Source organism: Eretmochelys imbricata, chromosome 19 (assembly GCF_965152235.1).
Source record: "Eretmochelys imbricata isolate rEreImb1 chromosome 19, rEreImb1.hap1, whole genome shotgun sequence".
Taxonomy (NCBI): Eukaryota; Metazoa; Chordata; order Testudines; family Cheloniidae; genus Eretmochelys; species Eretmochelys imbricata.
Window position 1 is genome coordinate 915,220 of NC_135590.1, and position 140,713 is coordinate 1,055,932.

The 140,713-nt window shown below is 47.8% G+C and overlaps 4 protein-coding genes, 1 long non-coding RNA gene and 1 pseudogene across 11 annotated transcripts; 3 read left to right on the forward strand and 3 right to left on the reverse strand.

Annotated features, from left to right (window-relative positions):
* The first annotated feature begins 16,750 nt into the window (after positions 1-16,750).
* On the forward strand, positions 16,751-61,199 carry INPP5B (inositol polyphosphate-5-phosphatase B). Of its 4 annotated transcripts, XM_077837808.1 has the most exons (19): positions 16,751-16,780; positions 17,566-17,676; positions 42,911-43,004; positions 45,073-45,243; positions 46,006-46,107; positions 46,513-46,627; positions 47,373-47,489; positions 48,345-48,532; positions 49,938-50,049; positions 51,112-51,221; positions 53,446-53,581; positions 54,284-54,394; positions 55,344-55,506; positions 55,699-55,934; positions 57,140-57,253; positions 57,751-57,835; positions 59,268-59,395; positions 59,648-59,759; positions 60,151-61,199. In XM_077837808.1, the coding sequence occupies exons 4-19, from the start codon at positions 45,089-45,091 to the stop codon at positions 60,273-60,275; spliced, it is 2,109 nt and encodes a 702-aa protein (XP_077693934.1). In that variant the 5' UTR covers positions 16,751-16,780; positions 17,566-17,676; positions 42,911-43,004; positions 45,073-45,088; the 3' UTR covers positions 60,276-61,199. The 4 variants fall into 4 exon arrangements, with proteins under 4 accessions (XP_077693934.1, XP_077693931.1, XP_077693932.1 ...); XM_077837805.1 differs by lacking the exons at positions 16,751-16,780; positions 17,566-17,676 and adding an exon at positions 24,867-24,921; XM_077837806.1 differs by lacking the exons at positions 16,751-16,780; positions 17,566-17,676 and adding an exon at positions 30,879-30,899.
* On the reverse strand, positions 32,380-32,473 carry LOC144277425 (U6 spliceosomal RNA; annotated as a pseudogene).
* Positions 61,200-65,443: 4,244 nt separating the features above from the next.
* On the forward strand, positions 65,444-96,256 carry MTF1 (metal regulatory transcription factor 1). 2 transcript variants are annotated; one of them, XM_077837718.1, is made up of 12 exons: positions 65,444-65,544; positions 66,220-66,681; positions 78,904-79,142; positions 79,613-79,744; positions 80,326-80,399; positions 82,747-82,880; positions 84,324-84,401; positions 86,242-86,344; positions 87,046-87,590; positions 88,671-88,734; positions 90,094-90,481; positions 90,584-96,256. In XM_077837718.1, the coding sequence occupies exons 2-12, from the start codon at positions 66,271-66,273 to the stop codon at positions 90,702-90,704; spliced, it is 2,289 nt and encodes a 762-aa protein (XP_077693844.1). In that variant the 5' UTR covers positions 65,444-65,544; positions 66,220-66,270; the 3' UTR covers positions 90,705-96,256. The 2 variants fall into 2 exon arrangements, with proteins under 2 accessions (XP_077693844.1, XP_077693845.1); XM_077837719.1 differs by having other exon boundaries at positions 90,094-96,256.
* Positions 96,257-99,258: 3,002 nt separating this feature from the next.
* On the reverse strand, positions 99,259-107,026 carry LOC144277136 (uncharacterized). Of its 2 annotated transcripts, none has more exons than XR_013348400.1 (4): positions 106,941-107,026; positions 100,554-100,719; positions 99,858-99,977; positions 99,259-99,508 (listed from the first exon to the last, which is right to left on the reverse strand). It is a non-coding gene; the product is annotated as an uncharacterized LOC144277136 (long non-coding RNA). The 2 variants fall into 2 exon arrangements; XR_013348399.1 differs by lacking the exon at positions 106,941-107,026 and adding an exon at positions 101,735-102,696.
* YRDC (yrdC N6-threonylcarbamoyltransferase domain containing) lies at positions 102,973-109,137 on the forward strand. Its single transcript, XM_077837727.1, has 6 exons — positions 102,973-103,135; positions 104,252-104,447; positions 105,198-105,312; positions 106,748-106,867; positions 107,345-107,487; positions 107,855-109,137. The coding sequence occupies exons 1-6, from the start codon at positions 102,973-102,975 to the stop codon at positions 107,922-107,924; spliced, it is 807 nt and encodes a 268-aa protein (XP_077693853.1). The 3' UTR covers positions 107,925-109,137.
* A 1,330-nt stretch (positions 109,138-110,467) lies between these two features.
* MANEAL (mannosidase endo-alpha like) lies at positions 110,468-116,569 on the reverse strand. 2 transcript variants are annotated; one of them, XM_077837726.1, is made up of 4 exons: positions 115,952-116,569; positions 113,478-113,587; positions 112,858-112,934; positions 110,468-112,050 (listed from the first exon to the last, which is right to left on the reverse strand). In XM_077837726.1, exons 1-4 carry the CDS (start codon positions 116,433-116,435, stop codon positions 111,414-111,416), a joined length of 1,308 nt encoding a protein of 435 aa, XP_077693852.1. In that variant the 5' UTR covers positions 116,436-116,569; the 3' UTR covers positions 110,468-111,413. The 2 variants fall into 2 exon arrangements, with proteins under 2 accessions (XP_077693852.1, XP_077693851.1); XM_077837725.1 differs by having other exon boundaries at positions 112,858-112,937.
* Positions 116,570-140,713: the final 24,144 nt, after the last annotated feature.

Consider the following 140,713-nt stretch of genomic DNA (forward strand, 5'->3'; position numbering starts at 1 on the left):
GAGTGGTGGGACAGCAGGTGCTGGACCCTGCTGGAGATAATGAGGCCCATGAGGAGAGCTGACCACAAGACAACTGAGAGGCCAGACCTGCGCTTCACTGGCCCAAATTCCTTCGTGTTCTAAACACACGACCTGGGGAATTTCCACGGGGGAAGGACCACTGCCAGTCTTGGAGAGTTTCTGAAATTTGACAAGGTTCTGAGATGCTCTGAATTGCCCTCTCAGGAAAGTATAAACGGGAATGCCGCTGGCCTTGGAGCCTTATGGCTCACAGGGAGCTGCAGCTGGGTCGGTCCGGAACAGTTTGTCTCGTGGGTGCAGTACGTTCACAGTTGGGTCCCACGGCAGTGAGCTGCAGCTCTTACTCTGTCTTCCCTTCCCTGCCCCCAGGGTTCTGTTGGTGTGAGCGCCTCCCTGGCTGAAGATGGCAAGTTGGGAATGCTGGGTTGCTCCAGGCCGAGGTAAGTGACTTCATTTCAGGAGCAAAGTGTCAGTGACGATCCCAGCCTGTTAAAAGCAAACCTGCTAAATGATAAAATATTCCTCCCCTGCCCCCTCAGACGTCTGCCTTCAGGCTGCTTTGGCCGCTCGGTAGCTGGTGCTGGAACTACTAACGAACCAAACCCAGTCTCACCACAGGTCATATGGCCCGCAGTGCAAATGGGAGGAATAAGGCAGCATGGAAGCCGAATTGCCTCCAAGGGGCGTTCTTGGGGGAGAGATGAAAGCACAGGGCGTACCTACTGCTGAGTTGGCACTAGTGTTGTCCCAGACCAGTGGCCTCCGCATGTGGTCAGCGGCCCAGGTACTGCGCAAAGCCTCTGGCCATGTGATTTAAGCTACAGTCTCAGCCTGCTGTTCCCGCACCCTGTGACAGCGGGTGCCCCACACGCAGTCGCCGTGTACACGCTCCCGTGTGACGATGTGGGCGTGCCGGGGTGAGCCCCACTGACGCACTGTGGCGCGAGCAGCTGTCAGTGGGGGTGTGACTGCCAGGGAGCTCGGCGACAGCAGGCAGCTCCCCGAGTGCTGTGGGAGAGGCTCTGCTACCAGAGCACCCTCGCATCACGGGACCAGGCAGCCCCGCCTCCTGCCCTGGTAACTCAGCAGTGCGACGAGGGGTCATCTGCTGTGCTGAAGATTTGTGATGCTCTGCCATGCTGGCACCTCTGCTCTCCAGGCTGTGCCCAGGCTGGTGAGAGCTGCTTCCTCTGGCCTCTCAAAGGGCCCACAAATAACATCCTCTCATGGCTCAGCTGGGCCCTTACAGTTCTAGACAATGGCTGTGTCGTGTGGCATGAGGAATGGCAGGGTATTCACTCCCCCTGCCTGCACAGTGCACTCCCCCTGGGAATCGATGCCCAGGGCTCAGGGCTGCATCCTGCTCAGTTACTAGAAGCAGACGCTGCTGCCTTGGTGACATTTCCTGTAAACGGTGCGATGCCTACAGCTCACCCCAGCAGTGAATACAGCCTTGCTGTTCTGTGTCTGTGACATGCTCCCGCTGCCCTCCACAGGGCATTTGTCTGGGACTGGGGCTATCCTGGAGGTGTCAGTCCTGGATTCAGGGAGCCCTTCACGCTGCCTTGACAAGTGATTAATTAGTCTTCTTATTGAGCAAAAATAGTGAATTGGGAAGAGAGCCGTCCAAGGACAGTCAGTTCTAAGGGGTTTGTGCAAGAGGAGGGAGTTTGGCTCTCCAGCTAAAGCTGCTGTCTCCAGGCCACGGTCAGGGTCCTGCAGCATTTCCTGCTCGCACCCCCTGTGCCTGCTGACTCCAAAGGGTGAGCCCCCCTCCCCCCATGCACAGGGCCCCATGCAAACTCCTCTGGGTAGGAGAGAGGTGCCTCCCAGACACCCCCTTCTGCCAGGACTTTTAAAGCCGGTGACTGAAAATGACTTGGCCTTGGAGCCCAAGTGTGAGAACACTGACACTTCCCTAGTGCAGCGTATTCTGCAGTAGAGTAACTCTGGCAGCAGGTGTTACAAGCTCAGCACTGTGCAATCTCCTCTCTCTGTTCCAGGCTTCCTCCTGCTCTGCATTTTGACTCTGCATCTTAGCTCTTGGAATCCTCTTGAATCAGCAGGTGAGGTGCAGACTGGCCAATGGGGAGAACTCTAGGTGCCTTTTGAGGAAACTGCTTTAGAGGTGGTTTTGTTTGGACGCTTGCCCCGCCCTGTCCGAGATGCGTATGGTGGGGGCAAAAGGGAAACCACACATAGGAAAAATCTCAGCGTTTCTGATTTGCGTGCCAAGCTCTTCTCTCCATGCAGCTGCTAGAGCTCCAGGAAACCCAGATTTAACCTGCCTCCCCAGCTACCAGCCTGTTCCCTTCTGATGCAGATCTAATTCTAGGAAAGACTTCTCCTTAGGCAAAGCGTCACTGGTGAGCAGGGTTATGGGGCCAGGCTCACCCCTTCAGTGGAGGTCCCAGCGGTGAGGGAGGAACTGTAAAATCAGCCGTGGGTTTATCGCTGATGCTAGTAGTCATGCAATGGAGTGTTGTCCACACGTCATCTCTGGCTCCCCAGACACTCACATTTAGAGTATTTCCCCTCTGGTACCTTCCATATCCCACACATGATTTCCCTGCCGATTTCTGTACAGCCCCTCAGGCAGCATGCTATGCAAGGGCAGGGCTGCAGCTTCTCTGGACACCTAGCTCTCAACTTGTTATGAGCACAAGATACGTTTCCCTCCTGATGACTTATCACTTGGAAACCTTCTACCTTCCAGAGACGAGCCCTCCTCCTGCCGTGTCTTTCTTCGATACCACCCCCTCTGTTCCAGAGACTTCCCCTATTTCCAGCACATGTATGGTCTCCAACTACTCTGCTAATGGGACAGAAGACACACCTGTAAGGAAACTGCCTTCGGTCAAATAGTGTCCAGGGTTTCTGCCAGGAGCCCAAAGGGGCGGGAGGGGTGTGAGTGGGGAGGCGAGAGAAGAGCAGAGTTCCTTTGCGGCTCTGCTGGGAGGGCAGGAGCTCCTGGGGGTGGCTGATAAGAAGCTATCCTAGCTGACAATTAAGGCTTCCCCCAAAGCTGGATTTCTTGGTGCTGCATGAGCCCACAGATTCCATCCTAGGGTAGCTGAGCAGACGCTCCCAGAGGCAGTGAGTGATCTGCAAGGCCAGAGCAAATGACAGCCAAGAGGAGCTCTGCTGGGTGCATTGCCAGCGTGGGGCTGCCATGGGCAGGTCTGTAGTGAGAGAGGTGCCCTCGGAGTGTGTGTGCTCTTCCCGCAGATCACCTGCCAGAGTTTTCAGTGCTCTGGAGAGAGATGCTACCAGGAGGAAGCTTATGCCAATGACACCGCGACCTGCCACAATGAGTCTCACTGTGAGGTAGGGGAGTTCTCCGGGTGGGCACTGTGCCAGTCACCTCTGCTGCTCCCTGCATGAGTGAGCTGCTCGCATTAACGCCCTGGGTGCAGCACTCCTAGACCCTGGGAGAGCATCCTGTCTGATGTCTCGGCTCTGCCTGCGGGAGGGGAGGGAGATCATAGAAGCTTCCCAAGCCCTGGGTTGCTGTGATGTGTTTTGGAGGCAGGGGAGGAGGATGCAATGTGAGTCACAATATTTCCCTTCCTCGCCAGCCTATTGCCTGGTAACCCCAGAGCTTATAAACCTGTGCCCAGCTCCTGTTCTTGTCCTTTTGCACAGTCTGTCACTTATTCCTGCTCTGACTGTTTTTTGTCACGCTCTCTCCTAACCCTGGTTTGTGGTTTGTCCATCCCCTCCCCACCCCCATCCTTTCCTCCTTAACTCCATCCTGTCTCCTATGTTCTTAAACCTGCCCTTTGCTTAGTGCTCGCAGGAGCAGCCTGGTGTCTCCCATGACCTGCTCCCTGGGATAGAACTAGCTGGCCTTAGAGCTTGCCAATTTTTCCTTGCTGTCAGCCATCTGTCAGCTGTATCGCGGTGTGTCCCCTTCTGGGGGTTCCCCCTGGCTCCAGCATGCCCAGAGCAATCCCTGGTGCAGTTTTTCAGGCTGTTCTCAGTGGCATGGGGGAGTGCAGAGATGAGCTCACCCCACACCATGAGCTCTGTGGCTCTGCCAGCCACCGCCCCCTAAACCAGTGCTGGGTGTGTGGGCCAAGTGTGGCTGACAGCATCTCGAGTACATGGCTCTGGCTCTTCCCTTGTCCCTGCAGCTCTATCGTCTCAACAGCACAAACTACACAGCCAAGTGCAGCAGCGAGTGTGGGAGCGGGAACGGCACCGAGATGTGTGTGACCAACGGCAGCGTGAGCATGAGCAAGTGCATCCTGGAGTGCTGCAACTCGTCCCAGTGCCTGCAACTCAATGCCACCACCTACGGTAACCCGCCTGCTGGGAACAGCCCGGCCCACTGGCCACCTGCACTGGGCTTCTCACTCTGAGCAAGAGACTTTGCTTCCCTGCAGCAAATAGAAGGGTTCATTCTATTGCACGTGGCCAGAGACTGACGTGTGTTGTCTCTCACGTAGGGCCCTACCTGCATTGTGGTTTTTGTTTCTCTAAGGCAGAAGGAGAAGGGCTGGAATGGTGGGGTGGGCCTGGGGCACCTGCCACCTGAGTGGAGGAGTGGGTTTATTTTGTACTCTCACCATCTTCCCCTGCCCTTTGGCTGATGCATGGCAGTGATCACAGCCCTCTGCTGGATTGTCAGACCTGCTCTCATGAAAGTCATAGGCTCTGTGCTGCTAACAACTAAGGGAGCTTCACCTTGAGTGCTGGGTTCTGTGCATGTGGTGCGGGATCAGAGTCTATCCCTGCGGGGGCTCTGAAGCCCGTAGGGGCCGTAGAGTAGCTGAAGTTCCTACGTGACAGCAGTCTCCATCCAACACATTTTTCTGGAGGCAAGCCACAACAGCAGAGGCATCTAGACCCTCCACTTCCAAAGAGAGCCATGGGTAGCAGGGATGGGTGCCTGTCCCTCCCATGCGTAGAACCCATCCAGGCCATAGAGTCTGGCTCAGGAGCTGGCTCTGGTGCTTGTGGGGGTTTGGACTCCCGACGGCTCTGGTTCGGCCAGAGGGATTCCGTAGGAAGGCCTCTTGCAGGATAACTAACTGAATTACGATCGCTCGCGAAGGCCAGGCACCGGATTCCTAGGAGCACTGTAGCTCTCTGATGGTGCTTTCTCTGGAAAAGCCATCCTGCAGGAAAGCCAGGAAGGCTGTAGGGTCTCGCAGCCCTGGTTGAGTGGGCAGAGCTGTCGTGGTGGCTCACCTGCATGCACTTGGGGTTTCTCTTACTGCTGCCTCCTCTAGCTGCATCACAGTCGCCCATTCGCCCCCTTGAGAGCCTCCCACGTATCCTGATTTCCCTCATTCCATCCCACAGGGGTAAACAAACTAGTTCTCTCTTCTTCCACTATTGGGATCGTGCAGCACTTCCTGCTTCTCCGTTCTTCTCAGGCCCGCAAGCTGGGTGAATTCCAGGTCTCCTTCCTGGGAGTGGCTCCGCTCTGCTGGGTCCTGGGGGGCACGCAGGCCCATAGCTGGACTTAGCCACCTGTTCAGATTCCCATTAGGAGTGTGATTGGCTCACTCAGCCACTCCCCAGACCACTCACTGCCATTGTGCCAAGGTGAAACTAGTAACCAAATGATCACTAACTAAACTGTGGAACTCGCTGTCAAAAGATGTCAGAGTCCAAAAATGTGACAAGACTTTTTCTCAAAGGATTAGACACTTCTCTGGATGATGAAAACATCCACAGTTCCATTAGCTGGGGCAAAAAATAGAAGGGCTTGGGGCAGGGAACAATCCTTACTGGAGGAAGAAATAACCTGCCTACAAGGGACATTTCACAGATGGCCATTGTGGGGCTTTCTTGAATTTGTCTCCAAGGTGCTGTCAGACCAGATACTGGGCTAGATAGACGCCTGGCCTGGCCTGGCAGTTCCTAGGCACCAAACACACCTGAGCTTTGGTAGGGAGAGCAGGGGTTGGGGAGAAGTAACAGATGTGGTTCACATTCTGGAATGAGGCTGCTGAATACCTGTCTCCTGTATTGAAGTGCACTAATGTAAATCCCCATGTTAAAATGACTCTAGCGGCTTCTACTGGGGCGTGTCAGTCTCTGGCCGTGTTCTGGATTCTAGACCTGGGTCCCAAGGCTACATGGATATGCAGAGTAGCAGGAGGGCATAGCTCTGTCTCACCAGTCTCCTTTCGTGTCTCTTTCAGGTGACTTGCCGCCCACCACCACTCCAGCTCCCACAACTACCACCATGAAGCCCCCTTCCAGGAATGTAAGTATTGCCTCCAGCATGATCAGACTGCAAAGCTGTGTAGGCATGCACCAGTGGGAATCCTACGCTGAGCAGCGTTGCTATGAACTGTTACACACACTCTCTCTCTCTCTCCTCCCCCGCCCCGCCCTCGAACTGCCATGCATTACCCCCATAACAGGACCCTTTCATCTCAGTCCTCTGATGCATGGAAGAGATTCCCAGATGATGGCTGGGAGTTTACTTATCTCCATGGAACCGTGCAGAGCCCCCTCCATGAGGGTGGAGGCAGAGGAGGGTTTGGCACTTGCCAGCTAGGGTGCAATTTTAGTGAAGTTTGGGTGTTGGGAGTTGATTTTTCTTTGATCTTTCTGTATTTGGAGTGTCAGTGAATGTTGTAAAATGTGGCTGCCAGCCCCTGAAAGGTGGTCTTGTTAATGAAGATTTGGGCTTGCTGGAACTGCCTGTACAGTGCCAGTCACTGCCCAACAGCCACCTGGCTCTTGGAGGGCAATCTGCTGATCCTGGGGTCCCTGGGACCACTTGCTTTCCCCCTGTGTGACTTTTAGCTCCTCACACAAGTGTCTCATAATGACCAGGCAAAAGGAAAGTGACTCAAATGTCAGACCTTGTTCTGGTAGCTCTGCTCTCTGGAGTGATGGGTGTTCACAGTGCTTTTCGTGGCTGTCTTGTAGGGGAAAGTGTGCACAACCTTCTCCTGTAAGGGAGCTGGATGCTTCAAAGGCCAGAAGTCTGTTGCTGAATGCATCGTTGGATACGACTTCTGTGAGGTACTGGACTTGTTTGGCAATTCTTTAACCACCCTGAGCTGTGCCTCTTAACTAGAGTTGTGAATGGAGCAGGACTGAAGGGCTCCAGGCCAGGTCTCCGCTCCGTCTGACATTGCTCCATCAGTGCTGCCGTTTCACAGCTGGTGCTGGGCTCTTGTCAGCACTTGCAGCATAGAGATGTTTGTGGATCTTGTGCCATCCTGACAGCTCTGGAGTCAGAGCAGCTAAAGCAGAGTCATCGACAGCAAACTTCCCTGGGACAAACACCTGGGGCAGGGAGTAGTTGAGTCTCTGTGGTTCTCTTTGTCCTTGACCTCTTGGAGATTCCAACAAGCATCTCAACTAGGGTAGTGATATGGGCACTGCAGCTTTTGTTAAAGCTGACTCTGTGCATCCTCTGCCTCTGAACCAGGAGGATGGGCCTGGGGGTTTGAGTTGGTCCCATTAACAAGAATGCAAGAACCCAGAGGGGTGCTAAAGCCCAAGACTGCTAATGTCTGTCTCCTTCCTGCAGATGAAGAAGACTGGCTCAAATTACGTGGCTGGATGTAGCAAAGTCTGCAAGACCGCCAGCCCAGTCTGTGCCAGAGGAGCAGCAGCCCTCTGTTACCAGGAATGCTGCCAAGCTACCCCTAAAACTAGCTGCCTGAAACTGGATGGCAACGTGCACTTCAATGGCGCTGGGCAGGTGGCTCTGGCCCCACTCCTGAAACTCCTGGCCTGTGGTGTGGGTCTTGTCATGCATTACAGTCTCTCCACTTTCCTTCAGGGTTAAGCAATGACCCTCTGAGCTCTGTAGGCTGACTAGGGAAGGATTCAGGGGCATACACTATATTGGCTAAAACTGGCACAAGATCTAGGGTTTCTGTACCTCTTAAATTCAGCTAAAGCTGGCTAGAAAATTCCATCTATTGAATCAGCATCACAGGAAGGGAGGTCGCTGGAAACCGCAGGCCTTCTCCTCTCTGTGCGGGCCTGGCTAGCCCCACGGAAGTTAGTGGCTAGCACCCATGGGTGTTTGTGAAATACAGACCCCAGTGAGTGCAGCTGACTGAACCAGTAGGATGTGTCTACGCTGCAGTAAAACACCACTGCTGGCCCCTGTCAGATGACTCCGGGACCTGGGAGGTGGGAGGGTCCTAGAGCCTGGGCTTCAGCCTAAGCCCAGTCTCTACACTGAATTTTACAGTCCCGCGAGCCTGAGTCAGCTGACACGGACCAGCCACAGGTGTCCTACTACAGTGTGACAGACCCTTAGTCTCTCCCATGTGGATTCTCCAATTTGATCCAGGGGAGGGTGGAAACTAGTGGCCATGGGGATGGATGTGGGGCTCCCGGACCTGGGGAGAGGGGAGGCATTGTGCCACATACTTCCTTCTAGCCACAGGAGTGATGTCAGCTGCTCGCTGGACTGACTCCTGGGTGCGCTGTCTGTGCAGAACGGATTAGGAGCTGGCTAGCTGCTGAGGGGCAGCCCACAGTGAACCCCCCTCCCTTCTGAGCACCAGCACCTCTTCCTGACTCTGGGGGTACAGAGGGCAAGCTCCAGCCACTAGGGGACTCTGTGAATTACTCTGCCACCGTTTACGCCTCTTGTTTGTATGTAAAGCAGCTGTCTGCGTAGCAGGGACGGTGTCTGAGTGAAATCATGGTCCTCTGCTGCACACACACCCCAGCCCTCCCCCATGGAAGGAAAACACTGTAATGGGAGTATCCGAGCAGGGAGAGCTTTCCATTAGGCTAAGGTGCCTCTGCTAACCAAGGGAACATGCTGCTAGAGGGGGCAAGGCAGGACTTGGGGCTGGTCTACACTGGGCGCTTACACTGGCATAGCTACGTCTCTCAGGGATGTGAAAAACACCTCTGGGAGACGTAGCTCTGCCGACTTAACCCCTGTGTAGAAAATGCTAGGTCGATGGAAGAGTCCTTCCCTCAACCATAACTGCTGTCTCTCGGGGAGGTGGAGAACCCCTCCCGTTGGCACAGCTAGTGTCTGCACTGAAGTGCTACAGTGGAGCTGCTGCAGTTCAAGTGTAGACACACCCTTGGGTTCCTAACCCAAGAGCTGCCCTGGCCAGTAAACCAACTGGCCTGAGCTGTTGGCTGAAATCATTGGCATCTTCCTAACGGCCAAGTTTGTAGAACCTCCTGTCTTAACATCTCCTGAGGCTAGGCCAGTCTCCCAGCATCCTGGTAAACGCTGCCCCACATCAGGGACTAATCAATGGCCCCGCTGACCCCTGAAGGTAGTTGTTCCCCAGTTCCCCTAGCTGTACGTATTCACCACCCTCCATAGGCCAGAGAGCACAAGTCTGACCTTAACTTGGTCTGAGGTGGCAGCCGCGCTGCTGACAGTCACTGGCCCAGCTGACTTGAATGTTGGCTGGTATTAGTGTATCTGATTCTTTGATTGATTGAAGTTAGCTCGTAGGAGTAGTTCTGAATAGCAATAGGTTGCTGTTTCCAAGTTCCATACACGACCTCTAAGCCTTATTTTAACTTCCACGGTTAGTTTCTTTTTGGAACCTTGTGTTTTTAATGAACCTTAAACCCCCATGATTGTGCCTCTCCCTGTGAAATCCAAAGGGGAACAGAGCAGACACACAGCCTGTGCATTAAGCAGGCTGCAAAGCTGCCCACTTCCCTGCCAAAAACCCGTAGGACTGTGTGACTTCAAACAAAGTGAAGCACCCTGGGGCTACGGCCGTGTGACTTTACTAGTCTGAGATTTTGGATTACCTGGAATGAATGACATCCTGCATGGGCGGTGCGGATAATAAGCTGGGGAATGCTGTGCCTCTCCAACATCCCCGCGTGGCCCTGCCCATGCTCTGCCCTGGGACCCCCTCCTGCTGCTAGTTGGCCCCAGCTCAGGCAGGCTGCTGCTCTTCTGGGAAGCCCACTGGGGCTAGGGCAGCTGGGACTTGGGGTGTCTGGGGCCACCCAGCTCCGGCAGCCTGGTGGGGGTGGCTCTGGGCTTCGGGGTGGGAAGGAGGGTGGGAGGAGCAGGTCCTCAGGCAGAAGGGGTGGGCCAGGTCAGGGGCTATCCTCCCCGAGCCTGTGGTTCACCCACTGCCCATGCATCTAGCTATAAGAATGATGGGGTGGAAGAAGCCTTTGAAAGGGCAGAAAATCCTGCCATAAATCCAGGCACAAGCAAAGTCCACCTGGGGTAGTGACCTGCTTGCAATGTAGCTTTTCTAAGCATTGACCTCAATAACTAGCTTATAACAACACTGATGATGGAATGTCTCCTACCTGGGTGGGCTGAATTAGGAACACCATATTTCTTCTCTAGAATCTTACCCAAGGAAACAGCGTTCCTCTAAAAGTGGCACATATGTCTTAGGAGCCTGTTTGCCAGTCCCGGAGTCTTTACTGTCTAAAGGGTGACTAATAAAAGTAGAACCAGGATCGTAAGGGACTGTTCATTCTAGCCATGTTTTTAATCCGGGATTAGTCTGTGTCTAAAAGAATCTGCTGCGACCAATTGTTGCACCAAATGTAGCTGATACTGATTAAGTGACTGAATTATGTTTGCTGGAAACCACAAGGCAGAGATTGCTGATAGCTGATGATAGATATGAGCTCTGTTGTGACTGTTGTACTCTGTCGTTCTATTTTCAGAATCTGTCCTTTGAAGAGGCGTTATAAATAAATATATTTATCAACCTCCGTGTTTAATTATTGGAGGCGATCTTCTGCCATGGCTGAAGCCTGTTTCAGGGCTTGTCGTGCTGGGGAGGTCAGGGAGACAGTGACTCAAGGCAGATGTGGAGTGGGGGAGGGTGGTTGGCAGGCCCTTGGGTGATGAATGTGGCTGAAACGACGTGTACAATAAACCCTTCATTGCTGTTGCAGCCTAAACTAGGAAGTGCCTGGCGACCTCCCTGTCGCTGGCATGGGGACTCGGTTATTATTTTCAGCCAAACTCCTTGAAGTCTTCAGTGTGCCCCTTCCTCTGTGCAGGACTCCTTGTTCCCATGACTGCCTTGCCTACTCTGTGCTGTGACTCCTGCAGCCTAGTCTACAGCCGACTCGTTCTGATGTGTTTACAGACCCCAAAGGTGGGGCTTTTATTTGTTACAGACCTCAAATGCTAGCTTATGACAAATCATAAGCAGGGCACTGCTTAGTGCTAGTGGAAAAATTCACACTGTGCTAACAACTGCCTTTGAGAGGAACAGATCCTGTCATCATTGTTAGGGTGTCAGAGTAACAGCCGTGTTAGTCTGTATTCGCAAAAAGAAAAGGAGGACTTGTGGCACCTTAGAGACTAACCAATTTATTTGAGCATAAGCTTTCGTGAGCTACAGCTCACTTCATCGGATGCAGACCTCAGCTGCTGGCAGGCCTTAATGCTCATGTTTATACTTGAGCTGGCGTAAATTACACACACAAACATCCCCTGCAGCATTTTACGGATACTTCTTATAGTTTGCAATCCCCAGGCTAAGCTTTCCTTGCAGTCTGCCTCCTCCCTTCCCACTGTTGTGAGCTTCTGCTCAGGAGCTAGCAGGAGCCTGGCTCTGGAGCAGCAGGTGTCCTTTTCTCCTACAGCCAGGAATGTTCCCGCTGTTGGGGCGTTACCTTAGAAGAGGGATATTTACTCCCTAATCGTTCCCAAAACCTGGAAGAGACGAAACGTGAAATGGCGCCACATTCTCAGGCTTCTAGAAAATAAAAAAACAGCTGCAGAATTTTAGGAATTCAGTGTCCCTCTAGGGCAGATGGAAAAAAACATCTACAGCAGCCTACTGGCAAAACAAGGTTTTTCCTAATATCCCTGACCCCTCTACTTCCACTCCACCCTGGGCCAGCTCAGCAGATGCTGCTGGGGTCCCAGCCATTCATTTATAACACTCTATACAATGCACCTAATTTCTTCAAATAAGAATTTCCCCCCCAATAACATTAAGCAAATGGAATATTTTGGCCAACCCCTTTCTACTCTTCCCCGCCCCGCCCGCCCGCCCAGAGGCTGTCTCACAGGCATAGCTAGTGTAACCGTTCTGGTTGCTCCAGCAGCAGCCCTCTTCTCTCCCATCTTAGCAGTGATTCCCCTTGGGTCAGATTCCTGTCCGTCAGACTGGGGATGGTCTCACATTTGTGTAATGCTCTAAGTCAGCAGCTTCACACATGCTGAATGTATAGAAACCACTGAAGAATTAACCCCCTCCGCACCATTTCACTCATGGTGGGAGCATGGGAGGGAGGGTGTAGCCCCAGCCGCATGAGAGAATGCTCAGAGCAAAGGCAGGTGTTTTGTTGCGTAACTGCTTGGCCACGAAAGGTGCAGCCGGAACTCGATTGTGACAATTGTTAATTGAAGCCACGCTCTCCTGTCTTTAGTATGCAGAGGGTTTGGTTTGGTTTCCTGGGCCTGGTCTATACTAGCAACTTATGTCAGTATCACTACATTGCTCAGGGGAAATCCACACCCCCAAGCAACGCCGTTATACCGACCTAACGCCCGGTGTAGACAGCGCTCTGTTGAGGGGAGGGTTTCTCCCATTGACACAGCTGTGGCCTCTTGGGGAGGTGGAGTTCCTGCACCCATGGGAGAAGCTCTCCTGCCCGCGTAGGTTGTGTCTTCACTGAAGTGCTACAGGGGTGCCGCTGCATTGGTTCAGCCGCTCTGCGGCAGGATTTGAAGGGTAGACAAGCCCTCGGTCTGGCACCTGCTCCCAGAGAGACTCCGCAATGATTGATTTGCATAATGAAGCAGATGCTCCACATTTTGCTCACACCAGCTGTGGCCCAAGAGGCTGCTGCATTTTAATCGGAAATGATTTGTTCTCAGGGAGGTGCGACAGAGGAGATGGTGTTCTGAATTTTGCCATGAAATGAATCTTTCCAAGGCTTCGCTAGTCCTGGAGTCTCCTTTACTCTGATTAAGATTTTTTTCAGAATGCTCTGTAGAAGTGAGATCTGCTTTAAGCAGGGATGTTGCTCCCTTTAGGTCTGATATTTCCAAGCATAGGCGCTCAGCACTTTCAGCAATTCCACAGGTTTCTTTGAGTCTCCGGTTTGGCACCCAAAATTACCAGTCAGTTTTGAAAATCTTCTCTAAACTCTCTAATCAAAGCAGGAAATAAAATATAAGAAAATACCTGGGGATTTGGAGGCTTGTTTATATTTTGTACCAGAAAGGGGAAAAAAAAAACATTTTGCGGGAAATTTGTTTGCTCTTTTTTAAAGGGGAAACTGTCAGGTAGTTTGAGCCCGACATTTGAGTTTTATTTTTTTAAAAAGCTTTTTGTGATGCTTGTTTATGTATTTGTCATAACGGCTCTTAGTCTTAACCCTTCCCCTGCATTGTCTGAAATCCAACCGCTGCCGCACTGGGCCAGGGCCTGAGCCACAAAGTGAAAGTGAGCGTCCTCTGGGTGTCCGAGCAGAAATGCAATCCCGGAGAAAAACCAATGGCTCCGAAGCGTTCTGATAACACTGGGAAGGACAAGGTATTTATTTATTCATATGTGACCTGTAAGATGACATAATACATTGCTTGTTATGTAATTAAAGGGTTAGATGTGGAGGGCTCAGTGCAGGGCGGGAGCAGGAGGCAGCAGGAATGCTGGGAGTTGAAGGAAGACTGCTGATGTCAAATGGCAGCCTACAGCCAGGTACCATACAGTGCCCTGAGGGCTGATCACCTGTCTGTGTGTGACAGGTGCCAGGGAGAGGTGAGGCTGGGAAAACATACGGCTTGGCTCTAAGTAATTAACAGAGAAAATAAGGAAATAGCTTGAGAAAAGCAAAGGGCACAGGCACCAGCTAACCTGGTGCAACAGAAACACTGGACACGGCACTTGCTCCAGGTGCCAGCAGGTGATGGGATAGTGTCCTTAGAGAAAGGCTATGAAATGAAAAACCTACTTGCCGTGATGTCCTGTTTGCTCCACTGAGGGGCCAACAGCAGTGAGAAAAACCTGCTTACGTGTCGAGAGAACTAGCCCCAAAAGGGAACAAAAATCCATCTGAAATTACTGCAGATTCTCCCCTGGGTCTGAGCATGGATCTGGCCAGTGTCTGGGAGATAGAACAAAGATGGGCCTGTTCTTTTGTGAGGTGAGGGTCTGCAGGGCTCACAGGAGCTGGATCGCTGCTTCCATTCAAATCCATAGACATGGCCCTGCCAGCTGCTCCTGCTTTAATGCCCAGATTCCTGATGTGGAGATCTGGGACACCGAGAAGGGGGAAGAGGCCAGAGCAGATGGAACAAGCCAGAGAGGAAGTGGGAAAGCAGCCAGGCTGCAGCGGGGTGGAGAGGAGGAAGTGGGGAGGAGGCCAGCACGAGAAGAGGGGGCTCCAGCTGCAGAGGGGGCCGGAGCTACAAGGAACCTGGCAGCAGACATGATTTCAGCGTTTTCGTGACACAGTTTCAGAAAGCGGGTCTGGCTGAAGCTACTTCAGGCGACTGCCGGAGCATCTGAGGTGGAGTGATCCTGTCTGCGTCTCCAATCTGAGCCCTTAGCGGGAAGGAGGCAGCAGGGGAAGGATCTGGTACAAATACAGCAGCTGGTACGTATCTGATTTACATTGCAAAGTCTGCTTTAAAGTCTGCAAAGTCATCGATTACTGGCCTGTGTTCAGTAAGCTGCCAGGTAGCGTGGCTTGGTCTGTAGTGCAGACAGGGCCTCTGTTTCCCTGCCACAGGCTGGGCTGAGTCACTCTGCCTGGGCTGATGCAACCCACAGCCATGGTCAGATCAGCGTGTCCCACTCGCTCACTGCATGGTCGAGTGCGGTAGGAGCTTCATTGCTTGGCACCACCTTGTGGCCTGGTTGTTGCAGAGTGGCATTAAATCGACTTGGCGAATTCACATATGTAATTCACTGACAGCAGCCCTTTGCGTTCCAGGCCTGGAGGATGGACGAATCAGTTGCTATTCAGGAGACCCTGGCGGATGGACAGACCTGCCTGATCATATCCTTTGCACCAAGCATTTCTTTGTAGATAAATGAACGTGGCTTGGAATTACCAGGGAAATCACACCCCTTTGTTCCCCGTTTCTGCTTCTCAGAGTTACTGAGCATCAATGGAGACAGGATCATTACTTGTAGGCCATCTGTTAATCCAAAACAACCTGTATGTCCCAGTCTTTTTCATGGCACACTGGCCTGGGTGCTGTGCTAATAATATTGGGCCAAATTCTATGGCCCCTAATTGAGCAAAAAACCCTTTCCCCGACACCTTCCATCCAAAACACCAGTCACGCTTTACAACTCCCTGCATGGCCGGGGCAGAGTGGAAGTGACCACTCCGCACACCACCGCAGGTGGAAGAGAGTCTTTCTTAAGAGGCGAGTGGCTGCACACAATGGCCCAGGACAGAGCGTGGTGGGAGAATCCAGGGTTGAGCTGAAATGGCAGGAGGAATTTTAAGGAGGCAGAACACCTGGCTCCTAACTGATTCTGGATGCGAATGGAGGCTCCAGACAGGAAACCCAGAGGCTGAGCAGCTGGTGGCTGCTGCAGTCGAAGACAGGTTGAGAGAGAGAGAGAGCTCAGCCTCCTGCCTTTCTGGCTGCCCTAGAGGAGTTGTGTCTCTGTTGGCCGTTCCTTGACCATGAGCTGCATGCGGTACAGGGTATCCTGGCTGGTGAGGAGAGTGTGGAGAGCCGGCTTCTGGGCCTTGTGCGGACCCATGGAGAGCATGCGTAGGTGCTTGAGACGATGTCTGATGGGCCACTCATATGGGGAAGGCAGGGCCCTCTGGCTGGCAGTCTCAGCAGGAAGCCCCAGAATTGAAGGGGCCATGGAGACTACATGAACTCCCCTCCCACCCCAAAGGTGCTCTCTCCATGTCGGGATTTGGCAAAGTAATGTGGGAAGGTCGTTTGCCCTGCCACTACCTGTTTTGTACCTGATCTGTATTTAATCAGAGGAGGCTAGACTCCAGGGCTGTTAGTCTGGTACTTTTCACCAGCAACTTGTATAAATTAATTTTTAAAAACCCCACCCTTACGGGGTGCGCTGGCAGGCATGGGACAGGGACAGGAGCTGCAGGGGCTGTGCTAGCAGGTGAGTGTGGTGCTGGGATAGGATGGTGTTGAACCATGCTTGCAAGGAGCTCAGTGCTGATGCTGGAATGGAGGTGGCATTACCCCCCCTGCTCTTTGCCTCCAGGCTCTTCCTGTACACTCATCGGCGAATGGCTATAACAGCTGAGGATGTCTGCTTGGAGAGAGTCGTGCCGATCACCGAAGGATTTGCAGCAGAAGAAGGTAGAGCTGCCCTCTGCATCCTTCACTCGCTTCCTGGAAGGAGGTTCTTGCTTCTGCTCCTCAGAGATCAGTCAGGTGCCATCTTTTCTTGGGGGCAGGTAAAGAGAGGATCTGTGTGTGGAACAGAATCTGAATTTTGCTGTGCTGCTGCCTGAAATTTGGAAACTGATCACCTTTTGCCTTGTTGTGCCGTAACTTTTAAACAGCTGAATCCAGTGTAATTAATTAACATTCTCAGGAAAACAGGCTGCATTGGACCCCATGGAACCCAAACTATCCTATGCACCCCCAGCTCTGGCAAGAGGAGACCTTAGAGTTACCAAATAATACTCATGGCCTCCTATCCTTTCTGACTTCTTCTGCCTCCCTTTCTGTCCCTTATCAGAGGGTGCTCAGGGTTGGTCTGCCTGAGCTATTTATGAAGTATTATCCCTGGATAGTAGCAGTGTGGCTCAGGCACCACTTGCCAGGTTTTCTAATGGAACTGCTTTTCTCTTTTGACAGTTACACCTGACAGTGACCTTCATATCATTGGTGAGTCTCTTCTGTTGCTATGATTCCCACGAGGTACAAGAAAGATTCCCATATACTGAGGTTACAAGCTCTGTATGAACCATTATTCCATGATTTTTGGTTTGTGGAGTTTGCTCAAGGTTGCTTATGGGATGTCAGGGGTTGAGCTGCTCCAAACTGGACACACTCTGTGCAATGATGGAGTCTTGTCTTGCTATTATTGGGTAGTTTATAAATCTGGACACTATTACTAGTTAACAAGTGTATTGCCAACCCCAGTTCAAACTATTGTTTGGCTAAATGATTCCGGATTGTTGCTAAACGATGAGTTCTAGTCGGTCTCCCTAGCTTTTACTGGAGTATCAGCTGGATACTATTATCATTTATTTAAATTGTGAAAGCCCCCAAAATGTGTTAACCGCTGTTCAAATGCAACTGTATTTCAGTGGCGTGGGTAGGGATTCCTTGTCTAATTTTTCTGTTTGTTTAAGTTTTATAAAATGTTTTGGGATCAGTTGGGCTGAAAGGGACTAGAGAAATAATAATGATGATTATTTACAAATCCTATTTAAAAATAAAACAAATTCATCCAAATACAGGAAACTGAAAGAGGTGATGAAGCTGATTTCTTTCCTCGCAGCTGGTGTGGTTTTCTACTGATTTGAGTACTGCGGATGTGGAAACATGTCCAGTGCTGGCATGGCTTTTGTGGGCCTGCAGCACCTAAAGTAGCGTTTAGAAACTGTAAGTGTCTTCTGCAAACTTAGCAGCATTAATTCCAACTCTCCTCTTCCCGTCATGTGTAGGTTCTGATGTGACTGTCCAGATAAGCTCGGAAGATGGTCAGCTGGTGGTGCAATTGCCTTTTGGGTCCCATACACGCACATTCCTACAGGAGATCAGCAAGTGCCGACCAGGTACAACCCTCTGTCATATAAGTATTGAAATTAATCCATAGGTTGGTACAGATGCTGCAGACGAAGGAGGAAGTCTAGGTCAGGATTTTGTCTTTGTATCATGTTTTCTCTCATCGTAGGAGGAATGTCAATTCCAGTATCCCTGTTGCTGCCACTTGTATTTACACAGCTAGCTTACAGGCCTCTGGATGTACTAAACTTCCAAATCCATCACTCTTGTCTGTCACTAGATGACTCAGCAGAGATGCTCTGAGCTTTGCCTCAGTAGCAAGTAGGAATAGTATTTATATTGTAGCCTCGCTTGGGCTCACCACTCATGGAGCAGGGAAGTAAAATGTAGCCTAGAATTGATCCTCAAGATGCTAAATCCAAAGCTATGACTTGTGCTAATGCTGTAAGAGATCACAGAGAACTGGTTCCAGGGAGGCAGCAACTGTTGGATACTCCTGTTCCCCACTCCGTCTTCCTCCCCTTAAAGACTAAGGCCTGGTCTACACTTAAAACTTAGGTCAACATAGCTACAGTTCTCAGGGATGTGAAAAATCCACAGCCATGAGTGCTCTAGCTACACCAACTTAACCCCCAGTGTAGATGCAGCTAAGTCACAGAACAATGCTTCTGTTGACCCTAGCTATTGTCACTCGGGGAGGAAGAGTTCCTACAGCAATGGCAAAACCCCTTTCATCATTGTAGCCTACGTCAATGCTAGAGGGTTATGCCGGCATAGCTATGGTGCCTTGCTATGCCACTATAGTCCCCATAGTAGTGATGTGACCTAAGCTGTATCGCAGCTGCCATCTTTCCATGTGGGATTCCCTCCTGTGATCAGCCATGCTGGGCAGAAGGATTGGTGGTTCAATTAGTTTTCAGTTCTGTCCTAGGGGAGTACTATTGTGCTGTTAAACAATGTCCATGTTTCACCCCTGAGGTGGCTACCGTTCAGTGATGGGTGCAGTGATCCCTGTGTATGGACTTTCTCTTGGCATAGGTTTAGGTTTATAGAGCACTTTGAGATCCTTTGACTTGAGATGAAAGACACTAGAGGCATGTAAGATGTTATTTATTTAAAATCACAATGTTAAAAATATTGGGTGGTGTTCCCTCCATCACTCCAGCCCAGGGAATGGCTGGGACTGTCGGTATGCCTACCTAGAGCCTCATCAGCTTCCTCTAGACCGACGGAGACTATGCCAGCATAGCTCAGCATCGTTGCTGTGCCAGCATAAGCCCATAGACTGTGTCTATGCTGACAGAAGGGTTTTTCAATGTTGGTGTAGGAATACCACTTCCCTGAGAAATGGTTGCTCGTTTGACAGAAGCATTCTGCTGTTGACCGAGCTGCGTCTATACTGTCAGTTAGGTTTCACATCCCTGACTGACGTAGCTATGTTGACCTAAAACTTAAGGGTAGACCAGGTGTTAGAGCCAGAAGAGCACTAGTCACAGGCTGGTCCAAGAATGCTTCTTGGGAAGGACTCTCTATGGCCTGTTGAATAACCTGAGTTCCTCTAAGACCTGATTTCTAACCAGGATGTTTCCATTTCAATTTGGGGAGAGGCTATTACTCAGTAAATTGATACATTTAAAAAATGAACGTGTCTCTGCACAAAGCCCTATCTCTGCAGAGCAAGCGGCCTGGCTGGCTCAGGAGGAGCCTGGTCATGCACGGGGCACCGTTTCTCACAACGACAGAACTACAAACTGCTCCCCACAGTGGAGCTCATCGCTTTGAACACAGGCTGTCTCTAGTCAGCTTGTTCACTTCATAAGAACATAAAAGCAGCCACACTGGGTCATACCAAAGGTCCATCTAGCCCAGTATCCTGTCTTCCAACAGTGGCCAATGCCAGGTGCCCCAGAGGGGAATGAACAGAGCAGGTAATTGTCAAGTGATCCATCCTTTGTCATCCACTCCCAGCTTCTGGCAAACAGGCGAGGGACACCATATTCTCCCAGCTTGGCTAATAGCCATTGGTGGACCTATCCTCCATGAACTTATCTAGTTCTTTTTTGAAGCCTGTTACAGTCTTGGCCTTCACAACATCTTCTTGCAAAGAGTTCCACAGACTGACTGTGCGTTGTGTGAAAAAATATTTCCTTTTGTTTGCTTTAAACCTGCTGCCTATTAATTTCATTTGGTGACCCCTAGTTCTTCTGTTATGAAAAGGAATAAATAACACTTCCTTATTTACCTTCTCCACACCAGTCATGATTTTATAGACCTCTATCAGATCCCCCCTTAGTCATCCCTTTTCTAAGCTGAAAAGTCCCAGTCTTATTAATCTCTCCTCATATGGAAGCCGTTCCATACCCCTAATAATTTTTGTTGCCCTTTTCTGAAACTTTTCCAATTCCAATATATCTTTTTTGAGATGGGGCGACCACATCTGTATACAATATTTAAGATGTGGGCGTACCATGGATTTATATAGAGGCAATATGATATTTTCTGTTTTATTATCTATCCCTTTCTTAATGATTCCCAACATTCTGTTCGTTTTTTGACTGTCGCTGCACATTGAGTGGATGTTTTCAGAGAACTATCCACAATGACTCCAAGATCTCTTTTTCGAGTGGTAACAGCTAATTTAGACCCCCTCATTTTGTATGTATAGTTGGGATTATGTTTTCCAATGTGCATTACTTTGCATTTATCAACACTGAATTTCATCTGCCATTTTGTTGCCCTGTCACACAGCTTTGTGAGATCCTTTTGTAGCTCTTCACAGTCTGCTTGGGACTTAACTATCTTGAGTAGTTTTGTAGCATCTGCAAATTTTGCCACCTCACTGTTTATCCCTTTTTCCAGATCGTTTATGAATATGTTGAATAGGACTGGTCCCAGTACAGACCCCTGGGGGACACAACTATTTACTTCTCTCCATTCTGAAAACAGACCATTTATTCCTACCCTTTGTTTCCTATCTTTTAACCACTTAACAATCCATGGGAGGACTTTCCCTTTTATCCCATCACAGCTTACTTTGCTAAAGAGCCTTTGGTGAGGGACCTTGTCAAAGGCTCTCTGAAAATCTAAGTACACTATATCCACTGGATCCCCCTTGTCCACATGCTTGTTGACCCCCTCAAAGAATTCTAGCAGATTAGTGAAGCATGATTTCCCATGTTGACTTTTCCCCAACAAATTATGTTCATCTATGTGTCTGAGAATTTTGTTCTTTACTATAGTGTCAATCAGTCTGCCAGGTACTAAAGTCCAGCTTACCAGCCTGTAACTGCGGGGATCACCTCTAGAACCCTTTTAAAAATTGATGTCACATTAGGTATCCTCCAGTCATTTGGTAGAGAATCTGATTTAAATGATAGGTTACAAACTACAGTTAGTAGCTCTGTAATTTCACATTTGAGTTCCTTCAGAACTCTTAGGTGAATACCATCTGGTCCTGATGACATATTACTGTTTAGTTTATCGGTTTGTTCCAAAGCCTTCTCTAATGACATCTCAATCTGGGACAGTTCCTCAGATTTGTCACCTAAAAAGAATGGCTCAGGTTTGGGAATCTCCCTCACATCCTCAGCCATAAAGACTGATGCAAAGAATTAATTTAGTTTCTACGTAATGGCCTGATCGTCCTTGAGTGCTCCTTTAGCATCTTGATCGTCCAGTGGACTCACTGCTTGTTTAGCAGGCTTTCTGCTTCTGATGTACTTAAAAAAAATTGCTATTACTTTTTGAGTCTTCGGCTAGCTGTTCTTCAAATTCTTTTGTGGCCTTCCTCATTATATTTTTACACTTCATTTGCCAGAGTTTATGCTCCTTTCTATTTTCCTCACTGGGATTTAATTTCCACTTTTTAAAGGATGCCTTTTTGTGTCTCACTGCTTTTTTTACTTTGTTGTTTAGCCACGGTGGCACTTTTTGGTTCTCTTACTATGTTTTTTTTAATTTGGGGGCCTCTATTTAAGTTGAGCCTCTATTATGGTGTTTTTAAAAAATTTCTGTACAGCTTGCAGGGATTTCATTTTTAGCACTGTACCTTTTAATTTCTATTTAACTAACTTCCTCATTTTTGTGTAGTTCCCCTTTCTGAAACTAAATGCTACAGTGTTGGGCCGCTGTGGTGTTTTCCCCGCCACAAGGATGTTAAATTTAATTATATTATGGTCACTATTACCAAGTGGTCCCCTTATATTCACCTCTTGGACCAGATCCTGTGCTCCACTTAGGACTAAATCAAGAATTGCCTCTACTCTTGTGGGTTTCAGGACTAGCTACTCCAAGAAGCAGTCATTTAAGGTGTCAAGAAACTTTATCTCTACATCCTGTCCTGAGGTGACATGTACCCAGTCAATATGGGGATAGTTGAAATCCCCCATTATTATTGAGGTTTTTATTTTAATAGCCTCTCTAATCTCTCTGAGCATTTCACAGTCACTATTACCATCCTGGTCAGATGGTCAGTAATATAGCCCTATTGCTATATTCTTATATTAGAGCATGGCATTACTATCCACAGAGATTCTGTGGTACCGTTTGGTTCATTTAAGATTTTTACTTCATTTGATTCTACGCTTTCTTTCACATATAATGCCACTCCCCCACCAGCATGACCTGTTCTGTCCTTGCAATATATTTTGTACCCTGGTATTACTGTGTCCCATTAATTATCCTCATTCCACCAAGTTTCTATGATACCTATTAAATCAGTATCCTCTAGAGGCACTCTAGTTCACGCATCTTATTATTTAAACTTCTAGCATTTGTATATAAGCACTTTAAAAACTTGTCACTTTTTAGCTGTCTGCCATTACATGATGTAATTGAATAGGAATCTTTTTCATTTGACTGTTTCTCAACAGATCCTACCCATAGTTTATCATCTTCCATCCTCTCCTTCTTACTAGGACATAGAGAATCTCCATTAATAGATCTTCCCCCTAAGGAATGTCACTGTCCGAACCATGTGCTCTTCTGCACCTGTCGGCTTTCCTCCAGCCCTTCGTTTAAAAACTGCTGTTTGGCCTTTTTAAGTGCCAATCTGGTTCCATTTTGGTTTAGTGGAGCCCATCCTTCCTGTATAGGCTCTCCCTTTCTCAAAACTTTCCCCAGTTTCTAATAAATCTAAACCCCTCCTCCCTACACCATCATCTCATCCACACATTGAAACCCTGTAGTTCTGCCTGTCTAACTGGCCCTGCGCTAGGAACTGGAAACATTTCATAAAATGGTACCATGGAGGTCCTGAACTTCAATTTCTTACCTAGCAGCCTAAATTTGGCCTCCAGGACCTCTCTCCTATCCTTTCCTATGTCATTGGTACCTACATATACCATGACCACTGGCTCCTCCCCAGCACTACACATAAGTCTATCTAGATGTCTCGAGAGATCCGCAACCTTTGCACCAGGCAGGCAAGTCACCATGTGGTTCTCCTGGTCATCGCAAATCCAGCTATGTTTCTAATGATTGAATCCCCCATAACTATTACCTGCCTCTTCCTAATAACTGGAGTTCCCTCCCCCAGAATAACTATCATTCTTCAATGGACAATAATTCTGTCTTGAGATGTAAAGAACAATGTAGCCATGCAGGGAATGTCAAAGGGAGCAGGAAAGGTAAAATGGCTTCTAGGGTTTAAATCATCGGATCCTGTGTATTGAGATCTGGTATAGCAGGGATATTAGGTTATGAAGGCTGGCATGACTGCTCAGGGTATAATTGGGTCCAAGGAGAGATTAATGGCATTTGGGGCGCAGACAGTGCTCGGTGTGCAAGGGATACTAGGGAAGCCAGGAGTACTAAGGGCTGATCCAATTTGCCATTGAGTTCAAGGGCAGTTGAATTGGACGCTAAGTGAGTTTCATGGTTATATAGTGCTAGTTAAGTGCAACCTGCATTGGATCCAGTTGTATGTTTGCTGTCACAGGTACAGCTGGAAGCTCTCAAATGAGCAGTTAATATCTGCCCCAAGTAAGAACCCTTTGGATATTTTTCTCAAGGTGGGAGTCTTTAGGCCTGCACATGGGTTTCAGGGGCAGCATATATTTAACGTGCAGGGCCAGTTCCTGGGAATCCTGCTGCCCTTCAATCATTTATAGAGCAGAGGCCCCTGAGGTCCCTGCAAGTCCCCGCTGCGGAGGGACGCTGCCTCCTTCAGAGACGCTGTTTGTTAGTGCCCCCTGCAGATGCTGCCTGTGGGCCCCAACGCCTCGGGGACCCTGGCTCAGCTTCCTCAGCAGAGACCCAGGTCACCAGGGCTGCTGTGGCGCACGGTGAAGTACAGAAAGTGGGGGCTCAGGCAGACAGCCCGGCGCGGGCGCCCGGGGGTGTGTTGGCGGCTGTGGATGGCGCGGGGAGCCGGGCGCGGGCGCTCTGAGGCGCGCCGGGGGGCGCAAGGGGGGGGGCCCGGCGCGGGCGCTCTGAGGCGCGCCGGGGGGCGTAGAGGGGGGGGCCCGGCGCGGGCGCTCTGAGGCGCGCCGGGGGGCGTAGAGGGGGGGGCCCGGCGCGGGCGCTCTGAGGCGCGCCGGGGGGCGTAGAGGGGGGGGGCCCGGCGCGGGCGCTCTGAGGCGCGCCGGGGGGCGTAGAGGGGGGGGCCCGGCGCGGGCGCTCTGAGGCGCGCCGGGGGGCGTAGAGGGGGGGCCCGGCGCGGGCGCTCTGAGGCGCGCCGGGGGGCGTAGAGGGGGGGGGGCCGGCGCGGGCGCTCTGAGGCGCGCCGGGGGGCGTAGAGGGGGGGGCCCGGCGCGGGCGCTCTGAGGCGCGCCGGGGGACGTAGGGGGGAGTCCGGCGCGGGAGCTCTGAGGCGCGCCGGGGGGCGGAAGGGGGGGTCGGCGCGGTCGCTCTGAGGCGCGCCGAGGGACGTAGGGGGGGCCCGGCGCGGGCGCTCTGAGGTTTCGCTCCGCAGCGTTCCACGGACACGTGGACATGTGGAGACCGGGACAGAGGCGAACAGAAGGGGATGGGAGCGGGACTGGTGTGAAGGGGAAATGGCGGGTTTTTGGAGGGCGGTGATTGGCAGAGACGGGCGGGGCTTGGTGATTGGAGGAGGCGGGGCTCGGAGGCGGGGCTTGGTGATTGGAGGGGCTGAGGCCCGGAGGAGGGGCTGGGGGGAGACCCGCCCGCGGTGGGCGGGGCCCGGAGGCGGAGCTTGGTGAGTGGAGGGGCGGGGCCCGGTGAGTGGAGGGGCGGGGCCCGGAGGCGGGGCTGGGGGCGGTCGGCCCGCCGTGGGCGGGGCCCGGAGGAGGCTGAGCTGAGGGCCATGGCCGCGGCCGGGTGGCTCCGCGGAGGTAGGGGCCGGGGTGGTTGGAGGCGCAGGGATCGTGCTGGGTGCGGGTGCCCCGGGGTCGCGGGGCCGGAGGCGGCCGGGCCGGGAGGCGGAGGGATGGTGAGGCGGATGAGGGAGGTGGGAGCCCGATGGGGGCGGGGTGCTGGGGGATGGGGCTGCCTGGTGTGGGGCGGTGCGGGGGGTTGGTCCCTGTCTCTTTGGCCCAGTCAGGCTGTGAACGCTGTGATCCCTTCCCCCCCACCCCCCCCAGGCCCCCTGGGGCTCCGTTCTGGTTCGCTGAATCCCCCTGCAGTTTCAGTGGGGTGCAGGATTCCTCTCCCCTTCTAATCTATATAAACAGCTGTCATGCCCTACCCCAGAGGCAGCTGCATCTGGGTCCTGCACGGAGGGGCAACTCCCTGGATAAACAGCAATTGTGGCTGCTGCTTAGTTCAGGGGAAGCATCCCTTTGCAACATCTGATGGGCCCACCCCAGAAATGGCTGCATCCCTGTGCTGGGTGAAGTAATCCCCGTCAGCGGTTTGGGGAGCAGGAAGGAAGGCGCTGTTTTGTGTCTTTATGATGTATTAATAAAAGTCCACTAGAGAATGCTCTGAGCATGAAGATGCACATGTGGTTCATGGATCATGGTAATAAGGCTAATGAAACAAATTCAAATTGAAACTTGTACAGGCACTAGGGTACAGCCAGTGTGTGTCTGAATAAATCTTATTAAAGAATCTGCTAATGAAGTGAATTACTACTTGAATATATATATGTATGTCACCATTCTAAAATTCAGACTATTGTAGTAGGTATAAGATATTAGAAACTGTGGTTCCCTCAGGGCTGCTGAGGTGATTGCACAACAATCTGATAGGCAAACAGCCGTATCTCTCACTGTTTGAAAAGAGATAAAAACCTCTGAAGTTGCAGTATGAGATCAGTGTAATACACTCACAACCCAAGATATCCATGCTCATCTTATAAGGTGCATGTCGTGCTCTCTTTGCATCCTTTCTGGATCACAGCCTATCCAGTGTGCATGTTGTTTTATTTCCCCTGGTGGTCAATGTGCTACCAGTCATAGAATCATAGAGTCATAGAATATCAGGGTTGGAAGGGACCTCAGGGGGTCATCTAGTCCAACCCCCTGCTCAAAGCAGGACCAATCCCCAATTAAATCATCCCAGCCAGGGCTTTGTCAAGCCTGACCTTAAAAACTTCTAAGGAAGGAGATTCTACCACCTCCCTAGGTAATGCATTCCAGTGTTTCACCACCCTCCTAGTGAAAAAGTTTTTCCTAATATCCAACCTAAACCTCCCCCACTGCAACTTGAGACCATTACTCCTTGTCCTGTCCTCTTCTACCACTGAGAATAGTCTAGAACCATCCTCTCTGGAACCACCTCTCAGGTAGTTGAAAGCAGCTATCAGATCCCCCCTCATTCTTCTCTTCTGCAGACTAAACAATCCCAGTTCCCTCATCCTCTCCTCATAAGTCATGTGTTCCAGTCTTCTAATAATTTTTGTTGCCCTTCGCTGGACTCTCTCCAATTTATCCACATCCTTCTTATAGTGTGGGGCCCAAAACTGGACACAGTACTCCAGATGAGGTCTCACCAATGTCGAATAGAGGGGGACGATCGCGTCCCTCGATCTGCTCGCTATGCCCCTACTTATACATCCCAAAATGCCATTGGCCTTCTTGGCAACAAGGGCACACTGCTGACTCATATCCAGCTTCTCATCCACTGTCACCCCAGGTCCTTTTCCGCAGAACTGCTGCCTAGCCATTCGGTCCCTAGTCTGTAGCGGTGCATTGGGTTCTTCCGTCCTAAGTGCAGGACCCTGCACTTATCCTTATTGAACCTCATCAGATTTCTTTTGACCCAATCCTCCAATTTGTCCAGGTCCCTCTGTATCCTATCCCTGCCCTCCAGCGTATCTACCACTCCTCCCAGTTTAGTATCATCCGCAAATTTGCTGAGAGTGCAATCCACACCATCCTCCAGATCATTTATGAAGATATTGAACAAAACCGGCCCCAGGACCGACCCCTGGGGCACTCCACTTGACACACTTGAAGAGTGACTGACATTAACTCTTCCTAGACCTGTGTACGGTTTCAGAAATTATTCTGAAGTTCAGAATGGGAAACCTTGGTTCAGCACAGACAGAAATGATAGGACTTCCTGTTATGTGTAGCGGAATGCCTTAGTTTGTCAGGTATGTGTACAGTACCTATCACTGCATTACCTAGGTCACAATGCCTAACCATGTGTCTAACACAAGTCTACCAAAGAGATGTTTCGTAGGGATTTTTTCATAGGAGACATGGGCCCTAATCATGTTACCTCTGTTAGTTATGTAGTGCTGTTGACTTCCTGTGTGTCAGTTTGAACACATCCCTGTATACACGATGCTGGAAGGTCCGCTCTTTGGACCTTGCATTTGAATTTGCATCAGGTTACAGATAAAATACATTTGATTTTCCTAAATCCTTGTAGATATTTATTTGCAACATAGAAGTACCATTGTCTGGCAAGTTTTCTGTTGTCTGTGGGTGCAGAGGCCAAGAAGAGTAACTGGCTCATATAGATCAGCACAGAAGTGCTTTTGCAAAATTAGTCGAGGAACCACATCCCACTTCTAGCTCAAGGCGTTGCTTAAATGAGCATGTAAAACCCTCAGAGTGCCTCCTTCAATTAGTATCAAACCTTGAAATGAAGCCTGTGACTTGCCAACCAGAGGCAGTTTCAACTCGATTAGCACAGTATTTCAGTGTACTTGGGATTTCTTTGTCACAAATATAGAATCTTAAAATAGTAGCATAGTCTGCCCCTGACAGAGCAGTAGATGGGAGTTACAGGCTCTGTGCAAACTGGTGGAGGCTAACTTATGAAAGTATCGCCACAGGGAATTAGACTTTTATAGTGCCCTGGTTATGCTGAGCTTATGGCTGGTATTGTGAAATACAACTGATTAAAACCTGTCCGTGTCAGTAAGTGTAAAGAAGGAGGGAACTGGATTTGTGCCAGCTTGCCCTTTGTATAAAGGGAGCCTGGATAGAGTGGGCTTTTAAAACAAACAAAAAAGTGACCAACACCACTGCCAGCTCATGCGGCTTTTTCCCTTGTGTTTTTCTGTTGCATCCTGATAGCAACACAAGACACCTTTGGAGATGCCTCTTGACAGAGACTGATGCCGGGCCTACGTTTGGAAGGCTTTGCCAATAGAATTGTATTGATATACTAGACCAGCAAAGTGCTTCTAGTGTGGACACAATGTATATTGGTAAAACTGCCTTTGCCAGTATAGCTCAGTTTTGCCGGTATAACTGCGTCTATACTAGGGACTTTTGTGACCAGCGTAGCTGTGCTGGCAAATCACATCTCATCATGCACCTGATGTAGCTACGCCAGCAAACGTTTATGGCATAGACCTGGCCCAAGAGGGGGTTGTTAGTTCTTGAAACTCTTTACCCTTCAGTACCTCTCCTTTGAGGTTATGGGTTTCTGTCTTCCCAAGAACGAGGAGTACTTGTGGCACCTTAGAGACTAACAAATTTATTTGAACATAAGCTTTCATGGACTAAAGCCCACCTCATCAGATGCATGCAATGGAAAATACAGTAGGAAGATATAGATATATCCATACAGAGAACATGAAAAAATGGGGGTTGCCATACCAACTCTAACGAGACTAATTGATTAAGGTGGGCTATTATCAGCAGGAGAAAAAAAACTTCTGTAAGTGATAATCAGGCTGGCCCATTTCAATGCGAGCAATGCCCCTCTGCCATGTACACTGGCCAAACCAGACAGTCTCTATGCAAAAGAATAAATGGACACAAATCAGACGTCAAGAATTATAACATTCAAAAACCAGTCGGAGAACACTTCAACCTCCCTGGACACTCAGTTACAGACCTAAAAGTTGCAATTATTCAACAAGAAAACTTCAAAAACAGATTCCCAATGAGAAACTGCAGAACTGGAATTAATTTGCAAACTGGACACCATTAAATTAGGCTTGAATAAAGAATGAGAGTGGATGAGTCATTACACAAACTAAAAACTATTTCCGCATGCTAATTTTCCCCCTACTGTTACTCACACCTTCTTGTCAGCTGTTTGAAATGGGCCATCCTGATTATCACTACAAAAGTTTTTTTTCTCCTGCTGATAATAGCCCACCTTAATTGATTAGTCTCGTTAGAGTTGATATGGCAACCCCCATTTTTTCATGTTCTCTGTGTGTGTGTATGTGTGTGTGTGTATATCTATATCTATATCTATATCTTCCTACTGTATTTTTCACTGCATGCATCTGATGAAGTGGGCTTTAGCCCACGAAAGCTTTTGCTCAAATAAATTTGTTAGTCTCTAAGGTGCCACAAGTACTCTTCCGTCTTTTTGCTGATACAGACTAACACGGCTACCACTCTGAAACCTCTCTTCCCAAGGACACCTGCTTGAGGTTATCCAGACCACAGAGACTGTTAACAGAACAAGATTTATTAAAAAGAGAGAAAATAGAATTAAAAGAAAAACTGTTTGCTTAACTCATTTAGATTGACACTTCTCATAAACTAAACTAAATACAAAAGAAAAGGAGGACTTGTGGCACCTTAGAGACTAACCAATTTATTTGAGCATAAGCTTTCATGAGCTACAGCTCACTTAAATTGGTTAGTCTCTAAGGTGCCACAAGTACTCCTTTTCTTTTTGCGAATACAGACTAACACAGCTGTTACTCTGTAAACTAAATACGGCTTTCTCAGCTGTTACAGAAGAAAAAGAAAAGCAAATAGCAATTCTCTCTGAATATGCTATGGTCCATTTATCAGCATTGCCCTATCCTGATACTGTCTCCCTTGCTGTGTCCTGGATTCTCTTTGCAAGTACTGTAACTTGGATCAGCTTGCATGTTCAGAGGTGCCTCTCTCATTTTTGTGTCAGAGGTGTTAGAGTCTATTAAGCCATTAGGGTGAGGTTTCCTTAACATTTACAAAAGAGTCTTTTATCAGAACTCCTGGCTGGGAAAGTGGTCAAATGACTATTATCTCCCAGAGAAACAAGGTGGGAGAGGTAATATCTTGTATTGGACCAACTTCTATTGGTGAAAAAAGAAAAGGAGTACTTGTGGCACCTTAGAGACTAACCAATTTATTTGAGCATAAGCTTTCGTGAGCTACAGCTCACTTCATCACTTTTATCATTTTCCTGCGTGAGTTCATTCGAGAGCATGGTGATTTGCTTCACCCACATAGTTGTTACTGGGGCACATCGTGGATGAGGTACACCACATGTTTTGATAGGCATGTGTAGGACCCATGGATCTTGAAAGGTGAGTTGGGGGGTGTTGCTCATTGGGTCTGTAGGTTTTGTATCTGTTGTTCTAGCAGAGTCCGGTGCCGCTTTGAGTTGGTGTGTGCTGATCTGTGGGGAGCTTGCTTCTAATGATGAGGTTGGGGAGTTTGAAGGTCAGAAGAGACGGTTCAGGAAAGATTTTTGCAGGATGGGGTCTCCACAGAAATGGGTTGCAGTTGTTTTATGATACCCCATATGGGTTCCAATGTGGAGTGGTAGGTGACAACTCGGAGTGTGTGGTTGGAGGGGGTTTTATTTCTATATTGAAGCAGTGCTGGAAATGGCCCACCTTGATTATCACTACAAAAGGTGTCACCCCCCTGCCCACCCCCCCGCTCTCCTGCTGGTATTAGCTCACCTTTTCTGATCATTCTTGTTACAGTCTGTATGGTAACACCCACTGTTTCATGTTCTCTGTGCATATAAAATCTCCCCACTATATTTTCCACTGTATGCATCCGATGAAGTGAGCTGTAGTTCATGAAAACTTATGCTCTAATAAATTTGTTAGTCTCTAAAGTGCCACAAGTACTCCTTTTTTTTTTTTTTTTTTTTTTTTTACGGATGCAGACTAACACGGTTGCTACTCTGAAACTTGGTGTGTTCGATTACTGGATCTGTGAAGGTAGGTGTGGTGATCCATGGGTTTCTTGTATATAGTGTGACGGGGCAAGGCCAGATGGCTACAGAAAAGTAGTGGGAGATAGATATGTTAGCTCCAGGCTAAACAAATCCCTGGTACCAGGATAAGTGAAATGGCAGCTGCTCCAGGTCAATTAAGACACCTGGGGCCAATTAAGAACTTTCCAGAAGGCAGGGAGAAGGCTAGGTTGATTGGGACACCTGAAGCCAATCAGGGGCTGGCTGAAATGAGTTAAAAGCCTCCCAGTCAGTCAGGTGGGTGTGCATGTCAGGAGCTGTGGGAGGAAGTTGCGCTGTTGGAGAGGCTGAGTAGTACACACCATATCAGGCACAAGGAAGGAGGCCCTGAGGTAAGGGTGAAGTGGGGCTTGAGGAAGTGAGGGCTGCTGTGGGGGAAGTAGCCCAGGGAATTGTACATGTCATGTTTCTAAAAGTTCAGCTACCATAGCTGATACTATTAGGGTCCCTGGGCTGGAGCCCGGAATAGAGGGTGGGCCCGGGCTCCCCCCCCACCTTTGCCCCCTGATTAATCACTAAGACTGGGAGACAACAGAGACTGTGCAAGGAAGGATAACTTCTTCTCACCTCCCTCGCTGGCTTATGATGAAAATGGCTCAGTAGACTGTGACCCTTGTCTCTAGAGAAAGAAGGGTTACGTGCAGGGTCACAGTGAGCCTCTGAGGCTAGCAAAATCCGCCAGGAAACGCAGGACCCACGGAGGCAAGGACAGAGCTTTGTCATAATAGTTGTCTGTAAGGTACCATTGTTTAAACTGATCATGGTGTCCAGGAAGTTGAGGTTAGAGTGGGAGTGTTCCAGAGAGTTTAAGGGACGGGTTTCTGAAGTTGTGGTGGAAATCTATGAGGAAGTTTGTCTTCTGTCCAGAGGATGAAAATATCATTGATGTATCTCAGGCATATCATTGGTTTTGTGGTGCATTTGTCCAGATTTGTCTCCTAGTTATCTCTGGGAGCACATTCCCCCACTCCACTCCCAACCTTTGTGTCTCCAGTGCTGGTATGTCAAAAGACCAAGTAATTTCCATTTCTTAGAGAAATCTGATAATCAGCTGGTGATCTGAACCATTATTCCTTTCTACAGAAGTAGCTCATGACCTCAGGCTGAATACACTATAGCCTGGTCTACGCATAGATTTTGTACTGGTCCAACTGATTAGGTTAGAGGGGGTGACTTTTTTTTTTTTTTTACTAAAATAATTATTTCACTACAACTTACTGTGGACAATTTTACCAGTATAAAGGTGTCTTATACCAGAATAGCTTATTCCCCTTCCTGTACAAGAATAAGAACATGAGAATGGCCATACTGGGTCAGACCAAAGGTCCATCCAGCCCAGTATTCTGTCTTCCGACAGTGGCCAATGCCAGGTGCCCCAGAGGGAATGAACAGAACACGTAATCATCAAGTGATCAATTCCCTGTCACTCATTCCCAGGTATACTGATATAACTGTTACATGAATTTGCGTGTCATCCTTGCGCAGGGGCCATGCTAATCTTCTCTGTATCATTCCAATTTTTCGGGCAGTTGTACTGCTTTAATTATACTGATAGACAAGGCCCTAGTCTCAGCCCATGCTGGACGCACATAAGTAGGATGTGACCCTTAAAAATTATTGTATTAAATTCTCTCACCGTAAAACATAAGTTATTGACACACCCTAGGTCCTCTGTCACATATATCTTCCTGTTTGGGCTTTATCTTATAAATATTGGAAATGGCAAGTCTGGTCTCATGAAGGACTTCTTGAAGGACTCAGCACCCTGAAAATCAGGCAACTTTAAATAGGGACATGACTGATGTGTCTTGGAGGAGAGTTGTGAAGATTAGTTAATGTTTGCTAAATGATTTGAAAAGGAAAAGCACCACTAGTACAAAATATTGTCTGGAATGTGTGAAGCCCATATGTGCCTGTGGATTTAACGTTGATGTTTCTGATAAGGGAGGTACTGGGAGATTAGTTCCCTGTGGTCAGTGTGAAGGTCTGTGTGTCTGTGGGGTGGAAGGCAAAGGCAAGAAGGGGAAAGATGAGAATGCTGCTCTCTGGGAACTCCAGATAGCTTGTAGGGAGATAGAAACCAGTGAATTTCTGCGGTTGCTGTGATTGTCCCTGAGCCATGTTGGAAAGCAGTCTTTCCCTCTGAAAATGGCTACTGGGGAGAGAAAATCAGCCTTTGTCATTTTTTAAAAATAATAACCAAAGAAAAGTTCTCCTCAAGTCTGATATGTCTGTCATTTGAAGGTGTCACAGGCAGGGGTAGTCCTCCTCCTTCTCCGTGTGCTGGCGGTCAGATAGGCCTGTGGCACTTCTAGGCTGTTTACTGTGCCCTTACATGGGTGGCCAGTGGCCACCAGGATTCTTGCAGCACTCTGTTTCTTCAGCCTGTTTCTCTTTACACTCCCAGGTGTCCCATTGCATTTCGTAGTGACTATCGAATGGCTGTGTTGGTGTTTAAAGCTTTCATCAATTGGAGGCTGTGGTTCTCTGTGACCTCAAGCTGCCAGCCATGCAGGTACGGGTTTAGGGGTATGCAATGACTACTAGAAAAGGTGTCAACCCCAAGGGACTTGACCCCATTATCTGCAGACCTGTTGGGACCTGGCATACTCTTCCTCATTTGGCCCAAGGACTGTATGCTGCTTCTCTCTGTGGTCAGCCTTAGAGCATCCAGTCTTCTGTGACCTTCCTGTTCTACAGGGGAGTTTTGAATCTGGACTGCAGTGTCATGTTGTCCAGAATGACCTAGAGATGAGCAGTTTGTATCTTGCTGTGACTGAAAAAGCCTCAGGGAAATTGGACCTGGTTGCACTTTCCATCCTGACTGCTGTAAGATTGTGGTGGTGGTGGGATGTCTCTAGCTGCTGGCAATCATGAGGCCTTATCACAGGATAATGTCAGTCTAGCAGATTCTTCAAGGGATCCTTCCCTCCAGATAATCTTGTGGGTGGTCTTTATCCCTGATTGCTCTTCCTGTTTTTAAATTCTTGGGAGGCACTTGGATATTATGGTGATGGGGTTACATAAGTACCTAGGTAGATGATTGGAAAGTCCCTATTTACCTGATCCAACTCCCATTGACTTCAATGGAAATTAGATCTGGCCCTGTTTGTGGCTTTCTGTCTTCAGAATGAACCATGCCTATGCTAGACCTGTGGGTCCCTGCCCAAGGTCACAGTGGCTGCTTTGACTTTTGATCAAGCATCTCAGAAGCCCCTCTCATGGCTGTATCTCACCATCTGAAGATGTGGCCATTGGCAAAGCCACATTGCATGTCAGGCTGGAAAGAGAAAGCAAGGGCTATTTGTACACAGAGCCCACACAAGACATAACTAGAGGTACAATGCTCAAAGTCAGAACTGCTAGCAAATTAAGCCATTTGCGCTCTGCAGAGCATGACATGGGCAGATTGGGGCTTCTCCTTTGCCAGCATAGACTCATGTATAAAATTGTGTTTTGAAAATAATCCCTTGAGTGTAACACAACAGGGAAATGTAATTAGACATGTATAGGTCTGGGTATAGTTTTGTTTTCAGTTGCCACTGGAAGTGGGCAGAGCATTCTCTGTGCTGTGATGGAAGGTGTGACTTCCTGTTGCTGCTTAGGTGGCATGTTACAAACAATGAATCCTCACAACCCTCAGTCCCCAAGATGGAGAAGCCCTGTACTAGTTTGTCCATTTGTAAAATGGAGATGTAGTGAGACAGGGAGAGACTCGGAGGCCAGAATTGGAACTTGGGCATTCACGGCTCCTACACCCATGCTCAGATCTGGGTACTTTTTTGACCAAATTCATGGATACTGAGATTCTTGGCTTCAGAATAACTCGCATTCCTCCTTCTTTTACCTTCTCCATTTTTCAGTTTTATATCCTCTTCTTTTTTTTGTTCCCTCGCTTACTGTAAAAATACTGTGAATTTATTTTAGCGTGTGCTTTATCACTGGTGGGAGGAACCTGGGGATACAGAGTAGAAGAGGATGGGGAAGGGAGATCTGGAATAGCCAATCAGAGATGGTGCCTGTAAAAGTCTGAAGTTTAAAACACTTTCACTTTAAGGCTTGACAGTGGAAAGATCTTGCATATATATTTGAGAGAAGCACCTTAGTGTTGAACAGTTCACAACCACAGCTGTTTTGCAAATACATTCTTGTGGTATCTCTGAAGCATAGCAACATAGTATCTCCATTTGTGTGAATTAAAGCCCCTCAGCGGATGCTGAATTCTCAGAGAGGGTGATTGGCCTTTGACAAAGTTGCTTTTTCAAGGCTTTCCTGTGCTGTTTTTGTCATCCAGATCTAACAATTGCTTTCATCCCCGACCCCCGATTGGCTAATGGCAGGGGCAGTGGAGAACATGAACATACAAGATGCGTATTGACTGTTTAGCTGGGCCAGGGCCTTATGTGCCCTCTGCCAGCCATGGTGCAGGAGGTGACATACAGTTAATTTATGCAGAAGGCGGTTTCTTCTCTCAGTTGGCAGGAAGGGGAGGCTGTGACTCCATCTGACTTGCATCTTAGAATTGTGCTTTGTTTGGATCAGGAGTACATACAGCCTCTGATGCAGGTACAGTCCAACTGGAACAGTTCAGCTGTTCATAGCTGCTGAGGGAGGATTTCTAAGGAGAATGCTGGTGTGCTTTATGCCACTTCATTTGCCAGCCTGGATGTGCTGCTCTAACTATGACTAACCTTGGATTTTTACTAAGCAAGGCTCACTTTTTATCCTTTGTCAGTTGGAGCTGGAGATTCCGTTTAGGTCCCCTTTGCTACACTGGTTTCAGAGTAGCAGCCGTGTTAGTCTGTATTCGCAAAAAGCAAAGGAGTACTTGTGGCACCGTAGCGACTAACCAATTTATTTAGGCATAAGCTTTCTTGAGCTACAGCTCACTTCATTCTCCTTTTCTTTTTGCTATACTGGGCCCTTTGTAATCAAAAGGGTGTGTTAGCTGAGGTCAGTATAATTGTTTGCAATTGATAAAGCTAATTTGATTTGATCTGCAGAGGTCCAAGCTTAGGATATCAAATAGATTGCTGTGGTCTGCCATGGGACAGTACTTTAAATATATCTTTACAACCTTTTAATAGGAAAGGCCTAATTAGCTGTTAAATCCATTTAGCTGCAAATCCTGTTTACAGTTTGGGCCATGCACACTCTTCTTGAACTGAGTTCACAAAGCATCTTTATTTTTGTGCCTGGTCTTATTTTAACAGTTAATTTTTTTCCTCAAGACTCTGTGTGTGTTCTAGCTCATCGTATCTTCAATTTCTTGCCCCATCTAGCTAGAACCATCCTTAGCTGGACTTAAAAAAATCTATCTGGCCAAACATATGGTGACGGGTTACCCCCGGGGTGCCATCTGTAACTGGGGTACCACTGAGCCTGACTGACTCGCCAGCCTGGGTTCCCTTTACACTGTACTACTGTGATCCCCTGCCAAGTCCACTCCCATCTGCACCTTCACCAGCACACATACAGGTAGGGGGACACCCAGCTGCAGAAACATACAGCTGTGATCAGCTCTGCATAGGAAGGCTTCATCTAAGGAACTGTCCAGTTACTCAAGTGTACATACCCCCTCTGGAGGGTAAACCCAAAATTATACCATCTTGCGCTGCACAGAGATCTGTACAGTGTAAGCTCATGAAATTCGCCCCCTCCGTCAATGTGGAGAGGAATATACATAGCTTTCTGCCTCCAGTTATAATTCCCACACACTGCTTTTAGACAAAACAAAAATAAGTTTATTAATTACAAAAGAGACATTTTAAGTGATTATAAGAGATAGCAAACAGATCAAAGCAGGTTACTTAGCAAATAAACAAAAACACAATCTAAACTTAATATACTAAAGAGATTGGATATGCATAGCAACTTCTCACCCTAAATGATGATTTAAGCCATTTACAGGGATTCTTAAGGGGCCAGCTGTCCTTGCTTGAAGCTTAAAAACCCCAGGTATTCCTTTCACAGGCTAGAAATCCCTCTAGCCTCGGTCCATCCTTTCTCCCCCAGTCCAGTCCTTGTTCCTTGGGTGTTTCCAAGAGTCTCTTTGGGTGGGGAGTCAGTGAAGAACCACAATGATGTCACTCCCCTGCCTTAGATAGCTTTTGCATATGGCGGGAACCCATTGTCTCCCAGCTTGGTTCCCACGCCTGGTCAGTGGAAGAACACTGGTATTCCAAGATGGAGTCCAGCACCAGGTGACTTGATCATATGTCCCTGTAGGGTCACAGCAGCCATGACTCAGAAGCTAATTGTAGCCTCCTCAGGAAGGCTCCCCGGTGGGAGATTAGCTTCTTCTAAGACCTAGTGTTCTCCCTAATGCATTCCCCAGGTGTAAAACACATTTGCAATAGATAAATAGACAATATTCCTAACTTCAGATACCAAAATGATACAAATAGGATAATCATATTCAGTAGATCATCATCTTTTCGATGCTATCTCACATGACCTGTCTTGCGTAAAATACATCACAGTTATGCCATACTTATATAATAATAACATCTCTATTAAGAATATCGGGTGTAGTGTCACACAAACTAAATTGATTTGATGAAAGGAAACAAAGTTCCCAAGGATAGAGGTTCTTTCTGCCTTTTGGTTACAGAAGTTACAGGTTGAAAGGTCCATTAAGTAGGTAATTTGGTTCATGCCCCTTTTCCAACAACTTGGGGCCAGTCCAAGGTTGTTCTCCTCTCTGACAAGGATGGACTTAGGATGGGAGGGAGAAGCAGCTTCTAAATTATATTTCTCATACTTTTTACCCCTGTATGGCGTTCTGTGCACACAGGTTGCTCACTCACTCAGGAGATCCTCATACGCTGATATCAGGAAAGATAATAATAATAATACAGGCTACCGTAAGTGACTTCCTTGACGTTTTCAACCTCTGCTACCATCTCCTGGCCCCTTATCCATTTCATATAGCAGCCCTGTAAGCAGCATTCACCATACACCTGTGAGTTCAGGCTGCTAGCTCTTTTGCCATTTGTGGCATTAATGCTGTTTCACCTTCTGGCAGGTGGGGTGGACTCTGTTTGGGCAACTCTGCAAGTTGTGTCTTTCCCAGCCTGAGGATGACAGTGACAGTTGGGTAGAGACGATTGCCCTCTAGGGATGTAAGCCCAGGCTGACTCTTGAGCCCCTCTTGGGATGGATTTCAGGGCCTAACCCAGAATACTTGCGGAGTCCCAGGCAACACCTGATTGCTTAATGACTACGCTAATGCTTGCAGAGAACGTTCGTAGCACTACCCCTGAGACGGTGCAGAGTTGCTGCAGGTTGGGACGGGATGTTTGGAAGCAGTGAATTAATTTTCATTAGTATTTCAACTTATTTCAAGATTGAAGTATATCTTGTTTGTTCAGTGTAATATGATGCTGCAGCCTCTAGATCTATCTCGCTCTGCTTTGGCTTTATAATGGTTAAAAAGCCTCCGGCAGGTTTGGCAGGCCCCAAAATTTGACTTGCCTTTTTTTGTTTCCTGTATATTCAGAACCCATGTGGAGAGAATAATCACACCTGCTTAATGAGGAGATCTGTGTGGCTCCTTAGCACATTAGATTTTGGGACCTTTTGGCTCCATCTACTTCCACCCCCGAGGCAAGTGCAGGATTGTTCCTGGGCTCCTTGCAGCAGATGCTCCAGTGTTTTCTGTCTAGTTTCAAATGTGATAGAATGCCTTGGGCAAGCTGCTAATTATCATTCTGGGTCTATACGTCGCAATAATTTCCTAATAAAATAGTTGCTATGCCAGTCCCCTTTGCCTGTCTGGTTTGGCATGTGGCCTAACAAGGAAGAATCCACTGGAGGTGGATAAAGGAAAACAGCCCCCTACTCCAAGCTGCTGTAGTGTGCAGCGGACTCCACTCCCTCAGAAGCCTTGGCGTTTGCACAGCTCTCTCTGTAAGTATAAAAGCACTCTTCAGAATGGGAGCTGATATCCAAGGAACTCAGCCTTGCTCAGCAGAACAGTGGTGCTGATATGGCTCCCATCTTCATGGGTCCCAACGTGGTTTTTGGCATTCCTGCCATAAGACTCTGGGTATGGTTGTGTTTAGAGAGATTTCAGAGTAACAGCCGTGTTAGTCTGTATTCGCAAAAAGAAAAGGAGTACTTGTGGCACCTTAGAGACTAACCAATTTTTTTTTAATTGCCTGTGACCTGTCCCTGACTTTTACAAAAAATGTCCATGACAAAATCGTAGCCTTGCTTATGCCACGTGTGTGTGTGGGGGTGTTTTTTTTACGCCAGTGGGAGAAGACTCTTCCATCGGCATAGAGCGTCTTCACCACGTGTGCCGCAGTGGCGCAGCCCTGTAAGTGTAAACGTGCCCTGCGGTTGGAGCTTCGTGGATGAACGCTTGTTGCTGAGACTCCATGGAAGCAGAAATTTCTGTTGCTGCAAAGCAGCATCAGTGATTTGCGTGTCGGAATTGGCTTGGGTCTGCTGTGTAAAAAGCGACTGTTTCTATATGACAGGTCTCCTGTCTTCTGGTGCTATTTTTAATTTCAATTCCAATTTCTTCTTAAACTTAAGGGAATTTCTACACAAGCACATTCAAATGCCTGCTCAGGAAACATGATCCGTGTACCAGCTGGGTGAACCCCCAGGGAAAGCTGGAATTGGTTACATCACATCTGGAGCCAGACACCTCCTTGTTAGTGCAGACATAGACAAGAAAGAAGCACTAGTATTTGTCCATCTCAATCCATTGCTGCTTCCAGGAGCAGTGACCCCAGTTCCAACCCTACTTTGGATTTGTGAGCTATAATGAGTTTTGATCCTCATGCTCTTAGAGTTGACCTCCAATAAATCCTCCTGTGAAGTTTTTATTCTCCTTCTATGGGCAGAAGGAAGTTTCCCAAGCTGAGGGAACAACTGTTTCTAGTCTGAATCTTCGGGTGAAGTATGTTAAAAATTCTGTATCTAGTTTCAACTGCTGGCCTAGAGAGAATTTGGTAGAAGTGATAAAATCTTCAGCTTTGCTGTCTCGTCATTGCAGTACAGAAGAGCTCAGCTCGGTGTTTCAGTAAACAGAACTGTTCTGTCCAGCTTCATTTGTTAGATTTGTAATCTCAGAAACAAACTCTCTTCATTATCTGTTAGTCTGTATTATTCATTATTATTATTATTATTCTTCATTATTCATTTATCTCTTCATTATCTGTAGGTTTGTGTACTAGGCGGAGTAAGCTCAGCTCGGTGTTTCAGTAAACAGAACTGTTCTGTCCAGCTTCATTTGTTAGATTTGTAATCTCAGAAACAAACTCTCTTCATTATCTGTAGGTTTGTGTACTAGGCGGAGTAAGCTGGAAACTGTTGTTTCATAGAATCATAGAAATGTCGGGCTGAAAGGGCCCTCAAGAGGTCATCTAGTCTAGCCTCCTGTAGGCAGGACCAAGTAAACCTAGACCATTCCTGAGAGGTGTTTGTCTAAACTGTTCTTAGAAACCTTAACCTCCCTTGAAATCCTATTCCAGTACTTAACTATCCTTTACAGTTAGAAAGTTTTTCCTGTAACTATCCTAAATCTCCCTTGCAGCATATTAAGCTGATTACTTCTTGTCCTACCTTCAGTAGACAGGGACAGTTGATCCCCATTCTCTTTATAACCCCATAACATATTTGAAGACTGTTAACAGGTCCTTCTTTAGTCTTCTTTACTAAAGACTAAACATGCCCAGTTTTTTAATCCATTCCTCAGAGGTCAGGTTTTTTAACCTTTTCTCATTTTCATAGCTCTTCTCCAGACTCTCTCCAGTTTGTCCACATCTATCATAAAGTGAACACAATTGAGGCCTCCAGCTGAGGCCTCATCAGTGCTGAGTAGAGCAGAACAATGACCTCCTGTGTTTTACAGATGACCACTCTTGTTAACACACCTCAGGATGATATTAAGTCTCTTTTTGTAACTGCCTAATACTGTTGGTTTATAATCAGTTTGTCATCCCCTGTAACCCCACAAATCCTTTTCAGCAATACTACTGCCTAACCCAGTTATTTCCCATTTTGTAGTTATGCATTTGATTTTTCCCACTGAAGTGTAGTATTTTGCACTTGTCTTTATTGAGTTTCATCTTGTTGATTTCAGACCAATTCTCCGATTTGTCAAGGTCATTTTGAATTCTAATAGTATCCTACAGAGAGCTTGCAACTGCTCCCAGCTAGGTGTTATCCACAATTTTTAAGGATACTTTCTCTTCTTTTTTTCCAAGTTATTAATAAAAATGTTGAATAGTATGGAACGCAGGGCAGACCCTTGGGGTACCCCACTAAAGTTCCCCCCAGTCTGACAATGAAACATTAATAACTACTCTTTGAGTATGGGTTTTCAACCCATTGTGCACCCACCTGGTAATAACTTCCCTAGTTTGCTTATGAGAATGTCATGTGGGCCTGTGTCAAAATATCAAGATATTTGTGTATCTGCAGTAAAAAAACAAACAGAAAAAAACTCAGCCCCACAATTAAATAGTTATTTTGACACCTGTAAGTATGGAACTTGGTCACTGGAGAGGAATGCAAAATGATCTATTGCAAAACAATGATTTGTTTAGTGTATGAGTTAAATTTGCACAGTGGCTGGTACTTTATTGAGAAGTGCACCTTGTATCAAGGCTGAGATCTGGCACTTATCATGTTGCTTATGCTGAAGTGGGGCTGGCTTTCCACCAAGGACTCTGCACTGAGCTGGATCAGGGTGGGGACAGACTGATGTGACTAGTGAGTTGCTCTTTGTTATGGATATTTCAGCAGACACATGGAAGCCCTGGAAGTGAGATGTGTGTTTCTCTTTCCTTTCTCTCTATTTCTTTCCTGGCTTTGGACTTGGCAAAGGCTCATTACGCATGTATGTTCTGAAGGAGGGATTGGGCAATGTTGGGAGTGCAGAGGCCTTATATTGGGACCTAGAGATAATGGGTAACCCTGTGACAGAGCAAGCTAGTGACGAGGCACTTGCTCAGGAGGAAACAAATTGGTACCAATGAGAGCAAAGGTGCATCAGTTATCAGCTCCTCAAGGTTCCTTTTCTGCACCATCTGATTGTTATAAACAGGCCAGTTGTGTGGCCTGATTGCCTTGTAGGAGTTTTAAACAAGGAGCTTGAGCAGTTTTTCTCTGTACTGCAGTGGTCCCCAAACTTTTTACCTCGTGTGACCCCCATCCCCACTGCCGAGCCGGGGCCGGGAGTGGGACTGCGGCTCTGGTAGGGGGGACATGGACAGGGGTAAGGGGGATGAGGCTGGGGTCACACCTAGGGGCAGGGCCGGGAGCTGAGCTGAGGCAAACAGCTGGGGCCCTGGGCACAGGGCCGGGAACTGGAGCCCGAGGCTTGGGGCCAGCAGCCCGGGCTGGGAGCGGAGCCCCAGGGCTGGCAGCCGAGGCCTCGGGTGTGGGGCCAGGAGCAGAGCTGGGTGGTGCTCCCTCCCTGTCTGCTGTGGGGGCTGGCCTGGGCCCCCGCTGTGCCCCCACCCCCGCATGTGCAATAGGAAAAGCAGTTTTTAGTACTCTGGGTAGGAGTCTCTTTTTTTTTTTTTAAATGTCACTGTTCTGAGTTTTTCAAGCAGATAAATGTTACTTTCCCCATTGGTTCCTTCCCAATTATTATAATACAAAATCCATATAGTAGTCTGTAACTCCCATCTGTATCAAATGGGTTTGGTTTTTTTACTGGTACAGTAATTTGTGTACATATTCTTAAAATCCTCGAACAAAATGTTCCTGTATTTTTTTTCTTTCTTTAGGAGCACTGAACTGTGCTTGTGGGATTATAGCCAGTATTTGGAAAGACCCTTTTAACCTTCTTATCCCATGAGGAATGCAACGCACTTAAAATAAGAGCCTGGTTTTTTTTCTGGGAAGATGGGAAAACACTTGGCATACATATTTTCCTTGTATTTATCTCAGCATGTAAGCATTGTATGGCATGTTCCCTTGTTCTGTGTAAAGTTTTTCTTTTTCTTTTAGGAGTTGTTGGGTCTGAAGACATCAAACAGAATGAAAAAAATATCATAGTTAATCATAGCTGGAGCCATAACAGCGATGATAAAGCTACCCCTAGGTACAGTATATCTTAAATCCTCCTTGTCAAAGGAGACTGCGAGATCTGTTGTGCATGGCACCTGTGCTTGTGAGTTCTAATGAAGAATGGAATTGGTGGCTTTGTATATTTGGGTATTTAGCTACTGTCACCCTCCACAGAGCATCACTGCACACTGGTGGCAAATGATGCATCGTGCCAGACAGGATGGGGGAAGTCTGCAGTTATTTATAGCATGTCCAGAATAGTTCTGAGCGGTGCAAACTGCTGATAGTTCATGTGTCCCTGGAGGAGGAAGACACAGTAAAACTTTCTGCCTTGACTTCCTGGTTTTCATGTGGCTGAACTAAGAAGCTATTGTGAAAAAGGCGGCCGTGTGGTACACACCAGTGCCACCTGTTGGCCAGCCTGTATTTGCAAAGCCAGGGAGCAAATAGTATGCAGTGTTGCTGTAGCTTTGTCGTCCCAGATGTTAGAGACCAGGGTAGGGTGACCAGGTGTCCGGTTTTCGACCTGAACACCCAATCGAAAAGGGACCCTGGTGGCTCCAGTCAGCACCGCCGACTGGGCCGTTAAAAGTCTGGTCGGTGGTGCTGTGAAGCTAAGGTAGGCTAGTCCCTACCTGTCCTGACTGGCACCGTGCTGCACCACGGATGCAGCCGGTCCGGCTCCTAGGCGGGGGTGGGGGGAGCGGAGACGGGACAGGACCTCGTGTGCTGCCCCCGCCCTGAGCACCGGCTGCGCACTGCCATTGGCCGGGAACCGCGGCCAATGGAGCTGCGGGTGCGAGCAGCGTGCAGAGCCACCCGCTGTGCCTCTGCCTGGAGCCGGACCTGCTGTCCGCTTCCAGGGCGCAGCGCGGTCTGCAGTGCCAGGACAGGCAGGAAGCCTGCCTTTGGCTCCCCGCTGCACCACTGACCAGGAGCTGCCGGAGGTAAGCCCGTGCCCCAGCCCTGACCCCCAACACCCTGCCCTAGCCCTGAGCTCCCCTGCCCAAACCCAGAGCCCCCTCCTGCACCCCAAACCCCTCATCTCTGGCCCTACACCAGAGCCTGTACCCCCAGACAGAGCCCTCACCCCCCGGCACTCCTGCCCCAGCCCAGAGCCCCCTCTCACACTCTGAACCCCTCTGCCCTAGCCTGGAGTCCCCTTCTGCACCCCAAACCGCTTATCCCTGGCCGCACCCCAGAGCCTGCATCCCCAGACGGAGCCCTTACCTCCTCCCACACCCCAACCCCCTGCCCCAGCCCAGTGAAAGTGAATGAGGGTGGGGGAGAGCGAGCTACCGAGGGAGGGGGAATGTAGTGAACGAGGCGCAGGGGAAGGGGGAAGGCAGGGGGCGTGGCCTCTGGGAAGGGGCATGGCTAGGGTGTTTGGTTTTGTGGGATTAGAAAGTTGGCAACCCTAGACAAGGGGGTGAGATAATAGAGCTTGGTTCAATAAAAGATATGACGTCACCCATCTTGTTTTTTTAATAGGGAATAATAGTAATTTTAGTCTATAGGGCATTCCCACTTCTCTGACCTCCCAGATTGCTGCTATATAACATCCCATCTACTAAAACATTATTAAATATATAATATGAAAACCATACAGTACTAAATAATCTCCCCCCTTCCCCACCACCACACAGAGAGGACAGGGAGGGTCCTGTGGAGGGACTGGCCTTGACGGAATGAACAGCTTTCCATTCTCTTGTTAAGGTGGGGAGAGCTGGGTGGAGGCAGGCAGCTGGGGAGAGAGTTTCACCTCCCCACCCCAGTAAGCAGGGATACCATTTAAATTCCATCAGAGACAGGGTGAGTGAGGCACACTCAGACACACAGGCTGCACTGATTTAATTAACTCAGCTTTTAAATCCCTTAAGTTAAACTGGTAGAACACTTGTGTACAAAAGATCGGAGTCCCCTTGAGAAATCCTCATTTCAGCCTTGTTCTGTCACTGTGAAACAGGTTTTCAATAGTAGAAATTATCTCTCCTTTGCACGATGGGGATTGGTTTTTTCACATCTAAATTGTGTTTTGTTGAGCTTGCTGACACATACACAGTGTATTAGTGTCTTGTTTTGCTTTCTGTTTCTGCTTTCAGGCAGAGTAAATCAGAGATGGATGTAACCAGTGAGATGGTGCGATCCTCTAGAATGATAGTTTCAGGCAAGGCTTGTATCTTATCAGAGCAGAAGTTTGGGCTAAGAGATAATATAGTTAAATCTCAACTGGAACTGAAAGAGGATTCCTACACCTACCTCCAGAATTTCAGGTAACAACTGTCCTTGGGAGTACGATTTTAGGCATAATTGCAAAATAAGTAAATCTCATACATTTTAAAAGGAAAAGGAGTACTTGTGGCACCTTAGAGACTAACAAGAAGTGAGCTGTCGGTCACAAAAGCTTATGCTCAAATAAATTTGTTAGTCTCTAAGGTGCCACAAGTACTCCTTGTCTTTTTGCAGATACAGACTAACACGGCTGCTACTCTGAAACCTCTCATACATTTGTAATTTCACCTGAAATCCCCAGCAATGGGAAATTTTGGAGGAAAATAGACTTTAGCCCCTGCCATCTGGAACAACCTTTCTGCATCTCTCCTCCATTTACACAGTTGCAGAGGAGCATGCGGTCACATGAACAGCCCCTGCTTAAGCAAACGGCCTTTTTTGTACATCTTATTCATTCCTTGTCTCTTTTCAGAACTCACCTGAAAATGCTGCATCTCCCTTTGCCTCGGATTCTTGTCTCTCCCTTGCTTCTGTTTGTTATTTATCTCTGTAATGGTTTCTGGGAGACTGTTTGTATAAAAGATGATGTTTATATTGAAAACTTGAGTTTGGTTTAAATCTTTTAAAACAAGCCCTTTGTGAATAAAAGAACAAGTGAGAAAATTGTCCCAAACTATTCCCACACAACCCTGCTTGTAGTTCTTTTGTAAAGTAGATACACTCTGTCAAATGCTGCTGGAAAGTTGCTATCACAGGCTTGGATTGCAGCTCTAGGATTTTGTTGAACCTAAGTCTCTTTGCAGATTTTTTATTGGAACGTACAATGTGAATGGCCAGTCACCCAAAGAGAGCCTCCAGCCTTGGCTGAGCCATGATGTTGAGCCTCCGGATGTTTACTGTGTTGGGTGCGTATTTCTTTCCTGCTAGCCCTTTTGGAAACATCTCTGGGTAGCTTGCTGATGAATGTGTTGTGTGTATCTATCCAGCCAAAGCATTGCAAACAAGGGTTTAAAAGCAAAAATATTTGTATTATCTATAGTGGCTCTTATTCCGGAAGTGTTTGTTCTCTCTAGTGGCACAATGTACTTTGGATGCTTTTATGCCACACTGCGGTTAAGTCAATTTAATACTAATGATAATTTACTTTTGCACTTAATGCACTGCTAAAATCATCATAACTGGATTAGAATTCCAGTTCCAAAATCAATTTATACTTTGTGCACTAAATGTATCTCTTCCCCAGCAGAAAAGGCAGGGAGAGTTAAAACAAGTAAAGTGAATGCATCCATGTGTTCCTCCCTCTGTTACAGCTTCCAGGAGCTCGATCTGAGTAAAGAAGCCTTCTTTTTCAATGACACACCAAAGGAGGAAGAATGGTTCAAAGCTGTAACTGATAGTCTTCACCCAGATGCCAAATACGCAAAGGTACATGTGGCTTGGGGGTGAAGTTAGTTTTGAAACATAAACCAGTTTCCAGTCAGGCGTCTTCTCGTGTTTGCTCTCCCCTCGTTTGTCTCCATTGTGTCTGTCTCCTGTAGGTTTTTGCCAGGCCAGCAATGCTCAGTGTGGGTGGTATATAGCACTTCTGTGCAAGGCTCCCAGACATGGTCACACGCTCCTGAGAACGTTCCCATAAGCAATAGTAGTGAGAGCTAAGGACATTTGTGCCTCACGCTGTGGGTTAGAGAGGGGCATAACAGAGCAACCAGGCAAGTAGAGCTCCCTGCTCTGCTGAGATGAATGGATAGAAAGTCTTGGCACTTGCCGACCCCTGCTCAGCAGCAGCACCAAGCAATGAACTGTCCTGTAGTAGGACTTTTGCTTTAATTTTGTTTGAGGTTTGGTACCTACTCCTTAAAATCCTTGCTTTGGCTTTTTCTTCTAACCTCTGATCCAGGCGTGTGCCTTCTCGGGGCTGCCTCTCCCTCAGGCAGCGACTGGGGTATTGAGCCACTTGCCCTGAGTAGGGCCAGTTACTCCTGTCCCGTCTGGTGCTGTTGGAGCACCTACCTCTGTGTGCCATGTGTCAGGTGGGTGGCTCCCTAGAAGAACAGTGTTGAAGCATTAATATTTTTGGTTGTTTAGACTTCAAGCTCACAACAGGGTGGGGTAAGGTTTTCCCCTGAGAAACAGTCCTGGCTATTGGTATGCCGTTGACTTTCTCTTTCAGGTTAAGCTTGTACGACTTGTTGGGATAATGCTGCTGTTGTATGTGAAGGCAGACCATGCTCTGAACATCTCTGAGGTGGAAGCTGAGACAGTGGGAACTGGAATCATGGGGAGAATGGTAGGAATGCAGTGTGTGCATGGGCAGGTGGTGGGAGGTTGTCTTTGGGAGGGCCCTGAGTAGCCTGTTCCCCTGGCCCTGAGTCACCATGACTGTTCCTGCAGCTAAAGGAGGCCTGGATGCAGCTGTCTCTCAGGGAGACACAAGGTACTCCCAGGGCATGAAAGAGTGACACAGAATCTCACCTTTGGTACGTGCCTGATTGCATGTTGTGCTGGACTGACTCTCAAGAGAGTTTGAAATTGGCATGGAAACCGGGCCGGGCTGTATGCATCTGCTCAGAAGAACAGACTTCAGTTCTGCTCCGGTAGATTTCATGAGCTTTTTGAAGATCACGTGGACCACCTCTTTACCCTTGGAACCTACCCTCCAGTAATCCCCCAGATGCTTCATGGTGAGGGAAGTTCTGAGCATGGCCCAAAGCTGCCTTGTCATCTTACAAAATATTCTTTATGGCTTGTGTTGAAAGAACCAGTTTGTTACTTGGCAGTTTTAATTACTTGCCAAAGCAGCCAACCAGCTTATTCTTAATGGTATAATTTGCTCTCATATGAGCCGTGCCCTGAATTGCAAATTGAATTCCATGCACCCTCCTGCTCTGCTTTGCTGCTGTTTTCATGATGTACTATGCTAATACTTGATGACCCTCCCACAGGGATGGAAGGGCATGGGCTGGCTCACTCTCTGAGGTTTGTGTATATTCTGCTTAGGGGTTTGTGCCTTTCTCTTTCCCCTGGAGCCAGACTGACTGTGCCAAAATCCTCTGACTTGTCCACTACTGTTACCCCAGTTTAGACATCAGTTCACCTACGGTCCCAGGAAAACTCACAACCAGTCTCTCTTCCTGCCTACTAGGGTAACAAAGGTGGAGTTGCTATACGGTTCAAGTTCCACAACACCAGCGTATGCATTGTGAACTCTCACCTCGCAGCTCATACAGAGGAGTACGAGCGGCGGAACCAGGACTTCAGAGACATCTGCTCTCGGATGCAGTTCTGCCAGTCAGATCCAAACTTGCCACCCCTTACTATAAGCAAACATGAGTATGTTTCCAAGGTCTACATCCAGTGGATCACTACAGTTCACTGCTTGGCCTCTGGCTTTGATGGGACAAGTGATGGGCTGTATGAGGGTGGCTGGCTATACTTTCTGGTGTAAGCAATTCCCCAGCAGGAGCTTGAGAGGTGTGGTCGAGTAGTCTGAACACAGGCCATGGAGCCAGGAACTTGTCAGTTCTAGTTCCAGCTTTGAAAATGGCTCCCTGTCACTGTCTCACTTTCCCCATTTGTAAAGTGGAGCTAACACATACTTACCTCCCCAGGGGGTTGTGAAGCTTAGGTTTTTTTTCTAGCGTGTTGGAAGATTAAAAGTACTATCAAAGTACTAAGGACTGCTATTGTCTGCTGCTGTTTCTTTTAGATCGATCCCAAAAGTAAATTGTAAGTAAATATCTTGCCTAGTGCATTGTCTTGTAATAAATACTTAGCATTCATGTAGGGCTTTCCTTCCATAGCTGTGATAGCACTTTGTGAGGGTAGGTCGGAATCATTACCCTCATTTTACAAATGGAGGAAGCCGAGGCACAGGACAACAGAGACTTGTCCAAGGTCACACAATTGAGTCCATGGAAGAGCTGGGAATAGTATTTGGGCCACCTGGCTCGCAGTCCTTTACAGTATCACATGCACACATGCCCCTTTTCCAAATACGGATAAACTAAATTGCATTGGAATGTTAAAGGGGATAAAAATTCAGATTTGTCGGCCTCCTGGTTCAACAGGAGCCGGAAGGTGGGAGTTGGGCGGTGGGACTGGCTGGGCAGGAAGCCTGCAGATACAGTCAGGATGCTGTCGCTGTGTCCCTGCTAATAGTGGCCTGGCAGACCTAGCCCCCTACTTCTTTCCTTTATACTAGTGAACCTTGGGAAGCTTGTCCCTGATTAAATGTCCCATTCCAGGGAGTGAAGATGAAGCTAACGTGTCGGATTGGCTCTTGGGTGCTGCAGACACATTAGTTTACTGGGCACTGTGCCTTGCCAAATTGCCCAGTAATATGGGGGCATGTTTTCTTCAGGAGCTCTGAATTTCCTTTATGTGCTTGTATCATGGCAGTGTTAGTAATTAAGCCTGCCTGCAGGCTGCAGACAGAGCTGGATGTTCATGTAGCCCTGCTTGCACGGAGATGCTACAGAACTGCTTGGGATTAGCTGGTTCCTAAACAGGTCAGTGCAGAAAGGAAGATGTGGTTTCATCAGGCTTCCCCTTCACATTTGGCTGAGGCTGTCTGGTTCTGAGCACTGTCAGCGGGGTGAGATACAGGATGCTGCATGGGGACACAGCAGGCAGGGCACACCTGTAAGAGACCAAGAAGCCCTTCTGGCTGCTTGTAGAGACTACAGTAGCTGACTCTGTCAAACAGAGATTTCACCCTTGTGTGCTGTCCTTACAGTATCATCCTGTGGCTTGGGGACCTCAACTACAGGATAGAGCAACTGGAGGTGGAAACGATGAAGAAGCACATTGAAAAGGAGGATTTTCAAGCTCTTTATCAACATGACCAGGTACAGACGTGTCCTTCCAGAGGACAGGTGGGCCCACATCCCATTCTCTAGGAAACTGACTCCTCTTTAGTGGGAGGCTTATGAAACTCTCATTTGCTCTGAAAATCACCTGCACGCTGACAGCATAGCTAACCCTGGCTATCAGGGTTCGCAGCACCAACATGCATTAGAAGCTGCTGTTGGGTTGGTTTGTTTGATGTCCATGGAATGATCTGAAATGGCTGCTGTCCCGGCACATAAGAGTTTGAGCCAGGAGCAGCGGTCCCTCCCATGGCTCAGTTGGCATCAGCATGCACTTTGTACACCAGGTCATCATCCATCCACCTCCTTAATAGCTGGTTGTGGGGCAGGACACCACAGCCTGGCAGGAGGAAGTCAGCCCTCTGAGGTATTGGATATAAGGGCTGCTCAGAGAGTTAGGTAGTATTGCCCTGGGGAGTGTGAAAGCTGATCCAGTTACACTTCCCTTGATTTGCTTGTCCAGTGTGGTTATCATGAAGGTTATTGTGGTTGCCCAGCCCCTCCTCTATGAAGGGTGGGTGTAGGTGTGACTGTGCCCATGAATACCTGGGTTCCGTCTCCCACCTGGAAAAATTATAAGTTGTGAAATGCTAATCTCCTAGTACTACTGTGAGGCCTACGAGAAGTGAATCCACAAGACATTTGTGTGCGTATATGCATTTTCACAATGGGCTTGATACAGTAATCCGTGGGTGAAAATTCTCTCTGGCCTGTGTTACACAAGAGGTCAGACTAGATAGTTGTAATAGTCCCTCCTGGCCAGGAAATGTAAGACTCTGCATAAAATACTGTTATCACACTTCAAAAGTTCTAACATTAGAAACATTTCCATTCCTGTGTCTATGGAGATTTCCTTCGGAAGCGGCAGCACAAATGATAGATTGTGTGTGCACGGATGGGGGACGTGTGTGTCTGTGCATAGGCGTGCACACACTTTTATTAATTTCCCAGAATATGGTGTCCTTTTTCCCCACTCGGGACTCCAGAAGGACTTGTTTAAACAATCTAAGTTTTTATCTGTTTGGCTTTTTTCCCTACTAGTTGAAGAAGCAGATGGATGAGAAGGCTGTCTTTGATGGCTTTACAGAGGGAGAGATTACCTTCCAGCCAACCTACAAGTATGACACTGGCTGTGATGACTGGGACACTAGGTATGCCGTGGGTACAACCTCAGCTGTCATGTCATTCATGTCCCTTAGCTCCTGTATGTATTGTTTAAGGCAGGAAAAACAAGTCTACAAGACCTTTTAGACCTAACAGACCTGAGGAAGTTAAAGAATTTCTGATTTTTTTTCAAATGTTTGTACAGGTTTATATTGCACTTTTGGTGTGTATACCCAGCGCACTTGGGCTGGAGACTTTTGGTCAGCAATACCCATTGGGGTGGCTCACGCACCCCGAGTGTCCTGGTGCTTACAGCTGAGGGTATAAAGAGTAGGGGCCTCCCCATCATCTCGCAGTTCCTTTTGGCTGCCCATGGCTACCAGTTGGAGCTTGCGGTCATGCCTCACAGCTTACACAGCTCAGCATAGCCTCTTGCTCTCTCTTTCACTTGCCAGTTAAGACAGCTTTCTTAGCCTCAATAACATGTGCTAGGAGAGGAGAGGAGCTGCAGGCTCTGATGGCAGGACCTCCGTGTATGGTTTTCTATAAAGATAAAATTTCATGAAGGCCTCATCTGAAATTGCTATCAGAAGTGGTGTCGGATTTTCATTTAAATCAAATAATAAATCTACTGATATTCTTTCTGCCCGCTCATGAGGAGGAGAAGAGGTTACATGCACTGGACATTTGCAGAGCACTCTTGTTTTATATTGACAGAACAAAGCTGTGTAGCTCCTGTCTGAGTCTTTGTGGCTCACACTGAACGGATGTGAGGACAAGCTCTTTCAGCACAAACATCATCTCATGCATCAGGACTTGTTATGACTTAGCAAATGTGACATCTCCAGCAAGAATTACCGCACATTCTACCAGGGTGTGAGCTACCTCAGAGGGTTTCCTGAGAAAGATTTCAATCATGGAAGCTTGCAGAGCAGCTGCATGGTCCTCCATACACACCTTTGCTCACAGTTATGCCATCATCAAAGCATCCAGAGCTGATGCAAACTTTGGAAAGAAAGTCTGTTACTGTTTCAGTTGACTCCAAGTCTCCACCACCAAAGGGTCATTGCTTGGGTATGACCTAAAATGGAATATACATGGGTATAAGCATGTGAAGAAGAAGGAACAATTACTTACCTGTACAGTAGCTGTGGTTTTTCGAGGTATGCTGTACAAATATATATTCCATGACCCTGCCTTTGATCCCTGCTACTTCCGATAACGGCAAGATTCCGGTGCAAAGGAACGGGTGGGGGGCCCCGCCCTGCCCTTCATGCATTCTTTTGAAGATTCGAGGATACTCAAGGTATGTGCATCATCCCAATGGGTACTGCTGACCAAAAGTATTTGGCTGGAGTGCTCTGGACGTGCAAATATCCTAAAGTGGAATGTGTGTACATTCTTGAAGAATCACAGTTACTGTACAGGAGAATAACTGTTTCTTTGAGTCCAGTGCCAAGGTAAATGTCCCAGACTCTCTTCCTTGGACACATTTTGGAAACTTGGAATCCCATCACTAGGTTTGTGGGCACTTGTGCTGCCCCCTCTACTCTGACTCTGATGTTTGCTGGATTTTCCCTACCCCCTGCCAGGAATAAACCCTTTGATCTCCTTAGTTTTGAAGCTTCTTCCAATGTATCACTTCCTTCCTTTTCAAACAGAATTTTTGGAGATCTTTTATTTGCTGATGCCCAGTAGAATCCTTCCTGGCTTGGCTTGACTTGTCACAAAGAGTGCTTTCTTTACTGCAGATACCTATGTGCATCCCTCAAAAGACTACTGGGTGAATATTTTCTTCATGTATTGCCCAGCCATTCTGTACCATGCTGTTCTGGCTGAATTGTAGATTCTGGCTGCGAGGGTCAGAATGTTTGATTCTGCTCAACAGTGTTAAAGGAGAAATTTTAAGAGGAAAATTCAATTTTACAACTGGGAGTTTTCTTGCTTTTTCCAAAGTCCCTCCAGTCTGAAGCAATTCAGGATAGTCTCTAAATGCTGCTTCTCGTATAGTGTCGAGGGGGAAAAAAACCTGCTCCTCTTAAGAAGAACAAAGGTGAATGATGGTACAGAAATACGTAGACAGACACACCCACCCTCTGCAGCTCTGCACAGAGAATGGGTTGGAAACAAGCTGCAGGTCCTGGTAGAGCACTGGCTAACCCTCTGCCACGGGAGAGATGCCTGTTCCTGGCAAAGCTCTTCTCTGCCTTGCACTGTTACTGCCCCTAGACTGTCTTCTGGGAAAGCTTTAATTGTGGCTTCCCGTTTTAGTGAGAAGTGCCGTGCCCCAGCGTGGTGTGATCGGATCCTCTGGAAAGGGAAGAATATTTCTCAGCTGAGCTATCGTAGCCACATGGCTTTGAAAACCAGTGACCATAAGCCAGTGAGCTCCATGTTTGACATTGAGGTAGGTGCACCGTGATTCATAGTAGTAACAGTGCTAACCCTCTCCCTAAGGTAGTCACAGTGGCTGTACTGATTCCTTCTCTTCCCTCATAAGCTGTTGCTCTGGGTTTGTGCTTCCCCTAGCTTGGCCCTGATAACAATGCCCTGAAATGGGACCGTTGTTCTCAGTAAAACACAGATGTGACCCCGAGCCTCTTGCTCCTGGCAACATACAGTTGAGCTCATCCATGAGCAGAAATAGGTAGTTGTTCATGAATGTCCCCTTACCCTTTGTTTCCTCCTTTTTACCTATTTCCCTGGAAACCTGCAGCGTTTACATCAGCTGACAGGAGTGTAATTCGCTGCCAGGCTTTAACGAGCTGATCCCAATGCAGGCTGGCTGATTTTATCTGCTAGGTAGAGCAGCCTCCCACAAAGCCAGAAGCCTGCCCAGCAGTGGGCAAATGTTGGGTCAGAGACACTGGCCCATTTTATTCACGTTAGACGCTTTCCTGCATTGAGTGAATTCTTTGGTAAAGGCTGGAAACTGGTTCCATTTTAACTTGCTTTTGGTAATAAATCTGCAGTAATTTTCCATGTGTTTTACCTGCGCTTCTGATTCCAGCCTTCTTTAAAATCAGGTTGCTCCATATGTTTCAGACTGTTACAATTCTCCTGCAGAGACACAGTAAATGCCCATTGGTGAGGTGTGTCCCCCTTTCAGGTGAAGGTTGTGAATGAGGAGCTCTACCGAAAAGCCTTTGAGGAAATAGTGCGCTCATTGGATAAAATGGAGAATGCCAGCATCCCGTCGGTGATCCTTTCCCAGACGGAGGTAGGACATGTTCCCATACTTTCCCTCCCAGGGCCATCAGCTCAAGGCAGAAATGAATCCTAGAACCAAGAGGTAGTCTAGTGTAATTGTGAGCACCGGGGGCTGCGAGTCAGGACTTTTAGGGTCTATTCCTGGGAAATTTAAGATAGAGGAATAAGCATGGAACTGGCGATCAGGAACTCCTTAGTTCTAATCCTGGGTTTGCCACAGAGTCATGGTGAGGCCCAAAGCAAGTCACTATCCCGTTCGGCCTCCCTTTGCCCCTCCGTAAATGAGAATGAGAGTCCTAACTCAGGCCTGCTAAAGGACTCTGGGATCCAGGATGTAAAGCAGTTGGTACCAGTGAGTGCGAAGTAGAATGCTCACTATTTTGTTTAGTGACTTATAAAATTCTGCGGCTTGCACAGATGTTCCATAGCTGCTGGGAATGGGTACTTTCCATTCAAAAACCCAAACAGTACGCCACCCTCCCTGCCCCAGTTGAGTAGTGCAGGGTGGAATAACTGTATCCCTCACTTTAACTTGTTCTTAAAAACATAAAACCTAATAAACCCTGAACTGCTGAGATGTCTGGAGAAGGTCCACTACGTGAATGTCTCTGCTTGGAGTGCTGGATACCAGAAAATCTATTCAAATGGAGCATTTAGGTCCCCCTGTGTAGATCTAGCTTCAGTGGAGTTACACCAGCAATGAATTTGTCCCACAAGGGTGATTGGCACAGATGACCTGGGTTCCTAGGAAACTTACAGCCTTGGCAGGTCACATTTAATGTCAGGAGCTGGGTGTTTAATGTTCAGGCATGACAGATATTTCATTAACTAATGATTAAGTAGCTGAGGCACATAGATGTCCTAGGGGAAGGACCTTTCCCTTCTCTTTGAGGAAGTTGCTGGCTGTGGGTGGTGATGGAGAAGCAAGAGATGGCGAAACTGGCAATATTTGTTCCTAGTTCTTCTTCAAGGATGTGAAATACATGCAGCTGCAGGTGGAGACCTTTACTATCCGTAATGGACAAGTGCCTTGCCAATTTGAATTCATCAACAAACTGGATGAATACACCTACTGCAAAGAGTGGCTGATTGCAAACCCCAGTAAGGGCTTCCTGTTACCAGGTGACTGACTCTTCCAGAAGATTCTGCTTCTAACTATTCATCCCATATTAATAAACCGGTATCTGGTTTGTTCCACTTTGTTCTCCTTTCTGTTTGGAGTCTGTCATGGCCCCTGTATTAATCTGCCATTTGATAGGACTTGTCGGTTTCATGACTGTATTTACTGAGCATGTGTTTATTTTCTTCCTGCAGATTCTGAAATGACTATCGAATTGGAACTGTTTGTTAATAAATCAACAGCTACATGTTTGAACTCCGGAGAAGAGAAACTCGAAGACATTCTGATTTTGCACCTTGACAGGGGGAAGGATTATTTCCTGTCTGTGACAGGAAATTACCTGCCCAGCTGCTTTGGGTCTCCGATCCAGACACTGTGTTACATGAGAGAACCTATCCGGGACATGTCGGCAGAGTCCATTCGAGAACTGGTAGGTTAATGAGTGAGCTGAAGATCTTTGGGAAGCGTACCTTTCCAAGCCCAGTAGAACCCCCCCCACACCCTCTATTCGGCATTGGTGAGGCCTCATCTGGAGTACTGTGTCCAGTTTTGGGCCCCACACTACAAGAAGGATATGGAAAAATTGGAAAGAGTCCAGCGGAGGGCAACAAAAATGATTAGGGGCTGGAGCACATGACTTATGAGGAGAGGCTGAGGGAACTGGGACTCTTTAGTCTGCAGAAGAGAAGAATGAGGGGGGATTTGATAGCTGCTTTCAGCTATCTGAAAGAGGATTCCAAAGAGGATGGATCTAGACTGTTCTCAATGGTAGCAGATGACAGAACAAGGAGTAATGGTCTCAAGTTGCAGTGGAGGAGGTTTAGGTTGGATATTAGGAAAAACTTTTTCACTAGAAGGGTGGTGAAGCACTGGAATGGGTTACCCAGGGAGGTGGAGGAGTCTCCTTCCTTAGAAATTTTTAAGGTCAGGCTTAACAAAGTCCTGGCTGGGATGACTTAGTTGGGGATTGGTCCTGCTTTGAGCAGGGGGTGGGACTAGATGACCTCCTGAGGTCCCTTCCAACCCTAATATTCTATGATTCTATGAACCCTCACTCAGTGCCAGGCTATTAAACCTCAAGCTGCCCCCTCTTCCCATAGTGTTAATGAGCATTCTCCCAGTTTCCTTTTATTACTATTATGGGGTTTATCTCCAATAATCACGTTGACACCACCTGTTCCCTTAACCCCAGAAGGGGCTGGCTTGGTTGATGCAACTTATTTTCTCTGATGCAGTGTTTTCACAATCACCTGGGCTCTTTGAGCTAACTGAGTTCCATGCAGAATGTTAAAAAATGGTGTTAAAGATCCCACGGCACTTTTCCTATGAGTAGAGATCTACCTCAGTGTCCGAGGCCTTCTCCTCACTGGTGTGCATTTGGTGCCCATTTGTTATTTCATTTAGGTGGCGCGGTATTGGAAATCTGTGTATTTTTGTGTGTGAGCATGCGTATGTGAAGCAGTTTGCCATCCTTTCAGGTGGAGGTAGTGTGTAAGTGTTTATGCTGTATTAGTCTATACTCAGACCAGTTGGTGAGGCTGCCCTACTCCGTAATGTTCCTTAAAGCTAACACCCCTGTCTCTCACTCTTAGTGCTTTGCAGAGTTAAATAAGAGTCTGGCTTGCTCCTTTGCAGACCCTGCTGCCGCTACAGATGAGTGATGACATTTTTCGGGATGAGAAGCCCCTGGACATCCCCAAAGAGCTGTGGATGATGGTGGATCATCTGTACCGCAGTGCTTCCCAGCAGGTAGGCAATGTCTGCATTTGAGAAACCGCCCTCTGTTCTGCCAGACACTTAGCTGAGTTTTGAAGAACATCATGGAAATTAACAGCTTTTGTTGATGCTAGCAGCGTGGACATTAGCCAGAAGTGGGAAGAGTCCCTTCTCACAAGTGTAAGGAGATATAAAGGAGACTTGTGTGACAAGAGGCACGAGCCCCTTGAATACACTGATCGTGAAGGACACTGACTTTGTGTAAAGATCCAAGTAATGCATGTCAACAGCTGTTTCCTTTTGCTTTGTTTCATACTGCCATACAGTAACCTGGGCTAGAATGGTTGACAATATGGTGCCTACTGATACGCACCAGTCTGGAGAGACTTTCATGGCACCCCTTGTACACCTATTGTGGGGTCTCTGGGTAAAGTATGGGTCACACGTGGTTACAGTAAATAGCATTGTAACAGATTATTCTGTTTGTTTCCCTCTCTGTGAGTCTAATATCTGTGATTTTTCTGTTGCAGGAAGACCTGTTTCAGCAGCCAGGCCTAAGATCTGAATTTGAGCAGATCCGAGACTGCTTGGATACGGCAATGCTTGATACACTCCGTATCCTTTGGAACTAATGTTCAGTGAGGCTGATTTGTGTATCCTGTGCTAGATCCACTTTACACTTGGAGCCTCAAGCAGCCCTGGGGGCTCCATTACATTTTAGTGTCCCTTGTACTCTGATAACTGAGATGTGTTTCTTTAGCACTGATTGTATCAAGTCACAATGTGTCTGCCAGGTCTTTGCTAAATGGACCGATCGTCAGTGCAGGATGACCAAGCTTGCTTGGGGCCACCCCAATACTAGAGTGAATTCCTTCAGGAATTAAGGCCCATCCCAAACCTTCCCACCTTGCTCAAAGTGCAAGGCATGCTTCTTTGACCTTGTCTTCTCTCATGTAAACATATAGCAATATGTGTATATATAAAATATAGATTATCCAAAACAAAACACTCCACTGCACACATGTCTTCCCTTGGGGAAAGGAGGAGAGAACAAACACATGACAAAGGTTAGTCACGTTGCTTAATATACTTCTGGAAGGTGTTCAGATCCTAGAGAGACTAGCGTGGTGTAAGAACATGAATAGAATAGTGACTGGTAAATGACAGGTATAAATGGTCCCAGTGTTTGCTATGTGGAATCAGTCGGGATAGTACAAACTCTACCAGTAGAGCCCTGCAAATCCGCGGGTATCTGCTTTATATCGGGGGACCATTTTTGCAGATAGCGCAGATGCAGATACAAATTTTGTATCCGCGCAGGGCTCTGACAGTAAGAGCCGGGCAGGCAGCTGTGAGAAACAGCAGTGCAGACCCTCCACCTGCCCTGGGAGAGGCCTGGGGGGCAGGGACACAGACCGGGGGCTGCTCAGGCTCCCCGCCCAAGGCAGATGGAGGGTCCACCGTAGCTGCCCACAGCTGCCCACCTGGCTCTTACCTTGGTCGGGCTGTGGCTCTGAGCCGTCCCCCTGGCTGGAACTGGAGACCCGCGCTGGCAGGCCAGAGGAAGGGGGGCGTGGCTCGGAGCCGCAGCTCAGCCATGGTAAGAGCCAGGCGGGCAACTGTGGGGAGCCACAGTGGACCCTCCCCCTGCCCGTGGTGCAGGGCAGAGGGGGGCTGAGAGAAGCCCCTGGTCATGTCCCCACCCCCCAGGCTCCCTGCCCAGCTGAGGGCAGGGGGAGGGTCCGTGACTTCGCACGGGCTCCCCCCAGCAGCCCGTGCAGCTCTCCCCGACTGGGCTCTGGCAGGGGGGTGCCTCGGAGCCTCAGCCCGGCCACAGTAAGTAGAGTCCTGCAAATCCTCGGCTATCCACAGACAATTTTTGCAGATTGGATGCCAATACACATTTTAGTATCTGCGCAGGCTCTATCTACCAGCTATGAACATGTGTGGGAGTTGTGCTGAGGTCTCACCACTGATTAAAAGTTCAGCAGAGATGCTAACAAACCAGATCACTGCACTACCTTTTCTTTAACCATAATTGGGTCAGTCGGCAGCAACCATTCAGTAGCTGAGGCCCTGCTGTTGTTCCTGGAAAGCCTGCCAGAGCCTGTTATCTGCTACGGCCTCTACAACAACTGCTTGCATTATGCCAACGATTACACATTGAGCAGCCAGGTAATGCAGGCCCTGCTGCGGAGGGTTAACATAATGCCTTAAATGAACATTGAGTCTGAGTGTTCTGTGCCAAGCAGATAACGGGCTCAAACCCAAATGAGCGTATAGTCTCATGGCTCTAGAAGGTACCTAGCACTGGGGCTCCTGGTTTTTATTATGTATCATTAAGGCTTGTATAATTGTGTCGATGCTTTGAGCTTCTAGTCAATCTCTTGGTGGTTTTTCACAGTACAGTTCTTGCTTTCTTTCCAGGTTGTCTCCATGCTGCCCATATGCCATAAAAATGTGTTTAACTATCTGATGGCGTTTTTACGGGAACTACTGAAAAATTCAGGGAAAAACCACTTGGATGTGAATATTCTCGGTAAGGTGAACAAAGTGACCAGTCTTCTCTGTGGGGACTTGTAGTAGTTCATATAACAAGCCATGTGTTTCTCTGAAATGACTGCATTAGTGGTCCCTTGCTGTCTGCTATTTCTGGTGCCTGGTATGTAACCTGGCAGGAATCAGACTTCGGCCAGGAATGCAGAAAATAAGGCATTGTCACACCAAAAATCACTCTCTTTTGGCATGTAGAACTTTAAAAAAGTGCTGCTGAAAAAAGGAAAAATTGTGATGGCCGACTTCGAACTACCCGCTCCTCCTCCTCTCCCATCCATCCCCAAGTGGAACCCAAGTGCTCCCCAGTTTTCTTTTGCGGGGAATTATCATTGACATCTGGCTATTGACTGGCTTTTATTGTGTCTTTTATGCAGCTAGTATATTTGGTGGCTTGTTGCTGCGACCTCCTCCCCAACATCCTAAGCCTGATGTAACTGAGAAGAGGAAGGCTCAGCAATTCATCCAGCAGTTCCTCTTGAGAGAAGGCAACTCACCATGAATTCTAGATGCAGCTAATTTGTTTTTTAGATGAAGCTATCAAGTTACTGTAAAAATACTTTTGTACCGAGCGTAGTACCTTCAGAATGTTACAGTATTTTATTCAGAGTACAATCTGTTGATATTAAATACAGATCAGACATGTAGAACCAGTTATCACTGTATTAAGTTGTAAAGAATATTGAATTTCTAAATAAGTTTTATAAGACACAGAGCACTGACATTTTATACTGTATTTTAATTATTTAACTTGTATTAAAACCTCAATGTTAAGGTTCCTTTTATTTAAATAACAATAGCCATCTTAAAAAGAAAAGGAGGACTTGTGGCACCTTAGAGACTAACAAATTTATTTGAGCATAAGCTTTCGTGAGCTACAGCTCACTTCATCGGATGCATTCTTAGTGCACTTTCTCAGCCTGCCTTTCAGCCTCTTTCCCTGTTGGCTGGTCTGGGTGTTTGGTCTGTTCATTTTAATTAAATCCCATCCATTAAAAAGCATGAAGCAGTGGGAGAAATGAGCTACAGAACAGGAATTCTCAGGTCTCTTGCTAGCATTGCACAAACTGATCAGTAGAGTGCATTGAAGAGCCTTGCTTTGGGTTTGTTCAGAGGTCACGCAATCAGGTGAATGAGAAGAAATTTAACAATTTTATATCTAGATGAAGAGACTGTGAAAATACTATTATCCAGACCTATGTAGATCAGCTCATTTGCTGAAGATGTTTGCTATTTGTTATCAGGGCAGTGACTGATAGCCAGCATAATGTGAGATGGTTCTGTGGTAACTAAGAATATTGGGTCGATGAAATTACAGTATTGATGAATTGTTTAGCTTTGCAAATTCTGTTTTAAACATTGTATTCCATCATATTGTACAGAGTGGCAACTTTTTCTATAATTTAATTATATTTTGATGCTATAATCCTGTTAACAATAGCTACAGTGAGTGTTCGTCCCACTTCCTCCTCTCTAGGTAGAGCTGCAGTCTGTGGTCTGTCACTTGGCTTCCCGGTTTTGCTGTGATTTTGGGGGTTAAAGCGTTCTCAGCCTTACTTTTTTCCCCTACTAGATACATTTCCTTTTCTCTCTTGTTAGGTGTAAAAGACCAGGAATTCCTCAAGCTGTGTCTCCATCAATCCCATCAACAGTTAGGAGTAAAAACCTTCCCTCTCACCTGTCTAGTTCCACTAAACCAGTGATTCTCAACCCATGGGCTGCTTGTGGCCCAGTCAGCACCCAGCTGCAGCCCATGTGACATCCTCAGAATCATACAGGTAGTATATATATTGTGTAGATATGGCCCACATAACATACAGAGAGCTTCATATGTGGCTCATAATGGTAAATAGGTTGGAACCTCCCCACAGTCATACTCTATACTGCGTATGGACAGCTCTAGCCTGTGAGGAAAAACTACAAGCCATTTGAAGATCTTACGTAAGGATTGCAACATCTCTCCTGGTTCCTGCTCCTTTAGCAGAACACATGGATTCCTGCTCTATGTTCTTTTTTAGCTATAATCCTCTCTCCCTTCCCTGACCTGAAATCAAGATTGGCAGTGAAGCTGGTGTTAGAGGGAACTGCTAGCCTGCAGAAACAGCCTGGCACTTGCCCACAGAAAGAGTGGTTGCTTTATCACCTTTGTGCTATGTTCAGCCTGTGCCAACCTGGAAACCTTAACCATTTCTACCACCTATTTTCGGTGTTTGTCATGCCAAGAGGAACTGCCGACATTCACTAGCTAACAATATTTCAAAGTCCTTTTATTTTTTTAAAAGCCCCATCCTGGGTCAGTTTGTGTGTCTAAATAGTACCTCTACCACCTACATGAAATTATTTGGGCTGACAGCAGTGGGGTTGCACAGGGGCAGCTTCTAAACTTCTAAAACGTAGTTAAGTTCCCAGATCTCTACAGTATGCTCATACTGAACTGCACAAACCCCGTCATTTCCTGGTTCAGTCACCATCTCAGATCACAGGTGAGGAGAATAAGTTCTAGCTCAGACTGACACACAAGAGCATGCGTATAGCCATGGTTCATGTGAGGGAATTTGGCTGGTCGTCCAGCATCACATGAATTGAGACAGCTGAATAAGGGCCTGAGTAGGTTAGTGTGGCCTGCAATGTGCAGAAGGTCAGACTAGATCAGTAGTCTCCAACCTTTATACATCCAAGATCACTTTTTGAATCTAAGGGCAACTCAGGATCTACCCCACCCCTTCCCCAAAGCCCTGCCCCACTCACTCCATCCCCCTTCCTCTCCCCCACCCTCACTCACTTTCACTGGGCTGGGGCAGGAGTTTGGGAGGGGGTGCGGGCTCTGGGCTGGGGCCAAGGGGTTTGCAGTGTGAGAGGGGGCTCTGGGCTGAGCCAAGGGCAGGGGGTTGGGTTTAGGAGGGAGTGAGGGGTGAAAGCTCTAGGAGAGAGTTTGGGTGCAGGAAGGGGCTCTGGGCTGGGGCAGAGTGTTGGGGTGCAGGAGAGGGTATGGGGTGCTGGTTCTGGGAGGGGACTTAGAGATGGGGGTTGGGGTGCGGCCTCCCGCCGGGCAGCACTTACCTCCGGTGGCTCCCGGTTAGCAGCGGGAGCAGTGAGGCAAAGGCAGGCTCCCTGCCTACACTGCCCCCACACCGCTCCCGGCAGGGGCCAACGTGCCCCTGCGGCCCCTGGGGTGGGGGTGGGGGTGGGGGGGCACATGGCTCCGCGTGCTTCCCCCTCTCAGCAAGCACCGCCCCTGCAACTCTCCCAGCCAATGGGAGCTGCGGGGGCGGTACTTGCAGGCAGGAGTAGCACGTGTGGAGGGAGACCCTTGCCCCTGGGGCCGTGCGGCTACAGTGGCCGCTCCCGGGAGCGGTGTGGGCCAGGGTAGCCTTCGTGGCAGCCACACTGTGCTGCCACCGGAGATCGCCATCGACTGGGAGATCCTCTAGGATCGACATCGCGATGGAGCGGTTGGTGACCACTGGACTAGATGACCACAGTGGTCCCTTCTGACAGAGTCTATGAGAAAGCAGTCTCAGTAGATATCTTTGATAGCATTCCCTGAAGGTTAAATAAGAACCTGGTGAGCAGAGCCAAGAAGCACTAAGGTAGCACTGAGATGAAAGCTGGGTGGTGCAGTGGTCTGAGGCACCACGGAAGGTCGCATAGGGCTCACTGCTGGGACCCATCCAGGTAATAGCTATGGCTTGAAAGAGAGAACATAAAACATTATGCAAATGTTTATGGCTGACACAAGCGATTGGAGGACATGGATTTCCCAAGGATCCACAGAGGCCGTGGAGCTAGGCAGAACAGCAGAGGGTAGGGAGTGCTAGGACAATGCTGGTTCCATGCATCAGGAGTTAAGCACGGTCCCCAGAGGCATGCTGTTGTACGTTGCCCTGGCTCTTGGGCAGCACTGGAGTGTCAAATAATTAGATGTGTTCATCATTACCAGCCATAAAAGGTCAGCACTCCAGTCTGTGCAAGTGCAGTAAGAATTAACACCCCTTCACCTGCCTCTGGAAGAGCTCAAGCCATGTCACAAGCATGAAAAAACTGCCCTTCCCACCGTGCCTTAGAAGGTGGGCATGTGTCACAGCCTATTTTTCTCCTTGGCAGCTAGGTACCCTCATCATCTTGCTACACGTAAAGGCAGCTGAACTATTCCCTCCCTCCTGGTTCGGGGTGCCAGGCTTTTTTTTCGATCGGAACGCCTGGTCGAAAAGGGACCCTGGCGGCTCAAGCTTGTCACTGCCGACTGGGCCATTAAAAGTCTGGTCCATGGTGCAACAGGGGCTTGGGGCTAAGGCAGGCTCCCTGCCTGCCCTAGCTCCATGCGGCTCCTGGAAGTGGGTGCTAGGTCCCTGCAACTCCTAGACACATGGGTGGCCAGGGAGGCTCCGTGCGGGCTGGCTCCGCATTTCCCATTGGCTGGGAACTGTGATCAGTGGGAGCTGTGGGGTCAGTTCCTGTGGGTGCACGGAGCCTTCCGGCCACTCATGCGTCTAGGGGCTGCAGGGACCTGGCGGCCACTTCCTGGGAGCCACGGTACACGCCGCCGGGACCCCACACCCCGAACACTCTCCTGCACCCCAACCCCCTGCCCCAGGCCGGAGTCCCCTCCCACACCCCCCCTCATCCCCGGCCCCACCCCAGAGCCCGCACCTGCAGCTGGAGCACTCACCCCCCTCCGGCACCCCAGTCCCCTGCCCCAGCCTGGTGAAAGCGACTGAGGGAGGGGGGATGGAGATGGCGGGGGTGGGGCCTTGTGGAAGAGGCAGGACAGGGGTGTTCAGTTTTGTGCGTTAGAAGGTTGGCAGTCCTACTCCTGGCGTCACTGTGATGCCTGAGCACTTACTGTCTCCGAGGCGGTGACCTGAGGCAGTGACCCGAAGAGTGGTGCGTGGTTAAAACACAGAAGTGGGTTATCGCCCCAAACTAAACACCATATTCCCTGAACGAGAGGAGGGTAAATGTTACCCTCCATGTCCTGACTGGACTGACCCAGTCCCAGGACACACCTGTGAGGAGTTGTAGCCCTGCTGGCCCGTTAACAGGCACCAGGTTCAAAACAAGCAAAAGGAAGTATTTCTTCACACAAGGCACAGTCAACCTGTGGAACTCCTTGCCAGAGGATGTTGTGAAGGCCAAGACCATAACAAGCTTCAAAAAAGAGCTAGATAAGTTCATGGAGGACAGGTCCACCAATGGCTACTAGCCAGGATGGGCAGGGATGGGGTCCCCGGCCTGTGTTCGCCAGAGGCTGGGGATGGGCGACGGGGTGGATCCCTCGGTGAGTCCCTGCTCCGTTCGCTCCCCCTGGGCCCCGGCACTGGCCGCTCTCGGCCGGCAGGACTCTGGGCTGGATGGACCTTTGGGCTGACCCCCTCTGCTCTGTGGCCCGGCCCGGCCCGGCCCGGCCTGCCCCTGGCACGGGGTGGCTGCTGCCCAGCCCTGAGCCCGCTCCCCTCTGCACACAGGTCCCAGCTGGCCCCGCCCCACGGCACCCCTGCTGGCCCCGCCCTTTCACAGGAGGCCCCGCCCCCTCCTGGCCACGCCTCCTCAGTCCCACAGCCTCCTCCTGTCAGAGTGAGGCCACGCCCTCTCGACGGCCCCGGAGCTCCCGCCCCTCAGCCCCCACCCCGGCCACCTCCTCCTCGCGGGCGGGGCCGGAAGGGGCGGGTCTCGGCGTGCTGCGCGAGTGCCGGAAGCGGAAGTGATGCGTTGGGTAATCATGGTGCCGCGGGGAGGCCGCCGCTGCCGCCGCCGCCGTTACCGGGCGCTTGGTGAGAGCGGGGCGCGCCCAGCTTGGGGGCTGCGGCCGGGGCAGGGCGGCCCGGGGCCCTGCCGGGCCCAGTGAGCGCGACTTGGGGCCCGCGGGCTGCGCCCGGCCGCTCCGGGCCCCCGGCTCCGGCCCGCGCTGGGCGGCCCGGCCTGTGTCCGTAGCGCGGGGCAAACGAGGGGGCGGGACCTGGCCTCAGCCCGGGGGGGGGGGCGGGGGGAGTGTGCAGCGCCGAGCGCAGGGGACCCGGACTCAGCCCGGGAGAGCGGGGGGGACTGGGGGAAGTGTGCAGCGCCGAGCGCAGGGGACCCGGCCTTAGCCCGGGACAGCAGTGGGGGCGGGGGCAGTGTGCAGCGCCGAGCGCAGGGGACCCGGCCTCAGCCCGTGCTTTGTTGCTATATCAGGAGCAGCCCCGTGCCCACCTGGCCCTTCCCCTCCTGGCTCCGCGATCAAGGGCTGGTGATAGTCACTCGCTGTTCCCTGCTTGGCTCCTATACGAACTGAATAAAAGCTGTCCTGCACTATTTGTCTTGATTTTCTGAAAGCGAGACAAGGTTTCTGGAAGTGAATTAATGGGGACAGGAAATATAAACTTGTTGAAATTCACACCCTTGAGGGATTTAGGTGAAGTCCTTATCTAAATATTGATATTCTTACTCTTGTGCTACTCTTGTTACAGATGAGTTGTTACATTTTGATTTCATGATGCTGCACTGAATTCCATTAAACCATGGGGGAAAATAGTCCTGATGGCAGCATTCACTACTATGAAGCGGAGGAAGATGAACTGACCCAAGATGATAAAATGATGAGGTTTGTGGACAAAAATGGTCTGGTTCCTTCATCATCTGGGACAATTTATGACAGGACAACTGTTCTAATTGAACAAGACCATGGGACATTAGAAGATGATGAGGATGAAGGACAATGTGGAGATCACTTGCCTTTTTTACCAGAGGGACATGAAGAAGGATTTCATTTAATAGATCACGAAGGAATGTCCCAGGGTTATGTGCAACATATTATTTCTCCAGATCAGATTCATTTGACTATAAATCCTGGTTCAACTCCCATGCCAAGAAATATCGAAGGAGCTACTCTCACTTTGCAATCTGAATGCCCAGAAACCAAGCGTAAAGAAGTAAGTGACCAACTATAATCGTAGAACTTTGCCCATCCTGAGCGCTGTTCATCTGGTGATCTCAAAGCACTTTGCAGATATTGTTGAGGTTTTTTTCCCAAGTGGTACTGAGAATTTAGCTGCACACTAAAGGAAAACATATGACTAACTCCACATAACTGTTTTGAAAATCTCAACCATTAGGTTTAGCTTCACAGTAGCTCTGTGGTTATGTAGGTAAGTACATGATAAGTTGCCCAGGATTACACAGTGAGTCAGCAGCTAGAATCAAGAATGTAACTTATCAGTCCTGATTCACAGTCTCGCCTGCTCTCACTACTTAGACCATTCACCTTATTATGTAGCTGTTACTGTGTGAAGAGAACCCCAGTGTGTTTCATGACAGTGCAGTAACCACTAAATATAGTAATAAAAGGTGACTGGAAAATAAGGACCATGATAATAGTACATGTGCTTTAGTGGTCTTTCTCTCTAAATAGCTTGATTAGTCTTTCACAACTCTTAAAAATATTGCCAAAACTAAGCATTTAAAATGGATATAAGCTTTCTTAGCCTGAGGTGTACCAAGTTTGGCTTAGGAAAATTTCTGCATCCCAATTAAGTGTCAATTTCCAGCCCATTGTGATTTGAAATTTCTAAAATCTTCGTCACCCACACGGATTTTGAAACAGAAACTTGACATAATCTTAGTTACAGCGTTATTACCCGGGGCACTGTAATCAGCAGCAAGTGAAATTTTAGGAAATCACAATTGTACTTGATTAAAATGTGACCTTTTGAACCAGCTGACTCCTGTGAAATGGGTGGTTCTAGCAATAGAACACATGATTTTCATAGTGAATTTTTGTTGTGTTGAAAGCAAAGTGGGTTCGGACAGACTTGGTAAAAAAATTTTCTCTAAAAATAATGAATTGTGTGGGGTATCTTTGGTTGACTAGTGTTAATGTAATCTGTCAGCATATCAGACTTCGGGCTGGTTCTGTAGTCCTTGCTCATGGTGAAGAAGGACTTACATGAGTATTTCCATTAAAGCCAATGGAACTACTTGTGTAACTGATCCTCTCTGTGAGTAAGGGTTGCAGAATTGGGCTTTTAGTTAGAATGGAATCTGGGTTTGAAAGCCTGAATAATTTAGTTTAGCAGGTTTCAGAGTAGCAGCCGTGTTCGTCTGTATTTGCAAAAAGAAAAGGAGTACTTGTGGCACCTTAGAGACTAACCAATTTATTTGAGCATGAGCTTTCGTGAGCTACAGCTCACTTCATCGGATGCATTCAGTGGAAAATACAGTGGAGAGATTTATATACACACAGAACATGAAAAAATGATGTGTGTATGTAAAAAAAAAAAAAAGCAGGGGACCTTGATTGACGATCACTTGGCAAAGTGAAAGTGGTTCAGTAGCAGCAGCAGTTGCTTTCAAGTCAGAGATGCAATTTCTGGACCGGAAGGTCTCAATCAGCAAGTCTGTTAGCCTAGGACTCAAATGGGATATTTTCTTTTCCAATTTTCAGTAGTGTTACTGGCTGCTGCACCCTGCCTTCTTCACTGCTGATTTATTACTACAATTTATTTTCATGTCATGCTACAGTTTTCCTTTGTTCTTTATAGGACACTCAACTTGCCACTTCCAGTGTCTGAGAATAGTGGTGTGTGTGAGCTAAATCAGTGTGGTTCTTTCTCCAAATGTGTAAAAAATAGGATTGTCCTCTATTACTTTTTGAGGTGTTTGAAAGGCTTGGAAGATTTTTTTTTTTTTTTTTTTTTTGGTAATTGTCTTTTCTGCTTTGTTATATGCTGTAAATTCAGGCAATGACTACTTCTCTCTCTGTAGAGGAGTCAAGATGACTAGAGAGCTGCTAGTAGGGGGTACAGTAAAAGTGAATCCTGGGAAAATGTGGTCTTATGTCTGCTCAATTTAAATGCTTGACAACTAGTTGGGAGGAAAGATCTTTAAAGACTAAACACGCTTGCACCTTCAATTAAGGTCTGAAAAAGCTATCCCACTAGTTCTCTGGCCCTTACGAAACAGGGAAGATGACTTGACGTTGCTTATATTTGAGAGAGAAGCAAAATAGAAACCCTTTATGAACGTTCACAAAGTAGTAAAAGGGCTTAGTCCCAATTTCTTTAGTTTGGAGGTCACCTTTAACTCTATTTTGTTACAACATCTCATTCTACGTTTAGTACTATTTTCCCCGTGAGAATAGCTAGTACTTACATCATCTTCCATCTTAGTTTCATAAGCTTCCTATTCAGTGGTACTAATTCACCCTGAACTCAGTTTAATCTTGTAATTTGTGCTCCCTTGGTTTTGAATTACTCAGCAGTCCGAACAATTTAGCTAGTTGGACGATGTTCCATCCTATATGCCACCAGGTTTTCTTCACCAATAAAGATAAACTTTACTTCCTCTTAGCCCCTACTTATGTATATGTGTAAAATGTAGGCTCCTTCTGGTTACCCTCCAAGGTTGTGCTATCCTTTCTTTGCAAAGTGAATACACAATATAGCTATAATTGCCTTCTACAGAACTGATACTGCTTTGAGTTTGTGTTCTGCCATCTGTGGCTGTGTCCTAGTGCCATGTTTCATTGGTGGTGATGGCGTTAAGCCTTTTTCTGGTAAACTCCCATCTTTTCCTGCTCTGTACTCTGCATGACAGCTTCATTTTAGATGTTTGGTCCCCTCTTCCCAGACCTTTTATCTATAGTAAACAAACACTTGCCCTTTGTACTAAAAGATGTGTGTTGCTTTGAGTATCGTTGTATAGCTCCTCATCTCACCACTTACATGTGCAGCCCATGGACCAAGCGATTGTTACTAGCTTCTGGTAGTGCCCACAATCTTGAGTAGCTCACAAGTATGTAAAACACTTTCATGTATTGCAGTAGTTGATGTAAAGATGATTCTCCTGCACGTGGAGCTTTTTGATGCAGCACTTTGCACCCTAACTTCAGGACAAACTGCATTACCAGGAATTCAGTTTATTTTAGTGCTGATGTGTATTAGTAATGAGTGGTACTAAAGCTGGTAGTCCTGTTAGGAAAGATAATGTACCTTTTTCCAGCTAATAAAATTCACTTTCCTACCTTGTGTCTGTTTTTAATCCACCAGTCTACTTTACATGCCAGACCTTTCTCATGCTTTGTCTCAACCTATGACACTGCAACTATAAGATGAACTTTTTAAACTGCCGAGCAGATGTGTAACCGTTCTGCAGTGCTCAGCAAAGATACCTTGCATCAGCTGTCTTGCTGTTACTAAATCAAACATGCTGCATGGTGTGTTTTTAACTAATACAACATTGCTATTGCCTTCTCTGCACAATGATTCTCCTCTCCCGTGGATGCTAGGTTTCCCAGTTCTCTATCTTGTCATGGAGGAGCATTTTAAAAATGCTAAAACTTCACAAATTTGTCCTCAATTTTCTGAAAGCTGGTGCATGATTGTTATCTAGGCTTAGGATACTTTTCATTTTAAACATGTCCAGTGTTTTCTTTATCTTTTTCTCTATCTCTGTGCTGTCCTATACTAGACCAAGGAATAAGAAACAAACCCCCATATCTGGCTGATAGTGTGGTTCCCCTTTCCATCCAGTTAGCCCACTGACGTTCCTTTGCAGATGTTTGTACCCACTCATAAGAGGCCATCCAGTACATGTTTCTGCTTGTGGCCCTCTTCAGAACTGAGTGAGTAATCCCTGCAAGCTCCTGTGAGTAGATAGTACCCAGTTAAATAAGCAAAAGTAGTGTCTAAGACTGAATCTGTTCTAAAAAATCCTGTGCAGCAATTCTCAGATGGTCTGTGGGCATGGTGTTGGCTCCTCCTTGTTTTCAGCTGCATTAAGGACAGCTAAAATTCATAGAATTATAGAAATGTAGGTCTGGCAGAGACCTTGAGAGGTCATATTGTCAGTTCCTTGTGCTGAGGCACCACCCGGTGTACCTAGACATTCACTGACAGGTGTTTGTCTAAACTGTTCTTAAAAACTGCCAATTATGGGGGTATAGAATCGTGGAATATTTCCTATTTCTTTTCCATGAGCAGTTGATGCTGCAGGCAAGGCATCACTTTGTAAAGCAAGTTAGATTGGAAGTGGTGAGGGTTGGCAGAATGGTCTCCACTGCTAGGCAGAAGCAGTTGAAAAAGGGAGAGGTTTAGTCTGTGGTGCTGAGAGTTGAAGGTTGTAGGTCTCCTCCAACCCCATAAAGGCTGCTGTGTGACACCAAAAAGCTATCCATTGCCCTCCTGTTGTAAATGCCAAGGCTGCTTTTCTTACTGTGGCAATGCTTGCTTTTTGCTTTTGATTCTTTCACTTCTGTCTATGCAGCCTCTCTCTCCTTCCACAATCCACCCTCCCCTGCTGCTTTTGGCAGTTAAATATTTTCCGTGCTATTCAGAATTCTTCGGTGTGCGGTGCTTTTCCTCACCACCCCTTTCCCTAGAGTGTAGAGTTACTGTGCTGTCAGCACTTGGTAACTGCCCTTCCTGCATTGATCTAACGCTTGTGATTCCTGAAAGGTCTGTATCCACAAAAACAATGAGAAGTCCGGTGGCACCTTAAAGACGAACAGATTTATTTGGGCGTAAGCTTTCATGGGTAAAAAAAAAACAAAAACCCAACTTCTTGTTTACCCGTGAAAATTCATGCCCAAATAGATCTGTTAGTCTTTAAGGTGCCACTGGACTCCTCGTTGTGTTTTTCTAAAAGGTCTGTCTCGTTTTCAAACTTTGGTACCACTTGTATAGTTTATCATGGCATTCAGGGCTCATGGACTTTGAAAAGCAGGTGTTCATAGAACCATAGAAATATAAGACTTGGAGAGACCTCAAAGTCATCAAATCCTGTCCCCTGCGTTGAGACAGAACCAAGTAAATCTAGACCATCCCTGGCTAGTGTTTGTCCAACCTGTTCTTAAAAACTTCTAATGGTGAGGAGTCCACTACGTCTATTGGAAGCTATTCCAGACCTTAGCTACCCTAACACAGAGAAAACTTTTAAAAATAGCTAACCTAAATCTCCCTTGCTGCAGATTAAGCCCATTACTACTCCTTGTACCTTTAGTGGACATGGAGAACAATTGATCACTGTCCTCTTTATAACAGCCTTAACAGATTTGAAGCCTGTTATCAGGTCCTTCCTCAATTGTCTTTTCTCAGACTTAAACGTGCCCAGTTTTTTTAAGCTTTCCTCATAGGTCAGGTTTTCTAAACCTTTTGATCATTTTTGTTGCTCTCCTATGGACTCTCTCCAGTTTGTCCATATTCTTAGTGTGGTGCTCAGAATTAGACACAAGGGCCTAACTACTGCCAACTAAAGTGGGACACTGATGTCTTGCATATGACACTGTTGTTAATACACTCTATAAGCCTTTTTCACAGCTGCATTATAGTGTTGACTCATTCGGTTTGTGGTCATAGAATCATGGAATATCAGGGTTGGAAGGGACCTCAGGAGGTCATCTAGCCCAACCCCTTGCTCAAAGCAGGACCAATCCGCAACTAAATCATCCCAGCCAGGGCTTTGTCAAGCCTGACCTTAACTCCTAAGGAAGGAGATTCCACCACCTCCCTGGGTAACCCATTCCAGTGTTTCACCACCCTCCTAGTGAAAAAGTTTTTCCTAATATCCAACCTAAACCTCCCCCGCTGCAACTTGAGACCATTACTCCTCGTTCTGTCATCTGCTACCACTGAGAACAGTCTAGATCCATCTTCTTTGGAACCCCCTTTGAGATAGTTGAAAGCAGCTATCAAATCCCCCCTCATTCTTCTCTCCACACACTAAACAATCCCAGTTCCCTCACCCTTTCCTCATAAATCATGTGTTCCAGTCCCCTAATCATTTTTGTTGCCCTCCGCTGGACATTTTCCAATTTTTCCACATCCTTCTTGTAGTATGGGGCCCAAAACTGGACACAGTACTCCAGATGAAGCCTCACCAATGTCGAATAGAGGGGAACGATCACGTCCCTCAATCTGCTGGCAAGGCCCCTACTTCTACATCCCAAAATGTCATTGGCCTTCTTGGCAACAACGGCACACTGTTAACTTCTTTCTAGCTTCTCATCCACTGTAACCCCTAGGTCCTTTTCTGCAGAACTGCTGCCGAGCCATTCGGTCCCTAGTCTGTAGCTGTGCATTGGATTCTTCCATCTTAAGTGCAGGACTCTGCACTTGTCCTTAATGAACCTCATCAGATTTCTTTTGGCCCAATCCTCTAATTTGTCTAGGGCCCTCTGTATCCTATCCCTACCCTCCAGTGTATCTACCTCTCCTCACAGTTTAGTGTCATCTGCAAACTTGCTGAGGGTGCAATCCACACAATCCTCCAGATTGTTAATGAAGACATTGAACAAAACCGGCTTGAGGACCGACCCTTGGGGCACTCCACTTGATACCGGCTGCCAACTAGACGTGGAGCCATTGATCACTACCCATTGAGCCTGACAATCTAGCCAGCTTTCTATCCATCTTATAGTCCATTCATCCAGCCCATACTTCTTTAACTTACTGGCAAGAATGCTGTGGGAGACCGTGTCAAAAGCTTTGCTAAAGTCAAGGAACAACACGTCCACTGCTTTTCCCTCATCCACAGAGCCAGTTATCTCATCATAGGTCCACTTTAACTCCAGATCCTCTGCGACAGTTAATAACCTAGCCAGTTATTCCCCATTTAAGTACTTTGCCTTGTCTTTATTGAATTTCATCTTGTTGAGTTTGGATCAATTCTCCAGCATGTCAAGATCCGTTTGAATTCTAATCCTGTCCTTCAGAGAGTTTACAACTCCTCCAGGCTTGGTGTCATCTTTTACTCTCCACTCTATTGAATTGTCCTGGACCTAGGACTGACCCATTACATACACCCTCCCACTATGACAGTGAACTACTGATAAGTACTCTTTGAGTACAGTCTTTCTACCTGTTGTGCACCCACCTTATGGTAATTTCCTGTAGACCACATTTTCCTAGTTTGCTTATGAGAATGTCATGTGGGACTGTGTCAAAAGCCTGACTAATCCTTCTCTAACCGTAACCTATGTTACTCTATTCCTATAATACTAAGGGGTTAGGACAACCTTTCCCTGTGTAGCTTGCTTCCACAGTAAATTTGCCCAACATTAAAATACATTTCAACTCCAGATGCTGTATAAGTGAGCCCCATTCCAATATTTAACTGAAACTTCTATGCAGAGAACTTCGCTTTTCCTACAGCCTTCATTTTAGTTGGGAGATTCACTGAGCTTCCCTAGCTCCCTCTCTGGACCATAGCAGCACTTCAGAATCACTGTCACTTGTGTTCTCAAGCTGGCAGCGCGGTCTAGACAATTAGAAATGAACATGGTGATAAAGGCACAAAAATAAATCTTGTCTTTAGGTACAGATGTAAATTAAGGCCTGTTTTTAGACTGAAGTTCTCCTGATTAATCCAGCATGAAGATGGATCTCTGTGGGAATTTAATAGAATGCTAGAAAAATTTACCTCCTTTTCACGAAGTAGCTTAAATGATTACAATCACATCCTAGCACCAAAGAGACAGGATTCAAACCCCATGTTGGTCACAGTGGAGAACAAAAAAATTCAGTTACTTTCCTACTTAAGTGATTCCTTTCCGCTGGCAGCTAGCTGCTGTATTATAACACATTTCTATTTGTTGGTGTGCATGAAGCTTTTGTATATGTAATTTGCTTTAAGGTTCTGTAATGACCAGGATCTGTCATCTCATCAAAGGAAGGTGAAATTAAAAGTATAATTCTTTCCTTCCTAGTGTGAAATACTACTGTTATATCAACAAGAGACTCTGGATTGAATGAGAATTGTGACAAATGTAATTTATATATAAAAATAAAAACAGGAGAAAAGGAATTAAATACCAAACAACAAAATGTGTCCCTAATCCCAACACAATTATTATAACACCAAGGGGTTTAGTGCAAACTGTGATCCCACTTTACTGCCATCAAGCCTTCTGCATGTTGCTTGCTGTAAACAGGCATAAAAAGGTCCTGGGCCTCTGCCTTCACCTACATGTGTCAGTAGTGCCAACCTATCCCCTGTAGCTTGTATTCATAGGAGGAAGGTCACCCTATACCTGGCAGGGGAGAGAGGTCAGCTGACTTTTTGCTTTTGCAGCGGCACTCAATAATCCTTGTACTGGCAAAGTGCTGTGCACTATACAAAGGAAAAATGTTCACTGCCCTCCAAGAATGTACTGTCTAAAAGGCAGACACCTGGGAGATCCAAAGGTGGGGATGTAATTTAGTGGAGGGATGTGTCTTGTGGGTTTTTTTAATGTTGCCCTTCAAATCCTCCTCTTCATTCCTAGTGAAAGGGGCCTCACTGCTGAGCTGGCCCCATGTAGCACTAGCATAGGGCCAAAATGTGTGCTCTGTACACAGTCTCAGGTTGAGAGTTGTGTGGGATTGCACTGCCCCAGTGGAGACTTTGAGTTGGCTTGTGCCTATGGTTCAATAAGCCCTGTATCCATAGTGAATGTTGGCTTAGCTGTCATCACCCAAGTTTCTCACTTTCCTAGGTGACCTTTCAAACAGGCAGGTCTTGAGCTTGTGCCGAAGTGCCCTTAACAGAAACCAAAGGTCAGAGTGGCCATGTTTGTGAGACTCAGTGCTGCAGGTCCCCAGGTGCTGAATTATCCAGCTGGCAGAGCCTCCTGAAAGGAGAGAAGCCAAGAATACTTTCAAAAGTGGCCACTAGTTTTAATGGGTGGGATGTCAGTTTTTAGGTGCCCAGTTTGAGACACCCATGACATTTTAGAGATGCTGAACGTCTACATTTCCCAGTGATCTCCAGAGGCATTCTGGGAACTCTGTATCTCTTAGAAATCTGTCCTAGTGTATCTCTTGTGGGACAATTAAAACCTGATGCTTGCAAAATCAGTGGTGACTTTTGAATATGGTAGCCTTAGTGGCTAGAGTCTTGTCTTTTTTTTTTAACAATATTAGTAAATGTTATTACATAAAATCTCTCACCTTCCCATCCTGCTTTCCATACATCCATGCAGCACACGGAGGGACCACTTTGGCAAAATACAGGTCTGGTTCAAAGAACAGTTTGGGGAAGATATGTTTAGTTCTCAAACTGTCAAAAAAATAGAAGTGTTTAAAAGCTGTAAGTGGAGAAATGTCCTGAATGTTTCTGAATCTAATGCTGGGGTCTGTAGGAAAATCCAGCTTCTAAAATCCAACTGGGATTTTCAAAGTTTATCAGGAGTGGCCTAAATGCTCCCATTGCATGCAGTAATAAGACTCTCACTGATTCAGTGGGAGAAGAGTTAGGCCAGTGCTGCATGTTTTTGAAAATCCCACCCCAAACTTCTGTTTAAAATAACTAATATAAGTTCCAGAAAATCCGCACACTGCATGTAACAAGCTCTTTCCTACCTCTGTTGCAGCCTTTGCATGGGGAGCACCATTTACAGAATCTTTTTTTAAGCAGAGACTGATTTTAATTTTGTCTTTATGATTGTTCCTAGTATTGTATATAGACCTTCTGAAAGGTACAGGGGGAAGTGTGTGCACTACATTCTGCATGTGTATGAATCTACTTCAAATCTACTTCCTTTTCTGATGATAAAGGTTTTTAACACATCAGAGTGATGCTTTTAAAAGTGTACAGGGAGGTACCATAAACATTATTACATGAGAATGTCAAGCTCCTCTCCAAATACAGCCTAGTGTACTGAAGACTCACTGCTCGTTCAATTTATACCAAATACAATGCAAAACATTAGCCAGTTGCTTCCATTCCTGGCAGGACTGCAAGGGGCTTTCAGTAGGTTCTTGACCAGATGTGCTATTGATGAAGTATTCTTGGTGCTGATATTGTGCTGTTTGTCATATTCTCCTAACTTCCAGTGTTTGTCTTCTTGCATCACTTTAAGCGGCACCAAAATATATTTACAGCCTGATAACATACCCGTAAATCTGTCCCTGCTCCCTTCTCCTTCCTTCTTAACCCCCAGTGACAGTGAAGAACGCGGATTCTCAAATATTCTTGCATCTATCTACTCTATTAAAGAAAAAGGGTTTAGGGAGGAGTGCTGAATCACTGAGAGGATTAAAGTTTCTCTCTTGTTGTTCCCGGGATTTTAGGGAAAGGTAGCAGCTAGTGTGGTCTCAGGCCCTGCTGTCTGCTTTAAGAGAAAAGACTTGCAAAAATTTGTTGGGAGACCATGAGTTTGCAATGCACATACAGTCCTTGTGTCTACCAATAGCAGCCATCCTAAGTGTTCTACATGTGCTGGTTGTGATACCTGGAATCCACATGAATCCAACTGAACTGGTGAAATCTGTGCTGGTTTCTCCCCAGTGTGGACAGGAAGCTATAAGTGGTGTGGTTGTACTGGTTCATCTAGTCTTCCCAATTTCATTGCACAGTTCAGTACCTTGTATTTGGAAATTACCCCAAAGCCTCTTCTCATAGCAACAGTGCCGGGTGCTTTAGGAAAAGTAGCACTTTGAGAAATATAAGACGGTTGCTGGCTTGTGTCCTTCCCTAGTTATCTTCCCATATCCAGTGATTAAACTAGTCTTCAGAGAAGAAGCAGCAAGTTCTTCCTTCTGTATTGTGGCTTTGCTCTGTCTTTATAAATGTTTCTAAGCCTCAGTTGGAATACTGCATTTCCACTTGCCAGTCACCCACTCAGTGCACTGGGGCTCTAGAATCATTTTGTGACTGGTGGGAGTTCTCAACCATTGCAGTCAAATTAAAACTGTCAGTCTAATAATTACCATTGAAGAGAAATCCAGTCTAGCAGAGCAAATTGATTTTTTCCATGTGGAGAGAGAGTCCAATTCAATGAAACATTCTGACTTCCATACTATGTAAGCCTCTAATGCACCCTCTCCCTGTTTGGTGCAGAAGCTTGGCAGAATTTCTATCAAATCTAGTCTGACATGAGTCAGGTGATCCAAGCAGCTGGTTGGGAATTCTGGGATACTTGTGTATCGCCTTAAAGCTCCATGTTTATAATCTCATTTTGGTTCACAAAACAATCTGCGTGGTAAGAATTAAAATCTTTTGTATTGGCATGAGCTTCTTTCCAGTTATATCTCCGCAAACCTTTGCTTTGTTGAGCTGATATTCCCAGTTAGTGTGGGGTCTTTGGGCAGTCTCATCACATTTTTTATCTCTCTCTCTCTCTCTCTCTCTCTCTCTCACACACACACACACACACACACACACACACACACACACACACACACACACACACACACACACACACACACACACACACACACACACACACACACACACACACACACACACACACCACCCCCCCCCCCCCCCCCCAATTTTACTATGTTTCTGCTATAAATTATATTTGATATGTAAGAAAATACAGACTAGATGGAACAAAGCAATCTATAATCCACAATAACTTGTAAGAGATCCATTCACTATCAGTGTATTGGAGCAGCACAGTGCAGAGTTATCCCTCTGGTGCCTGGCTTTGTACTCCTTATTTGGGGACGTTGGTGTGAGTTTAGAATTTCTACGGATTGCATGGCTGCTCTTTGTGGACCTGTTAATGTGCGTTTGAAACTGGACAGTTGTCTTGGTCAATAGCTGAACATTTTAGAAGATTTTGAATTTAAGTTCAGACACTTTCTTTTTTATATTAAAAATGAGAGCAAGCATAGAGCAATATTTCATTAGACTCATAGTCCTGAGAAATGCTGAGCAACGATACTTCCATACACCTCCACAGTGTGAAGTTAAGGGGATTCAGCACTTCACTGGATCATGTTAAAAAAGTATGTATCTGTCTGCCTCTTCCCCTAAACATACCAGCACAGTCAAATGCCAATTGCTAAAGGCTAAGTTTATTAATTTGGAATGCATATGGGGATTTAGACCTTCATTTTGATTTATTATCCCATAGACTCATGTTCCTGTGCTAGTTAAACTCTGTAAACCTCTGTTTCTATAGATTTGCCTGTGTTTTTCCCCATAACGCAATAGGAGGGCAAAGTAATTTGATACTTCATCTGTTAATTTAAAAAAAAAATACATTGGTATCATTCTGGGATCAGAATCCAGCTTATTGTCTTTAATTAGAGCAAAAGCCTAGCTATCCATACCAGGCAACTAACCCACTCAGAGACCATGCTGTGGATTAGATCCCAGAAGTTCTAGAAACTTGGTTCAGCTGAATTGTACATTTTGTAGGCTTAAACTCTGCAGCATTTTCCTCATAGGTTAAGAGATACCAGTGCACCTTTGAGGGCTGCCCTCGCACCTACAGCACTGCTGGGAATTTGCGCACTCATCAGAAGACACATCGTGGGGAATACACATTTGTCTGCAATCAACAAGGTTGTGGCAAGGCCTTCCTTACCTCCTATAGTCTCAAAATCCATGTCCGAGTGCACACTAAGGAAAAGCCGTTTGAGTGTGATGTGCAAGGCTGCGAAAAGGCATTCAATACACTGTACAGGTAAGAGCCCTTCCATGCAGCTCTGTTGTCTTGCATGGCAGATGGTTACCACTATTTTTCATATCAAATTCAGTTCTTGTTTGAGCACCCTGGCTGCAATTATTGGGAGTGGATCCTTCTCCCAGCTCCAGACCCACTCAGGCTATAGAATCTCAAATCAGCCTGAAGATCCTCTTCCATCAATACCAAGAACTGGGAGAGCAGCATTTGTGACATTATCATTAATTACGTGTGTTGCAGTAGAAGTAGCTGTGTGGTCCCCTTTGTGCTTGGCATTGTTCAAACACCTAGAGCTTTCAGACATTTTTGATTTGTGTACTGCAGTCCTTCATAAACACTGATATTGATAAATTTAATGACCAAACAGAATATGTTAAGCCTTTGAACCTGTCTTGTGGTCCTTGTTATATGACTCATTAGCCTTGCTGTGCTGCATGTGATAAGAGGGATTTCTTTGGAATGCTTTGCAGGTTGAAAGCACATCAGAGGCTTCACACAGGAAAAACATTTAACTGTGAAAGCGAAGGCTGCAGTAAATACTTCACAACGCTCAGCGATCTGAGGAAGCACATTCGAACACACACAGGAGAGAAGCCATTTAGGTAAGTCGCTAGAAGGCCGTTTCCCCTCTTCTGTGGGGAGAATGGCAGGTGAGTTTGGTAACTGACGGTCTGTGTGAAGCAGTGGAGTCACTACAAAGAAGAGGCTCGTTGTAAGAATCTAGAGACAAACTGCATGAAATATTTTCACTTTTAGTCCAGCGAGGGAGGCTAGATGCATGAGCATATCTGAACTGCCGCTTCTTCAGTTGGCGAGAAGAGGACAGCATTGCAGTTATTGGCACCAAATTACTCTGTTGCCAAATAGATCAGGCTGGCCAAGCTGCTGTGAGGAGCAGCACATCTGCAAAATCTGTTTTTTCCCTGGTATGGTGGAAAGTGTAATCCATTAAAAAATGGTGATTGCAATAAATGGCTTTGTTCACTTTTTATATTTTGCTGTCACATTGTGATCTGTGCAGCATGTGTAGCCAGATACCTCCAGATAGCAACTATTAACAGAGTTTAAATCTGGAGCGTCCTGCAGGTCAGTCAAGCACCCAATGGGAAGCATGACTTCGCATTGTACCTGATGTATTCAAAACATCTGATGCTAACTTTTCTCTGTTTGGTGCTTCACTCAGGTGTGATCATGACGGCTGTGGAAAGGCTTTTGCTGCAAGCCACCACCTTAAAACACATGTTAGGACACATACTGGTAAGTCTGGAGGGATCTCTTCTGTAGCTGAGCCTCTTTTGTTTATACAAACTTTCATAAGCCTAATAATGCTTATACCTGTAGTCTACAGAGAAGCACAGCAAGGGCATTTAATGATCTGTTGGTCAGGTTTCAGTTGTTTGTTTGTTTTATTTATTCAGATGTAAGGAATAGTAATAAAGATGTCAAGGCACCCTGACATTTAATCTTTCAACATCATAATACATTCAGTAGCAATTAATAAAAACAAGCATTCAGATGGGAACAAATTAACTCAACTCAGCCAACCAGTGAAGCCACTACAAAAGACATCTTGTCTGTTCCTGTTGTCTCAACCTTCTCCAGAAACCGTAGGAAATAAACCAGTACTGCACCAAAAGTGGTGAGCAATTAATAATTCAGTTAATATTTTAATTAGGAAACAAGAAAGGCAGCTATCTTGGGGTAGTAAACAATAGAAAAATATCCCTTCAATTTAAATTTGGCAGCTATTGAATTTTACCAGCACACCTCACAAATGCAGCAGTAATGAGGTGTAAAACTTAAATAGTCACTAACTCACTTGACAAATTTGGAAACTTCTGTTTCTAAGGCTGTTATGCTGCATCCAGGAAGGGACACTAAAGCTGTTTAGTAGGCTGTTCAGACATGTTCCCACAGGTCCTACATTCACTGTTTACTCTTTTCAGCATATCATTTAGCGTGGGGTGCTTTATATGGTGGAATTCACCTTGGACAATTGTAATGTGGGTATGTTACAGAGATTCTCTCTGAGAGTTGCTGTAGCAACCCTGTACAAGACATTCAAACTTGAGTATGTCTTTATGGGAGGCGATGTCCTTCTTTCCTTATCAAGTTAAGGGGGGTTGTGATAAATGGGCCTACAGATATACCCTAATTTTGAGCTCAACTCTAAAAAATGTGTGCAAGTTCATAATATCATCACAATAACCTATAACAAATGTTGATGGGAAAAGGTAGGAAAGGAAGACAGACTGAGTTAGTCCAAACAAAAAGGCCTAATATAATTTAAGGACTGTGTTAAAATGATGCATGGTAAACAAGAAGAGTGTGGAACCATATTTTGGCTAGTAGGTCTAATTGGTGGACAAAATAACAAGGGGATGCTTTATTCCACATATCACTCCCTTTTTGAGTCCTTAAAGAAAGAGACCTTGGGGTGAAAACTTGGCTACTGGAGTGAGCGTCACTGTAATGCCTGTGACCCCTGTTGTCTGCTGGAGTCCTGGACCATCTTCATCCTAAACCTGAGAGATGTCCTGACCAGACTGGGCCTGAGAGGGGGGTACCCAGATGACATCTCCAGCATCTCTGGCTAAATCCCAAATATCACCTGGGATGTGAGACTCCTCTTCCTGTTCCTTCCCGAACCTTATTTCTTTTCTTTCCTATGTCTCTCCTTTTGTCTTCTGTTAAATAAAAGCCTGTCTTAGCCACCCAATACTGTATATTCTGCAAAACTTCTGTGAACCTGTGATCAGAAAAAGGCAGCTAAATGCAATATGCTAAACAGCCTAATGCTGATACAAATTTGCCAGGTCTTGGAATGGCTGGTAAGATCGTGTGCTGTGTCTGTTTTTCAGCAATGAAATTGCAAGCGAAAGTCAACATCAAAGACAAAAGCTGCGTTTTGTGTCTTTGCTGTTCTTTCCTTTCCCCTTTTGTGTGTGTTTACCTTTTTTGTCTTCTAGGAAACGGAACTGGACTTTAATAGCAACAGCAATAACAACAGTTCCATCCCATATCAACTGACTTCTTCTCTTTTTCCCAAAAGGACAGTAGTTATCATCTTTGATGCCATCTAAGAGACTGTCAAGCAAGGGGTTTTTTCCTTCTAGAAACTCTCTCCTGCTAAAGGGAAAGGGAACAAGGGACGTTGTTAAAATGAAAGCCTTACTTTACGTTTCAGATGCTTTAACTGTTTTCCATTATTTTCTGTATCTTTAATAAAAGGTTACAAAGGATTGTTAATGGTGTGTTTGCCATGGGACTGAGCAGGTGGAGGTCTCTTTATACGAAACCTTGTTTAAAACAGTGTTGAACAGTGGCTGGGTTATGTTAACACCTTCGGTCTATATATTCCATCTAAATTAATACAACAGTGGTTGAAGTGAGACCTACAGACTAGTGGGAGAAGAGCTGAAGCAGTTAGAGTGCTTGAAATACTCTTGCCAGCTTACTGGTTTAGTTTCCCATATTTTATGTAGTGCCATATCTTGGAGGATGATTCTGACTTAAGCAAAATGGCTTTGGTGACTTGTGTCTTGTAAAGAGATGTCTAAACTTTTGTACAAATCAGTGTGTGTTTGTTTTGTGCTTCTTGTAGGGGAGAGACCCTTCTTCTGTCCCAGTAATGGCTGTGAGAAGACTTTTAGTACTCAGTATAGTCTCAAGAGCCACATGAAAGGTCACGAGAAAGGACACTTATATAATGCACTTCCCAATAACAATGTATCTGAGGTCAGTAGCTTTCTCTTTTTTCTTTTTAGAGCTTTTGTGATAGATTGAAACAAAACCATATTTTGGGGAGAAGTTCCTGAGGCAATAAAGCGTACGCAACATTGTGTTGCAATTTTCAAAGAAACTTAAGGGTATTTGGTACACCGCTCCGATTGGAAATCGGTGGGATTTTGGTGCTTAACTCCCTCAGGTACCTCTGAAATTCCCAGCCTGAAACTTCAAGAGGATCGTGCCTTATCAAGGAACAAAATCAGGGTGGAATGATTTAAGTCACTGATTTTTAGTTATGATTAAAATCAGCAAGCAGGAAACCTTGATTTAAATCATTTTTTTAATTGTGTTTCTGCATTTATACTTTTTAGTTATTTTCCTAAATAAAGGTTAATTTTCACTGGTTGGTAACCATTAAAACATATTGATTTGCAACTAAATATGGCCTTAACACTAAATTTGGGCTGCTTTTTGCGAACTAGGATACAGTATATGTGTACACATTTGTTTATGTAATTATATATACCTTAACTTACATTTATTCAAATTTTTTATTTTTTAATTTAGGAAATGGTGGATTATGCATTTCTTATTTACTAGATTTTTACTTGTGATTTTTGTCAAGCTTTAATTGGATAGACATTCAAATTCAATTAAAAATGCTCAAAAGCAGCATTTTAATTTTTTTATTTAATAAAACTACCTTAAATGCACTGGAAACATAAACAAAGTGTATCAAAAATTTACCAAATATATTTGCATTTAAAATGAACTGATTTATTAAACAAAGGAAATATCTGTAGTTAGTGAATAAAACTGATTGTTTCTGTTCACCATGTCCTTGAAGATTTTAGAATGAGTAGACCTCATTGTCTCTCAACTAGTTTTTATTCATAGATTGGAAGAGGAAAACAAGCTTTCCTGCTTTTTCAACTCCTAATTGGTTTCTTAACTTTGAATGAACTAGTCATTGAACTGATATAGTTGAATACACTGAGGTGAAGAAAATATTCTCTCTGTACCAGCAGAAGAGGCTACTGCTGTCCAAAGCTGGTCTCACACTTCAGCGAACTCTGGTTCCAGGTGCTTAGCCAGTGACTTCCACTAGTTCAGTGGCTTGGACTTTCTTTAAAACTTGGCAGCAAATGTGTACTAAATATTATTTATTGTATTTAATTTAAATAGATTATAATTTTTGGCTTTGAGATAAGTTGTCAATTTCAGATTTAATTTTAGATAGATTTATTTTTGTAAATATTTAATTTAAATAAAAAAATTTAAAATCCAATTTTTATTTTTTTTAAATCACTGATTTTATCCACCCTGAACAAAATAGCCTGACAAGCTGTGTAGATGCCTTTACCTCTAAAGAATGAGATCTAAAATACTGTGGAATGTCCAGTATTGCTAACACTGTTTTAAATACATAACTGCAGTTGTATTCCTTTTCAGGATACAAACCACTCACTTTGTCTGAGCGACTTGAGCCTCATTTCCACAGATTCGGACCTGCGGGAAAACTCTAATACAGTAAGTAACCATGCTCACCCATAATTTGAGATTTTGTCTTTATTACGGAGTGTTTGCCCCATCCAGAGGAACACAAGGTTTAAGTATTAAAAATTGGTTGGTTTTGTTTCACTTGCTCTGTCCTTTGGCATTATCTGCTTTTGGTCTCTATTTTGTTCCTCTTGTCTGGGTGTGGCCTCTCTGGTGAGAGGAGCATTGAAGCGACTTGCTCTAGGATCGATGCCAGAGCTGTTCAGTGGATTTTTTTGGCAGAAGGCATTACATCATGTGCTGACAAATGCATACGCTTCCTACACAGCCCTTCTGATTCCTTTCCTTCTGTCACTATGAAATATTGCTGCAATCCTATTGGGTGAATTTGGCACATCCGATGCATTTGATTCTGACGACTGAGGCAGGTGCAGGTAGTTGTAATACTACATATGATTTTAACTTTTTCTTCACAATATTGTTTCTCTGAAGCGGGGACAATTCCTTTAAAAGCAAAGCAATCCTAGTGTTTCAGTGAATGAGTAACATTTTATGTGGGCAGAAGTAAATTAGGCTGGATACAACAGTATAGAAAAAAATTCATTTTAAGTCACTTGAGAGCCAGAGATCTAACTCTGACCAGCTCTGAGCTGTTTGGTGAACGGTAGCTGGATAGTTTGTGAAATGGGTAACCTGTTATATATCTACACATTGTGCGCTCTCTGCTCTGGTTTGGGGGTATCTATGTCTAGGGAAGAACCCATTGCAAAGACTCCAGGCAGAAATAAATAGAAGAAAACATTAAATCAAGCTTGTCCTTTTGGCACTTGCAACTAGTTAAAAGAGCCTTATGTTGGAGTCAGAATTAGCACCATTTGCTTGTACTGCCGTAGTCTCTACCATTTGGCTTTTCCCTCCCCAGCCATTTCTGTAACTTGCATTTTGCATCTATTGGTGGAATCATATACTAAGGCTATAACTGGCTGTGACACAATCACTTAATTAGGTTGCCTCCAGGTGTTGCTGAAAGAGATTGCATCCTTTTGCAAGTTCATCTGGGAAGAGACTTGTAGGGACTTGTAGGCGTCTGTGCAGGAAGTAATTCCACCTTGCTGCCATCTCAAGCACAGACTTTTGGCTGTTCATTGCAAATGTCCCTGTAACCTGAAAACAGACTTTCTAATTCAGCAGAGTGAAAAGGAAGGATTTTTCTCCAGAACTAGCAGTGTTCCTTTAAAATCTAATCTTATGGTAAAACTCTTCTTATCTAGTGGGGAATGTGGCCATAACTAAATCTTGCATACAGAAAAATTAGACATGGTTGAGGGGCTGATATCTTTTAGTGGAGCTAGCTCATGGAGCCATTTAACAAATCCTGTTTCGAGAACAGTTCTGACATTACGGTTAACACTGGTGCACAGACTAGGAGGTAAACGAAGCAGAGCCATGTTGGCTTGTGCATAAGAAAAAGTTTCCCAAATGATAGGGGTAAAACTGATATAAACAATTCTAATGTTTGATTCTACCCAAACAACAAGGGGTTAAAATGAAATACAGCTACAGAAGAATAGTTAAGTGCCCTTTTAAGGGTTTTGTCAAGTTCAGGGTTGTGCTTATGTTCTCTATAAAGGGTTGTTCATTTTATTGGTGAATTTACGTCATGGCTAGTGGTAGCTAACAGGCATCTTTCATGCTGTGTGCTAGTTGCATAAAGTACAAAGTACCCTGCCCTTTCTGAGGGTGGCCCATTAAAATAACTGAGAGCAAACGATTGCAACATACATATGCTAGATGACTGGCATTTATGCAAATAGTTTGATTGTGGAGCTGTTGTTATCTAACACTTCTCTCTCCTTTTTCTTCTCCCCAGACACATGGACGAGATCTTAGCACAATCTCACCAGCAAGCATTTTTGAATCTATGTTCCAGAGCCCAGATCATACAGCAAATCAGAAAGATTCTCAACAGACAGGTACACTTTGTATCTGTGCTCTTTGAGAGACCTTACCGCCTATCCGTGCAAACAGCTAATTCCATTTATGCATCTCAGACTGAGAATTATTGCCTAGTGGATAATATAAAGCCTTAGTAGAAACCAGACAGGTGTTCCTTAAAAGGGCTGGTGGGGAGCATCGCCAGTTTATTTTGTTTTCGAAAGTAAATAGTATTCATAGTCTGTGGAGTGTTGGGACAGCGACACTAGAACTGAGATCATGTTTGCAGCAGCTTTGTGTGTCATCCTATGGCACTGAAAATGGTGCTGCTGGGCTTATCTTCCTTATAAACTCCTCTGTACTAGGTTTCCTCTTGGAGCAGGTATTTATGGCTGAATGAATGAAACCATCTGTAGAAGGGGGTTTATAATAGAAATACTTACAGCTCCTGAGAACTAGTGGCTGTAACAGGCCTGTGAGTAGAGTACAGTGTTGTTGGCTTCCTAAATTTAGATATAGAAAGGTCCCTGTCCTGGGTCCCTAAAATGTCCCTATTTAATTGGCTTGCGTTAATGAGTTTTGTACAGGGCTTTGACTATGAAAAGCACTGCTGCTAGCATTCTATTAGCTAGAGGGCAAGTTAGGCTTCATTTCTCAAGGTTCAGTGAAGAGCAGTTTTTCTGGACCGTGTGAGACTTGGTGTATTCATATTTCTTTTTTACTTTGTTTCCTTTGGCAGCTGCCTTGATTGAAAGTTTTAACGGTGATGCAGACTCAGTAACTACTGTTCAGCCTTCTGTAGGAGATTCAGCATCTTTATCTCTCCCACTTGTACTGCAGCTTGGCATCTCTGAGCCTTCTCACCCAGCACTACAAACCTCCGCACCCACTTCCATAGGAACCAGTTCACAGCAAGCTGCGTTTGGAAATCCTGCAACTATTTTACAGTCCCCAGAAGTGCCTGTTCCTCACAGCACGCAGTTTGCAGCCAATCACCAAGACTTTCTACCGCACACTCGGACACCACCACAGCCCATTGCACAAGGACTTTCAGTGGTTGCCGGAGCCACTGCTCCAGCAGCATCGAGTGCCACTGAGCCTCTGCCAGGTGTGGTTCAGTCTGTGCCTGTTGGTGGGAACTCTGTTCTGACAAGTAATCCAACTATAACAATTACTCCGTCTCAAAGTACTGCTATTCTGCAGTCCAGCATAGTCATGGGAGAGCAGAACTTACAATGGATTTTAAATGGTGCCAATGGATCTCCCCCAAATCAAGAACAAATGGTTAGTATTTACCATAACATTGCTGAAACACTGTTCAAAACATTTATGTTCCTCACATAGTGCAGGGGCTGTTTTTAATAGAAAAATGTCTAATTTTAGTATATTGGAGAGGTACAGGATTCAATCCCATCCCAGGTGTGTCTGCTTCAGTTTTGGGTAGTGGTGATGTGAGTGGCTCTGTACAGATCACAAATTGACAATCCCTGCCCTGAAGAACTTAAAAGGTAGTCATGAAGGAGAAAATGTCTGGAAAATCCAGAGGTGAGGAAGATTTAGTGGGTTGTTTTCTTCTTCTTGTTTGGCAAACTCTCTTGTATAGGCCTCACAGAGGATGTGGACTTGCTTTACCTGTGGCATTGCAGTGTGAGGCTCGAGAGTAACTTGTATTTAATTAAAAAGAAAAGGAGGACTTGTGGCACCTTAGAGACTAACAAATTTATTTGAGCATAAGCTTTCGTGAGCTACAGCTCACTATATCCATCTTTGTGACAAAATAGAAGCACAAAAACTCTATAGTGTTTTCAGCATTGAGGCATTTCATAGTTTATACATTTCCGTAGCTTAATCCTATTGCCTCATAAATTGGAGGAGCCTTGTATATAAGAATAATGAAAAATCTTCTGCAAAACAAGGATGTGTCTGATGCTAAGTGAATCTGTGGGTTTGAGACCTGAAGAATAGTTTGTGTTATTCTTTTTAAGTAGTGAGCCAATGCCATCTGAAAAAGCTTCCTCTGTTGTGAATGCCAACGAATAAAGAGCCATTGATATGAACGCTCTGGATAAAATGGAATATTGGTTAAGTATTAATTAATTTTGTTGGAAGTGTGAACAATGTGTGTTGGCAAATTCACAGCACCTCAGTTCAGTATCTCAGGGCTACCTAGGTGATTGTCCCAGTTTTGTGATATCCAGAACATGGAAGTCACCATATCAAACCAAACTACGTAATTTGTAATCCAGTTTTCCAGTCATTGCTCTGGGATACAAGTTTCTCTTGCTCACAGCTGTTTGGAGTTTGCTTTTGCTTAGTTGGAGATCTGATTTTAACTGCATCAAATGTGTTTTTATTTTTTTAAAGCCACAAGTTCCAAAGGTGGAGAAAGTCTTTTTCACCACCACATTACCAGTGACTGGCAACACAGGTATGTGCATTTGAAATTCAACTTCTTACCCGTTTATAGTCCCAGTGACATTCCCTTGGTAATAGGTGACATCTCCTTGAATAGTACTTGTTGGGGTGTTTTAATTGCTAGTTAAAAAGTCCAAGAAAACTTTCAGCTTTTTACACTCTTAAAGGGTACTGGTTTAAGCCTAGTTCACTGAAGACTCATATTTGACCTTATTGGGGGTATTTGCATTATAACATTAAGAAGGAAACAAAGATAATACTGAAGATTACTGGGGAGAAGTTTGCTAAATATATTGTCTTGATTAGTTATCTTTTATTAAAAATAATGTGGTATTCTAATGGTATGTGTGTATGAGATGGAAAAAGTCAAAGTAGCTCCTTTAAGTTAGATAATTAATGCATTCACTGAGATTTAAAGCACTTCCAACCGTAAATCCTTATATGAGGGGAGAGGGAGCAGCTGATCATTTACATTGTTTAATCCATCCAGCACCAACAGTTTGCTGGCTGACCATCTCTCTGAGTTGCATCTAATAAAATATATAGTCACATATATTTCGTTTTTATCTAGCATCTTTCATACGCAATATCAGATGCTTCACAAAATCAGTCGTAGGCTAAAGAGAACAGGCAGGTTTGAAGATGAGATTTTAAAAAAGGAAAGGAGACAGCGTTAAATAAACAGAGGAGCACAAGTGAAAGAACCCTCCCTGCAGTCACTAGACAGGAAAGCAGAGCAAAGAGAATGAACAGGAAGATAGCTGACTTTGAGGTGTTGCGAAAGGGAGGCTGATGGGAGGCCATAGTACAATCCCTTGGGATTGTCTTTGCTTTAAAGGGACAGAGTCATTTAAACAGAAAAGGGCTTTAATTTTTAAATGCCACTTCATCCTGTGACTACAGGTCAAGTCCTGTACTATAAGAAGAGGAGTTAATGACTGAAACCTAGGCAGGCTGAATGTTGCTCCTCTACTTAGTAGTAACTAGCTGCAAAGAGATCAGTGCTGGTCTAATGCATCTTGACACAGCTCTGACTACCTGTTACCTTCATTGCCTCTTACACGGCTGAGCAGATTTATAGTTATGTGCTTTAGCTCATAGTCAGGTTAATGATGACTTGGGCTTCCACGGTTCCCCTAGCTTTTAGTTAGGGTTATTTGAAATGCTGTTTCCCTTTCCCTTGATCTCATAGTTGTTGTTTATACGATGCCATAGGCGTGCATGTTACTTGAGACAAACAAAAATGGGAGTTTCCTGCTATGAGGAGTTTACATCTGAATTAACCCTAAAAGATTACGTGCGTCTCACTGCACTGAGATTATGCAGTTCTCTCACTTCTGTGCCTATTTGTATCTTTCCATTTCACCTTCAGGAAACTCTGTTCAGCAGATTGGTCTCAGCCTTCCTGTTATCATTATAAAGCAAGAGGAGGCCTGCCAGTGTCATTGTGCCTGCCGAGACTCTGCCAAGGAGAAAGCAGCTAGTAAAAAGGGATGTTCCTCGCCTGACCCGAAAACTTTGGAGCAGCCAACTCTTCAGCTGCAGCCTGAGACTTTTCCTTCCTCCTCCTCCTGCTCCTCTTCCTGTGAGCCCACCGGTCAGATGGCTAACCCTTCAGACTCGCAGACTGAAACATTAAGTGCCATAGACGTATCAGACTTCCTGTCCCTCCAGAGCCCTGAAACCCCATCCAATCTGATTCCAATTGAAGCACTATTACAGGGAGAGGAAGAAATTGGTTTGAATAGCAGCTTCTCCAAGTAAAGATGCTCCCGATTCTCCTTCCTTGCACCTGGAGGCTAAAATCCTCCTCCTTAGAAGCAGACACTGAAGGCTCAAGAGTTTTTTTTCTTTTTTTAAAGTTTTGTGGCCTACTTCTGCTTCTCGGATGTCATTTTAGTTGTGTCCCAGGAACATCCATCTTCGGGAGCTGAATCTTTAAAGAAAAAAAAGATTAAAAAAAAAAAGCTAAGTTATATATGAACTGTTTTGGCTGCACTGTCTGTCACTTTTGCTTGCTGTCATATGTGAACATGGAAGTTAAGGTTACTCGTCTGCATAACGATTATTAAAAGAAAAAGGGGGTTTTAGTTTCAGGCAGTCTCCTGTTGCACATCACTTTTATGTTTGGGGGTTTCGGCACTGGCAGCGAGTGGGTCTTTTGTTACAACCTCTTGGGTCTGTAATCTCCTTTTGTCTCCCTCTGTGTCTGATACTGACCATGCACTATAGTAGGGGCCCAGAGAATGACGCTTCTGTAGCAGACGATGGTATTATTGTAGTAGGAGTTGTCTGGTCTGGAGCTTTTCTGGATTGATACTTTAAGATGCTTTTGTTGTTCATGGGATACTTGTCCCATCACCTAGTCAGTGGGAGGAGTTGGCTGTTTGTATTAGGCTAACACTAGTAGCAAAGCCAACTGAAACCTTTGGGGAGTTCCTAAAGACGAGCATGAGGTACTTGTGCTCCTGCTGTGTTTATTCATTTGATTTAAATCAGGACAGAGAGTACAATTCAGGCACATTGCTTCCTAATTTAGAAATGTGGTCAGAGCCTCTGCCTATGTAGAACCTGCTCTGGTTGCCGCCTCTTGCAGAATGCGGTGGGTGTCACATTTGGTGATATTGGTGCCTGTTGATCAGAGTGGCCAAAAGAACAACATCTGACTTTCTGTCGAAACATGAGTCAGGCTTTAAAAGTCCACCCCTCATTCACCAGGAGCGCAACACCTTTGCAGGTAACTCTCTTCTTTCGTTGACAGTGATTCCTTGTCAGCATACAGTAAACTAGAATTCAGTGAGCATGTCCTGTAACAGTCCAGAAATGCTTCCTCTTTTCTGTTAAACTCTATAATCCCTGCCTGAATCTGCTTCCAACCTGCTGTAGCGTCAGCTCTCTGTGCATGGGGCTATTTCCTGACTAAAATGCATTACACAACTTAGTAGTTTTTCATATCAAGCTGAAACTCTCTATTCTAACTGACTCAGGGTAAAAAAAACAACCACAAACTCCCCTTCCACCAAAAAGCCTGTAATGTTGCAATAAATGCAGTCTCATTTTAAATGGTTTATTTATGCTGCATTATTTTAAAAGATGTAATTTTATAGTATTTTATCCATCTGTCTGGCTTTGGCTGTGAGTCTCTTTGTGTTGAAGGAAAGAATATTAAATAGTCTTTATTCAGTTTACGGTGTTAGGTGTAGTGATATGACCATAAGCCAAATAATGCTGAGCAACTGTGTTCACTAGATTTAAGGATGCAAACTCCTGGAAGGTGGAGGCCTTTCCCTTCTCTCCCTTAGGTTTTCTTCCTGTTCACTCACATCTTATTGAAGCTGCACTCAGCACCTGTTTTTGGGGAGGATCCTGATAGAGCAGCCAAACCTTCCTTCTTAATGTACTACATTGAGCTGTGTCGGCTTCTAAAACCCTCCGGAGAGCTGTGTAGCCTTTCCAACATCTGACGTATTCTTAGGCTGGGACAATGGCTTCATCTCTTGTTCTGTCCAATTGCAAACTCACTGCCTAGGTGCAGACAGAATTAATGTAAGGGAGCAGGCGTTCAGCCAGTCTGGAGATCTCCCCCACTTGTACAGCGTTGGAGGATGGAGGATGGGGTGAGGGTGAAGGCGTAGGGGCAGTGAAATAGGTGACTTGTAACTGTGAAGAGCGATGACAGTATGAGCACAGTACACTCTGTCTCCTGGGTACCCTAATGACAAGGGCTCATGGGACGGCAATAGGACTGGAAATTCCCTGGCTGCTTTTTCTTTCCAGCAAGTGCTGGCTCCTAGTGCAGTGGTGCTGGGACATACCACAGGGTCGGGGTGCGTAGGGGTTCCTCCTACTGTTGCTGTAGCACTGAGATTTTCATCTGTAAGATATGAACTAGCAAAGCATTCCAGTGTTTTCTTCTCTCTGGGACACCACCCCACCCTGCTGGGCAGCACTGCAAGGGGATTGACCTGGACTGGCATCTCCCAGCCTTCGCTTGGGACACAGGCAGGCTGGCAGCAGTGAGGATGGCTGTTGAACACACATGAAATAGGCTTGAGTCTGTTTAGCTGAGAATGTCTTTGCAAGAACTTCTGACAATTGTCCCGTTTCAAATTCTGATTTGAAGTTGCATGGAAGTGGGAGGTGTGGGGTCAGGGCAGCAATCTGGCAGCAGTGAGGGACTTGCACCTTTGTCTCTAGCTCTGCTTAGGTATTTGGCTTTTTAAAGAGCATTTGAGAGAGAGTGTGAGTGTGTGAGAGAGAAAGTAAAAGTATAAAATCCCAGGTCCTGCTGGGGTCATGCAATTTTTGCCATTGCGTTCAGAAGGTCCAGGATTTGGCCCTAAATCTGAAACATTGGGCAGCTGATGGACTTGGTAACCTTTCCTTCAGGGACACTGGGTGTGCAGTTACTCTCTTGTGTGAATATGTGCACCTGACCTGGTGTGATTCGGCAGTTTAGGTGAGGCTAAGAAGGGCTCCCAAGGACGGCAGAGTAGCTGGGTTTCATCAGCACCTTGCCTGTCCCAGCACAAAGACACGCATCCCTTAGGCAGTTGCTTTGTTAATGTTCTTTACTTTTTTCACTTGTGCTCTATGTGTCTGAATGTTAAATTATGCTGCATGTGTCTAAGCACTCCCAGCACCCTCCCGCACCCCGCTGGCTCCTGTACTGCCTGAGAGGCTGCATGGTCAAAAGCTGTGCCCAGCTGCAGGGATCCCCTGCACACTGATGGAGGAGCCTGCGAGTGCCTGGCAGGGAAGTGCTGTCTTTGCCATTGCAGCTGAGCTGTCAGAGCCCCCAACCCCAGGGCAGCTGGAGACTTTTCCCTGGCTCAGTAAATTCACAGCACTGTGACAAAAGGAAGGGAAAGTTTCTACCTTTTGAGACCTGCAAATGCCAGGCTTGACATCAGACTCCTAGAGAGGAGTATGCGCTGTCAGGGCTTTGAGATTGTTGTGAACGTCCTGTACAGTGTATACAATTTGTGAATTCTTTTCCATATCAGTCTTCACAGCAGAACTGCACTGCTCCACATAGCTCTATGTTTAAGCATTTGCTGTTTGATGGCTCATGGAGGTTTACTTGGTTCCTATAGCTTCTAGAAGGACACACAAGCTAAGTACAGAACTGGTCTAAATACCAACATTGGTAGCTCTGGAAGGCAAGTAAGTAACCCCAGGGATCTGACTGAACATGCAGCTGGAGGTAGGAGAACTCACTCTTCATGCTTGTAGATGGTAGAGGCTCCTAGGAACAGAAAGTCAGCATTTGTTCAGGGCTGGTACTGAATTACATAGAACAATGTATGAATTGGGGACTTCTGTAATGCTGACTGTGTCCAGAAAGACGAGTTTGCAGAACCTCATACCAGTATCTAAAATGCACTTTAGGTTATTTTATCTTTAACCCAATTGCTGCAATTTCTTTTGTATATACTTTCAGAAAGTTTATTTTTGCTCTGATTAAAAGTTAACAGGGGTGTGCAAAGATGAGCACTTATCTTGGTGCAATACTTGTCGCTAAAGATCATTGTCCCCCTGTGGTTGGTCTATGTCTGCCTAACTGAATTTGTGTAGTAAGTAGGTCAGTGACCTGTCACCCTACCCTGTCTATACACAAACAAAATTATGTATCCTTAGCGAATGTCCAATCTATGCAAAACTTCGACTGGGAGCACAGTGCTTTAGCAGGCCCTGCCCTCTCAAGCTTTCTGATAAGCTGCTTATCACTTGTGTTAGAAGTAATAGGCTGTTTTTATTTGTTGTGTTCATCTGTATGTCCCCCCTCAATCTCATTTCAGAATGAACATGAACAGACGTGACAAACTGTTCCTACACAGGCATGTTGCACCTTTTAGAGTTTGTCTTCACAATCATTTTCGATGTCATGTTATCTGCCTTACTTCGCTGAGAATAACTCTCCAGCAGACTCATCAAATACTGCTTTTGAACCGCAGCAACATTGTTAACCTGTTTACAATACTCTTCCTGTACCAGTTAGAAGTAAGCATTGGCAAATGAACTCATGGGTAGCCTGAGGGTCTGGAACTGCTTGAGGGAGGGGGGCACAGTTATTTTAAGGTAAAATTGACCTCAGAGCTCATAAGAGATGAAAAACTTGTCTCTTATGGACAATATTATGCATGTGGCAACTGAAATGGGAGGCAGCACAGTCCATTGTATAGGGCAGTGGATTGAGAGTCAAGTAACCTAGTCCTGACTTTGCCACTCACTGGCTGTGTGACCACGGGCAAGTCACTTAACCTCTCTATGCCTCAGTTCCCTCATCCATAAAGTGGGGAGAGTGATGCTCATTCACCTTTGTAAATGCTTTGAGATGTACGAATGAAAAGAGCAAAGTGCAGAGTATTACCAATACGAGCGAGCTGGCCAAAACAGTTAATAATTAGAGTCAATTAGGCTGTGAGGCAAAAATAAACATCTCTTTAACACAACACATTTCTGATTGTGTTTTGGTTTTAATTAGTAGTTTTCCTCAATATATTTTGGAAACAACGTCAAGTTTTTATAAATGTTACTGTAGTCAATACTTATGGACAGGGCTGAACTTTAAAGTTTTTTCATTTTGTCTTGATATAAATCATACGTTCTAGAAGTTGGATTCTGTGTCTGCACTGAGAAATGCAAACTAAACTGGATATTTATGTAGTAGCATACATAGTCTAAATGTGTATGTTCTTGGAACTAGTTTAAAAATCCCACACCATGCTTTTGGTGGTGTGCAAGCTGGCCAAAATTTGGTTCATTATGCAGTGTACTCTTTCTCAACTAAATGCTGTTTCTACTTTTTCTTACAAGAAATTTTTTTCATATGATCTTTTTCAGCAAAATCAAGGGTATGTTTTTGCAGTATCGTAGCTACGGTAGCTGGCATTGAAAGGTTTTCCTTGCTCTGTAGCTTTGTGTCCTTCCACCTGCTTATAAACCGAAGCTATTCATTTGACCTTTATTTTGGAGAGAAAATAATAGTTGACGTTTTGTTTTATTTGCACAGACTAGCATCAGTTAGGAGGGCAGGTAGCTGCCGGTTAGTTATTGAGCATTTGCTTCAGCATTGATCTCTGCATAATCTTCAGACCAGCAAATCTAGGAAGAGTTTAGGATGTTTTTATTGCTTGTGTTTTACACGTACTGGGAGCTGGGCAATGGTCTTGGAGATGATTTTAAAAAACAAACACATCAATTTCTCAAATGTGTGTGTATGTTATTAAAGGAATTTATTTAACTACGAAACATGGGAACAAACGTACTTGCATTCAGCAACATGAAGATGTTAGTTACAGGTACAGTACTTCCAAAGGAAGAGCATCTCCAAAACCCAAAAAAGAGTAAATATGAATTTGTATTTTTGAAGAATGTAAAATGTGAAATAATGGTGTTTGCTTAATTGCTCATTTTGTATAAAGTTAATATTGTACTTTGAAATATCTGCTAAGACGTGGAAATTAACACTTTTTGGAATTGAAAGCAATATTAATACTAATGGAATCCTAATTAAATGCTTATTTAAATAATGTGGTCCTGGAGTCATTCCTCAAGGGCTTGATCAGTTTCTTTGGAATGTGAGTCTGAGCGCTCTGCTCTCTTTTCCATCAGAATAGGGCACTGAGACTTTGGTGTTTGAGAGAGAATAGTTTTCCTATGCAATTGGATTTCTCTCCCCCTCCCCCCCCGCCCCTTATTAAAGTTTTTGGATCCACAACCTTCATGTCCATAAAGGTACTTTCAGGCATGTGGAAGGGTGGAATAGCTTAAGATGCATGCAAAGGACTAAGACCAGCTGTTGTAATTACTTATGCTGTATACTACTTCCTCCCCCCCCCCCCAAATAATCATGAGGGACAGCATTCATCCAAAGACCCCAGAGTACCCCCCAGACGCAGCATACAGGGATCACTTCATTCACCCCTGAAATGCAGCAGTTGTTCAGCAGTGCACCCCCCCCCACCTTCCAGGAATTGAGGCAGGAATATCTTCATCCGTTTGAAACTGCAGAGGGAATGAGGAAGGTAAAACAGAGTTGTTCTGTAGGGCTCTCTCATCCTAGTACTCTTACCGAAGTATTTCTAAGTAGTCTGTGATAAAGAGCATAAGTGGCAATACAAGTAGAGTGAGAGGAGGTCAGGAGAATGGACTGGCAAATACACAACCAGCCATGGCACCAGCCTCCTTTTGGAAAGGCTCAAAGAATTTTAAACAAATTGAGCTTGGAAAATGAGATTGCCTTTCTTAGAATTTCAGGTACATAAGAGGACCTAGAGCAGGGGTGGGCAAACTTTTTGGTCCGAGGGCCACATCTGGGAATAGAAATTGTGTGGCGGGTCATGAATGCTTACAAAATTGGGGTTGGGGTGGAGGAGGGGGTGAGGGCTCTGGTTGGGGGTGCAGGCTCTGGGGATGAGTTTGGGGTTTAGGAGGATGCTCTGGGCTGGGACTGAGGGGTTTTGAGGGCAGGAGGGGGATCAGTGTACAGGAAGGGGTGCAGGTTCTAGGGTGGGGCTGGGGAGGAGGCGTTTGGTGTGTAGGAGGGTGCTCTGGGCTGGGATCAAGGGGTTTGGAGGGTGGGAGGGGAATCGGGGCTGGGGCAGGGGGTTGGGGCATGGGGAGAGGCTCAGGGTTGCAGGCTGCGGGCAGTACTTACCTCAAGCAACTCCCAGAAGCAGCAGCATGTCCCTTCTCTGGCTCCTACATGGAGGCACAGCCAGGCAGCTCTGCATGCTGCTACGTCTGCAGGCACTGCCCCTGCAGCTCCCATAAGAGCATGTAGGAGCCAGAGCAGGGCCATGCGGCTGCTTCTGTGAGCCATGTGGAGCGGCCCCCAGCCCTGCTCCCTGACTGGAGTGCCAGAGGGGGGCAAGCCCAAGACCCCCTTCCCCAGCGGGAACTCGAGGGCTGACTTAAAACGGCCCACAGGCTGTAGTTTGCCCACTCCTGCTCTAGACCATGCGTTATAAATAAGGATTGAGGAATAAGAGTAGGAAAGGCTTCTTTGCCCAGCCTTGGCATTATCTATCTTCTGTACTTATTCTGTAGCAGCTGAGTTCATACACCCTGGGGAGGTACTTGTGATTTGGCAGGTAGAGAGGCTGTGACTTACTGAAGGTTACCCAGAAAGTCTGTGGTGGTGCATGGACTGCAACCCAGGTCTCCCAAGTCATAGGCTAGTACCCTAACCACTGTACCATGCTGCTGCTTAGCCTGCCACCCCTTTATAACCATCAGCTAGCAGGGACTGCAGGTCTCTGCAGTCATTAACACAGAGAGGGTCATATGGGCATTACATATTCATGAAAAGCCTCAAATAGCTGAGAGCCTGGCTCAGGCACAGTAACCGGCCTCTCAAAAATGATCCAGAAGCTGCCAAAGGAGGGCACCTATTTGCTTTAGGGGCAAGGGAATCCGTACTGGCTGCTGGCCTCTGTACAAGTACCTGGTGAGCCAATTTAAGGACCTTGGGGTACATAAGGCCCCTAATAATTTAGGGCTGAAGTGTTTGGGCAAGTCTCTCCACAGCAGCTGAGCTGACTTTGTATTCTTCCCTCTTATATTGTCAGTGGTCCAGGATTTGTATTACAGGAGCACGAAGGAACTCTACTCCAGGATTGAGACCCCATTGTGCTAGATGCTTGAGACACGAAAGGGAGAGAATCAAGCTCTTCAGGACAAGGACCAAGTCTGTGATGATAAAATAGGTGGATACAACAAACAGATGGGGGAAGCACAAGGCCCATGAGATGATCACACTTTAGGTACAAAGCATTGGTCAGAGCACACCAGGGGCCACACTCAGGGTTCATCTCACTCCAGCCAGAGCCACAGCCCTGTCTTTCCAGGAGCAGAATGCTCCGAGCCTCACTGTGCAGCTCCAAAGTGGGTCAGTTCTTCCATGATTATTGTAGGCACCCTCTTTAACCTGTTCTCAGTCAGGCTGAAGGAAATCAACGCACGTTGGCTCTGACAGCAGCTCTCTCAAACTCCTAAACTGAAATGTCTAGTGTCAAACCAGGGCAGCTGGGAAGCAGGACACACAAGCTGCTGGTCTTCTGCATCTCCTCCAGCCCCCAGAGCGGCCTAAATCATATGGAGCAGAAAGCAAGGTAGCAGGAGCTGTTTGATGTGCTGTCAAAGGTTTCACACTCCCTCAAGGAGGAGTCACTGCTCCATGGCAATACTCCTCCCCATTCAAAGTGCAGGTAGGAATGAGGGGGAAGGAATTTACAACCTGGAGCTATCCTCTGCTGAAGGCAGGAGGGGACAAAGGGGACAGATCATCAGGACAAAAGGCAAGATGCAGCCCCTGCAGTGCAACTGTTCCAGCTGTGCACTAAAAGATCATGAGACTGGAGGGGAATCTACTTTCCTGTTAGTGACCCAAGGCAACAGCAGAGAGCTTGAGTGGGGTCAGCTGCCCAGGGTTAGCAGCAGTGATCAGAGCTGGGCTTGTCGTCAGGCTGTTTCTTTTCCCACGGTATTAACTTGTGACAGGCTGAAGCTTTCTCAGAGCTAGAGCAAACAGTTGTGTCATTTATTTCTAGACAACGCAATTGAGAGTTGAGGTCACAGCAACATGCACTTACACCCCACACCAAACGCATGCAAAGAGTTCAGGGACTAGGGGGCCAAGTAGATTTTGTAGGGTACAGGCAATGAGAGTTGTAGTGGCTTCCTTCATCAATAGCCCCCAGGTGATCAGCTCATTAAGCATTTCAGGAATTCTTGTGCTCTTCTTGCACAGGCAAGGAGCTGCCCTCTGTTCTGGCAGGAGTCTAGCAAATAATAAAACCACATGCATCAGTCCAATGCCTCCCAGGAGCCACTTTAACACAGAATTCAAGGGTGCCACCAACCTCACGGCACTAGGGTCAAGATGCTGCTTTCCAGAGATCATAACATTTTCTAATGAACTTAGTAATTGAAAAGAAATGGAGCAGCCCACCCCCACCCCCCGCTGGTCTTGCCATTCAAGGGAGACACGGCCTGTGGAAACCAGGGCTCCTTACAGGAGTTGCGTCATCTTGTGCTGGGCAGTCATGTAATGTTAAAGGAAAAGCCCTCGGGGGCCCTCTTTACAGAGGCCCTGCTGCAAGGAAAGTGGGGAAGATCACAATACTCAACACAGAGAGCAGCCTGAAGACTGGTGATTTCTGCCATCAGCTCGTCGCAGCTGGCAATGTTTGCCAGGAGGCACTGCTGCCGGACTTCAAGGGATCTTAGCAGGGTTCTCACACCTTCAACCTGCAAAGGAGAGGAGTCACCACAGGACATTCTCCAGGGTCAGGGGAAGAGTAATTAGGGACCCCCTGGGCTCTGTCATCCAGAGCCAGTGTGGGTCTCGTAATCTGCACCAGGCCTGGCAAGCAGCAGCAGTTCCAATGGGAACCTCCTTGGCAGCTGCCTGCAGTGCCCAGCAGCGTTTCTGTGAAATCCACAGGACTGGAGCAGTTACATTAGTTACACTGTGTCTTGAACATGGAAATTGAACCAGTGTTTCAACAAAAGCAACAAACCCTCTAGAGAGGGCAGCAGCTGGGCTAGGCACATGGCTTGTCCTCACCACTGAGTTAATTCGAGTATTGCCCCTAACCTGAACTGCATCCACACCCCCGCCCCTTAACTGGAGCACGGTGGTGAGCCGGAGCCAGCTCAGTCTCCTTCTTTGAGTCCATGTTAAAATGCTGCTTTATGGTGTTGACAAAAGACAAACTGCACAGACATTTGAATTATTCTTACATGTAAACCTAACCTCATCCTTACTGCCAGCCTCCATCTCCTCATACCATAAACCACACACATTCGTACAGCCATACAAACCAGTGACGCAGTGTCTGGGGGCTGCTCAGCATCCTGTTTCATAGCGTCCTCTGCATCCATTGCCAAGCTAGAGCTGAGAGCAGTTAGTTTTAATCTTAAGGGGCAGGACAGTTAGGGGTGGTAGTTGGCATCCAATTCACCAAGTTCCCAGAGTGGATCAGTAACACTGGAAAAAAAAAATCACAGTTATAAGGGGTTTCTCTCCCCTGCTCCCAATAACAAATTAAAAACCCAGGGTGGTGCTGGAGCAGGCCCTGTTAACTAGAAAATCAGAGCTTGTCTCTTTAGCCTCTCTGCCATTAGAGGTCAAGGAAAGGTGTGGTGAATAAGGTACTTATTCCCAATTTGAGCTAGATTGATAAATTATCTAATAGGTCATCAATTTCCAAAGCTAGGCAAAGGAGTGTTTGACATGAACACTTACACTCCAGGAAAAAGTTTATCAAAAAGCCAGAACAGAATCTTGAGGCAAACAGTGAAATTTCACTGGGACCTGCTCCACTGAGTAGCTTGTACACTCAGAAACCATCCTGGGAAATAAGGCAGCTTCCAAGCACAAAAGGATTTAAAGAGAAAAAACAGAAGGTTTTTCTCAAACTATTTGTTACATGGTAAATTCTTTGCCCCAGGAGGACTATTTAGCTAGAACATGCTTTTTTTCCCAGCTAGTATTGGCACTGAAGAAAAGCAGCCAGCATCACCTTCTGCTCTCTAAGAGCAGCCGGCTGAGGCCTTATTTATAACGTCCTTCAGTGAGTCAATTGCTTCCACCTGTTTCCCTTGAGACCTCAGCTGGTTCCATTTCTAAACAGGCTGCACCTCTAATTATATCGTGTTCTTAAGGCTTCAAGCAAAGCTGTAGTCTTTGTAAGAAACCTATTCTTTCCTTCCTTCCTTCCGGCTTTGCTAAATTATTTCCTACAGGTCTCTGTTCTTTGCTGTCCACTGTAGTAAAATCAAAAGTCCCTGTGGTGGGTGCCAGAAGAGAGAGTGGCACCCATCTTGATGAGTCCTCTCCAAAGAGAGCAGGCAGCCCTGCACCAGCTTGGGACAACAGTCATTTGACAAAGCAAGGAAGGACTTTTGTGACCGGTACTACGAGATTAAATGGAGCTGTCACAGGATCCTTTGGATCACGAGGAATGATTTCTGTAGTCTTTGGCAAGATACAGGGCTCTCACCTGGGACTGAAAGACACGACGGAGCCAAGGTCAGGGGAGAAAGCCAAAATGGATTCCAAAGCAGCTTAGCTGGCTGATTGCACTGTCTTGGCCAGAATGGACTGTATCTTCATCTTTGCTTCTCTTGGCTAACCAAGGATTTGCCAGTGATGTGTTCCAGTTGACAAACCCTGCTCCATTTTGGAAAGGCAGCCTGAGGTCACTGCAAATACTCGCTGAAGTGCATTCGTCCCTGAAGAGTGTAAAATCTCTGATCAGGAGTCTATCTCAGTTGACTCGCTGGGCAGAGTTCACGGTGTGAAGCTGGAGTGCAGGCAGTCAGACTCGAAGACAGTGAGGCCTCATGGCCTACCCTGAAGAGAGTGGGACCTCCTGAGGGTCTGGCACATGGAAGGGATTCCTCTGAGGGACTCTTTAAAAGCTGGGGGATAGCACAGATCCTGTGGATCTCTGACACACATGTAATAAGTAAATTCCATGAGTTTCTTCTGCAAGAACTTTATTGCCATAAAGCACCAGGGTCATTCTAAATTCAGTACCAGTCAATGTTTTACTTGTGAAGTTCCCAGGGTTGAGGGAGGGGAGAAGGAAGGAAGTCACATCCAGAAGCCAGTTTGTGTAGTGCTTAGAGGAGGATGGTCGGTGTCTGGACTCCTGGGTTTTGTTCCCAGTTCCGGGGGGACACAAGGGGTTAGTGATAAGAGGGTAGGTCTGAGAGCCAGAAGACCGGGACTTTGCTCTCAGCTCTGTCACTGACCCGTGCCTCAGTTTCCCGGTCTGTGAAATGAGGGCAATGGGGCTCTGAACCCCTGGGAACACAGGCGCTGGGGACCTGCAGCAAAGGGCGCGGCTCTCTGAGCCATCGCGCTGCAGGGCAGGGAGCGGGCGGCGGGCTCTTCCCGGGCAGGACCCTGTCGACTCTTGGGAGCCAGGGCGACGGGGCTTGTCCAAGGGGTCAGGCAGCAACTCACCGACAGCCCCAAGAGAACCCAGGAGTCCGGGCTCCCAGCCCCTCCCCCAGCTCTAACCCTCCAGACCCCCCTCCCCTCCCAGAGCCAGGGATGGAACCCAGGAGTCCCGGCTCCCAGCCCCGCCCCCTCTCACCACGAGACCCCACGCCCCTCCCAGACCGGGGACAGACCCCGGCGTTGGAGGCGCCTGTCTCTTTAAGGAGGAGCGCGACCGGAATGACGTCATCGCGGCTCCTCCGCGCGGAAGCGGAAGCGGAAGTTCCCCCCATGCTGAGCGCGCGCGGGCGAGGCGCGCTGGCCGGCTGGGCCCGCGCCGCTGAGGGGCCCCTGGGGGGCGCGGGGCCGGGATGGGCCGCGGGGCTGCGGAGCCTTCGCCGCCCGCTGCCGCTCCCCGGGCCCGGGCGCCGCGCGGCGCAGAGCGACCCGCAGGGTGAGCGGGGGCGGGGCGGGCCCGGGGCGGGGCGCGGCGCGGCGCGGCGCGAGGGAAGTGGGGGTGGGGAGAGGCGGCGGGTCCGGGGGGGGGGGGGTCGGCGGCGGGGAGCGAGGAAAGTGGGGGCGGGGGGCCCGGGGGGGGGTCGGCGGGGCGCGAGGGAAGTGGGGGAGGCCGGGACACGGGGGCGGGGCGTGGGGGGAGGCGGGGCCGGGGGCCCGGGGGGGGTCGGCGGCGGGACGCGAGGAAAGTGGGGGGGGGGTCGGGGCGGGGGTGGGGAGAGGCCAGGGCCCGGGGGGGTTCGGCGGCGGGGTGTGAGGGAAGCGGGGTGGGGGGAGGCGTGCCGGGGGCCCGGGAGGGTCGGCGGCGGCGGGGCGCGAGGGAAGTGGGGGCGGGGGAGCGGGGCGGGGGTGGGGAGAGGCGGGGGGCCCCGGGGGGGTCGGCGGGGCGCGAGGGAAGTGGGGGAGGCCGGGGCACGGGGGCGGGGCGGGGCGTGGGGGGAGGCGGGCCCGGGGGGGGTCGGCGGGGCGCGAGGGAAGTGGGGGAGGCCGGGGCGCAGGGTCGGGGCGGGGCGTGGGGGGAGGTGAGGCCGGGGGCCCGGGGGGGGTCGGCGACGGGGCGCGAGGAAAGTGGGGGGGGGGGTCGGGGCGGGGGTGGGGAGAGGCCAGGGGCCGGGGGGAGTCGGTGGCGGGGTATGAGGGAAACGGGGTGGGGGGAGGCGTGCTGGGGGCCCGGGAGGGTCGTCGTCGGTGGGGCGCGAGGGAAGTGGGGGCGGGTGAGCGGGGCAGGGGTGGGGAGAGGCGGGGGGCCCGGGGGGGGGTCGGAGGGGCGCGAGGGAAGTGGGGGAGGCCAGGGCGCAGGGTCCGGGCGGGGGTGGGGAGAGGCCGGGGGCTCGGGGGGGGTCGGCGGTGGGGCACGAGGGAAGCGGGGGAGGCCGGGGCACGGAGTCGGGGTCGGGGGGCCATGGCTTGGGCTGGCTCCTCTCTCTGCAGGGGCAGCGGGAGCCGCTGGGCGCCCGGGCCGGGTGACGGGGACCCCGCTGGGCCCGAGAGACCGGGGCTGGGGTCGCTGCGGCAGTGGGGCCGGGCCGGGGGCTCACTCGCTGCTCCCCCCCAGGCTGGCGGGAGACCCTCCAGGCCACCGCGACCGTCCTGCGGGAGGGCGGCCTCGTGGCGCTCCCCACCGACACCATCTACGGAGTAGCGTGTCTGGCCCAGAGCTCCCCGGCCATCCAGAAGATCTATAACCTGAAAGGGCGACATGGAGGCAAACCCCTGGCCATCTGCCTGGGCGAGGTGGAGCATATTTACAGGTGAGCATGTGCCTCGGCTGGGGACACTGAGCTCTAGGGCCCCGTGTCCGCCTGGGTGAGGCTGGGTCCTTTAAAAAACAGCTTTTGTGAAACCATCAGAAACGACCCACGCTTCATTAAACCACAGCGGAAAGTTGCTTTAAAGCAAGCTTTCCTTTGTAGCACTTGGGCACTTTCCAGGTCGCTGCCCTCGGCTTTGTTTTTCAGTTTTTAATACTCCGAGCGGTGTATAGTAAAAGCAAAAGTGAATTGGACTGATTTGACTTCGTGGTTCATGCTGAGAGAAATGCAAGCTGCGTAAATCACAAAAGTAAATGGAATGCTCAGAATTCAGTTTTAGTATCTAACGTTGGTGGCCTTGGGAAAAAGATGAGTTTGCAAATAGTTTTTTAAGTTGTATCCTTTCTGAGCGTCTCGAATCTGTGTCCAGCACAGCTTACAGTAGAGCAGGTACCTAGTCCCGTACACTGAAATGGGGACAGATGTACCTAGAGAGCCCAGGGAAGGGAAATCTCCCTCAGAGAGGGGTCATGGACTGCCAAAATTCTCACTGTGTGGTGCTTTGGTCAGGGAGGGCCAGCCTGTTTTTGTTGCATTTTGCTTCCTGTCTCAACTGTGCAATAGCAAAAATGTAAAACTTCAGGGGAGGGAGTTGTGGTAGCTGGGAGCATGGAAACATTCCCAGTGATGGTTAGTCTCTTGTGACTGTATCTTGTAGCAATTTTAAGTACATCTCAGTGTACTTTATAGGTACTGTCATGTCAATGTGCCAGAAGAGCTGCTACGGGACCTGCTCCCAGGACCTGTGACCCTGGTATTGCAGCGCTCAGAAGAACTCAATAAAGACCTGAACCCTTTCACATCGGTAAGTCTTTGGGACATGACACACATCTCTGCAATTTGACAGGTGACCACCATCTTCTTTGTGTGTAGTTCTTTGGCCTTCCCACTCACATTTGTTGTGTGTTCACGGCATTCAGTATTCATTGACATCTTGAAGCTAGTTCCTGCCCTGTCAATAACAAACATGTGCCAAGATGGACATATTTGTAGGTGTCCTTGTCACTTATCTGAATGTGGTATAACTTGTAGTGTTTGATGTGCTGGGTGGTTAAACTGTCTTGAGGTATGAAGCTGGTAGAAAGACCTATCCTTCCTTTTCTGTGGTCCAAATTTTATTCTGTGGGCCACATCCAGAAATAGAATTCCAGATTCTAGAATCAGATCACTTGTTTTAAAGCATTTAGAATTTACCCATTAAGGTGTTAATGGGGGTTAAGAAGTAATAAAACTAAATTAAATAAGATAATAGCTCACCTCTTAGTGAGAACCCTGAGGAAAAGTTTCTGGCACTTGACTCCCAATGTCAATCTCAATATTTGTAACAGAACATTGGAAGCAGCAGCTGAGGGTGTTGCTGTCCAGCTGAGAAACTCCGTCAGTAGGGCCACAGGTGGTCCATAGTTCAGACCCCCTGTTTAGTTCCCTCTCTGACAGTCCAAAAATTAGAAGTTGAACTTCAATGACCTATCAAGGCAGATGTGCCTCCAGAAATATTTTGAATGGTATGCAGTTCATCCCCCTTCCCTATCCCAGTCTCAGAGAGGAGACTGGCCATGGCTTCGCTGTGGTCAGTGCATGTGCTCAGACCCTGGGGCATGTGCAGCAGTAAAGAGATTCCCTCACCCTGTCTTGGAGTGGGAGATGCCAGCTGCACTGATCATAGGGAGGCAGGGACAGCAGGCCCCCCCCCCCACCCCCACTGACTCTGCGGCTGTAGAGACCCAGCAGCCACTACCCTCCCTTCCAGCCATGCCTGAGACAGTGGTGCAGCAGCCCAGTGGCCAGGGACCCACCACCCGCACAGGAGGTAATAGGCTGGGGGGCCCTTAGTACCTCCCAATGGGAGAGCACCTGCCAGAGACCTGGCATTGTAGGCTGGCAGGAAACTGGAGGCCCTGGTACTTTCCCAAGCCTCCTGCAGGAGTGGGGAAGCTAGAGCCCTTATGGACTTTCCACAGGGGGCCTGTGGGGCTGAATGGTACCAGCTCCCCCTGCACTGTTTGGGCATGTCCCAGCATAGCTGAAAATTGTTAAGTGGATGGGGTAGCAGCAAGATGGAATCATTATGTGGGCCAAATCCAGCCCTCAGGCTGCCAGTTGGACCACACTTCTTTAGGTCAACAGGGCTTCATACAACATAATGGGATACGTGGTTGATCTGTAGCTCAATGACTGTTGCCTATAAATGTATCCTCTCTTTGGCTGTTGCATATAAACACACCTCTCTTCTCTTGTAGTTGGTTGGCATTCGTATTCCAAATCACCCTTTCGTTAGGGAGGTGGCACAGGCTTGTTCAGGACCACTGGCTTTAACGAGCGCTAACATCAGTACTCAGGCGAGCACACTGACCGTCTCGGTAAGGTTGGTTTTGTCACTGGGGAGAACTGCCGTGCTAGGATTTCAGATAGGAGTTGGGAGAAGCTACTAACCTGTTGTACCACTTTTCCCATGGTGGTTGTTCCTCGTCCTTCTGTTACAGACCCCCTTCACGATAGACTACAGATCCCTGCTGCTGTGCTGGGAGCCTCCCTTAAAGATTGAGGAAGGGCAGAGTTTAAAATGCAGACTGTTTAAAGGCTTCCTGTGTACTTTACTAAACATGATTATGTAGCAAATGGTTCTGAACCTGAGAATCCTTAGAGGGCACTTGTAGCTCCTAAAATAGTGAAAGCGTGTGTTCTGATGTCTATGGTGTGTTCAGCTCAGAGAAATGGGATATCTTCCCTGGCACTAGAGTCCGACAGCGCTTCACGTGTGGTATCCATTTAAAAACTAAAACAACAACCCCTCAAATGCTTAGTTGGCTGAACCCAATTTTCCCTTCTTGTCTCAGGAATTCCAAGACCTTTGGCCTCAGTTGTCCCTGGTCATTGATGGAGGTGTAATTGGAGATATCCAGAGTCCAGAGTGTCGTCTGGGGTCAACTGTGGTCGACTTGTCTGTATCTGGGAAATACACCATTATTCGGCCTGGCTGGTAAGCACTCTTTGCTGACCATAGCTGCAGCTTTCACTTTAGGTAAAACAAAATGCAACTGAAAGTTAAAACATGGGGCTTGTTTTGCCCATTTCCCTACAGCAGTTAGTGTAGGATGTTTTCAAAGTGCAGCATTCTCTAACACCTAACTAATTTGCCTGGCCAGAGATGCTGAAAATTGACAGATACTGGGTTCAGCAGGATATAACTTGCTATTTCATAATATACCGCTCTTTTGCCCTGCTGGGCTGAAGATAACCTTGCTCAGCTGGTTCTCGTTTTTTCTCTACAAAACTGTGGAACCAACTGAGTTCTGCAAATGGGAACTTATTTCTAGTCACCACGCTACTTGCCTTTGTTTCCATAGTGCACTGACACCGACAGTTGAAATCCTGGGGAAGAAATACGGCTTGACATCAGAACCACCTTCTTTGTGAGATACCAAACTCTGGAAGCTGTGCAGAGTCAGTAAAACTGGGCACCATGTGCCTGTCTCTTCAGGAAGCCAGTGTCAAAGGTCTTGTTTAATAAGGTCAATGGTTGTATCAGTCCTCATGTCTCTCCTTGGGTCTTTTCATCATTTGTGTGTAATGGCTATTGGTCTGCTGTGCATGTTTGTAAGAAACAAACCAAGTACTTCTGACCTCCTTGTGCAAGTGTAATATCCCTGATTACCGTACAAGGGATCTTTTGCCTTGTGCAATGGGGTTTACTAGGATTTGAAATAAACGTCTATTTGCGATATTTTGGGAAACTGCTGTTCTTGCATGGGACAGAGGATCGTGTTTTACTGAAATACCTGTGTACAGCACTTGGGTTTGATTCAGATTTAGAGGCAACCAATTGCTGTTTTGACTTAAACACACACCACAGTTTTTAAATGTTTTTTCTGTTTTACTTAGAAATATCAGGAATACAGTGTCTCCTCTTGCTTGGTTTTGCAGGAGTGAGCTTTGACCCCTTTAGTAGAGAGAATCCTTCTTCCACCTGTCTGCTGAGTGTTTGGCTTAAATAGTGGAGCACCTGAAAGGGAAATGGCTTTTTATTTTGGCTTAATCTGTTTCTCATGATGCCATAATCTTACTGTTCTCCAGCAAAAAGTAGCAAGTCTAGACCTGATATTTCTAACGGTGCCAAGCAGGAGAAACTTTTCAGCTGCTCTTTAGTTGTCAAAAAAGCATCCCTTTTGCAAGTCATCTAAGGTTTACTTTTAGGTGATGGTTGCTAATCCTGATACTAGACTAAATTCTTCCGTTTGTTTTCCTTGTAAAAGGAGAAAGGACAGACCCTGAAGTGCAATCTTTTGAGTCCCTCATGAACTGTTCCCTTCATCACCCATGAAGTTGTTGCTTTCCCTACTTAGCTGACCTGCGGACTAGAATCAGTCTGTAGTTTTTATAAATCTTAATTCAGTGAGATTATTAGAACAATAGGAGGAGGCGAAAAGGGTCTGAGCCAGTATTTACTCTTCTGGGAACACTAAAATGTAATTAATCTGTTCATGGTGATATTTATTAGTGTTTAAAAACTGGTGACCAAACTGTGTTTTTTGAAACACAATTCTGTTATAAATGCTTAGATTTAAGGTGTTTGGATCTCTGCAATGCCTCTTTGTGTTAGTGCCATTAAAGTGTAAATTTTGTACGTACACTGTTACTTTTTGGAGGTGGTGGCTTTTCATCTTTGGAAGACTAATCTCTGCAGCCTACAGTTACTTGTTGTCGAGATGAGGGTTTGACTAGCAACTACTCTGCTAAACCAGGCCCATCCATGCAGCAAGACATGGAGCAGCTGGACCCTTATCAAATCTTGAAAAAGATGAACAAGGGCTTTATAACCCAGATGCTTTGGTGAGTGAGATGCAACCATAGGATAGCTCTTTGCTTATTCCACTCTTGCACTAAGTTGGCAGGACCTGATGGAAGTGTATAAAATTTGCAGATGACTCCAAAGTGGGAGGGGTTGAAAGCACTTCAGAGGACAGGATTAGAATGCAAAATGACCTTGACAAACTGGAAAATTGGTCTGAAACCACCAATAAGATGAAATTCAATAAAGACAAGTGCAAAGTAAAGTACTTCACTTAGGTAGGAAAAATCAAACAAACAAATGGGGAATAAGTAGTTAGGGGCAGGAAAGCTGAACAGGATCTGGGGGTTACAGCGGATCACAAATTGAATATGACCCACCACTATGATGCAGTTTCCAAGAAAGGCAGCCTGGGCTGTATTAACAGCAGTGTTGTATGTAAGACATGGGAGACAATTGTGCCACTATTCAGCCCCACTAAAGTGTTGGCTGGAGTGTTAGGTTCAGTTTTGGGTGCCAAATTGGGACGAGACCAGAGGAGAGCAACAAACATATGAGGTTTAGAAAACCTGACCTATGACAAAGGGTTGTTAAAATGGGTCCTGAGAAAAGACTGATGGGTGGGAATCTGATACATCTTCAACCATGTCAAATGCTGTTATCACGAGGACCGTGATAAATTGTGTCCACTGAAGGTAGGACAAGGTTTAAACAGCTTAATCTGCAGCAAGGGAGATGAGGTTTAGGTTATTTAAGAACAGGTTAGACGAACACCTGACTGGGATGGTCTAGGTTTACTTGGTCCTGCTTGAGTATAGGGAATGGACTAGATCAGGGGTTCTCACACTTCACTACACCATGATCCCCTTCTGACAACAAAAATTACTGCAGTATGTTACCCCAGGTGCGGGGGCCAAAACTGAAGCCTGACCCACAGTCTGAGAACCACTGGACAATATGACCTCTTGAGCTCCCTTAGAATCTTACATGTCTATGATTCTAATTCTCTCGACCAAGCATGAGCGGCTAGATAGAGCGTGTTTTCAATCATTTCCATTAAATGGAGAAAAATGAAACCATTAGTGCTGTCACTGTGCAGTAAAAGTCAGAATTTGTATAAATTAAGCATAATTAATGTGACAAGGGAGAACCTCATGCACTAACTCAGATCTAAAGCTGCCACTTCTCACTTTATTGATAAAAAGACAAGTACAAATGAATTCTTAAAACACCAAATTTAGAAGGGACTGGATGTACGATAGTTACAAAAAGGGGTATTTATTCTATAGTGATGTAACTTCCTTCTGGGAAAACACATTAGTATTTTCAGTTACATTTTATTGCAAGTGGTCACACTTCACTTGATTCTAGAGAGGAGATAAAACAAAGTTAAGGCTAAGTTTTGAACATGTGAAACACTAAAAGGGCATTTAGTACAGATCACTGCAGTTCATTGGTTGCCAATACAGATAATAGGTTAAATTCCAGCTCTAATTATTTTTAGTTATTTGGATACAGTGGCTCACTAACACCACCCAACCCAAAGGGTATTTAATTGCATAGGTTTGTTCTACAATAAACAATTTTGAGGAACAATTAACTCTTTGTTTCAACCAGCTAATAAGGGAAGTTAATTGTCAGAGCTCCTAGTGGTGTGTGGAATATGTAATCAGCAGGCAACTGGTGAAGGGCATAGGATAAAATACATGCTGGGGGTAGGAGCCCAGCTAATATCTAAAATATCACACTAAACATATGCATGGTAAGAAAAACAGATCTCTTGCTCATTCATTCCCTGGCCTGGTCACTTACAGGCCAGTTCAGCTCCAGCAGGGCTTTGAAAGGGACATCTGTACTAAACTCACAGCTGCAATAGAACAGACTGCTGCTTAGAGACCCCTCTGCTCACTGACATTTCCTCCTGGGGTTGTGGAGTTGGTGCTCAAACCAGCCTTAGGGCTGTTCATGGAGAACACTCTATTTAGCGACCCGAACAAACGCATCAGTCCTGAACAGAGACTGTGACCCATAATCTGCTTTTCCCAACCGATTCTTTTTAACGTGACCTTTTTCATAAAGCAAAGACAGGCTATCTGAAGGCTTCCCGTACATAATAATCACATCAGCCAATTCTCCTTCTCCTTGCTAAAGTGTTCTGCCCACCTGCGGGTCAGCTCCAGATACATGTTGGGCTGATGAGGCAGGTAGTCCAGATAGAGGCGTGTTAGTGTCTTCTTGGGCACCGCTTTCTCAATCTGAGTGCCTTCATGCCACTCGTTGAAGGAAGTGATGGAGACTATCTCTGGCCTCACCATGAGTGCAGCCTGCAGAGCCGTTTCATAATATTTTCCGTTGACTCTGTTGCGAGTGTTGTGGTTGTTCCACGGGCGGATACTAGTGTCAATGTAGCCTGGGCCAACGCTGGGAATGAACATCAGGTTGTTTGAGTCACAGAAGGCTTTGATAGCTTTCCAGTTCTGGTGGGATGAGCCGAAAGAGAAGCCATTGGATGCAAAATATGTGTACATGCCATCGAATCCTGCAGAGAGAATATCGTGCTTGTGTCCTTCTTCCACTAGCAGTGCTATGAACACTGCATCATAAGGGGTATTGCGGAGGGAATGAGAGCCTGACTGGGTGAAGAGCTTGGCCCAGGATTCAGGGGGTGTCAGGTAAGAATCATATATGTAAAACATTGGGAGGCTCCGTCCTGTACTGGTCTTGCATTTATAAAAAGCTGCATGAGATCCATATCTACAGAGAAAGAACAGACCATTACAGTAAGTATCGGCACCTGGGGAGCAAGTCCCATGCTGACTAGCAGGCAGGTATGCCCATTACAAGGCAAGTGCAGCCTGAAGCCCAGTCAGTTGCATGCCCTGGTAGTTCCACTTTAGGCCTTTGCATGCTCCCTGTGTCACCGTTTACTAGAATGGTTCAGCTGCATTGCCCATGGTTAGACAAAGGGGAGGATGTTGCACTGGACTGATCAATATTTCAGACCCATTTTACCACCCTGAGGGAATGCCTTGAGGAACAGGAAAGCTTTGTTGCATTCCCTGAGAGACTCCATCAGACTAATTTATACTTGAGATATTCTGCAGTGGTGACCACCATCGACATGCCAATAAATGCACTGGGGACATGTGCGCACTTACAAACTGGTGAGAGATCCCCCGATGGATGGTAATAGCTTTTGGTTACTGCCTGGTTCGCCTGCATTCCAGCTAGTGACCCACAGTGAAAAGCTCTTTATTCCCCAGCATTAACAAGAAAATAAGATTTAAACATCTCTGGCAATGGCCTTTTCTACAGACTCTGGGGCTAATATACTCACTTTATAAGGGTTGCTGAGGATGACATATAAGTAAAGGGCTTGGTGGGATGCTGTTGCATTTCTCTGCTACAGCACCCTGTGGCATAACTTACTTAGTTCATATACAGCGCTAGCAAGAAGTTTAGTACAAGACAGACATGGTTGACATGACACTGCTTTGTATCTCAGCACAGAGTTGGGCCTGAACTATGCTCTTGTGGCAGCTACTGAAAGCCCAGACTTACTTGTCTACGATGTATTTAATGTTCTCATGCACAGTGCGGTCGTCGCGCCCTTTGTATGGCTGGATGTGGAAGGCAACCTTCAAAATAAATCATGGAGACATGGTGACAAGCACATGCTTTCCTTGTGACAGTCAGTAAGTTCCAGACCCTTTGAAGAGGTCACAGTGTCCATTCATCACAGAGCATCCAGAAGCTGCCTAGGCAGCCCCCTTGCAGGAAACAGACTGAGGGTCTGTTCCATCATAAGAGGGCATCATAAATACTAACAAATTGAATTAGTCTTTAAGGTGCCACCAGACCCCTCGTTGTTTTTGTGGATACAGACTAATATGGGTACCCCTCTGACACATAATAGGGCATGTAACCTATCCCTGTTTGTCCAGACTAGTTTTAATAGCTGTGAGAACAAGCTGTAAAGCCCTCTCATGAAGTGATCCTTGTTTGTGCTCAGCTGTTGCAAAATAAAGACTCCCCACTACCTCCCATAATGACCTGTTAAAAATAATACAAAGCCACTGAGACTGCAGAGCACGCTCCTGCTGGAGAAGCACCGTGGCAATTCCTGGCTAATTTGAGCAATTAGTTTAATAGCTTCAAACAACGAGAGAGAGCAGTCTTACCTTTATGGCATATCTGTGTGCAGCATCCAAGATAAATGGCACAAGACTATCTGATGGCTCCCCATTATCATCTGCCAGACCAGGTGGGTACCAAGACAAAACCAGGACTCCTGCAACAAGTTGCAGAAGGAGATCAGGACCAACCAAATGCATTGATATTTAAACCCCTGCCTGCCTTCTGCCTCTCCCATGCAGCACCAGAACTCAACCTTATTTCTAGTCATTCTAACAATTGCACAGAGTCCTCTAAGCTTAGTTGTCAAAGCAGTTAAATCTCAGATTTAGGAAGGAGATCCCTTAAAATAGGAGGGTCTGAACCACTGGCTCTACCCAGCCTGGATCCTCTGTTTTGATACCCAGGTGCGGGGAGATGGTTATAATTGTCCTCAAGCATTATGTCCGTACCGTTAGCAGGGTAACAGCTTGAGAATTCCTCAGAATGAAGTTAAATTCTCAATCCTTTTCTGAATAGCACCATCCATGGCAGAGTTCTACAGGAGGAGCAGTTCGAAGTGCCTGACCTAGTGCATAGTGGAAAGATACTAGTCTGTATTAATAATGTGTTCCAGTTTAGTTATGTGCAAGATCTGCCGCAGAGGTGTTTTTTCAATCCTGTTATACCACAAAGACACTGCATCTGGAATGGAAAGGGTTAATTGAAAGAACACTGGTAAACGCTGTAAGGTGACCTTTCTTGAAGGAAAAGCATCTGGCTTGAAAGGAGGTTTTTGTTCACCAGCCCTGTAATTTAATAATGGAGCTGTCCATAGCAGGGGGTGCTGAAATGTCACCTGTGCTTAACAGTCCCAAACTAGCAAGCTGCTTCTCAGGTGATGGTTGGAGAACTATTAGACTGAATGCTGGGCAAGCAAAGCCACTTTAATACAAGGCCAGATTAGGATGAACTGGCACAAACTGACTTCCCATTGCTCACTACTTGATTAATGAGAATATAAAGATGTCATTACCTGACTCACTCACTTGTCACTGAAAGGGAGCCAATTTTGATAGTGATAATGAGAGTTTGTTTTGATCTGGTTCACACTATCTTCCTGCTGTGACCTCATCTGATCTTGACAGCAGACTAGGCTGGGCCAGTACTTGGATGGGAAATCTCCAAGATAAAAAAATATCGCACGCAATGCTACATGAAGAGGTGCTGGTGACAGAGAGAATGTACAACTAATTCAGGCCCATTCGAGGGAGCAGTAGGCTGCCACATCTCCAACAGGGGTCCTGAACTCTTGGAATCAAAGGTCCCTGATATCTTTCGTATCATGAGAGCTGGGATGTTTGCCCCATTCAAGAGCCAGCTTTGGCAATTTATAGCATCTGTTTAATGTTGGAATTCACTTGTCCCGGGGGATCCTGTACAGCACAGGAATTGGAAGAGGCTGATCTCTTAATAAAATATACTTTTCTACCAGTGCTAATAGGCTGTTCAGTACAGTACAGAATTGCTCTGCTGTATTTATACTGCTACACTTTGCAAGCTACCCAGCAAAACATGCAAGTTAAAAAGAAAACACTTAGCCTTGAAGGCAAGCATAGAATGGGCCCAATCTATCAGTACTATTTTCATTCCAGCAACGCCTTCTGGTCTTAAATAACTTTCTTTTCCTTTTTGGGAAGGCAAAAGGCATACTGTTTGCGAATTTTTAAAAGTTAAGGTTGAATAGCTTTGCTACAAGCTGCATTTTTGATGAGTTTTAACCAGTGCTTTCTAAGTCTTCATGTAGAAGTTATACTCCAGTTTGTAGAATGAAAGTCTCTCAGATCCTTGCACTCAGCCAAAGGCTCTTTTAATGTCCTGGGGTTTGTAACTATGCATCCCCATCCTGCAAACACTCACCTGCTTAACTTGAGTCATGCAAGCAGCCCCCTTAACTTCACTGTGAGTGCGCACATGAGTAAAATTAAGCATGCAGAAACACTTACTAAAAGGTGCATTTTCCTTGACATTCAGTCTAAATTTTCCTTTAATTTATTCCTATTACTCCTACTGTGACTGCCTTGTAGCACCCTCAGGGTCTCCTCTCCCACCTTGGTGCTTACATCCTTGTTAACTTAACTCCCTTGTCACCATCTGGCCTTCACCATGGGTTAAAGGTACAAAGCAACGTAGTCTTTGTCCGGAAACTTCACTGTGGATGAAAATTCAAATACATACACCCGAACACTGAAAGTTGTGATGCTATCCTCTCTGAATTGGGGTTAAAGCAGTTTATGAGTTATTTTTCCAGTATTTAAAAAAATATTATCTCGTGTACCCCTGACGGATTTCAACACTAATGCTCGACTCCAGCAAGCAGGTCTGTGCCTGGAACACCAGTGATTTCGCTGGGGTGCTGCATGGATGCAGAGGCTCACCTGCACAGATCCGCTTGTAGGACTGGGGCCTCGTTTGGTACCCAACATCTATGAAACTGTTAGGTGCATTGACAAGACGATGAAACATGTCAGGACATCCTTACCAACTGCTGCCGCTCTCAGCTGGTTCATGTGCTCCTCCAGCACTTCAGGGTCCCTGGAGCTGTAAGGTCCCAGCTCAGGGTAGAAGCTAGAGCCAATGTCCTCTGGGGGGCTGTGCCGCCCTTTGGGGTAGCTGGCGGATATCTTGGGGTCCCAGTGCGGCACCATGACATGGTCCCAGTGCAGGTACTTTCCTTCGAAGTGGGTGTTCCCATACCACATGTAGTAGAAGATGTGCAGGTCGTAGTCCATGGGCGGCGTTGGTGCCTTGGCGTGACTGCTGGCGGCCACCTGAGGCCGGGAGACGGCCTCCTGGGAGACAGAGCGCCTTTCCCCTCGCTCGGCGAAGGGCACCAGCTCCAGCCCCGGGGCCAGGTCTGAGAAGCCATCAGAGGGTTTCAGAGTCCGCAGGCCCATCATGGTGCCGAAGATGAAGAGGGTGAAGAGGAAGAGGGCAATGCAGGCTCTGCGCCTCAGCCGGGCCATGGCGCCGGGGGCTGCACCAGGGGAGGGGGCAGCCAAGGGTCTGTCAGTCACCCTCCCCCCCAGTAGCGGATGGGCTGGGGGACGGGGTCAGGGCCAGCGCAGGCCAGTGGCTGCGCAGGTAAGAGGGGTTGGGGGGGTGGGCAGTCAGTCACGGGGGGAGGGAGGCGGGGGGTTGGTCACACGGGGGGGGGGGTTGGTCACACGGGGGGGAGTGTTGGTCGGTCAGTCAGTCGGGCCCAGCGGTGGGGGAGTCGGTCGGTCACTGGGGGAGGGTTGGGCCCGGTCGGGTCGGTCTGTCCCTGGGGCAGGGGGTGTCAGTTATTCGGGCCCAGCGGTTGGTCGGGCCCCGATGGGGTGCTTGGGTGTCCGTCAGTCCCCGGGGGGAGGGGGTGCGTGTGTGTCAGTCTGTCGGTCAGTCCCCGGGGGGGCGCACGGGTCAGTCGGTCCCCGGGGGGGGGAGGGGCGGGCGTGGGAGGGGGAGTTGGGCGGGTGCAGGGGGAGTCGGTCCCCGGGGCGGGTTGGTCGTGGGGGGGGTTGGTCACATGGGGGGGTCGGTCGGTCACAGGGGCGCGGGTCACGAGGGCGGGGGGGGGTCGGTCGATCACATGGGGGCTGGGGGGGTCGGTCGGTCACGGGGGGTCGGTCACATGGGGGGCGGGGCTGTCACGGGACAGTCAGTTGGGCGCGGGGGGGGGGTTGGTCGGTCACAGGGGCGTGGGCGGGACGGTTGGTCACGGGGGGCGGGTCGATCACGTGGGGGGCTCGGTCGGAGGGGGGGGGTCGGTTGGTCGGTCACAGGGGTGCGGGGGGGCCGGTCAGTCCCGCGGGGGGGGGGCGGTCACGCGGGGGGCTCGGTCGGAGGGGGGGGTCGGTCTGTCGGTCACGGGGGTGCGGGTCAGTCCCGCGGGGGGGGGGCCGGTCACGGGGGGGGGTTGGTCTGTCGGTCACGGGGGTGCGGGGGGGCCGGTCAGTCCCGCGGGGGGGGCGGTTACGGGGGGGTCGGTCTGTCGGTCACGGGGGTGCGGGGGGGCTGGTCAGTCCCGCGGGGGGGGGCGGTCACGGGGGGGGTCGGTCTGTCGGTCACGGGGGGGGCCGGTCAGTCCCGCGGGGGGGGCGGTCACGGGGGGGGCCGGTCTGTCGGTCACGGGGGTGCGGGGGGGCCGGTCAGTCCCGCGGGGGGGGGCGGTCACGGGGGGGGTCGGTCTGTCGGTCACGGGGGTGCGGGGGGGCCGGTCAGTCCCGCGGGGGGGGGGCGGTCACGCAGGGGGCTCGGTCGGAGGGGGGGGTCGGTCGGTCGGTCACAGGGGTGCGGGGGGGCCGGTCAGTCCCGCGGGGGGGGGGCGATCACGGGGGGGGTCGGTCTGTCGGTCACGGGGGTGCGGGGGGGCCGGTCAGTCCCGCGGGGGGGGGGCGGTCACGGGGGGGGCCGGTCTGTCGGTCACGGGGGTGCGGGGGGGCCGGTCAGTCCCGCGGGGGGGGGCGGTCACGGGGGGGGGGGGGTCGGTCGGTCCCCGGGTGCCCGGCTCGGCCGGTCCCGGCCCGCGCGGCCCCCGCGGCCGAGGCCAAGCGCGCTCACGGGCGCCGCGGCCCCCCCGCTCCGGCGCGGCTCCGGCCAGCGGGGCGGCGGCTCCGCTCTGCGCTGCGGGCCCGGCCCCGAGCCGTCCCCGCCCGGCAGCGGGGGAGGTGGGGACCCCTGCTGGCTGCCGCCGGGGCTGCAGCTCCGCACTCCGCCCGCCCGCGGCGCTGCGCTTCCACAGCCTGAGCGGATCCCGCAGAAACGTCCGCGCAGCGGGAACGGAGGGAGGAAGCGCTCGGGCCGGAATCGGTGCGGGCAGGCCCGACACACGCAGAAACAACCAGCCTGAAGCAGCCCATCCACCGCGGGGGCAAGGAGTCCTGGAACAGTCTACATACGCCGAGGGGGGGGACGGCTAGAGAGGCCTCCTCACTGTGCTGACTGAGGTGGCTGAGTTACCCCCCGTTGGATGGTACAATCTCAGCAGCGCCATGGTCGCGTGGGGCCCTGCTCTGAATTAACTCCTTACATGCTGCAGGCCTCCCGTTATTGCCCGTCGGGTGGGACTGTGCTGCTGAGGGGCGGGGCTGGGCATTATTCCGGCCTGCAGGGGCGTGGTCTGTAAGCAGGGGCCGACCATGGGCTGGATAAGCTGCCTGCTAGCACAGGTGTGACCCAGCCCGAGGCCCAGTAGCCTGGGGTGGGAGGTTGCCGGCAGGGAGCCGTGCAGCCCCGGGACCCTCACGGTCCCGTTTCACAGGAGCAAGGACGTGGTCGGCAATGTCACTGTTAACGTGTTCATCCCTGGACATCCATCGCTGACATGCACGGGGTGGGTCACACTTCAGAGCTCAAACGGCCTCCGTAATGCAGGGCTTAAGCTAGGCCCTCCGGTGGTGTTATGGTAAGCCATACCTCTGCTAAGTGCCATCTTGCGCTCCAGAATCTTCTTTCTAAAGTCTCTAGCTATAATGGTGGCAAAGAGAAACTCAGTAACATGGATGATGCGTAACTGATGTAGCAAGGTCTGCCTGAGTCTGCAGAGCGCCTGAAACGAGCTCCTCTGAAAAGCAGCTTTCTCCTCCTCAGTGGTGGAGCTCCAGCTTGGGGAGCCTGCACTTTCTGCCAGTGCACCATAGATGGCTGGCTTGTGCTTTCTTTGTCTGAAGTTTGGGTTTCGTTCAAAAGGTTGCCTCTCGAGCAGCACAGAGCCCCACAACACTAATCTGGTATACTAGTTCAGTGCTGACTCAAGAGTGAAGAGGGCCATGTATTGAACCCATAACAACCAGTTCCTGGAGCACTGAAGCATTCTTTGGAGGTCTCTGATCTAAACACAGACCATGGTTGTCTCTGCTTTACTTGTGCATTCTAACAGGGATGGCGGCAGGCAGTGCCAGGTAATTCTGGGAGAGTAGTTTGATTGTGAAGTGTGTGTGTTTGTATGTGCATGTGTACCTATGTTACGTGTGTGCATATGGCATGTGTGTGTCAATTGTGTAAGGAATATGGCTTTGCAATAAAAAGCTGATAAACCTTGAATATGTTCTACGTGATTTGCTGGTATCCAATGAAGAGGGGCTGTCCAGGGGAATTTAAAATTAAGCAAGATCTAAATTCAAAGAGAAACTTGACCCATTTCCTCTGAGCACTTGGACCCTCATGGGCAGCACCAGGTACAGAACAATTCTCACCACAAAGAACGTCTGAAATGTGATTGGTGATTGGCTCCCTAACAATAACTTTATAGGAAGGTATATTTGCAATAAAGGGCAGATTCTGTGGGGTGCTGAGCTAATGCTGATTGGAATCAGTGGGAACTGAAGATGCTCATCTCCTTGCTGGAGCAAGCTCATAGCTTTGAATGATAATCAGGATCTTTTTGGCCTGTGGTCTTTGTGTCTTCGAATAGCAGTGGGAACAGAGAGAGGGTACAGTGGTAGAGAATGAAGCCTGCTGCCATTTGCACTAGAGTCTCAATGAAACAATTCTAAATAAACAGCTGATAAAAGATTAAACTTATTCAAGAAAAGGAAAACGCGCTCCAGCAAACACTGAAATGTGACGATCAGAGCCGTTAACAGGAATAACATTTTAATTGGGTGACTCTGTTATGCACAAATGTTACAGACGATAAAACTCCTGCTAAATGGAAACTGGGTAATGAGACAAACCTGTCAAGGGAACAAATCGCCTGTGAATCTGGAGCCGGCGTTTCGTAGCTTCCCAGTAGGTTTGGCTCTGCCAATGACATTACTTTGCTTAATTGAGGCTGACACTTTCTCCAAAGTGATGGCGGGTTCTGGCCGAGGTTTGCTCACAGAATCTGTCCATGCAGAATGACATTCTTTATGAAGAGTTTGGCTAAGTGTTAGTGAGCTGGAGTAACAGCAAGGAGTTTGTCAGCTTGCCTGTGAGAGAGCTGATTGGTTTAGAATCTAATCAGAATTCTCTCTGCCCAGGTTAGAATTTAACTTTCAATCTTGATCCAGAGCTTTGGGCCTATGTATTATAAAATCATTTGTCTTCACCCACAGGTCCATGTGAATCAAGTACTGCACATTCCCTAAGGCGTGCTCTACTCTAGCAATCTATGGAAAAGTCGAACCGCGGAGCGGCACAGTTATGCCGACCTAACTCCTGGTGTCGATAGCGCTCTGTCAGCAGGAGGGCTTCTCCTGTCAATGTAGCTACAGCCTTTCGGGGAGGTGGAGAGCCTGCGCCGATGGGAGAAGCTCTCCCGTCAGCATATGTGGCATCTTCACCGAAGGGCTAGAGCGGCGCAGCTGCATAGACGAGCCCTAGGCAAGAGGCCTTTACAAAGCTATAAGAGGCTTCCACAGATGGCTTCTGGAACCAAAGGCACAGGCTGCTTTCCTTAAACAAAAATAAAGACATCATCAGAAAGAGCTTGGGAATCAAATGGACCCACTCTTAGATACACATTTGAGTTCTGTTCTGTGGCTTTATCACGTGCAGGTCCCTTGGGTATGCAGAGCATTCTCAGCTTGGGTTAGCTGTAAAGTTGGTCTCTAGGGAAGGGAAAGAACATGGTACAGTAGTTTCAGGCTTTCACCATCCAGTCAGCATTTCTGGCTGCTACCCATTCACAGACCTTGCTATCACATGAGTCTGTGGTACAGATACACTTTTCAGTGCCACAAGTTCATTGAACAGGAGCCAGACCAACATATCAGGCAAGGGGCACCCTTGCCCGTTCAGCTCTGGTCACTAGCAGCTGTCTGTTCTCCGAGCATGTAGCATTCATTCATGTCAACATCATCCTAGAAGGAATCACTCCTCCCGTTCAATGCAGACAGCTACTGGAGAAAAGTGACCGCTTGATGTAAATGCTGATCTGCTTTAAGGCAGGAATTGCACAAGTGGATGCTTGTGGATGCTGGCCAGTGTGCAGTGCTCTAGGGCAAGGCAAGAGGGCGGGGAGCTCTGCCCTACAGGAGTCTATGGCCATGGTCAGTGGTTCAGCCTTCAGCACTCCTGGTGTCACTGAGAGCTATTGGGTTATCCAACTCCTTAAAAACCCAGCTAGTAGCTGCTGCTCTCTGGCCACCCAGCTCTGAAGGCAGCACAGAAGTAAGGGTGGCAATACCATGACCCCCTCTAAAATAAACTTGCAACCCCCCTGCAACTCCCTTTTGGGTCAGGACCCCCAACTTGAGAAACGTTGGTCTCCCCTGTGAAAGCTGTGTAGTATAGGGTAAAAGCACACAAAAGACTAGATTTCACAGGGGGAGACCAGATTTCATGGTCCGTGACGCGTTTTTCATGTTCGTGAATTTGGTAGGCCCTCACCACCTAAGTTTCACTTCAGCCATACAGGGTTACGTGGAACGTGGGTGATGCACAGGCCTCGTAGGGCTGAAGTGGAAATTCTGTGGTATCTAGGCCTGTTGCTGGCTACGCAGCACTGGAGTGAATTCCATGCGCTGCACACAGACCGAAGAGCCCCAGGTGCAAATATCTCAAGGAAAAAGAAAAGAGCATTTTTTAAAGCATAGAGGCATGTTCATTGAAACGAGCGGCATGAGCAGCTCCACATGGCTTTGCCTCTCAGCGCTTTGAGCAGTGAGGCTTTGCCAGCCAGAGCTTTTAGTCAGCAAACTGCTCTGTTAGTGCCAGCGACACTCTTACGTGCTTTAAACACATTCATATGTGTGCGCCCTGCAGTGGGAGCAGCTGCTGGTCCAGCCGGTCTCCGCACACACCAATCTCAGTGGAAGTTACAGAGAGAAGAGTTTGGATAGCATCAGAAGGCAGCCTTTATCTTTCACAGGAAGGAGAGAAATAAATGAGTGCAATGTTATGACATATTCAGTGCTGCCAATGCTTGTGGTTTTGTAGCATGTCTTGCAGTACATGGGGCTTTTCTCGAAGTCCCAGCTTCTGAAGTCATGAGGATCAAAGAGAATATCAGGTTTAATTTTTTTTAAAAGTAAGTTTCTAGCCCTCATGGTTGCAAAGAAAGAAAAGCTTGAAAATGTGACTCGAGTGCACCCTCATGCTCGGAAACCAGAAGGCAAATCAAAAGACCTCCCACCCTTTCATTTCCCCCCCCCCCCAAGTCTCATTATTTTTAAGTCAATCTCATGATTTTGGGGGCCTGACTCATTGTTTTTGAATGCTTGGGGTCGGCAGTGCTTTGTGTTTATTCATCAGACTCCATTTGCTTGGGCTCCTTTAGGGCCCCTGTGTGTATGTGGATTTCCCCTCCCTGTCCGACTTGCAGTTATTTGCTAGAAATGGGAAGGCCTTTTAATCTAATTTCCATCCTGCAATCTCTTCCAGGTGCAGTGAGTGTGTCCCTCTGAGCTGGTTGGTTCAGCGAGTGTGACGTTACACCCCATATTCTTCATGGAAGTTTGGTTATGGTAGGAATATGGTGTGACTAAAATATACTTTATGCAAGATGGCTCCTGCAAGGTATCAACTGGAAAGGTTATGATTTACTGAATGTGATTATCCAATTTGTTTGCATGTATCATTTCTCTATCTAAAGTTGGGAATATTGGTTATGTGACAATTACATCTGTGCATCCGATGAAGTGAGCTGTAGCTCACAAAAGCTTATGCTCAAATAAATTGGTTAGTCTCTAAGGTGCCACAAATACTCCTTTTCTTTTTGCGGATACAGACTAACATGGCTGCTACTCTGAAACCTGTAATTACATCTGTGTGTGTACTTGGGAAATGCCCACCAGACAGTAAGCAATCAGCCTTAATGGGCCATTAGAAAAAGACAATGGGTCTTTGAAGATGTGGATCCCCCGTCTGCCTGGAGTTCCTTCCTGTGGACATTGCAAATAAACCTGGTTTCGTAGTTGCTTTGACACTTTGACAAAATACCACCTTGGACACTGCTGGGACTTTTCCTCTGTGGGGGGATGGGGATCAAACAAAGGTTTCCCGCCTTAGGAAAATCCTTTTTAAGGCTGGGAAGGGGATTAATCTGGACTCTCTCTTCCATTACCTACCCAAGAAGAAAGACTGCTGAAAATACCTGAAGAGATAAAGGAACTAACCTGAGGGGAAAGGTAGGGGTGAGTCCAGACTGAGACAGGGATCCAGTTTGTGAGAAGAGATAACTGGCAGTCTAAGCTACAGAAACTCTGCAACTTGCCTAAAATAACATTTAGGGTGAGAGATTACTTCTTGAAACCAGTCTCTTTAAGATCTTAAGCTGTAGACAATGGATCACCACACGATCCATTGTCTACAGCCAAGCTCTGAGATACAGCCGCATTTGCTCCAACCCCTCAGACACCTACAAGATCTCTGTCAAGCAATCTTACAACTACAATACTCACCTGCAGAAGTGAAGAAACAGATCGATAGAGCCAGAAGAGTTCCCAGAAGTCACCTACTACAGGACAGGCCTAACAAAGAAAATAACAGAACGCCTCTAGCCGTCACCTTCAGCCCCCAACTAAAACCCCTCCAACGCATTATTAAGGATCTACAACCTATCCTGAAGGATGACCCAACACCTCACAAATCTTGGGAGACAGGCCAGTCCTTGCCTACAGACAGCCCCCCAACCTGAAGCAAATACTCACCAGCAACCACACACCACACAACAGAACCACTAACCCAGGAACCTATCCTTGCAACAAAGCCCGTTGCCAACTGTGCCCACATATCTATTCAGGGGACACCATCACAGGGCCTAAAAACATCAGCCACACTATCAGAGGCTCATTCACCTGCACATCTACCAATGTGATATATGCCATCATGTGCCAGCAATGCCCCTCTGCCATGTACATTGGTCAAACTGGACAGTCTCTACGTAAAAGAATAAATGGACACAAATCAGATGTCAAGAATTGTAACATTCATAAACCAGTCGGAGAACACTTCAATCTCTCTGGTCACGCGATTACTGACATGAAAGTTGCGATATTACAACAGAAAAACTTCAAATCCAGACTCCAGCGAGAGACTGTTGAATTGGAATTCATTTGCAAATTGGATACAATTAATTTAGGCTTGAATAGAGACTGGGAGTGGCTAAGTCATTATGCAAGGTAACCTATTTCCCCTTGTTTTTTCAACCACCCCCCTTCCTCAGACGTTCTTGTTAAACCCTGGATTTGTGCTGGAAATGGCCCACCTTGATTATCATACACATTGTAAGGAGAGTCATCACTTTACATAAGCTATTACCAACAGGAGAGTGTTTGTTGCGGGGGGAGAAAACCTGGATTTGTGCTGGAATGGCCCACCTTGATTATCATACACATTGTAAGGAGAGTGATCACTTTACATAAGCTATTACCAGCAGGAGAGTGGGGTGGGGGGAGAGAAAACCTTTTGTAGTGATAATCACCCATTTTTTTCATGGTTTGTGTGTATAAAAATATCTTCTGTACTTTCCACAGTATGCATCTGATGAAGTGAGCTGTAGCTCACGAAAGCTCATGCTCAAATAAATTGGTTAGTCTCTAAGGTGCCACAAGTACTCCTTTTCTTTTTGCAAATACAGACTAACACGGCTGTTACTCTGAAACCTAAGCGTAATATGCGTGTTTTGTTTTATTTGCTGAGTAATCTGCTTGGCTCTGTTTGCTATCCCTTATCATCACTTAAACAAAACAAATTTATTATATTATAAAAGGTGAATTTTAATATTAAACTGAGTTTGTGCTATTTCTAACTGGGCGGGGGGGGGGAGGAGAAGTTGTGCATATCTCTCATCACATTGAAGGAGAGGGCAAATTTTTATGAGCTTGTGCTGTGCAGATCTTTCTATACAACGCAAGACAATATTATTTTGGGTTTATTCCACAAAAGGGGTGTGTATATGAGTGCTGGAGGAGTCCTCTCACACAGAGCTGATTTCAGTCTATGTCTGCAGCTGGGTATGGCCCTACCTGAGTGTGTGTGCTGCAGGTGGCTGGAAAGCCTAATTCAGCAAAACAGGGAGAGAGAATCCAGGCTGGTGGAGCAGGAGGGGCTCAGAAAACCCCAGTACATCAGGCGGCGTCCCAGAAGGGGGGTCTAACCCGTCACAGCGAGTTAGTTTTGATGTGCTCTGATTCCTTTTCTTGGAGATCTCTCTTCTTCATTCATGCAAAGGGAATTGTGATGAGTGTGACCTTCCAGTCTACAACTCCTTGCATTCCAGTACACTGCAGCCACCAAGAACCAGATGTAGAAATGCAGCCAGCAGGGTTAAATATTCCTGCTCTTTGATGGACAGTGTTAAATTGCACTGTTCAGCCCTGCCATCCCACGGGTAAGTGCTTCATTTCCTGTCAAACAGCTATCTGCAGCTGTTCAGAGAGGTCAAACTGCAGAGGGTAGATGGCTCCAAAGAGGTGAGGAAAAGCTTGAGGTTTTCTATGGCTGGTGCCCAGGAGAAGGGCAAGGGACGGCAATCTGCAGTCCAATGAATTTGCTGTCAGCCTACCCTCCCTGCGTGAGTTCAGTTCCTGTGAATACCAGCAGTGACATTGAATTTATGACTTGGCAAAGTAAATTGTTGGTGCAGGAGCTGAAGGCAAAGGGTGGAACCATTTACATGCAAAATATTCTGAGAGTAATGATCAGATGGGAGAGTCATCAGCAATGTGAAATGCTAATGGGAATAGTCGATGTCAAATGATGAGTTCTAATGGGGAAGAAGTGGTGGGGTTGCCAGCTAGTGCTGCATCATTTCCCGTGTAACTTCTGTATTTCGAGGGCCTTGTGTGATGAATCAGTTTCATTATTGGGATCCTGTCCCCCACCTGCCATACTGATGAAATTCCCTTCATGGAGCAAAGGAATGGAAAGGCCAGAAATGAGCGTTCCTAATTGATTTGAAATTGGGGCATCCATCACCATCGGGGCTGGCTGCCACCTGAGATGACTTCTGAGCTAGTGTTTGTTTGATACATCAATCCCCATGGGCTCATTATTGCTGCAAACCCCTGGACCATTCCTTGGAGTCCCGACAGGTCCCAAACCCTTCCTGTCCTCCAAATCCATGCTGAGGATGGAACAAGACAGGTTCCCACCTCTAGATGGCACTAGGTCACTGCAGGGAGAGTTTAAACAGGCGCCTTTAGCGGGCTGTGTGTAAGGCAAGGAGTATTTCCCCACTGTGTTTAAAAGTGAACATGTGATGCAGAGTATGCAGGGCCCAGCTGTGCATGACGTTTGTACAAGGCAACAAAAGCACCTTCGCTTTCTGAGGGTGCTGCAGTCTTTATTTCTCCCGGGGCAGGGGCGTGAGGGGGTCGGTGGGTCAGGAGCAGGCCTGGAGACAGGGCGGCTTGCTGCTGGGGTGCAGAGAGGTTACCAGTTGCTAGTAGGTGCTGGAGCGAAGAAGTCTCGGTTCCGACTGTGCTCAGCACTTGCCACAGCAAAGAGGAGAAATTAGCGCCTGCTCCTTGCTCCCGAGCGTTGTGGAATTGGGATGTTTCTGTTTAGCCAGTGAGCAGCTGTTTCAATCACTGCTAATGGACTTTAAGAGACACAAGAATGGCCCTACAGGGACCGCCCCTCTCTATGTAACGCGTCTGTTGATGGCAGTTCCTGCCGGTGTACAGGAGACACTGCACCTGCCCGTGGGAATCGCTCTCATTCACAAAGGCTTTCGGGGCAGGCCTTGGTTCTCCTGCAGCACCACCCCCTTTGTACCAACCTCCAGTGACACAGGAGGGCTGGGATGGTTCAGACGAGCACCAACCCCCGACCATGCTGGGGATCCACAGAGATCGATCCCGCAGCAGCAGGACACCCTGCCCCAGGCACTGGAGGGGTTGGGTATGTAACGAACCCCACAGCGTGTGGGCGGAGGGGCAGGCAGAGCAGCATCCTCAACAGGGGCTGAGTTTCATGTGTTCTATGTATTTCTGTCTCAATTTGTAAACTCCTGCCCAGTGCTGGGCCCCTGGGCACAGGACAGACTGAAAAGCCCTCATCAGCCCAAGGGGGCCCACTGATGCCATGTCCCTGCTTGACCCACCTTTCCGCTTCTCTCCTTGGGGGAAGGCAGCATAAGAAGGCAGGTTTGATGGTCAGCAACCCCAGGCTTGGTCAACCTGACCGAGGAGCAATTATTACAACACTGGCAGCCAGCAGGGAGGGAACCAGGGAGAGCCCTGGCTAGGGAGCTACCCAGTTCTTTGCAGGGAACCCGGGAGGACAGGATCCTGGCTCTGTGACTGCAAGGAGAGCAACTGGGGCCTCAAGGTGCTAAAACCTGCAGATTTCTGTTTAATTAGGAGAAAACAGCAGCCCCTAGCCCTAGTGGGCCCCTGAGGCAGCCCAGAATGGGACACGAGTCCCAGCCCCACAGAGCAGAAGGGAATGATGTTAGCTAAGAAACGCAGAAGCTGCCATGTGGTAGAGGGCATTGAATTATGTATCCTGGCTCTGCCCACACCATGCTTCTCTGTTAGCCCAAGCGACTCTGTGGGCCCCAAAGCCTTGTTTCAGGCTTGTGTCTCTGGCCCAGGCCTAGCACAACCCTTGCTGGTATCTCTGAGCAGCCCTTCAGGGGGCTGGCGGGCAAGGGGCTGGGGCATGTTAGCTGGCTTGTCTGGCATTGATGCATTTTAAGCTGTTGGTGCTCTGTGCCCCTGCAGTGACAGCTTTATTTGTTAAACCAGAGTCAGGAGGACAAGCTGCATGTCAGGCCTCTGGTAGGATGGCTGGTGGCCTTGCTCCCCCGGAGGAAAAGTGGTCACTATAAATTACGTCTTTACTCTGGCTTCCAGGTGTCTTCTGGCTGCTGTCACTAGCAGTTCAGTTGTGCTCATGCTAGGGAGTCAGTCACTGTCAGTGCCTCTAGGACACGACCCAGAGTGACAGGACTCAGGCATTTGCAAATGCTTGGCTCTGGAGGGAGAGCTGCAAGGAAGAGCTCTCCCCACTGACGAACATTTCAGCAATTTCCTACTGATGTGAGAGGCTGAATAATTGTGTCAACTTTAAATCTGGTTCCACATGCCGGTTCCCAAGGGCATTTTTTACTGGTTACTTTGGAGCTATAAAGATATGCAATAAGTAACACGGAAAAGACAGATCAGTCAAGAGCCATCTCCGCGACTAGCCCTCCCACTCCCTTTTCTATAAAATGTGTAAGCTCAGAACAGGCAAGGCTACTCCCACTCAGCAACACGGACAAGACCCTTCCCCATTTGTAGAGGGAGTGATCATACAGCTCCCCACCATCGCAGGGTTGTGAGGCTTTGTTGGTTACTCTGTGCAAAGTGCTATGAGAACCAGACGTGGATGGGGTTTGAGAAGGTGGCAGGATGCTGCTGCTGGATTACTGCATGAACTAATGAGACGTGCTAGTTAAAAAACAAATCAAGAAAGTGAAAGGAGCAGATGAAATAAAACTTGCAAAGGAAAAATGTAAAGAATACAAATAAGAAAGAAATCTTTGTTAGTGAGTGTTCGTGATACAGCCCCACGGGGCTCGGAGGTCATTGACACACAACAATGGACATGGTCACTGCCCAAGGGACTTATCAGAAGCCTGGGGCTAGTGGGTCACTCTTGGATAGGAAGAAAGAGGCAGATAAGCTAAGGCCAACAGGTTAAGACTGGCCAGTCTGTCCTGGCAGAGAGCTTCAGTGGGGTCTATTCAACTACTTCACAGTGGCGGAGTTTGTTGGTTGTCCCTGGGAGGTGTTTGTTGAGGGCTGGCTGGAGCTTTGGGTCTGATCTCCAGTCTGTGATGTGCTAGCATTGGTGTAACGGGCTTTGCATTAGCCCAGCTCAGAGGCTGACACAGCGGCAGTGAAATGGTCCAAGCTGCTCCCACCAGAGGTCAGAGTTAGAGCCAGAGATTGAGCCAAGCTCACTAAGTCCAGGCCCTGTCTTGCTGGATGGGGAGTGCCTCTGATTCCCTGCATCTGGAAGGGAATGGCCAACAGGGTGGTGGAGGAACAGGCAGACAGGCCAGTCGTATCCAAAGTAATCATCAGCCGGAGTTCATACCAGCTCGGTGCCTCTTTTCAGCACCACGGCCAGCGGCATGAGTGCAGACATGGGCCAGAAAGGGTGGGTTTCCCCACAGTACTCACTGGAAGAGCACACCTTGCTCCCGGTGGTGGGCCTGAGCACCCTCACATGGGGTCCAGTTGCCCCCGCACAGGAGCTGTGGAATGCTGTTGGGTAATGCTTTGCCCCCTCTTAGCCCTGATCTCTGAGACCCCCGAAGGCATGTGGGGGGGCTGAGGCCCAAACCCAGGAGCAAGGTGTGTACAAGTTCCTGGGCTCTCTCCATTGCTGCTCTGATCTTCCAGTAGCTGGGCTGGCTTCTGCCCTCCATGGGCCCTGTTCTACTACCCAAACTCACACAAGCTCACTGGCTTCCTTCCCTCAGGCGCCATCTCCAGCTCTCTGAGAAGGCAGCTGGTTTTTCTGCTCTAGTTCAAACAGGGGGTTCTCTGGCCTGTGCTCTGCAGGAGGCCAGATGAGATGAGCACAACAGAACCTTTGGTAGAACAGTCAGACAAAGCAAGGAGATGGCTCTAGACAACTGCAAGGAGCCTCATGGCCCAGGGGCCAGGTTAGATCCCTTAGAATAAGCAGCCCGGGTTGGAGTTTCCCTTGCAGACATGGGCAGCAGATTCATGGCCATGGCCTCCTGCCTCCAAACCAATGTCCTAACCTGGAAACCTCAAGTCTCAGTAAGATACTGTGCTGAGATGATTCCCCTACAGGGCCCGGTCTCCAACAGGGCACCATCTTGCTCCTATTGAAATGCATGGGAATTTTGCCCTTTTTCTCACTGGGGGCAGGGTCACGACTTGAGTGAGTGCAGAAGTTGTGAGTCACTCGCCGCTCTGTGGCTGAGCTGCTCAGAGACACAGACCTGCCAGTGGGATCTTTGGACCCTCAGCGGAGGTTGTCCCCAGCTCGCAGCTCTGAGTCCAAAGAGTTTCCAACATGGCAGCTTGGCTGTTCTGTGCAGCTGCTGGCTCTGAGCTAGGTAGTTTCCCGCCGCTTTTATTATCCTGCTCTGTGCATGTGGCTCGGCAGGCCTCAGGCCAGTCGGGAATGGCTATTGGTTTGGCCAGCACACCCTCCAGGAGGAGATAGAAACTCCTGTCATTACCAGAGCCATGAGCCTCCTTTGGGAACATCAAAGGGGCAGCTTAGTACTCTGCCCTCCCACATTGTGCTTCCCCAGCACCTCTCCCCACAGGCTCACCCCTCCCGTGCCAGGGAGGTCAGTGTTCTCAGCCCCCTTTCACAGAGGAGGGCCAGCTGACGAGTGACTTGCCCAAAGTCACAGCACAGATAAGTGGCTTAACTGAGCATAGAACCAGGTGTCCTGAGGTGAAATCTGCTGCTCTAACTCTTAGCTCTCACTGCTTGGCAACGCTAGTCCTAGTCCTCAACAGGGGAAGAGGCAGGGATCATTTTTTGACTCTGCCTCAGGCCGTGACTGGTAATTCTGGGGCTCTCAGGGAAGAGCTGTTGTCTGAAGTCCCCAGGGTTCTGACCCAGCAGAGTTTAAACCTGGTTTGTTTTATTCCCATTAACCTTTAATCCTAGGAGGAACTTTTCATAATGCCTTTATAATTGCAACAATCTTCTTTGAACAACAACAACATCAACAAAATGTCTTTAATAGATGAAAAATGCGCTGAGTAAAAGCTGCCGCGTGCCGAACAATTTATTACCATGTTAAGGCTTTATCTTTTAATCTGAAAAATATTTATAATTGAGGCCTGATTAAGAAGGGGCTGTTTCTTTGGTGAGCAAGGCTCTTCCAGATCCTCTGTCTCCATTCCTTTCACAAATGAATTGCTAATTGATTTTTCTGATTCTGAAGCTGAAGTGGCCTCTGTGCATTTGTCTTTAATTTTTAACCAGTCGTTTACAAGGACTTGGTGCAATGATTGGGCCTGTATCCATCTATCACCAACTGCCTCCAGCTCACTGAATGCCAGGGGAGAAAGGAGCTGTGATCAGGGTCTAGCCCTTTAATTTGATCAGGTTTGGGGCATGAGCTTTACAGCTGAATAAAGATTCAAAGCTGTTAAGGCCAGAAGGGCCTGATCCACTGTCCTACATCACACAGGCCCATGAAGTTACCCAGTGAGTCCCGCAGCCAGCCCAGGGCTCCTGGCCGAGCTAGAGCAGATCTTTCAGAAAGAGCCTCCTGTCTTATCCCCAAGGCGCCTCCTTTACTATTCGCTTATGTAACAGAGCCCAGAGGCAGGACTAGCTGCTTTGCCTGAGCTCCTGTCCAAGCAGGTTGCTCTCTGCAGGACCTCCTGGCCTTCCGTCTAGCTCCCGTGTGCTTCAGACCTTGTCTGCACTGGGAGCAGAGCCTCATGATAGAAACCGTGCTAACACTTGGCATCTCCCTAGGCTCAGCCCCCACTCGCTAACACTGGCTGGTCCACACGAAAGGCCAAAGCTGAACACTGGGCTGCTTAAAGCTGTTAGTTAACACTTGGACTAAGACCTAGAGCTGTATCCAATGGGAGCTGGCTTGGACCTATGGGAGTTAGACACTGAGGAGTGTTAGAGAAATATTCTTTTCCTTGCAGAGCAAGAAGGGTCAGGGACTCTTTGAAGTTGCTGATTTGGTTATTCTGCAGGTATCTGCCCCAGTAGATCGTCTCTGCAAATGGAAGAGGCTTCCCCATGGGAGGAGAACATTACATAGGAGCCACCAGGTGCTCTAAGGTCAGTGCTGGGACCAGCAGGATTCTGACTCACCTGCTTGAACTGGTCTGCTACAATTTTAAGCAGAGGGATGGATCCCGTAGAATAAGTGAGTAACTGGTGAAAGTAAGAGCAAAGACATTTTCACGCTACCAGGCCCTGTATGGAACAGGATGTGCCCTTATGGATCAATCAGTGTCTAACTTCACACCCTTCCTTCCCCGTGTTAAATGCCTTTGGATCCCAGGCACTAAATCCTATTAATCTCCACTGCTGGAGGGGCAGGATGATTATTTGGAAAGCAGCACATGGTGTACGGGGGGACTCCCGGGGTTCATTCTTCTGCCATGGCAGCGGCATGAAGATTATTCATTTGCCTTCGAGCACGAACTGACTCTTCCAATTTATGATAATGAACTTGGGGGACAAAAATTAATCCTCCACTGGTTTCTTATAGCTGGGAACTTTAACCCTACCTGGGAATCAGCTATTAAACTTGACAGGAATTCACAGCTGAATTAAGGCTAGGTGGAAAATAGCTTATGGGTCAGAAATACTTCAAGGATCCTGGCGTTTCTGATGTTCAAAACAATGAACTCCTGGAATTAATACAGCAGGGCAAGGTCTGAGCTGTTTACAGTCTAAGGTGAACTTCCAGGACTGCTTAGCTTTCTAATGTCCCCACCAGGGATTCCAGGGCTGAGAGCTCTCTTCCCCTCCGGAATGGAAAGGACGTGGTCAGGTCATGCTGTCAGGAACAGAGATGTGACCAGACACACAGCATGCACACAGCACAGTCAAACTGGCTGCTGGTCTAAATTGAATTCCAGTCTCTCAGGCCACATAAGAACTGCTAAGACAGAGTCATCCCTCTGTCCCTGGGCCTGCCTTGACCTTCATCTGGCATAACCTCTCCCTGCTTTGGGAGCAGGGAGGAGAGGGCAAGGGTGCACATTCCCATGCAGTGTGCACAACAGAAGAATCCCAGAACTAGAGTTTCCAGAGAAGAAAGTGCCAGTAAAGAACCCATGTCACCCCAATTAGCTGCTGCTCTCGACAGAGGATTCAGATTCTACCTGCATTTCTTGTTGGTAAATATTCAGCTCAGAACTTGGAGCTATTGCTGATCTGTTCAGAAATCCCCTGGTTGTGGTACCTCCTGGCAAGGGCGGAGTCTGCATTCCTACACAAGAGCAGCCTGGCTGCTGGGGCTGACTGACTAATATTACAAGAACTCAAACCCAGGAATTGCCGTCTAAACGGCAATCCCACAGGCATGTGAGAGAGGAAACCCGGCAGCAGCAACTGATCGATTGGGGCGTTTCAGTCCATTCAGTGAAGTGCACGGTAACGATGCAATTATTGTCGGTTATAAAGTGCAGCATGAAGGAAGTTTATTTTATCAGAACACCCAAGGAAGCCAGAGCCCTTGGAGATCAGTAGGTGAACATACAAAATCTGCTGCAAACCAGCTTTTCTGTCCCACACTTGGTACAAATCCAGGGCTACTGCAGCATCTGTAAACCCTGTGAAAATCTCATTGGCCTGAGTGCTCTGAGCAGGGAGACTATAGTTTGTGTTTAAACTGGCATTTGACCCCCACATAAAATCCCATCTTTAGAGCCTCATTAACAGCAAATTCAAACAGAGAGAGTTTAAAAGGGTAACAGCAGACCAAATGGAGCTGGAACTGCACCCCGCAGTCTTCCCCCACCCCCACCGCTTCTTCTCTTCCTAACTGAGAGAGCTTTGGCTGCTGACACCTCATTTACAGAGCATGCAGCTATGTGTCAATGTGTGAAGGCAAAGCCAGCTGCTGTCTGGGGACTTGTCTCTCCTTTAGCTTTGGCCCCAAGGGAAGACTCTGTCAGAGTTATTGGCTCCAGGGCAAGAGGGGATCCCATTTGGATGGAAAAACTATTAGAACTTTAGAAAAAAAATTCTTCAGAATCGGAGTTTGTTAGAGCGATGATTATCTCTCTCTGTGTCTGGGCAGTGGGACCCTGCTCTCAGCTGGGGCAGGGTCTGTCTCTCCCTGTGTCTGGGCAGCAGGGCCTTGCTCTCAGCTGGGGCAGGGTCTGGCTCTTCTTGTGTGTCCGGCAGCGCCCAGCACAATGGGGCTGATCTCAGTTATCAATAAATAGTAACAACAGAATGAGGTTTATGGAACCCACTGATCTCCCCAGATGCTCATGCCCCCAACAGGGTTATGCTGCCTTTCAGACTGACTCCGGATGGATTTATTTGGTTTTGGAACCTGTACCCGCTGGGCTCTTTGGATAAGCAGCCAGTCCTGGTCCTGTGCGCTGGGGCCATTACAGACCATGTGGCACTTTCTGTAGGATGGCGGTTTGTGAATTCTGTGCCTGGGCCAAAGCCCAGCCTCAGCGACTGCACTCTGCCAACCTGCCCCCCTGTGCTGTGGTGTTGGAGGGCTGCCGCGTTCCCTTTCCTTGCCAGCCAGTTGTGTAGGTGTAGCGATGTGTGGGATGGGGCTGAGGGCATCCTACACGATACTGAGTACCTCCCTGGACCTGGCCTTGAGCTCCATCCATCTCAGAGGTGGCTACATTTCAGTGCTGGGTGAAGACTGTCCACGGTTTCCTTCACTACCTCCCAGTGCCTCAGCTAATGAAGTGTTAAGGCAAAAGATGCCCTAGAAGGGAATGTATCATAAACACATGGGGCCAGATCCTCAGTTACACCCAGGCCCATCTGCTGCTCTGGCAATGTCACGGGGCTACAGGGTGCAGAAGGGGCCTCCAGAGAGTACTGCCCGCCATTACGCACACACCAGGGGCCTCTGCAGCCTGTATGGAGCTGGCATAGGGGCCCTGCACCAGGCCTGGCGTAGCAGGCATGCCAGGGGCATAGCTGGCATGGGTTGCGCTATGGCTGGTCTGTGCTGCCATTGGGGGCCAGGGGAAGCAGTCAGTTGCAGCAGCCCTGGGTCTGCTCTAGCTAGAACTGGTCAAAAATAGGAAAAAAATTCTTAGAAATGTGCCTCTTTTTCATAGAAAATTTCACATTTCAAATTTCAGCGGCCAGCTGTGGCTGTAACAGACACTGGGGCCAGGCAGTGTCCTGCACTTCTATCCCCAGGCAATGAGGGTGCAAACATGGTTAAAGCTAGCTTGGCCCTTCCTGCTCCATCCCTTCCCCAAGTGCAGCACCAGAGGGGCGGAGATAAATTCATGGAGGTTAAGTCCATTAACGGCTATTAGCCAGGATGGGTAAGGAATGGTGTCCCTAGCCTCTGTTTGTCAGAGGGTGGAGACGGATGGCAGGAGAGCGATCACTTGATCATTACCTGTTAGGTTCACTCCCTCTGGGGCACCTGGCATTGGCCACTGTCGGCAGACAGAATACTGGGCTGGATGGACCTTTGGTCTGACCCAGTCTGGCCATTCTTATGTTCTTAGAATCAGGCTCCAGCACATAGACCTGGCCCGATAATCCCTGTCAATACAGACTCAAGCACATCCCCTATGAAGCCATTCCACTCTGTGGGGACCCCTTTTAGGAAGCGCCGCAGCCAGTGAGAAATCCCCTCTCCCTAGGAACTTCCTGCCTTTCACGCCTCTCAAAGGTGGCGGGTTAACAGATGGAGGCAGGAATGTCTGTGGAGTGCTCGGCCCCAGTGATGGGGCGCTAGACGTACACTGTGAAACATGGCTCTGTTCAGCTGCAAGCCTTGTGCGTCCCATGCTCGCCGCTCAGTTTTCAGTACACTCCTGGCCTGTTCATCTTGCTGTCAGAAACTCATTGCCAAAGTCCATGGAATGCAAATAGCCAACTGGCCTTATCACTGCTGACCCTGGGCAGAAAGCACAGCCTCATGGCAGGCGGCTAATCCTGCTCATTTCCTGTGGCCGGCTCCGAAAGCTGCTAATACAGGGCAAAATTATTCACGCATCAATAACGATAATAACATTGGAAAGGAACAGGCCACGTTAAGGGAAACCTGCCCAGATAGCTGCTCGGAAATGGCACGACAATGAGCTTTTAATGGGGATTGGTGCATACAATCTGCATAAATTATTCATACTATTTCAGTAGTGCAGAACTGATTGGTTGAATGGATAGCACAACTGCTCAGCTGTGTGCTACGTATCTTAGTTTATTTCAGGGGGAAACTACTGACTGTTGGGGACACTTGATCTGGTGGGTTTTTTTTAATGTTAGTTAAATACATGCAGGAAATACCATGCAGGGATTTGTATTGTTATTTACAATATGGGGGTGCCCTAGCAGCCCCGGCTGAGATAAGGGCTTAGTGTGCTGGGCAGACCCTGACTGGGGGGTGACAGGTTTCAGAGTGGTAACCGTGTTAGTCGGTATGAGCGAAAAGAAAGAGGAGGACTTGTGGCACCTTAGAGACTTACCAATTTATTTGAGCATAAGCTTTCGTCGGCTAAAGCCCACTTCATCAGATGCATGGAGTAGAAAATACAGTAGGAAGATAGATATACTTTTCATGTTCTCTGTATATATATATATCTATATCTTCCTACTGTATTTTCCACTCCATGCATCCGATGAAGTGAGTTGTAGCTCACGAAAGCTTATGCTCAAATAAATTTGTTAGTCTCTAAGGTGCCACAAGTCCTCCTTGTTCTTTTTGACTGGGGGTGGGGACCCATCCTGCTAGGAGCTGTACCTATAGGTTATGTCTACACTAGAAATGCTGCTGTAGTGTAGATATGACAGCGATGGAAGGGGTTCATCCGTCACTGTGGTAAACTCACCTCTTGGAGAGGCTGTAGCTAGGTTGATGGAAGAATTCCTCCACAGACCTAGCAGTGTCTATATCGGGGCTTAGGTTGGCTTCATTACACTGCACAGGCCATGAAATTTTTCACAGCCTTGCAGGCTGGTCAACACTACAAAGTTAGGTCCGTGTGGTGTCATGACTCAGGGCTGTGAAAATGTCATGCCCTGTGCCATGTAGTGAAGCCAACCCAAGCCCCGGTGCAGACCTCACTCGGTTGACGGAATAATTCTTCCTAGCTCTTGAGGAGGTGGAACGAAGGAACCCTGTCCGTGGCTGCAGCTGGAGCGTTTCTGGCACAGACATCCCCTGGGTGTTATGTGAAGCTGAGCTAACTTTGTCATGTAGACCAGCCCATAGTGCCCTAATATTCCGTCTCCAGGTGCCGTGATTCTAACCAGCCAGGAATGCCCAGTGAAGGGTGACCTGATCCCTGTCCTGCTGCACCTGCCTTGCAGGGTGTTCTGCTGGCTACTGCCTTAACCTGCCTGGTTCCTTTCCGATGGCCCCCGGTGCCTGCTGCTGCCAGCATGCGGCCCTGTCCGCGTTACAGTGTTTGGCGGGGGCTCCCCAGCCACTGACCCAGAGGGACTGTGCGAGGCGCTGGCTCATCGCTGGCCTCTCCTGCACGCTGGATGAGCTCGGGTGTGCTGCACACATCTGGAGACAGGGACGCCAAGGCACAGGAGGCTGAGGAATTCGTTTTCCCAGTTTAAATCTTCCATATGCATGGCAGCCGGCTAGCCAGGGACCTGGGAAGGAGGGGCATCTAACTGTCACCAGCATCGGAGGGATGGTGAAACGCCTTGGAACCCCCCCCGGGGGTCTGGCGCATCCCCTGTTTACCACACGCATGTACCAAGGTTGGACAGAGAGGCACAGGAGGCCACCTGAGTGTGTCAGCCACGGATCCAGCTACCCAAGCTATCTGCGACAACAGACAAAGCTAGGTTCCCTCGACCACCCTGGGGGTGGCAACAGAAGCTGAGCTCCTGCTGTAAAACGCCCTCCCGCTCCCCCACAACCCGGCACTATTGGCTGGGGCTAATGAAGCCAGAAATGTCACATGACAATTTGTAGCTGATTAGATCTTTCAAACACTATTTAGGTTGACCTCCTTTTAATTTACTTTCCCTGTAAGCCAGAGGCTCGGCGTCAGACCAGGGCACAGGCAAGCGGGTCCAGCTTGCCAGATGCTCACAGCACAGCGTGGAGATTTTTCATCTCTGAGGCTCCAGCCAGCAGTGGCTGATCCCACCCTGCGAGGCTCTGTCCAGGCGAGGTTCCTGCAGCTGCGGGGCGAGGGGAAGCGCTGCTAAGCTGGGTTCTCTGCTGCTAGTCTCACTGGAAACTGGGATGGAGTCTGCCTGGCCCCACGTATGCTGCTGGGGCTGAGACCTGGCAGGGGGACGAGCGACCAGCAGCCTGCTCCCCCACCATGTTACTGGTTCAACGCCGCAGATTAACAGAGGGCAGGAATTACGAGGGAGGCTGGAGCTGTGATCACGACACTGGCCTGGGGCTCAGGAAGTTGGGGTTCAGTTCCCTGCTCTGTCCCAGACTCCCCATCTGCCCTGGCTGGACAGGTCGCTTGGTGTCTCTCTGGGTCCCCGCTCCCTTCTACCAGGGGGACAGTTTCCTCGTGGCCACCCCTTGTCTGTCTCATTGAGCTAGTCTGGGAAGGAGCTGTCTCTGGCTATGTGCAGGCTCAGCACTCAGCCCAACGGGGACTTGATTTGTGATACAAATCCCAGTTGGAGGCAGAGCCTACGTGGCCACGAGGCTTCTTCCGCCCGCTCTAGGTGAGGCAAGTGGGGCTTGCTGTGCTGATGATCTCGCGGTCTTGGTCAAGTCAAGACTCGGCTGTTGTAATGTGCTCCCCAGGGGGCTCCATCTTTGGAGCACTCGGAAACTGAAGTTAACACAGAGCGCAGCTACCGCCTTGCCTGGGGCTCCCGTTGCTACGGGATCTGCACTGGCTGCCTGTGAGCTTCCGGGCAGAGGGCAAGGTTCAAAGAGCTCAGGGGCTTGGGAGCGGTTTGCTTGGCTGATGGCTCTCTCTCTCTCTGTGCCAGGCTGCTGTAGCAGAGATGAAGTGAGGGTCTCAGATTAGAGCTCGCCCTGACCAAACAAAAACATCTACAACACCTGGGAGCAATGAAATGTTTCCACATTACAAAACAAACCAAACCCCAGTGACACTCCAAGGACACAGCGCTGCAAGTGACACCGGCAACAAATGAAACTGAGCGTGAGCGCAGTGATTTCCATCCTCTCAGCTGAGCAAAACAGACACAGCCGAGCAAGAGCATAAAGGGGCTTAAACAAACCCGCTTTCCTTCCTGATGATCCAAGGTGTGATCATTGCCCAGGGAAGGAATTTGGTTTGTTTCCCAGCTCTTTCAAGTCATGCCCAAGGAACATAGACAGAGCAATGGTGCAAGCAGAGTGATCCACAGAGTCTGCTCCGCCTAAAATGTTGCTAAGTACAGAGTGGCATGCAGAGAGCTGGACCTGGCCCCCATGCCCATGTTCCCCCCCTGCGTGTACATTAGAGCATTTTGTCCTTCCATCTGCACTGACGCATATCGAGTGGCCACAGCTTCTCTTCCAGATCTGCTCAAGGCACTTTCCCAGCAGCCTGGCTGTCCTGCATTCCCCAGGAGGCTGGATTCAGTTTTCACTGAATTAAATTAGCAGTTCTATGATAATTGATTAAACAAGAAGACACAAAAGGCTTTTTTCCTCCCAGGGAAGGGCTGCTGTAAAATACACTGTGGGGATGTAACGATGCTGTGGCTTAGCTGCCTGGTGAGGTGCTACGACACTGCTGGTTCATCTGCCCACATACCCGGGCAGAATTGGGCTGCTTCTGTCAATACCAAACGCTGCCCCCCTGAAATGGCGATGCGGAAGTCAGTGCCACTGAAGTTAAGCTCAGAGTTTTGGTGAGTTGCTTCCCCTGAGGTTGCCAGGGCAGGATGGGTGCATCCTGAATCCCATTTCCCACCGTGATTCTCAGGAGCTAAGTGGGCCCATAGGACGGTGTATAACTGATTACTCCAATCAGTGAGCAGCAGTAATAACCTGGAGGACAGGAGAGCAGTTGCAGATAAATTTCCTGCCATCCAGCAGCACCAGGCAGTTCAGTTTTATGACTCGAGGAGAGCAATCGCTCATCTCCTTTGAGTGAGTAATAGCTGGCGCAGGTGGACGGTGATTTCTTTGCATATGGAAGCAATTTTAACCTTCTCAGCCTAGGGAGGAGCCAACCCACTTCTCCTCTAATGGGAAGAATATTTTTAAAATTAAGGGGTTGCTTTTGCTTGCACCAGTTTTGCAGCATTATGACCCCCATTGGCTTTGGTGGCGTTATTCCTGATTTACATCAGGTCTGTGAGAGCAGAATCCTGCCCTGTTTTTTCAGAGCTCATTAGCAAGTGCGTGACCATGAGCCAAAGCCCTAACGTGGCCTTGCCAGTCCCCGCGTCATGACACTGACCCATCACCGGCTCTCTGGGGGAGAGAGGTCCAAGAAGCCTCTAACCAGAGCTTGAGGAATGTTACCAGATGGCCACGGGGGTGGGGGCGGGGGTCAGTGTGTCCAGTGGTTGAACAGCATTTACTGGTGCATAAATAACTCTAGTGTGTGCTCCCAGCACGGGCGCTGGGGGCTACTGCTTCCTCCGTTTTCTCTCTAACATTCCCCACCCTGCCCTGCCACCTGGTGTGGGGGCTGCTCCCGCACAGGTCTCTACGTTCCGTTGGGCTGCCCGCCGTGTCTGGGCATGTACTGCGGAAGTGGGCACCATGGAACTCCTGTGACCAGAGAGCACGTGATCCACG

What these genes read in the sequence shown, in the direction of transcription:
- INPP5B (XM_077837805.1), top strand. Translation starts at nt 24,894, where the DNA reads ATGGCCGCGGCCGGGTGGCTCCGCGGAG. An exon ending in CTGGAATCATGGGGAGAATG is followed by an intron (nt 47,490 to 48,344) that starts GTAGGAATGCAG and finishes CCTGCCTACTAG; the next exon opens with GGTAACAAAGGTGGAGTTGC. An exon ending in GGCAATGCTTGATACACTCC is followed by an intron (nt 57,836 to 59,267) that starts GTATCCTTTGGA and finishes TAATTGGGTCAG; the next exon opens with TCGGCAGCAACCATTCAGTA.
- MTF1 (XM_077837718.1), top strand. Translation starts at nt 66,271, where the DNA reads ATGGGGGAAAATAGTCCTGATGGCAGCATTCACTACTATGAAGCGGAG. An exon ending in TGCGGGAAAACTCTAATACA is followed by an intron (nt 84,402 to 86,241) that starts GTAAGTAACCAT and finishes TCTTCTCCCCAG; the next exon opens with ACACATGGACGAGATCTTAG. An exon ending in ACCAGTGACTGGCAACACAG is followed by an intron (nt 88,735 to 90,093) that starts GTATGTGCATTT and finishes TTTCACCTTCAG; the next exon opens with GAAACTCTGTTCAGCAGATT.
- YRDC (XM_077837727.1), top strand. Translation starts at nt 102,973, where the DNA reads ATGCTGAGCGCGCGCGGGCGAGGCGCGCTGGCCGGCTGGGCCCGCGCC. An exon ending in GGCGCAGAGCGACCCGCAGG is followed by an intron (nt 103,136 to 104,251) that starts GTGAGCGGGGGC and finishes GCTCCCCCCCAG; the next exon opens with GCTGGCGGGAGACCCTCCAG. An exon ending in CGAGCACACTGACCGTCTCG is followed by an intron (nt 106,868 to 107,344) that starts GTAAGGTTGGTT and finishes TTCTTGTCTCAG; the next exon opens with GAATTCCAAGACCTTTGGCC.
- MANEAL (XM_077837725.1), bottom strand. Translation starts at nt 116,435, where the DNA reads ATGGCCCGGCTGAGGCGCAGAGCCTGCATTGCCCTCTTCCTCTTCACC. An exon ending in GCTGAGAGCGGCAGCAGTTG is followed by an intron (nt 113,588 to 115,951) that starts GTAAGGATGTCC and finishes AACTTGTTGCAG; the next exon opens with GAGTCCTGGTTTTGTCTTGG. An exon ending in CACACAGATATGCCATAAAG is followed by an intron (nt 112,938 to 113,477) that starts GTAAGACTGCTC and finishes TGATTTATTTTG; the next exon opens with AAGGTTGCCTTCCACATCCA.